The sequence below is a fragment of the Electrona antarctica genome (assembly GCF_951216825.1).
Source record: "Electrona antarctica genome assembly, chromosome: 4".
NCBI lineage: Eukaryota > Metazoa > Chordata > Actinopteri > Myctophiformes > Myctophidae > Electrona > Electrona antarctica.
This window is the reverse complement of record NC_136809.1, coordinates 47,253,086-47,376,064: the sequence shown is the minus strand read 5'-3', so window position 1 is coordinate 47,376,064 and position 122,979 is coordinate 47,253,086. Positions and strand designations below refer to the sequence as shown.

Genomic DNA, 122,979 nt, shown 5'->3' with positions numbered 1-122,979 from the left:
ACATTGATCATTTTTTTTTTAAATCACACCTGTGTGAACTGAGTGGTGCAACTCCCCTCTCCCCCTGCCTCTCTCTCTCTCTCTCTCTCTCTGTAATTAACAGGCAACAGTGGAACACTATCTCTCTCTGTTTCTGGCACAACAGCGCCACTTTTGCCCTTACTGGTACTCTAAACATAGTCACATAGGTAGTCACATAGGTTAGGACGGACATTGCTGTTCCTTGGAGTGGTTGCACCACTCAAAAACGTTTTGTCCCAACGCAACCCTTTGGTGTGGTTTGAGCTTTAGCCATTGCAGCAAAAGCCTGGTTGTAAATGATATCCTTTCTTCAGCTGCCTAACCATGCTCTCCATGAGGTTTGTTAAAACAGCTTCAACAAAAGCAATGTAGATTTCTACAGGTGCATAGTATTAACGTGGTTCTGGGTTCCAAAATAATTTTTGGGGGGTCACCGAATGATGTGTGTAACGTTGTTTTATCACTCAACAGTAAAACCAACATACCGTATTAATATACAGGGTATCTGCACATTTCTGAAGTGACAATTTAAATAATTTGAAGAAATGTATAATTATCTCTAAAAAAAATAAAGAGACTATTACTGCATCAACACTAATAAACTATACTATAAAAATAAATTAAAACATTGGCCAACTATGAAATGAAAACAGACGATCTACACGTTTACAACACCTTGCAACGTGAGGCGTGAGCTTGCAGATCTATTTTCACATTCAACTGGAACAGTCACTAAAATGTAATCTCAATAACAGATTCGGAGCTGCAACAAACAGCCCTCCTTCTTTCCAAGTGCTTGTCAGGGTGGGGAGGTCCCTATACTAGTCAAGGGTCATGTCCGGATTGTCCGCACGCAAAGAAGGCCTTTTCTGTTTTACACACCATTATAATGTTCTTATTTTGATCATAGACCCACACATGGCACATTAGGATTCCACTAGGACTTTATTTGCAAGGACGGTTTATTTGCCATTTTGTATGTCTGTGGTAAAAATGTGGTTCAGCAGGGCTACAGGCCTGCTCCCTTGTAGTGGTACCATCAGGGGCGGATTAGATTGGTTATCCTTTTAGCCTTAATGACTGGTATATTTCAATAGATTTAGTTTAGATGTTCAGATAAAATGAAAATACTGTTATCTTTTTTCAATAAACCAAATGTCCATGTACATTTTCTCTGTCTACAGGTTTGTAACAAATCCTGCATTTATTGTATCCACTGATCTAAAGCACGAAGACAATGTAAAAAAAGAGCATCTTGTTAAATTTCATACATCTTTCAGACAATGAGTGTCTGTTTCTGCAATAATCTTACAATACACATGGATGTTGGTCTTCCCATGTCCATGTGAATTGTCTTTCAAATAATCAAAACATACCGACAGCAGTTGCCTACTTTTGAATATGGGTTTATTGACAGGATGAATTTGAACATCATGTCGGCCAACCCATGTGGGTCATCTCTTTAATGTAATGTTACAAGTACCAGTGTTACATAGGATAGAGCAGAAAACCACTGAATGTGTTATGGTTGTTTGAGTTATCATAGAGAAAATACCCACCAGGTATACGCATGTAAACTACGTCTCCCACCTCCAGCTCTATGTTGATTCCATTCGATAAGGAGGAATAAACACCTGAACTATTGTATACGTAGTTCTGAAACAGTCTGAGGTTATTCTTATACATCATGATATGCGTATGCGTTCCTGTTGTATTGTGCCATGCAGTGAATCTGAAGTGATAGACTCCTTTTGTTGTTGCGGTAAAGACGCCTGCGAGAGAATACAAATAAAGTGTTATTATTATTATTACACACGCACGCACGCACGCACGCACGCGCGCACGCACACACACACACGCACACACACACACACACACACACACACACACAAACTGTTTTAAAACCAAAGACATCAAAGTTCTATCAAACCATCCTGCCTATTGATTTACTTGGGAAACAGTTGAATATTTACTATTTCTATTGTGTAATGTTTCATAGCCTGATAGATGGACGATCTGAAATTGATGAGAGCTAATTGATTCTGTAAAGCACTTACATACCTGTAGCTGGATTGTACGCCTTGCCGATGTTAGTGATGGCTTTGGTGTAGACCAGAGTGGTTTCTCCATCATATGGTCCAACTTTTCCAGAATCAGTTAAAGCGGCATAGAAAGCCACCTTTGGTTTGTCTAGAAGACAGGAGCAGTCAAACCAAAACAATATCAAATAGTTTGTAATATCATGAATAGCAATATGTATACTGTGTGTGTGTGTGTGTGTGTGTGTGTGTGTGTGTGTGTGTGTGTGTGTGCGTGCGTGTGCGTGTGTGTGTGTGTGTGTGTGTGTGTGTGTGTGTGTGTGTGTGTGTGTGTGTGTGTGTGCGTGTGTGTGTATCATTATTCTTTATTTGCATTCACATTTTACAACAAATTCTTGAACACAAACAATAGTGGATGCGCAAACTTGAAAAAACTTCAAGTGCTTCAGGATACAGATCACGGGTACAGAAAGCATCGCCTTCTGCATATATGGCGACTGCCAATTATTGCAGACACTGAACAGAATTTTGCCGATGCCTTAGCTCTCGGCTTGGGCATGCCTGCAATCTGCAGGCCCCTCACGACTGATTTATGGACATTACAGAGGCTTCCAAATATGAACACAAGTAGTTTACATTTGTAGCCAAGCTGTATAATAGCACCCTTAAGACGCTGGTACTTAAGCACCTTGGTAAGGATTAATGCCTCTTCCAGACTGTGGTCAAATGTACATGACACTTCCAAAATGGTCACTTCTCTACTGTCCTCATCAACAACAACAATATCTGGTGTATTAGCTGTGACATCTGAGAAGGCATCATTTTCATTATTGTGCATGAACATGGCAGTTGAAACACGTGAGTGCTTATGCAGATGATGAAACATATGAACTTATGTCCTTAGCTAATAGGTCAACAATTCTGTCGTGCCTAGCAATGTACATTCCCTTATATACACACACACACACACACACACACACACATATATATATATATATAGTTTTCATTAAATCAAAATGTATTTAAATTTTAACAGCATCAGTGTTCAATTTTAGAACATGTCTGTTAAACATGAATGTATAGGCCTACTACCTGCATTCTGTCTCTTCAGTTCCTCTACTTCGTTCCCAGTAGCAGTCAGCCTTGTTTGCACGGTGGACAGCTGAGCAACGTGCGCTGAAATCAGTAAAACATTAGTATTACAGTAAAGGCCTATTCATTCATATTGCAGTTTTAGATGATAAGGTGACTGTAGAGACGATTTCCTGTATTAGTAGGCAGCTGTCAAAGGGCTGGTAGGTTTGTGGGTGGGAGTCTAAATATGCTTGAGCCCGAAGTATCTTAATTCGGGTACCACTTTTTCTGGTGCTTAATTATATTATATTATTATATGGTGTTGTTGGGATCTCTCTGGTACTCTGGGATCTCTCTGGCCGGTGCTGCTTCGGTCTTACTGACTGGCTTGGCACTTTGTCGGTCTCTTCGATCTGGTACTTCTGAGGAACTCGCAATTCTGAGTCAATCTGGAACACACACACTGGGTGGATCTGCGTCAGATTTTATAGGGTGACATGACGTCGTGGCCTGACGTCACGCCACTGACCGTTTCCGTGACAACAGTGACCACTTCCCCTCTGCTACAGTACCTGCACCCACTGAGAACATCAAATTACCTTCACTTTCTTTCTTCAAGTTCAACACCTCGGTCTCACTAGCACCCAGTCTGGTTTTAAGGTCTTGCACTTGGACTTCACTGGCACGCAATTTGGAAGCCATTTCTGAAAAATATCACAGAGAAACATGTTAAACAATGTGCGAATAATGTTTTGCACAACAACAAGCATGTAGCCTCTTGATCATCCTAACCTGTACTTTCTTTTGCCATTCCTTCCATCTCTTTTTTGGCGACGCTCAGCTCCACCCGAAGATCGGTCACCAAGTTCCTCTGCTCCTTGGCTTCTGCCTCGCTGGCTGCCAACCTGGCCTCCATGCTCCTCAGCTTCTCTCTGGTCTCTGCTTTCATGTCTATCATGGTGGCTCCTATACCATTCATCATGTCTCTAAGCGCTTTCAGCTCAACCCAGAGGTCAGGTGATGAAGGGGTACCGGGGTCAGCCTTGTTCTCCCTCTCCTTGACACACCCATTCTCTCCCTGAGCCCCAGCCTGAGACAGGCAGAACAGCAAGACAAGCAAAGCCCCACGACAACCCTTCATTCTGAAACAGAGTGACTGCAGATATTGGGCAAATGCATGTCCTTATATACCCACTATCTTAAAAAAAAACATACTGGACACGTCGTTGTACCCAGTGACCCAAGTGACAAGCTAGACAAAAAAACATCTGAGAACTCAAACATGTGGTACAGTACACGATAAAAAAAGGTTGAATGTCCTGGCTCTGGACAGAGTGAGTGTGAATATATGTAATTTAATCAGCTGTTGTTATTGAAAAAGAAAATGCAATAGGGATGTGTTTTTTCTGGTGTGGTGTTTCGAGTGTTTTTCAGATAATTGATTGATTGATTGATTGATTGCAGTTGCAGAATTACAGTACATTTACAGTACAACTCAAGTACAACTCAATACAAAAAAACTGTTAACTGTGAGTGGACGTGGAAGCATTACACCATTTTCAAATCATCAAAACACACGAATATACACATCTATATTGTCAAAACAGGAAATCATTATAGAGGAGGTAAAAAGGGAAAAGAAACATATACAGTGAGGGGGAAAAGGGGTGGGTGGGGGATTCAGATTTTACGGGGGCCAGTTTCGAATTGCAGCCGTCCGTAGGTGCTCTTTGAGAGAAGTTTTGAAAGAGTCAAGGGATTTGCATGTCTTAATGACTGTTGGTAGGGCGTTCCACATTTTGGTGACATAGGAGCGAAATGAATGTAGTCCCTTGTTTGTGCCGAATCTGGGTTGCACATGCATGGTTAGTTGAACTCCCTCTGGTGTTGTGGGTGTGGATTTCGTTGATATTAAGGAAGTATTTAGACAGGTACATGGGTACCTGGAGGATTTGATTACTTAAAAATACATGATATTTTTTAAATAGCCATAGATCACAAGTGCTTTCCATGAATGCAGATTTTCTCTGCTCTCTAAAGGTGTTTGTGTCAAGTCCATAATTAGCTCTCTCTTCACTGACAAAGAATGCCAAGGTGCATCTTGTTAAAGTTCTTTCAGTGTTAGATAATTAAAGATAATTTCAAACTTTTATGATGTACCGTATCAGTTGCATTCTTTGTGCTCCAAGCCTATCAAGCCTGCTTCAAAGCAAAGGGGCCAGATTTAGCCGCTCAGGCTGGTAGATATAATAGGGGCATCTTGCGAGGTTTCTACAATTATCTCTGCCAGCCGTTTATGAATGAGTTGAATGTGAAATACATAAAGTGGTCTGAAAGGCCGGAAAGACCAGAAAGGCACCCATTTACCATAAACCACTTCTTAAACCCTATTGACTTAGTTGAATGGAGTCCCCTTCCCCGATCCCTCTACCGCAAATGTATTTGCCGAAAATAGCAGATACAGCACAAACTCATAACATAGCTTGTAGATCTGCTAGAATGTTTGCCCCAGAATAAACCACACATGTTCATGTGGTTTTAGGCTTAAACATTGCATCCAAACCTCTGAGAAAGATTTAGGATTGATGATTTTGTCCCTCATCTAGTCTAGTGGGTACACCTTACTTTATTTATTTTTTTAAGATTTGTTTTTGGGGCTTTTTATGCCTTTATTGATAGGGAACAGTATACAGACAGGAAAGAGGGAGAGAGAGTGACACGTGCCGTGGGCTCGGGAGTCGAGCCCACGGCACGCCGTCCGGCTGGCTTGGCAGCCTAGGTGCCCAGACGGTTGAGCTAACCGTCCGGGCCGGTACACCTTACTTTTTGTGTGGCCCAGATATGGATGTTGTGGTCAAATCATACTGAATCTTGTGACCATGGCATGACTGAACAACACAATGCTACCTCACCTGCTGCTGCACTTTGACTGGTAGCAGGTTAGATGCAATCCAACCTTGTTGTTTTGTATTGTAGTATGATATAACATTATAGCTCTATGTATGTAACATTACAAATGTTTAGGGTTCAAAAGAGAATTGCCTGGAACCAAAAAGAAACACTGTATGTGTGTGTGTGTGTGTGTGTGTGTGCGTGCGTGCGTGCGTGCGTGCGTGCGTGTGTGTGTGTAGGAGGGTGGTGGGGAGGGGGGACTGGTGATCTTCTGATTGTCAGACAGCCTCTATACCCACTCACCCACATTATTAAAAAAAAAAAAAAAAAAAAAGACATATCAGTATCTAATCGGTCTAAAAATAATCCTGTTTATTTTCACCAATATTGATGATGCAATCATAATGTGACCGTCAATGGCTTAGTACTCGCAGAGCAGCCAGTCTCTGTCTTTTTAAGAGCGTCAGTCAGCTGTTAGTTGGAATGGAGCTTAACATCTTTCACCAGCAAAACAAAAAGATCTAAATAAAACAATTCAGCAATGAGTTCAATATAAATATAATATACTTTAATAATGTAATATATCGGTATCGGACTGATGACCCTGCAAATAATCATAGATTGGATATTGATATTTCAATATCGTGCATCTCTAATAGAAAGTGTTGCCAACGCAACTAAAAACTTGACTATACACTTATATGAAAGTAGTGCAGCATGTGATTACCAGTTGTACATCATCTCCACTGTCATCTGTACATTCATTGTCTACCTTCCCCCATCTTTCTCTCAGATTTATGTCATTCAAATTGTCCTGTAATCTGCATTATAAGTGTTGCTTGTTCGCTATCCCACATTCGCTGTGTGAGTCCTCTGAGAGAGGACGTTAAAGTAACACCCTCTGGGAGCTCCGACATGTGGTACACGATAAGAGCTGCAAGGCTGACTGTCCTGGCTCTGAAGAGAGTGGGTGTGAACATATTTAATGTAATCAGCTGTTCTTATTTGAAATAATTGTAGAAGGGTTGTTTTCTCTGGTGTGATGTGTCTGAATGAAATGTGCCTTGAGATGTTCAGATAAAGGAAATTATCACACAATAAAAAAATAATATAATATTTCTTCATTCTCTGCACTGATCTGAGAAGAATGGAAGACAAAGACACACACAGGCACACACACATGCGCATACGTGCGCGCGCACACACACACACACACACACACACACACACACACACACACACACACACACACACACACACACACACTTCAATTTCTTTATTTGAGTCCACATTTATAAAATACATTATCAAGGGCACAAATATTTTCAGTTGCTTCTGATAACCCACGTACTCGAAACATCATGTGTCTCAGTGCTTGAGTCCAAACAAGCCCTAAATGTACAGGTTCATGTGTTTAGGCAACACATGAACTTATTCACAGCCAACATGGGTACAAAAAGCACCTTCTCCTCCAAATAGACAGACTGCCTATAATGGAGGAGATTGAACAGTATGTTGCAAGCTGCTTTGCCTTACACTTGGACAACCCCATAATCCTCAAGCCTCTGACCACTAGCCTGTGGACATGGCACAGGCTGCCAAATATAAAAACAATGAACTGACACGTATAGCCCAGTTGTTTAAATATTTTACTTGTTTAGTAAGGAAAGCTTCCTCTAAACTTGAATCAAAAGCACAGCCAACTTCCAATAGAAAAACCTCTCTGCTGTTCGTCAATTATAATGACATCTGGTGTATTTGCAGTTATATTTGCAAATACGGTTGGGTCATTGCATTGAAACATTTCTGGTTTCACACAGGATCTTTTGTGAAACACAACAGAGGAATCAAACATAGGTGACACATCTTTGGCAATAATGTTCACAATTCTGTCATGCCTGGCTATATACAGTCCTTTATAAATATTACAGCCGTTTAATATATGAGACATAGACTCTATGGTCTGATGCTGCGTGTAGACAGTGAGAAGAAGAAGCTGTGTTTTACATCATTTCCGAGTTTTTAGACAGCTGGTGGATGGAAAAGAAGCTCCACCTCCGCGGCTGACTGCCGCGACGGACAGATTCCCGGAAACGCTCTCCTCCGCGGCAGTCAGCCGCGGAGGTGGAGCTTAATTTCCATCCACCAGCTGTCTAAAAAAACGGAAAAGAAGCTGCGGACAGCCGAGAACGTCCGCGGCTCTTTAGTAAGTGTGGCAGCACCTTCTCTCTCTGTGTGTAATTAGCAGGCAACAGTGCAACACTATCTCGCTCTCTCTGTTTCTGGCACAACAGCGCCACTTTTGCCCCTACTGCTGCTACTCATAGTCACATATGTGAGGACACATAGGTGAGGATGGACGGACATTGTTGTTCCTTGGAGTGGTTGCACCACTCAAAAAAAGCTTCTAATATAGTATTTATGCCCCAAAATCTATAAATCTCACACTATTAAGGCAACCGGCCGGTTCCACGCGCTGCACAAGGTGCCCTTTTTTCACTTGAGCACCTGCCCCTCTAAATGTCTGTGCACGCCACTGCATTCATACACCGATGGCAGAGGAAACCATGCAAGGCACCGCACCAACCTGCACACCGGAAGCAATTAGGGGTCAGGGTCTTGCTCAAGGACACTTTGACACTATGGGTGCGTTCGGAAATGCGCCCTGAACGCACTGGTGTGCTCTCTTGTCGTTCGTTTATTCAGTGCACTCGGTGCGTTGTCGTTCGAAAATCCAGTGCGCTGCGCACCGGGTGTGCCGAGTGCCCGCACTGAGCGACCCTACCCTGAAGCTGGGGTTCCCGGTGTGAATGCGTCACAGCTGTCGTCGTTCGTAAATAAGGCACACTGAACGCACTCTGTGACGTCACCGCCCACCACACTCAAACTGACCACATTCCCGGTGCACATTTCCGAACGCACCCTATAACTCTGGGGGAGCCCGGGATCGAACTACGACTGTGTGAGATGTTTGGCAAAAGGTTTAGGAGTAATATAAACATGTTTTTTTGTTTGTTTGTTTTTTGCAACAATTTTCTTCATTTTGTTGAGGAAATGCAGAGCCAGATCACTCATAGCATCTCTGAGGGTAGAATTCTGGATGAGCAGGACATGTGCAGCATTTTGTACAAAACGGGCCAGTCCTGAAAACTTTGGAAGGCAATGTTAGCCAATCAGTGTAGAATCTGAGAACTCCAACAGACTCGTCTTGATCACATGACTACAGAGATCATGTGTACCGATTTGCGTGAGATTTGGATGAAATCTGTGACTAACATAAGCAATGTGTTTAGCAGAAATCGGCCTCATGGTGGCGCTATAACCGGCAGATGTGGAGGGATGCAGGGACAATGTTTTTCCATGGCCTCTAGGGAGTGCGCATACATAAGTTGTATACAGATTGATGCAGTTATAGCTAAAAACAGGAATTGGCCTGTTATAGCGCCACCATGAAGCTGATTTGGAAAAAAATGAGTGGCATGTCGTCCTCGGCCTAGTGGAAATGTGCGTGTATAATTTCACGGAAATTGCACACTGTGTTTGTGATTTGTGGCATTTTGTTCGAAACGGACCAATCATGTGAACTTTGGAAGCCAATATTAGCCAATGAGGATGGAAGATGGGAAATGGTGCAGATCCGTATTGATTACATGACTATGGAGATAGTGTATACCGAATTGTGTGATGTATGGATAAAATGTGTATACGAGTAATCTACAGAAATGTGTTTTGCCTAAATGGTGGCGCTATAACAGGCCGTTGAAGAATATTTGGGGCAGAGGTTCGTCGTTGGCATCCAGGGAGTGTGTGTGCAAAGTTTGGCATGGATCGGGCCAACGGTGGCGGAGATTAGCTGGTAACGGACGGACGGACGGAAGGAAGGATGGACGGACGGACGGACGGACGGACACACACACGGACGGAGTGCAAAACATACTCTCTCCCCATGCCTTCGGCCTGGTGGAGACAATAAACTCCCCGAAAAGTGGAGGCATATAACTTTTCGTTATTTTCAATCAGAGAATACTTTTCTGCTTGCTGCTTCCTTTCACTGAGGCGCTTAATAAATGTTTTGTGTTGCACTTATTCTTCTTCAATAATTATTTTTAATTATATTCCAAAGTCATTTTATTATGTGTTTCTCTTGCACTACGTTTGTTTGCTGTGCTTGCTGTGGTTTTGTTGTTTTGAATGTTATGCTACGGTATCTATGCTGCTGCATTGTCTGTAAGGAAGCCAAAACAAAAATAAGTTTTACTCTTATGTACCTGTACACAAGATGTAACAATAAAGTACAACCTTGTCCCCACACAATATGGAGACACATTTACTTCCCAATGTTAAAAATGATGTTGTATCAACAGGAAAGTTTATCTCACATAACTTAAGTACAGTAGGTTAATGTTTATTTTTCCTTGGCACTGAAGCCTTTTCTGTTGGGTGTGAGATGCGATGGTCTGCCAATGACGTCTGGTCACAAATCATCTCTTAACTGATTATGTCTATGTGTACTGTACTGTACTCATCCATGACTCCTCTCTCACATTTCTGTAAGTCATTGACTCAAACCGGTCCATGTATGGGCAACCTGTCAAAGATAACAAGGTATTCTGGGCTTACATCATCTGTTTACTCATAATAATATCTAATTTCACATTTGGTATCAGCCATTAGAAACAATGGAGTTATTGGAATCAATGGAGATGCAATTTCACATTATGTCACATTATGATTTTACAGTTTAGATAATTGATAGTTTACAAAATCTGCAAATACAAAAACCTGGATTAGTACTTCAATCTTCCCACTTTGCAATTGCAGGTTTACAAATAAATATGTATCTAAAACCATGCAAAATAGGAATGCTAATACTTTAACCTGAAATTTCGAACTTGAAACTTTTAAATTATTCCTAAACTAAAATTAGACCGGAAAATGATGGCTCAAATAGCAGCACCAGCCATAATCCTTTCCCTCTTAATATGAAAAACATGAATGAGTGAGACCACTCTTCAAGGAGGTGGGTACTTAACCCGGACAACTCTATTAGAAAAACAGTTATTCAGTCAAGCATTTCCATGCAGGCAGATCTGAAGTCATGACAATTGAGACACCAGACAAAGACTGACGAGGCTGGTTTTGTGCAGTCGTTTCTACTTTTGTAGTAATGTATCACCAGGATTCAAAACTTAATCAATGCTGATCTGCAGCAATAGTTAGTTACAGATCAAGGGGAAGCAGGGCTTAAATATTTCAATGCTTGATACTAGCTACTGATTCTTCAATGAAGGTAAGCCATATTCCATTGATTACTGTAATTGACACTATTAAGGGCTTAAACAATTCACATGAAAAGAAAGCACTATTATTAGAATTACTTAGATTTTTACTAATGAAGTCTTTGTGCTGTGGGCTTTGGCATAGACATTATCTGTAATAAGAACAGTAATGAGGAAAATAAAAGTAATGGGCTACTGTAGATAGATGTTCTCTTTTTGTTTACATTTTACAGCCTACTTCTCTACAGTCTACAGGAGTTTCTCAATGTGTATACTAGAATTGAAAACATATGAATACACAACATTACAGCCTATGGCTAATATTCCTTGTTTCCCTTGTTGTTTTTTTGTATGTTATTTTACCAGAAAGACGCCTGAGGGTGAGAAGCGACCTCGCCCTTTGCATCCGCCTAGGTGACAGCAGACTGCTGGGTGAGCGCTGGCACTTTGGCATGGTGGGTCAGATCAACATATGGAATGAATGTACTGGCCATACAGTATATAGAGTGTGTCTTAAGTGTACAGTGTACAGGGTTTGATGTGGTCAGATCAACATATGGAATGTCAGAACAGGTCAGCTCCATATATGGATTATGGAGATCTAAGGGTGGCAGCGGAGGCAAGGTCTTCAGTGTACAGGTTTTGATGAGGGCGCAGTTGGGGCCGGGCCTTAATTTTCGGGCCTGATGAGAACTGTAGTGTGGCAGCGGGGGCAGTGTCTTGAGTGTACAGGGTTTGATGAGGGCCCAGGTAGGGCTGGGCCTTCATTTTCGGGCCTGTTGCGAACTCTGTTTTTTGCCGGCTGCTGGGCGTGGCTGCACTAATAACTTTGGGGCAGGCCCGTCTAGAATTTAAATGGACAGGTATCAGTCAAAAGGGAGACATTGAAGAGGAAGGATGGATGGGGAAGGATCAACATATGGAATGTCAGAACAGGTCAGCTCCATATATGGAGATCTATAGGGTTTGAGGTCAGATGTAGACCATACATGGTCACGCCTGCAGGTGACCAACCAACTGACTGACTGACGGGAAATGCACGATTTCATAGTAAATGCGAGCTGCTGTCGCAATAATTTGTTTAAAAGGTATTCAAAAACATTCCTAGATGCTTGCCTTAACTGCTCAGTGGAAAACCTGACATTCCAAGTCTAACATGGAAAAATCTAATCTTCCAAAGCATATAAAGTCACAGGGTCACTCACAGCCCAGACAAAGAGATCACCCGCCTGCCATGCTGTACTGGCATTTCCATGGCAACGAGGTAACTGTAACTGTAAGTTATTGCCTTACTAGGAAGCAGAAAGTTCTGGCTGCGACAGAGTGTGAAGGTGTGTTCCAACAGTCTCTACACATTAAGGTGGTTTATTGACAACCATGTACTTGATTAATTGAAGTATGTATTAACAGTTTGCAGAATGGGTACATTTCACATGAAAGCACAACTCAATACAAAGACTGTTACTGTGGACGACACACTGATAAAGCATTACACTTGTTTACAACAGGGTCCATTTAGAGACGTACAAATATACACTTCTATAGAACAAATCACACCCGTGTGAACTGAGTGGTGCAACTCCCCTCTCCCCTGCCTCTCTCTCTCTCTCTCTCTCTCTCTCTCTCTCTCTCTCTCTCTCTCTCTCTCTCTCTCTCTCTCTCTCTATGTAAAAGCAGGCAACAGTGCAACACTATCTCTCTCTGTTTCTGGCACAACAACGCCACTACTGGTACTCTAAACATAGTCACATATGTTGGTAACAAGGGAAAGGAAACATATACAGAAAGGGGGCGGGGGGATTCAGATTTTCGGCCATTTGAAAATAGACAATCTACAAGATCACAATGCGTCATGATGCGACTATCTGCTATTTTCAAAGGATTTTTATATGAAAGCTTGAAATTAAACATTCTGCATAACGAGTACTTTTACTTTTGATACTTTAAGTACACTTTGATGCCAATGCTTTTGTATTTTTACTCAATTACATTTTGAATTCTGGACTTGTAACGGAGTAGTTCTAAATTACAGTATTGATACTTTTACTTATAAGTAAAACATTTGAGTACTTAGTGATGCCACCACAATCACTTCACAATCATGTAGCATCACAATCATTATTAACCACTTCATCCATTTATATGCTGGCTAATCCAAAATAGCATATCCACAAGCCTAAACGCTCCAACTACCAACTATGTCCGTCCGTCCCCATGTATGTATGAGTACGGCAATAGCGTTGGTTGATCACCAAGTGTCACTGTTGAGCAGCCTAACACACACACACACACACACACACACACACACACACACACACACACACACACACACACACGCACACACACACACACACACACACACACACACACACACACACACACACACACACACACACACACACACACACACACACACACACAGAGCCTGCACCGCTCAGTTCATACAGGTCTGATTTTAATTTTGAACACAAATATTCTCTTCTGGGGGTCCCTGGCACAAAAAGCATTTTCAGATGGGGTCTGCGGCCAAATACATATTAATTTGGGGGTCCTTGGCATGGAAAAGAGCCACTGCCTCATCACCATGGCATGAGTTATGCCATGATGTGAACGGATTCAGTAGATCCTGTGATATTTTGTGGCCAGATGTAATTTCCTGGGGTCTAATAGGACTAAAGTAAATAATAACAACCTAAAACATGAACCTTGGTTGAAAAAAACTAAAGTTAATTGTCCTTTAATGCACGCATTAAAACTTTTAATAGGGATTATTTATCTTGAAATGATACATAAACAACAATAGCCGCTTTTGAATTGGCCTAAACTTTGTGCACCAGAATATGAGTTTTTTTTTTTTGTTTTAATATATATATATATTTTTTTTATCCCACGATTTTGTAACCCATTTTTCACCCCTGTGTCAATTATCTAATGTGATCCTGGGCTCTACACACCCTCCGCCAACCTAGTCCCCATATATGGGGGACATGGGGAGAGCAACGGACTTGAACTCATGCTTCCTTCATGCCTGAGTGTCCAAGTTGCTCCTTTACACCTGACAAGGGGGAGTTTCCATGGTTGGACGTAGCGCGTGGAAGGAACACGTTATTCCAACCAGTTCCTTTCCCCTCCATCAGGCGCCCCGGCTGGCCAGGGGGAATATAATCTTTACATGAATATTCCCTGGTTTTGTTTTGCAATAGACATATGTTTAGTTCCCAATGATGTTACAGAATATGGAACGTTTATTGCCCCACCTTAAAATATTGATGTTGGCAAATATGAACAAAAACTTGGTTCTGTGGCTGGGGTTATTCTGGCATTTAATTGGTTGAAAAGTCATGTCTCTCCCTAAATGTGGGATTTAACTGTAACAAACTGAATTTAAGAAATGATGTCAGTCTGTAATGCTAATATATGGCTCCATCACCTGGTAGATATTGGAATTTCACATGTGGGTGAATATTAGGCTTGAGATTTTAGTGCCCTTTTTCCTCCAAATCGCTCACTACTAGTATACAGGTAAGGATTGTGCTCCTTAAGTAACATAGCTCTCTACAGTATCATTATGTGACGGTCCAAACCCAAATATATATTTGAAAGAGACAAAACCTTTGTCTGTGTCTTTGCATGCTGTAGTTTTCCACAAGCTGCAAGACGCATCTACGCATCTAACTCCCCTTGACAAGGATTCTAGATAACTACATATCAGATTATATAGCCTACAGATTATAGCTGTAAATCTATGTTTGAGTTAACAGCTAGAAGACAGGCCTAGGATGTAATTGAGGAATTAAAGTCAAAGAAAGGGAGTGAAGCAGTAAGAGATCATATAGCTCAACTATTGATAAAGCATAGTCCATAATCTCAAATGTAGTACTTAAATGGAAATGTTGACTCAAATCGATAGTCATAGGAGGGATTGAGGAGAACAGAAGAGCACTTTACATATATAGCAGTGTGGAAAAGAGCCACCAAATTGTTTTTGTTATGCTGTTAGATGTGAATGCTGGATGCCTTGGTGATGCTGCATACCATTCCATTTAGAGTGATGGCATTTCAGCTGAATTTGCCAAGACAGCCTGCTACACTTCCTATTGGGGACAGGAATTTATTCAATCAATAACACAGTAGCTACAAATGCTTCTGTGTTTGTATAACCTTTGTATGGTGCCTTTGTATGAGGCCTCTGTCAGCACACTAAAACAAGCTATTCAGCATGCCTTTGTAATTTTGCAGTTATTTTGCTAAAAGTGTCATGTTTATGATTGAGTCCTGAAAAATCGTTAAATCTGGGACTAACGCGTATCTTTTTATAGTTGGGGTTATACTTAGTTGCGTGTGGGTGTCGTGCTGAAAATAGTGGATCTAAAATCTCACAACCCGCCACAGCGCCTTATGAGCTTGTAAATCTGCTATTTTCAGTACATGACACTGGTCTCGGACAAAATCAGACTTTAGGGTGAGTTAGTCTAAAGCAGTGGTTCCCAAACCTTTTAGCCTGTGACCCAAAAGAGAAATGATACATTCCCCCGGCCCGGACCCAACTTAGTGAAAAGTTTCGTGCCGCGGTGTGAGCTTGTAGATCTGCTATTTTCGCTACTTGTTAAATATTTGTTTTCTAATTCATGGAATTACTTATTTGAAATTACTAATTTGGTATTCATTCATGAAAACTTTAGCTTTTTTGGGAATGTCCCGACCCACTGTTCGGGAAACAGTGGTCTACTCTAGTCTAAAGAATGTGTGCAGTGTGTTAACTCATTTGTCTTTGTCTCAATAAAGGTTATTTATGAAGCATCCAGGACCTTGTGACAGCCCATCGAGTATTGGAGTCATTTGGAGATGGAACGTGAGGCAGAAGACCCAGAGAACAATGGTCACCTGCTCACTTGCTCAGATTCAGATAGCTCCAAAGAATTGTGTGTGACAGAGTCCCCAGTGCAATCACACCATAGGGAAAGTGAGAGTGATACAGATTATTCCGCCGACCCCCAGGTCACTGATATCCCAGAAAGTTATCCAGAGTCCCCAAAATGTCTTCAGTCACAAAGTCGGGTGTCTATATCAGAGCAGCAGGCTCTTTCTGAACAAGGTGGGAGTCAGGAGGGTGATTCTTACCATGAAATGGATAACATTCATAACATGGAGTATCCTGACTTCAACACCACAACAACGGCACTGTCCTCGCACTCTGCACGTTCTGACCAAGAGCCAGTCCGGGTGTCACACACACAGTCTGCCTCGTCTCCCTCCGCTGATGGCCGTGGTGACATGACCCCGGCCTTGACCCTGACCTCAGAACATTGTCAGGGTGACAGCAGCCCTTGCTGGACTGGGGCGAGGGCCAAGGAGAACTGGACGCTTGACTCTCCAGAGGAAGGAGGGTGCAGCGAAGCACCTCCTGCTCCTATCTCCTCTGGAATGTCAAGCGAGGGTGCTGAGCAGGCACAGAAGTGGAACTCGGAGTCTGACACAGATCTGTGCAGACCTGAGAGGCACAGGGCGAGACGAGCACGTAAGTAGTTATATCCTCTAACCTAATTTGTTCAATTGGAGCACACACTTCTGTAGCCAGAATGCTGTGTGCTACTACTCAATGACAGCTGTAGTTTTTCATTGTCCAGTTATTGTCTGATTTGTATGCATGCTGAATAATGTATTTGCAGATACCCAAAATATAGTAATTCTGGCACAACATAGCTTTATGTTAAGTATTTAATGTCTCCTCTACAGTAATGCAATTTATAAGCTGGCAAATTAGAAGATTATTATAGGATATAGTAATAATAATTAGTGCAAAGGACTGTGGGTGCTGGTTATTTTCATACCATAATATGGGGTCTGTTTGCAGTGGAGTTACTGGGTGACTTCCCCCATAAGCTTTCATATAGTCAGTGGGACAAGAATAAAATATGACCATGCCTATGATGAGGCTGGCAGAAATGCATTTGACAGACACCAGCATGTGTCCCCCTGGTCTGTCACCCGATCCCTGTTCCACCCCTAAGACTCGACTGCAATGGAAAGTTAGCTGTTCACTTGCCTCATGGAACCCCCTTTAGTTAGCTGTAAGTAAATATGATGCTTTTATTAGTGTGCTTGCATCAGCAAGTATACTTTCAAAATGGTATTTTACTTTAATAGTTCACTTATATAAGAACCATTTAAAATGTTTCTATATTATTATTATTATTATTATTATTTAATAACAATAACATGGAAACATCTAATAATAATGTTAATAATAATAATAATAATGATCATTATTATAACAATAATAATAATTATAACATGTATACCATCCAGCACTGAAGGGACAATAACAGGTCTAAATGATCTTTGCCTTGACTAATACAGCACCTCAGATGTTCTGTGCCATATATATATATATATATATATATATATACATGGTAGCCATTTTCTGTTGGTTCACATTGAGTTGGTTCACCATAAACTGCCGTGCATATGTGGAAATTATTATAATATCTGGGTTAGAAGAAAACACTAACTAACTACATTAACTACATGAGAACATTGAAGGACACACATTTATATAATCTGTATCACTAGTTCAATGTGTTCTAGAAGATGATCAATGTTCTGATGATTCTAGAGCTGATTATTATTAAGTATTCTCTCCCTCTCCCTCTCTCTCTCTCTCTCTCTCTCTCTCTCTCCCTCTCCCTCTCCCTCTCCCTCTCTCTCTCTCTCTCTCTCTCTCTCTCTCTCTCTCTCTCTCTCTCTCTCTCTCTCTCTCTCTCTCTCTCTCTCTCTCTCTCTCTCTCTCTCTCCTCACTTAGGTCACATCATAAGTGAATCAGAGAAACACATCAAAGAGACCAAGTCTAAATGTAAGCGCATTGCTCTGACTCTGACTGATGCACCAAACCCTCAAAATAAAGGAGCCTTGCTGTTCAACAAACGCCGTCAGAGGGTCAAGAAGTTTACACTTGTTAGCTACGGAACGCGCAGTCTCGACAGCGAAGACCAATCAGAGGAAGACGACACTGAGGAAGTCAGATCAGTCGGGTTGAACTTTGTGGCAACTAGTGATTCTGAGCCAGAGGAGGAGCGCTCTGTTCATCCCCGAGATTTTTATTTGAACTGGGAAGATCGTGAAGAAATGGAGGGACTGACAGAGACAACAGGAAAAGGTGTGATGATGTTTGCCAAGCGTCGTCAAAGGATGGATGAAATTGCATTAGAGCATGAGGAGATAAGACGTAAGGGTTTACCTGTGGACGGGATTATGCCTGAATATGTAGATTTAGAGAATGCTTATGACACAGAACTGTACGTGCAATCCACCAAGTCAACCAGTCACAACTACACAGATGAAAGTATCAAGCAAAGCTTTCAATACCAAGAGGATATTCAACAGATGAACCACTTGTCCAATGTGCCAAGACCCCTGGTGCCAAATAGAACTGCCAAGCCCTTCCTGGGATTTCAAACTCGTGCATCTGCCCCTGTCCAACCTTCCGGTGGCGTTGCTGGCCCGGTGACAAAGAAGCCTGAACTAAAGTTCAAAGTACCTGTGCCCATTAATACAAGTCCACAGGTCTGGTCCCCAACTGGAGATATTATAGCCTCAAGAGATGAGCGCATATCTATGCCAGCTGTCAAGAGAGGTAACTTACCAGAGTCAAAGCGGCGAGGCACTAATAAAGTCAAAGTCTCAGATCCTTACCTACAAAACAAAGGCGACAGGAGGTCTTATATTGAGCCAGAGGAAGATTTGTTTAGTTTAGGTGCTGAGGCTTGTAATTTCATGCAACCCAGGACTGTCAAACTAAAGAACCCCCCTCCGGTCGCCCCAAAGCCTACCATCAACCCAAACTGTCCTCCTTGGTTGAAGAAGAGTCCTCCTCCTGAGCCCTGTCACCCAGCAAGAAGTCCACTTTCACCACCTTCCCCCAATCCTGCGGTGCCTCACACTCATCCCCACCTGATGGCCAACCACTGGGCACCGGTCGACTCCCCTCCCCAGTCTCAACCTCAACCAACTATGACTAACAGGAGTCCACAGCCAGCTCGATCACCTGTGAGTATTGAGGTCCTCAGTTCAACCTACAGCTCACGTCACCCATCCTCACCCTCAAGGATTAAATCATCTGTTAACTCGGGTTCCTCTGGCCCACCGCAACTAGGGAACTCACACGTCCACTCGTTAAAGCCTGCATCTGTGTCTCCAAAGGGTCAGGCCTCTGACAGAGGTATTAGTGGGGCTGTTGATGGGCCACCTCTGAAGGGAAAAGGTGTACAGTTGTTTGCAAAGAGACAATCCCGTATGGAGAGGTTTGTTGTGGATGCTGACACAGTGCAGGCTAACATAAGGCCAGTTCAATCCTCATCCCCAAACCCCTCACTCCCTAATTCTTGGAGATATTCCTCCAATGTACGTGCACCACCGCCTTTATCCTACAATCCCATGCTTGCCCCTTTCTACCCTCCATCAGCAGCTAAACAGCTCCCTTCCACAAGTCCCACAATTAAGCCCAAAGAGATCAAACAGAAGCCAAAAGCTCCCCCAAAGCACATCGACACTTTAGATGTGATGAGACATCAGCCATACCAGCTGGACTCCTCCCTTTTTAAATATGATGCACTTGCTGCGGACAAAGTTCCCAGCCCCAAATCATCTCCAGCACCAATATCTAAGGTTACTCCAACCCCTAAACATAGTTCTGTTCATAGCCAGGCAAAAGCATCAACAAAGTTCTCTGGTCAGTTAAGTTCCCAATATTCTTCTACCCTCCAACATGCAAAATCTGCTGAGTCTCTCTTAGTTGACAAGCAACTTGGTGAAATGCCATCGGCTGCTCATCACATAAGCAAAAGTCAAGCAGCAAGTCCCCTATCTTTTGAGGACAGCTTAGCATCTTTTACTCCTGCATCCCTAATTGCTAGAGGTGCGCGTCAAATGGCTCCTCGGCCAAAATTCTCTGCTAAAAAGCCAGCAGTAGTAGTAGCCAAACAGTGGAAGCCTGTTTTCCTGCTGTAGTTGTTGCATGATCACACTTTGATAATGCAATAATGAGATGACTGCTGATGGCATGGATGGAAATAAATTGAGAAAAAATATTCTACAGTTTAATGAGTTCAGGGTTTTTCACTGTCCAACTGTACATTAGGTCACTCTTCCAGAATTATGTTGAGAATTATATATAAGTATATAGGCCTAACGTAAATTTATTTTATTTGGCCTGAGTAACTCGGAATGTCTAGACCACAGAAAGAAAATGAATGTGAAAGTATGTTATGGTTTAATTCAACTGTGTATGGAGACAGTTTCATCTAGCTAGAGATTAGCAAGGGGAATGTTATGGATGTAAGTATCAAAGGAAGAAGGCGGAAACACATGTTTTCAAGTTACAGAAATCAAATCTGCACTTTTAATCTCCTACTTTAACCACATGAACCCTAGCATCCCTATTCTGGGGGGGCGAACATTTGGCAAAAATAGCAGATCTACAAGCTCACAATGCGTTGTGAGTTTGTAGATCAATTATTTTCACCAAAGAGTTTGAGTTGTAGAGAGAAAACAGGAGGGGCCTACTGTAGACAGTAGACCCCTGGGGGACTGCAGTTAAGTGCTTATTATTAGCATTACTAGGGAGATGCAATAATGTTCAACAAGAAAATGTGAGGCATACTCAGGAAGTGCTATCGTTTATTTCAAGATTTGTCTTGGTAGAGAGACTTGTCCAGGTGTTGGATCTCTACCTAAAACTGCAAATAATTTAGACTATTTTACTTAAATTTTTATAATTCAGATATAGCGTCTTAATTTGTGATTTCAATGACTACATACATTATTCTTGGTAATAATCAAGTTCATACATACATTTATTTTTATTCTGGCCTCTGATTGTAGGATATTTCCTAAAAGTAATAATTTCCATATTTCTGATTTGAGGACAATGTTAAATTGCATTTTTCATTTAAATAAGTGTGATTGGGGATATATGCACTTCTTTTTAGATGCATAACATTGTCTCATTCCAAACTTTTATGGTATCAAAACAACTCAGATAAGTAGCGTTTGTGGTCTTATGCATAGACTCTCACTACTTTCTTTCTTTCTTTTTCCTTTATTTATTCAGGGAAGCCCATTAAGAGCAAGCTCTCTTTTTCAAGGACGCCCTGATCACAGCATACTGTATAAGACACAATACATATAATGAAAAACAATAACAAACTTTAAATGCAATGTTTATGTGGATTTGTTTTCTCTTAATTGTCAGTCATGGTCAGTCATTTTAATTGTGAGTAAATTCAACTGACGACATACATCCAAAGTTCCAAACCATAATTTAAAAACAGGTGTTCAATTGATGGTGTAAATAGCAACACAAAATGAATCCAAGAGAAAAATCTGATTTTGCCTTACTATCCTCCAGTCTGTCTTTCTGACTGATCTTTGTCTATTGCACTTCTTGTACACTGCACAAGCTATTAAATATATCCTTTATTCTGACTTGTGCGTTTCCTCTTTTCTGCATGCACCTTTGTATCTTTCTCTACTGTGGTCTCATTCACTCATTTCTACACAGCACTCACTCATTCATTCTTATTGCACGACTAATACATTGCCATATTTGCTTGTAGACTCCCCCATGCCTTCTGCAATAGCAACAAACATCATTCCCAGGATTTGGTGGATTATCCTAAAGATATTGTAAATATTGTTGAAGGCAAACACAATTCCAACTCTCTTATTCTTTCTGATTAATTGGAGCGATGAGAGTCTATCCTAGCATGCCCACCAGGCCACTGTGTGAAAGCTTGCTTTTACAATAGGAACCATGTGAAATCATCTGAATAATGATGTTGCACATACAATATTTAAAAATGTTTGTGTTGCCCGCCATAAGAATTTAAAGGGATATTCCACTTTCAAAAAAACTTTTGGTCATTTGATCGTCTACTCAAGCTTATGTAAACACCTCAGCTAGTTTTTAAGTTGCTCGATTCAGTATTTAATTATTTGATATTCATTTTAGCTTCCTATACAAACCCATCGTAACTTCTAACTCCATTTTAAACATGATAGATACATCGAAAACACCCAACCTTTTTTTCTGGTGACTCCCAATACGTGAGGGGCCGTGATTTTTCATTTACTGTTTTCATTTATTTTTAATAATTGTTTTGGAAAAGAATGAGGAGGACGACAACGCTGAAGGAGACTAAAGAATCAGGATCAAGGAGATGGGTCGCACACATCAAGACTGTGGTTCAAAAAGTTTTATTTCAAACCATATATGACAAACGTTTCGGCTATCCAGCCTTCATCAGTGTCCAGTTTGAACCACTTGATGTCTTGATGTGTGCGACCCATCTCCTTGATCCTGATATATTGTAAATCGGGTGGCGCACCTACAGTCTGAGCGCGGTGGTCACATGAAGATTGGAGACTAAAGAATCAAAACAAATTATTAAAAATAAATAAATGAAAACATTGAATGAAAAACCACGGCCCCCCTCACCTATTGGGAGGGCAGTATCAGTCACCTGACAAAAGGTTGGGGTGTTTTCGATGAATCTATCATGGTTAAAATGGAGGTTGAAGTTATAATGGGTTTGTATAGGAAGGGGGGGGGGGGGGGGGGGGAGTTGAAATGAATATCAAATATCTAATTATTGAATCAAGTAACTTAAAAACTGTCTGGGGTGTTATAAGCCTGAGTAGACGATGAAATGACCAATCGTTTTTTTTTTTACTGTTGCTGGTTTAAGCAAAAACTAAAAAATGATTTGGTACAGAAATGGTTTCGATATATTTCTTTCACTATATTGTACTATTTACAATCTTAAGTTTCTCAAAAGCTGAACAGGTACATTTTGATATCGAGTTTATATTCATTGTCATTAGCATCAATATGATAATGCACACTATTTAGGGCATACACTAAGCTACAAACCATTTATGAAATATGGAAATTGATTAAGTGGTTTACACATTGTGAATTGCAACAAATACATTTTCTGTATATACACCTGCCAAATACACTTCTGGCAGGTGTCTTTAAAGTTAATGAATTAATTATGAACGTTTTTAAGCCATTGAAAATCTTTCACACAAAAAACACAAATATAGTATTCGTAGCATTTTGTGATACCAGATGGTGGCAGCAAAGGCTGCAACATTAGTGTCTCATCAATCATATAGCATGTGGATTTCTTTCAGGGATATGACAGGAGCTATTCCCTGAGCCTGCCCAGAAGGCTGCATTCTGTGTCCTCTCAAGCATCCATGTCCCCTGTAAGCACACCTGGATTCCAGCCATCACTTGCACCGCCTACACAGCGGCAAACATCTTGGCAGGAAAATACCTTCAAGCCCCCTTCGCCCTGGGAGGCAGCGTGCAGCAGCCCTATTGGTTCAGTTGATGGTGCCTTTGCATTCCAGAGCCTCCAGTCTTCCATTGCCTCTAATGTCAAAGCTGCTAGCCAGCGGAGATCTCTGCCAGAGCCTCCACCTGAGTGGAAACGCAGGGTGTCACTGGATGTACCCGCTGTTGGCAGAGGGCCATATGGGTCAGCCCCGGCTTTTCAGAAGCCATCTATAAGCATTACCTTTTCATCAGAGAAACCAGCTTTGTATGGGCCTCCCTTTAGGCCAGCCCAGCCTCTCACGTCTGTTAATAAGGTACACATTCGACATAATGATAATGGGACATGGTTCTAGTACAAAGTACTAGTACAAAGTACTATAGCTCCCTTGCTCAAAGAGTGTATAGTGACAACAGATAAAGTCAAATATACGGTAGGATACACAATTTATATGAAAGTAAGTGACACATACAGTATGTATTAGGAATGGCCACGTAAACTATGTTAACCCTGCAAGATTTAAACATGCAGCTGCTTTATATAGGATCCTACTGGTGTTGATGTGGACTGCATCATTGGCATTATTAGGTTTGTTAGGTTTATGTAATAGGTTTATGAATAGTAATTCTCTTTTTTAATGTCCAATCCACATTGTGATTGTTAATTTGAAAAGCCAAATTGTGTGTGTGTGTGTGTGTGTGTGCGCGTGAATTTGTGTGGATGAGGGGGGGGGAGTTAACGGATGAGCTTGGGAAGTTGGGATGGGCACAAAATTAATGTTATTATTAGGCAGGTGGTCTAAGAAGCATTCCCTGAGGGGGGTCTGTGTATTCCTCGGACTCGCATACGTCATCTCTCTCTCTCTCTCTCTCTCTCTCACACTGTGACCCACCCACACACACACACATGTGCGCGCAACCCGTCGTTGCAAGACACACACCCGTGTGTCCAGATATCTATAGATGGATAGATGGATAGATAGATGGATAGATGGATAGATGGATAGATAGATAGATGGATAGATGGAGGAGCATTTCGTATGCCTCTGGGGGGCCCGACCTCAACCCCTCCTCCACCCCCCTGTTCCGTTTTTCTCACTTGTACTGTAACATATACATTGAAAGATTTGTCACAATTTGTCACCATTTTTTTTAAAATAGCAACTATAGCTTATCGCTCTGCATGAAGTATGTATACCGGTAGCTATATGTATAGGCCTATCTAATATCTACATTTATTTTTCCCAGTCTTGTGTGTATCATGTCTATTTTTGGACCTATACTTTATGTCGAAATGTGTTAGCTTTAGGGAAATATGTATATATAAAGATATATGTATATATAAAGATAATGTGCATGCCAAATCTTAATCAAGAGGAACAGATGTGTGATTTAGTCGAAGGTGAACTGAATGTATGCAGAGGTTGCAAGATATGTGCAGAATGTTTGGTAGACTGATTTCTTAAAAATGTTTTGGAGGTGATTCTTAAATATTTGACATATGACTAATATTTTACTACTATATAACAATATTGTATATTTTATTCACCTGAAATTCTCCTGCAGTGGTAGCCATAGATGTTGCTTATCATGAATTTGCACTGTACTAGTATACATTATTGCATATAGATAATCGTACTGCATTGGGACTAAGTTATATATAATTGTATAGTGCTGTGTTTCACTTGTAGTACTGTAGGTTATTTTTGGCACCTTCTGTTGACAGATAATTGCACAGAACCAACAACTCTTTTGTATACAGCGCTTTTGTATACGTTCCACACTCTCCGCAGAAATTATCTATACTCTTGAAGTGACTCTGAAGCTATGCACACATGATTCACAAAAGTTTAAGGTTTTAAAAATGGTTAGTTATTCAATGGATAACATGTGAGATACACTATTCATGATGGCACACAGTGTGTCTTTTCAGTGTTTGTTACTTTATTATTATTATTATTATTTAGAGTCTACATTTTAGACGACAGGTCAAAGTAAAAGTGAGAAGCATGACCATTTTTCCAAATCACCAGGCACAACTGAAACATAGAGGTGGACAGTTTGAAAATGATTATATGAAATATTATTGTATTGCACTTTATAAACAGAGTGAAATAAAACAAATAAATACCCTACAATAGTATAAAATGCTTAAATGCTTATATTTCACCTTCATCTGAAGGAGCAGACCAAGTACAGAGTCAAAAGTATAACTTTGTCAAATAAGTATAAAGCTATGGAATCTATGAAAAACCTTTCATAGATTTCGATTTTATACACTATGTACAGTAGTAGGGGTCCCACCCTGCTTCATCTCTCTCTCAGCTAAGGGATCTTTACTTTGGCCTGAAACATATTGAAGACACCTGCATTATAGAATAAAGTGATATGGTTTTGGTTAATGATGCAACTTGCTTGGGGCAATGATCTTCGAACTGTCAGAATTAAAGCACTGTAGGGAGGGATGTCCTTAAGTCGGTAATCGTGGGTACATTAACGCAACGTAACTGAATAGACGAGACAAACACAAGATGAGGTTATGCCCACTGTGAACGTGGAACCTCTCTGCGTGCTCATATCAGCAAAATAAAGATGACACAAGGGGGCCGGGGCGTGTCCTCTTTGAGGATTTAAAAGGTTAGGTAAATGAATGTGTTCCTGGAGGGCTTCCCTAGAGCCTTCCAGAGTGCCTTTGGACCTGGGTGTTGTTCCTTCTCTCAGTATAGCTATCGTTGTCCATTGGCGTTTGTGAGTGGCGTTGAGTGTTTGGCAGGTTAAATTTAGCCTATTGATGTAAGCTACATTCCTCTGACAACGGGCACAGAGACACACACTCTCACAGTTTGGCTTTAGTGTCTGGCAGTGTGAAGAGCAGGGAAGATCATACTACCTAGGTTGACCCCTGAGCCCTCCTTGCCTCCCCTCAAGGATACAGGTTACATACTAGGGACTCCATCACAGGTAAGGTCTAGCCTCATGCACCTTACATTTTGAAGAATAGAATATCAATAAAAATATCTATATACATTATACACGTATATATATATATATATATATATATATATATATATATATGTGTAACTTTCAGGGCCATTATAACCACTTGAACTCCAGCACCCCTATTTTGGAGGGAACGTTTGGCAAAAATAGCTAATCTACAAGCTCACAACGGGGAGTGTCGCGGCGATGCAACTCATCCGTTAGACTAAGAATAGAGTTTAATTGAAATTACTGTATGCTGCACATTCATGATTATTACTGTTTTGAATTGAAGGTTCTTTGTTAGGATAAATTCCCTCTTTCAAACAGAAAATGCATTATGCATTTAAAGGCTATGTAAAACAATAAGTGTTTTGCAATTTGCATCCTTATTCAAATGATTGGATTAGATTAGTTTTCTTATGCTCAATGGAGGCAGTTTATTTAGTTTTAACGTGGTCATTTATGATCACTGACAGTGATTCACTGTGCAAATGATCACTTAAAATGTTAAAATGTGATTATTATATATATTATACTGTACCAGATTGTTGTCTTGAGAGGTAGACAGTAATCAATGTGTCTACCGGTACAGTATATGTATCAGTATCGCCTAAACTCAAATTCAGCATTGTAAAAGAACGTTTTATATCTATATCTAGATATTATATTTTATATCTATTTATTTATTTTGAACAGCTGGAACAAATTTTTATCCTTTATTCACAAAGAATGTTTGTCTCTGAAATAATAAATAGTCAACAAAAACTCCTAGGAAAATAGCATATCCCAGTGCTGACTGTTGTGGTATTCCATACAAAACTAACAAGCAAACAAACAAGCAAACAAACAAACAAACAAACAAACAATGTAAGAACATTTCTAACATTCAGTGTGCTGTATTTACTACTACATTTAATTTGGCTACAAGGATAAAATTAAGGCACTGACACCTGAATAAACATTCATTGGGAGTAAACTACAACCCTGAAGAATCCCTCAAGTTCATGTTAGACAGTCACTGTACTATACTGTGTCCTTCATTTGTTTCCAGTACGCCTGTGTTCTGCCACCTTTCCAAAAGCCACAATGTCACAATTTTGTACAATGCCGACCGGAGAGAGGAAGATGCATGCCGCAGCTATTTGCAGAGAAGTCCAACAAGGTACCAATGTATGACCTTAGAGCTCTGACATGGAACAATAAACAGAACATATCGCCACTGTTGGGCAGAAACCTTGTATGTCCAAATGTCAACTTTTAATGTATTTGTTGTTGTTGTTGTTGTTGTCATTTAATGCCCTACTTCACCATACAAGAGTGTCAAGCATGAGTAGTGAAAATAGGTGATCTACGACGTGTCACATCGCAATGCATTGTGCGTTTGTAGATTAGCGCTTTTCAGTGGTGGAAAGTAACTAAGTACATTTACTTAAGTACTGTACTTAAGTACAATTTTGAGATATTTGTACTTTACATGATTAATTCCAATTTCCAGTACTTTTACTTCTACTCCACTACATCTCAGAGGCAAATATTGTGCTTTTACTCCACTACATTTATTTTAAAACTTTAACTACTAGTTACTTTGTAGATTTTCTTTATTATGACACTATTATACACTAACCACTTCAGCCCTATGTACATTTCAGCCATTTGAAAATAGCAGATCTACAAGCAGATCGCGACGCATTGTGATGCGATGCATTGTGAGCTTGTAGATCTGCTATTTTCAAAATGCAATTTTTGAAATGGGACATTCTGCATTGTGAGTACTTTCTGCTTTTGGTACTTTAAGCATATTTGTCGATACTCTTGTACTTTTACTCAAGCACATTTTGAATTCCGTACTTTTACTTGTAACGGAGTAGTTCTACATTGCATTATTGATACTTTTACTTAAGTAACAAATGTGAGTGTTTTTCCACCACTGAGATTAGGGCTTTTACAATTTCGGAACAATTTTTCTTTCTCCTGAAAAGCAACGTTTTGGACATACAAGGTTTCCACCCCGACACCGATGATATGACCTAGAGCTCCCGTGTGCAACAATAAACAGAAGCACAATGCCGCTGGGACGCATCCATTTTGATCTTGGTGCAAAATGTCAGGGCTATATTCACTGGCACTTGCCATAAATAAGCTAATAGGTTGATTTACAACCTATGGCGACTAATCCTTTGTAGTTGTCCTTTTCAAAAGGCTATTTCTGGGTGGGCGGGTCAGCGGGGGAGAGGGTAGCAGACAGAAAGAAAGGCGTGCGGGCCAACTGTGTAGCTGTTGGATATTGTGACGGTCTGTGACAGCTGTGGTGGTACATTCTGTCTATAGTTGTTTGAGAAATATTGGTCATCCAATAGTGATGCACCAAAGAACGGTGTAGACGCTTATTTCAATCTCATATCCAGAAGATCAAGGATATTAGGATATTTTGAAGCTGCTAGCAGTGTGAAGACACTATAAGACCACTTTGACAGAACTCCTATTTTCCTTCTTTTTATTTTTTTTCCTTTTTCTTTTCATTCCAATATTCAACCCATATATTCATTTTAGGATTTCACTTTTCTTTATATTCTTAACTTTATGAATATTGAACGTGAATCTAATGATTTTGGTTTGGGAGTGTGTGGTGACTCAGCCAGTTGGTCCACATACTCAAGTACTCAACCCCAGTACTTGAGTATCTGTACTCCTTTAGTCAAATATTACTCAATTAAATGGAGGTTTCTCTATCAAATTTGTACTTTAGTGAGTACTGAGCTTTTAGACCTGCTATTTTCATCCTCCAAAAATACTCAAAAGATTGAATTAAGTACAGTACTCAAGCAAATGTACTTACAGTAGTTACTGTCCACCACCACACAGGCCAGGTGCCCCTTGTAAGCCACGAGGACCCGAGTTCATATCTGTCTCCAGTGGTGGAAAAGGTGAAAGCATTAATACTGCAGAACTATGTAGAACTACTTCGTTACAAGTAAAAGGCCAGAATTCAAAATGTACTTCAGTAAAAGTACAAAAATATTGGTATCAAGATGTACTTTAAGGTACCAAAAGTAGAAAGTACTCATTGTGCAGAATGTCCCATTTCAAGTTTTCAAATGTTGAAACATCTGTTGAAAATAACCGATCTACAAGCTCACAATGCGTCACATCGCGAGCTTGTAAATCGGTTATTTTGGAATGGCCGAAATGTAGGGCTGAAGTGGTATGTTTTGTAAAAACAAAATCTAAAAAGTAACTAAAGTTTTCAAATAAGTGTAGAGTAAAAGTACAATATTTGTATCCAAGATGTAGTGGAGTAGAAGTAAAAGTATTGGAAATACTCAAGTAAAGTACAAATACCACAAAACTTTACACCACTGTCTGTCTCTGTCATTGTCGATCCCCTCTACTGTACATGCCTTTGGTTCCCCTGTCTCTAAAAACTAAAACCAAACAAAAAACAATTTTGGTTTTTGCCACTGCTGGATAATGTTGTCATATACTGTATAATTCCATGGTGCTGTTACGAAAAGGTTTACTACAGCTATGTATTGTGCAAATAATACCTCTTTCTTTGGTGCACCCAAAGGATCTTTTCATAACACACTGGAGGAAGAAGGATCTTTATCTAAAACTATGAAGTATATTATTCTTTACCCCTTTTGTCTGCCAGGGGACGCCGTAATGGATCTGGGAAAGAAGCTCAGTACTCCAAAAGACATCATGCTTGAGGAGTTGTCGTTGCTATCCAACAGAGGTTCCCGTCTTTTCAAAATGCGCCAGAGAAGATCTGAGAAATACACATTTGAAAGTATCCAAAATGAGGCAAATACACAGCTCAATGTAAGCCATGTTTGGTTGTATAGTATGTTTGGATGTTTAAATATCCTAATATTGAATACTATCTAATGTCACCTATTGACATTAACATTTATTGTATTTATTTTAGATTTGCAGGTGTGTTGACTGCATGGAATATTTTCCCCATATTACATATAAATCGTTGGAAAATTGTGCTCTTGGAAAAAGTGTTAGAACACATCATAAGATAGGAGGAGTCGAGGAGACCTGCCTAATGCCCATTGCCCTCACACTCTTATACTCAGTGAGAGGCTGTCCAGGCACTTTGCTACATACTTCCTCTCTTGCTTATCAGTCTATGAAGGAGTGTGTGTGTGTGTGTGTGTGTGTGTGTGCGTGCGTGCGTGCGTGCGTGCGTGCGTGCGTGCGTGCGTGCGTGCGTGCGTGCGTCATGGTGGATACATGCATGTGCAAATGTATGCATACAATAGAGAAAGGGGATAATTACAAACAAAGGATGCATTATTTGACTCAGTGACTCACATTTAAGAAAATTATTGTGAAGCACATGTTTAAGAGCCCCACACCTGTTTTGCAGAATTGTGTATTAACTGAGAATGCAGAAAATGTCGAAAATAAGGAGGATGATGGAAAAACACCCCCCAACACACCAGCCTCTGGGAACACTAATCCAGATGGTAGTGCCTCAGGTACGTATGCTATATAACGTGTAAAAGATATTTAGCTTTAAGTGTATTAATGTATTATACTCATTTATTACGTATTACTAATTATAGTATTCTACAGTGATTAAACATTTCGTGTTCTGCTCTGCCTTGCAATGTCCACTTAAATAAAAGCTACAGGTTATATAATGCTCTCATGTTAATAATAAATAGCAGGTGTCAAACAGTCATAAGAACTTATATTAGCTCATGGCAGCATGACATTTCACTAGGATGGTACAAAGCATTTTCCGACTACTTTTTCATGCTAGCAAAAGTGTATGGCTTGTCAAACATTCAAATAAATAGTTGAAAAGCATCTGCTTTCCATCCTGTTCAGAGTGAACTACTATAGTCACTAGGGAATCTCAGGAGATGTTCTTGCTGAGTCCCCTTACACATCCTATGATGAGCACACACTTAGAGTATGCTCTATTTTAAGACATCAGATAGTAATGATGGACACATTAGCCTGTCTGTTAACTGTTCTCCAGTTGCTGTTCATAATAGTTTCCTAAGTTTCCCACCATTAGGTAATACTGTCAGGTTATGCTGTTTGATATTTTGAAATACCTCCCTATTGACCATATTTACAAGGCGATCATTTTGCTCTGTATACTATACCAGTAAGACACCCTGAGGGCTTTAGGGCGAGGTCGCATGCACGCATCCGCCTGGGTGACGGCAGACTGCTGGGCTCAACATATGGAATGAATTCTGTACTGGCCATATATGGAGTGTGTCTTGAGTGTACAGGGTTTGATGAGGTCAGATCAACATATGGAATATCAGAACAGCCGGTCAACTCCATATATGGAGATCTAAGGGTTGCAGCGGGGGCAGTGTCTTGAGTGTACAGAGTTTGATGAGGGCCCAGGTAGGGCCAGGCCTTAATTTTTTTAGGGCTGTTGAATGGACAGGTATGAGTCAAAAGAGAGACATCGAAGAGGAAGGACGGGTGGGGAGGATCAACATATGGAATGTTAGAATATATAGAGATCTAAGGGTTTGAGGTTTGACTCGTTTGAGGTCAGATGTAGAGTTGCTGGCCGGCTCCATTATATATGCAGATCTAGGTGATGATCCAGTCTTCTCCATGTATGGCTATCCAGGGTTTGATTAGGTCAGTGTCGTGATCTTCATATATGGAGGCGTGACACAACTGACTGACGGACGGACATGTTTTGCAAGTTGTCATAGTAATGTGCGACCTACATTCGCAACTGAGAATTGAGAAACTCAACCCCCCCCCCCCCCCCCCCCCCCTGAGTGCTCACCTTGTTAATATGCCCAATTTGTCTTTTCAAGATGCGTCTGCTGAGAAGCTGAACAGTGTGACCAAGATCTACTCCCCATGGGAGCAGGCTATCATAAGTGACCCTGCCCTGGCTGAAACTCTGAATGTTGGAATGGCTGAGCCTGAGCCTAAAGCTGAGCTTCCGGACTATAAATGCTTTAACAGGTGAGACTATTTTGTTACTTTGTTTAAACCACTTGAACCCTATACTTTAGTTGTCTGTGCCCCCCCAGCCAGGCTGGCCCCCCCAGCCAGGCTGCCCCCCCAGCCAGCCCCTCCTTTGTTCCCTTCCCTACACCAATCTCTTCGCCGAAAATAGACAATCTAGAAGTGTCACAACTTTTTGTGAGCTTGTGGGCTTGATGTTCGCCTATTATGACATGGGTTGCTAGGGTTCATGTAGTTAAACTTAGATACAAGATATTTATTGTCATATGCACAGTAAAACCACAGGTGCGTGCCTGCGTGTGTGCGTGCGTGCACGTGTGTGTGCGTGCGTGCGTGTGTGCAAACTGTGCATGAGTGTGTGTGTGTGTGTGTGTGTGTGTGCGTGTGTGTGTGTGTGTGTGTGTGTGTGTGTGTGTGTGTGTGTGTGTGGCTGTGTGCGTGTGTGTATGTGTATGTGTGATGACTGCATTCACACGTGTCATGTCATTTTCAGGGTTGCCACCCCATTTGGTGGTTTTGACAAAGCTCCTCGAGGAATCACATTCAAACTCCCCGAGGTGGACCTGAGTCCCCCTCAGTACCCAGAACTCCAGGACCCAGGTTCGAAGCGGCCCACCTTCAACCGGACAGCCATGGGATGGATATCTGATGGAAAAACTCTTATTCTACCCACTCTATCCCTGGAGCCTGTGGAGATCCCTGAGTCGGATGACCTCTAGATTAACAGGATGGAAACTGTCAACATTCGTGGTTATAATAACCTATTGGTCGTTGCCTGCGACAGAGGTTATATACTAGTCCAGATTAAATTTGCACTTGGTTTCCGACAGATAGCACGAAATGCTAGAAATTATTTTGGGTAATTAAAAAACAACCTACGCAAAAGCCACAGTATTAGTTTTGAAGAGTATACAATGGTAACCAGTGTGGCCATGTCACTTCAGTATAAAGTATTGTGTCACTTGCAATGAACAATAAGGAGCAATGTGGGCTTTTGTGCTTCAGCCGGTGCATTTCCTGTATCTTTGCTCAACAATAACCTGTGTGTTGCTTTTCAAAAATGTTGTGGGGTAGAGACAATAAAATGTGAGCAACATTCAGAAATAGGATTGTTCAAGACGGCACTGATCAGCGTGTAAATACAGAATGTGCATGATTTCATCATGACATGATTTGAGAGACATCTCACTACTTAAAATGTGATGTACATGGGAGAATAATAGTTTGACTGCCTCACCATTGACAGTATTAAGGATACCAGATTAAAGTCTATTTAATATTTAAAGACAAAAGTAAATAGACCGTTGAACCCAGATTCCACATGACTGCACTGTTTACATAATAAGGCAGGTAAACAGAATAAGGTGCGTTCATAATGATATTCTCAAAGTGACAGAATTCAAATGTCTTGATGCAATCAAGAAAAAACATGGCTGATAACAAGTATTGGCCTAGTCTAGATTATGGATAATGGAAATGGCCAGTGAATTTTTCACAGGAAGTAGTTTTGTATTATTATTATTTATGAAGAAAATAATATTTATTATGTCACCTCACGTTTCTAGATCATAAAAAAGCCACTTATGCCCAAATAATTTGCTCTCAACAGGACACAATGCGACACCTCGTGAGATTTTAGCTACATTTTTAACAATGGCATTTTTATATATATTCTTTGAATTTTGGGGGATTTGGAAAATGTTGCCCAAAACATGGACACCAGGTTGAAAGTGCTTAGAGACTGCAATCTTGGGATTCTCCCAATAGAGTCCAAAAAACCTAGACTATCTGTGATGTCATGTACCAGATAATGTAATTGTTTCATTCACAATGAGTAGGCCTATAATAGGTAAGTAATATTATGGACACACTATGTTGGTGGACTCCAATAGGAATGGTTTTATATTCTTACACTAAATGCTCTTTTTCATAGTTCTACAAGCTGTGACCCCCCGCTCTCACCCATCCCGAAAATAAAAACATAAACGGAACATAAATCTCCTCTTTTCTTTGATGACTGATGGCACTGTACTTACATGACATATGGCATAATAATACAATTAACAAGGGCAATTACAATGATAAACTGTAGTGTTTCAAAATAAGGCAGCTTTCCTCCTCCACTGCAGCATCATGTCCAGCTCTCTCTATTGTCTATCAAAAGACTTCCCACTCACTCAACAGTCTCCTAAGAGAGACAAACTTTTACTATAACTGGCAGGCTGTTTGATTTGTATGTCTGAGACACAGACAAAAGGCAATACTTTACACAGACAAAAGATCCAAGACTATCTCTAAAACTAGTCGCCAGATTGAGTTGCCTGGAGAATTAATTAACGCTGTCGCTATAGGGTTTTGGTGACCCCCATGGCCTTTATCTGAATTGTATTCCTTTCACTGTTTCAATTATATCAATTACGTAATAATACTTAATTATTAATTAAGTATTATTATTATTATTTCTTATTTCTTATTTCTTATTTTTGCATGTATCCAGATCACTGTGACCATTCAGTCAAAATGCAGTTAGAAGTGTTCTGGAAAATGTGTTGTAATGTGGTGGGAAGCATGGGTATGGAAGGGGTGGGCACTGGTTAAAGAGAGGGTGGGGGTGCCACTGCCAAACTGCCAAAGCACGTGTTTCAACAAATAGAGCTTCAGTGCTCAGAATTATCACAAAAAAAACATAATTTTATGAGAGAACGGCAAGGCATTTTTTAACAAGGGTCTTCCATATCAGAATTCATAATGTGTAGCACACATGCCTTAAACCAGGGGTGCCCAAAAGGTAGATCGTGATCTACCAGTAGATCACAAAGGCTGTGCAGGTAGACCACATGACATGTCCCTAAAAGGATATTTAATTTAAATATAAAAAAAGAAATTGCATCTGCCACTGGAATTAAGTTCACTTGATTGATTGACATCAAAAAGGGCCTGTTAGCTCAAACCCATAATGCAATACTTTGTTTTCAAGAGTGTTGCTGCTCACAATTAAATGTCGTAGAATTACAAATTAAATTACAGAAAGTCTCAACCTATTCCATTTCTCCCCTTTCCCATTCCAAGTGCATTTGTCTTAAATGTAATGCCAGCGCCGCTATTCCAAAGCCATTTTCAGCAATGCTATTATAATGTTTTCAGGTGGGTAGATCTTGTTGAGCTGGTCATTTTGAAAGTAGCTCTCAAGTCAAAAAAGAGTGGGCACCCCTGCCTTAAACTAAGCAACAACACGCTTGCGCGCACGCACACACACACACACACACACACACACACACACACACACACACACACACACACACACACACACACACACACACACACACACAGTAGTGTAAATAATCTGCCAGGTTTCACTTGACACTATATTTACAGAAAGTAAGAATAGCACCAGCAGCAGCAGCACTGCAGCAGATAAACACAGACTAGTGTGTGGTGGTGAACTGATGGTAAACTGAAAGCATAACTACATCTGATTATGAAACCAGGCCCAAGGCATGTCTTCTCTCATCATTATAACAAGTAAAGTTAGAAGTCTGACCTTCTGCCTCTCTGGCACTGCACTGGACCTCAATCGCCACGTTTCTCTGAACTACAGCAATGCCCTTTAGGCAACACTAGGGGCGGACTTTGACCTCTCTCTCTCAAGTACCAAAACATCTAATCCGAGTCGGACATCCTACTGTAGCCACTGCATGGAGCCCAGCTGGACCACAGGACCAGTGTTCCGGTAGGTTAGAATAATTTTAACACGCTCGTCAAGTGGACCTCACTAATAATTTAACTTCCGCTCGTGGAACTTCAAAATAAACCAACAATTACTAAGTCAAGTCAATATTTTAGTTAATAATAATTCTTGTATCCCACTATCACTCCATAATTTGATTTAGCCCCACTACTCTTAGAAGGCATAATTTATACAAGTTTTATATTGTACATTTTTTCGTGTAAATAGAACTCCATCACAAACAGAAATTAATATTATTATTTTTAATACATTTTCTAAATTTAATTGACATCTCCATGATTTGTATTATTGTTATTTATAGGCTTACCCGAAGCTATCGTGTATTAGGGGAGAGTTCTGCACATATTGAATTGATTGAAATGTTTATTCACAGTATGTATAGAAATGGGTTCATTTCAAAACGAAGGCACAAGACAATACAAAAACTGCTACAGGATAAAACCAGAAAAAGCACTATTTAAGACTTGTTTACATCAGAACAGTGCTTTTTTTTATATACAGTGTTTTTTATTGTAGAGTAGACTAGATGAGAAACATGTTACTCATGTTAGCCAAGCCCGCAACAACAGTACATATTTTTAGTCAACAATCAACATTAATCTTATTGTGAAGCAAACCAAGAGGAAGTAATATAATTATGCAGGTACGTTTGACGGGCGCGTTGAAATCATTTAAAGTGACGGAACAGTCTGGCTGGACATGCCAGAGCAGTCCCGTTGTGCAGGACGGCTTTTAATCGTTATAATGGTGGCCACTGCGTCTTTCTGGTAGCATCTGCAATTCTGCATCATTCCGGCTGGTAGTAAAAGAGTACCGAGGTAGGCGATACATGAGCGAGTATTTGTAACGTTATCGGAGGACTGGGGAGGAAGCTATACCGAACAGGCACGCGCGTATCTATCTACTGTATGGGCAGGCTATCCACGCCACGCGCACTAAACGTCTGACCATATCTGCAGCGATTTTAGACCTTTTATTTACTGTTAAAGGTTGGGGTAGATCTGACTGGTGTTGACACAATAAGCTGCTTGGCCGAACACATCATACACCAGAGGCCAGCCAGGAGGCAGATCTCTCCACTCATACAAGGTGAGTGTCTCGGCCATGTTATTTTTTTGTTGCAATAACAGGCTTTTATTCCAGACTGACCATGACCGCAAGTTGCGGCATATTTGGGCTACTGTAGTGAAGTGGTTTCCCCCCGCGCGCATGCGCAAAAACTGATCCACAACATTGCTGCGACCCATTGGCTTATAGATCTGTTCTTTTTGACACGCGCACTTGTCTGTAGCAGCGTGTCTCACGGCATAAATGTAATAATAAATAACAAATAAATACATATAATATAATGTAATAGTAATTTATATTGTACACACATTACACAGGAGGAGGACTGGAACGAGTGAGATCTCTTTCTCAAACTTCAAGAATCTAACTGCTCAATAATCCATCCTCTCTTGGTAAACTATTAGTGTTGACACAAAAGCAACTGCTTTTCAGCATAAACAGCTCTAAGTCTGAATGGTTGTTAAAAGAACTATAGGACAAGGCAGGCAGGATCAATGTTAGTAAAATAAATAACAAGCACATGAGTTGAAGTATTTTTAACCTACTGTTTTTAGAAACCTTTAATTTTAGTAGTTGTTGAAGTAATTCTATATGACAAGTTATTCAGTGAGTGAGTTAGTTTTCTACAGGTCAAGAGGAGGTGGTATATGAAGTGAGTTTTCAGTTTTTTTTTTAGGGGTATAAGGAAGTGTTATATGTGTCATATGTTATTATCTTAATGTAACATTCTCTTTTAGTTAATCATAACTCAAGTCATCATTCTGAACAGTAAATGCATACTTAAAGCTTCAAATACACATTTTAATTGATAATGAGTGCTAAGTCTACTCTTAATGTTTTGATCAGGTCTTTTGTACTTTGATGACAGTGTAGAGTAGACCTACATAAGGCTACATTTATTGTCATTTTCACATTTAATTTACACATTGGACCTCCATATCATGTTCTGTAGCAGATTACATTACTGATACAGTTTCATGTTGCAAAGGCAGTTATGGTATTTACCACTTAAACCAGATTTTTACTTTGTGACACAACAGTGTAGCATAACAAAAATAGCCCATCTGCTATTTTTGGAAGGAAAACATAATAATTGAAAATGTAGTTTGTCTATAATGACATGCCCAAAATATGGATGCCAGCCTTGCCAGGTTGAAAGTCACAAGTGCAGTGGCGTGCACAGATAGACACTAGGTGGCGCTAGAGCACCTGCCCTTTTGCCCTCTGAAAGTTAGTTCTTTGGTACAGTTTGTTCATTTTATTTTTGTTTTGTACAGCGTACAGTATGGTCACATGGTGACATTGATCAATTCTGGATTAAAAGCTTCTAATATATTATTTATGCCCCGAAATCTATATAAATCTCACACACTATTAAGGCAGATGGCGGTTCCATGTGCCGTACAAGGTGCCTTTTTTTCACTTGAGCACCTGCCTCTCACAATGTCTGTGCACGCCACTGCACAAGTGGTTACATTTAAAGGGCATTTTAATCAAATGGAAATACACCAATGCTACACAATAATCTCACTTCTTTTTGTTTTCTAGATCGTGTCCCTTTGTCTCTCAATGCACAGTAGTGCCAGGATAAAGATGCCCTGTGGCTGATTGTGTCAATACTCTTCAATGAAGAACTCCGGAGGTGTATGGGGATGAGATGGGTGGCGCCCATGGCCAGACCACAGTACCAGCTCCTCGCATCCCCCACCATGTCCGGCTGCAAGCCTCCCCACATCTCTGGAGAAGGTACAGCAATTCTTCTGGCACCTGACCAGATAAGTCATTTGGATAACTGGTAACTTAATGAAAACGGTGTCTAAGCTGAGGTGTGATGTCATCCAGATCTGCTTAACGGGAACGCTGCCACATACCAGTATAGGCCAAGATAGGAAATCGCATTTGAGTTTTCTACTTTTGAAGTTTCGTAACGTTAAAGGTTACTTTAGTAACCACGGTTGTATATATAAATTGAACGAAATACCTTTCGTTTATGGGTAGGTTTCCTTCAAAACCTAGCTGCAGAACATTATTTTATGTACTCCCAGGACAGAAAATTCTAGAATTTTCGCTGTCCTGGGCTCTAAGGGTGACGTAGGAAGCCACGCCTATCCCGTATAGATACCTGCGTGGCTACGTCAGCCCTCATTCGGAACTTTTCTTCTGCTTTAGAGAACAGAAGGGCGTTCCACGAAAGGTATTTCGTTCAATTTATATATACAACCGTGGTTACTAAAGTAACCTTTAACGTTGTATTATATAGAAATTTCACGAAATACCTTTCGTTTATGGGACTTTATGAACTCCCGTGACCTGAACTTCCAGTGGGTCCCAGGTAAACCTTTTGGGAGGGGCTCGGACCCCTTTGGGTCCAGAACCTAGTCCTTGTGGAGAGCAGGAGGCAGCGCTATGCTGCCCTGATGCTTTACTGAGCAGCGGCCCCCAAGACCGCGTGCGCTAGCGAAGGCGCTGCCACATCTAGGTTATAGTATGTGGCGAAAGTCGAGGGTGTAGACCAGCTTGCTGCTGTGCAGACTTCCTGAATGGAGACACCCTTGTAGAGTGCCCAGGAAGCTGCCACACCTCTTGTGGAGTGGGCCCTCAGGGCTTGAGGGGAATCCACGCCTTGGCTAGTGTAGGCCAGACGGATGGCTTCCACTATCCAGTTAGAGATAGTGACCTTCGTGACGGGCTTTCCTTTGGTCCTGGCACCCCAGGACACAAAGAGTTGGCTTCCTTGTCTGAAGGGAGCCAGTCTATCCGCGTATATGCGTAAAGCTCTGACTGGGCAGAGGCAATTAAGCCTGCTGTCTTCGTCAGAGGAGAACGGCGGGGGATGGAAAGCCTGTAGGTTCACTGGCACACACACTGAGAGAGCATTTTTGGGAATGAAGGCGGGGTTTGCCTTTAGGGTGACCTTGGTCGACCCCTCATCGAACCTCATGCAGTCTGGAGAGATCGAGAGCGCATGTAGGTCGCTGACCCTTTTTGCTGTCGTGAGTGCGATCAGGAGAGCCACCTTCAGGGTTAGGAGCTTGAGGCTCACGGTTTGTAGTGGTTCAAAGGGTGCTGTAGCCAGAGCCTTTAGAACCAGGGACAAATCCCACGAGGGAACGAGGGATCTGCATGTCCTATGTTCCCTGCGTACACCCTTCATGAATTGTTTTACCAGCGGGTGCTTCCACACCGTCTGGTTATCAAAGCCTGGGTGGCAGGCAGAGATTGCCGCCAAATGGACCTTGACTGAGGAGAGGCCTAGGCCGCTGTCTAGGAGCTCCTGCAGGAATGACAGGACGTCGATCACTGAGGCCTGGTAGGGGACTGTTTGGTCTGGTCTTCGTGAGCACCAATGCTCGAAGACGCGCCAGGCTGTGTCGTAACGGTCCCTTGTTGACTGGGCTCTGCCTTTCTGAATCGTTTCGATTACGTTCGGAGGTAGACCCACGGCAGTCAACATCACCCTTTGACGGGCCAGACCCATAGGTCTAGGTCCTGGGGGTGAGGGTGGAAGATCTCCCCCCTCGCTTGAGAGAGGAGATCCGCTCGAAGGGGAATTCTCCACGGCTGGTCGTAGAGGAGAGGGGTTATTTCCGACCTCCAGACCCCCCACGACGGGGCTATTAGGAGCACCTTCAGACCCTGAGTCCTCACTCTGTCCAGAGTGGGGCTGATGAGGGATAGCGGGGGAAAGGCGTAGAGAAGGGTTTTGGGCCATTGGTGTGACAGAGCGTCTAGCCCCAACGTTGATGGTCCCCTGATTGCGAAGAAGAGGGGACACTTCGTGTTCTCCTCTGTGGCAAAGAGATCCACCTTGGATTTCCCAAACCTGCTCCAGACCTGGGCCACTGCATGAGGGTGTAGTGACCAGTCTGAGTAGCGGAGAGGTCCTCTGGACAGCAGGTCTGCCCCTGTGTTCAGAAGACCTGGGACGTGACACGCTACTATTGAGAGGACGCGTGTGTTGCACCACAGGATCAGTTTCTGAGCCAGTTGATGAAGACGAGGGGACCTGAGTCCACCTTGTCTGTTGATGTAGCACATGGCCGTGGTGTTGTCTGTCCTGACTAGGACATGGCAACCCAGGATGCGCTGCTCGAAGTGTTTCAGGGCGAGGAAGACTGCCATGAGCTCTAAGTAATTTATGTGAAGGGCACGTAGTGGCCCCAACCATAAACCTCTGGCTGTGAGTCCTTCCATCGTGGCTCCCCAGCCTGTCATGCTGGCGTCTGTAGTGATGACTTTCCTGATCAGAGGCTTTCCCATGGGGACGCCCTCTGAGAGGGTTTTCCTGTCTGACCACCATTGAAGGGCTAGTATGCATTGTGATGTTACTGTTACCTTCTGGTGCCGACGGTGCATTGGTACATGTAGAGAGCCTATCCATCGTTGGAAAGGTCTCATATGTAGCCTTGCTAGGCGGATTAAATAGACCGCAGAGGCCATTAACCCCGCCATCCGGAGGCATGCATGAAAAGGAATCGAGCGTCCCCTTTTGAATGACGCCACGCACTGCAGTGTTGCGTCTATTCTCTCTTGGCTCAGGCGGGCCGTGTAAGAGATTGAGTTCAGTGTTATGCCTATAAAGTCTATTGACTGTGTTGGCATAAGCATGCTCTTCTCGTGGTTTATTATAAACCCAAGCGAGTCGAGGTGGCTGAGCACACGATGTGTGTGCGACAGTGCTTCTCGTGGAGAGTCTGCAAGTAGGATCCAGTCGTCTACGTATGTAGCGAGACGGATCCCTTGCTGTCGGAGCGGAGCGATAGCTGCCGCGGTGCACTTTATGAAGACTCTGGGACTCAGTGACATTCCGAAGGGAAGGACTGTGTACTCGTACACTTTTCCTCTGAACCCGAAGCGCAGAAATTTTCTGTGCGGCGGGTAAATCGGAATGTGGAAATATGCGTCTTGCAGGTCTATTGACGTAAACCAGTCCCCTTCGCGAATTAGGCGTAGGAGGACTGGTGGAGTAAGCATTTTGAATCGCAGCTTTTTTAAGTGACGATTCAATGCCCTCAGGTCTAGAATGGGACGGAGTCCGCCCCCCTTTTTCTTTACCAAGAAATAGCGGGAGTAAAAACCGTTCATTGATTGGTCGAGGGCCACCTCTGTGATGGCGCCTTTCTGCATTAATGAATTGATTTCCTCTTGCAGAATGGCGGCCTTTTGCCCGCTCGCTTCTGAGAAAATAATTTTCCTGGAAGTGGGCGGTTTCGAGGCGAACTGTAGCCTGTATCCTGTCTGAATTGTACGGATTATCCACGGGGAAGCCCCGGATATCCGCCATTGTGACAGATGACGTGACAAAGGGTTCCCTGCGCTTGTCAGCGTGGTGCATGGCCTGCCTAGGGGAAGACTTACTTTGTGTGAAATGTCTCCCTCTAGTGAATTTTTTCGGTATTGAGTTTGGAAAAAATTGGCGTGGAGTTTTTGGCCTGTGACAGCTAAAGCTGTCACAGTGTGGGTTATCTTTCCCACTGGGCCTATGCCCTTCAGAGTTGGTTTTATTGTTTTTTGTGTTTTTTGTTTTTTTGTTTTCTTTATTGAACAACGTGGAAAAACATACACATGTGAATTGCACATAACAATTTTCGGGGTCTGTACAACGGTGCTCACAGCACTGTGTACAGGCCCCCTTAAGCGCTTCAGCGCAGGCTCTGAGGTGAGATCTGTGATCCCCACCTCTGGCCTTGAACTCTGAGTGTGGTGGGGAAGATGACCCGGCCCGGGCAGGTCATTTGCGCTTCCCCTGGCCTCGGCCTCTGGGAGCGCTCCTGGCCTTGTAGGGCGGCGGAGAGGTGCGGCGGTCTGCTCTGCCTCGGCCTGCAGGCTGTCGCTGTCTATCTCCGCTCCGGTCCTGGGACCTGGGTTTGTCATCGGTCTTGGCCTTCCAGGGTGCCTTCTTAGCCTTGGGGCGGCCTACCGGGGCGGCCTGGTTGGCCAGCGGTTCGAGCGCCTTCATCGTCTTGGTGGAGGACTCGAGCTGTTGGATGGTCTCTGACATCTTGGCCAGAGCGTCCTTAAACATACTGTCTGGGTGGATATTTCCAGCCACAAACTCTTTCTTTGTCTCCAGGGAGATGGCGCTGGTCTGATCGACCCAACGCCATCTCTCCTGGAGGATGGAACATGCCATTGCCTTGGCGTTGTGGAGAGTGGAGTCCCTCTGGAGGGTGGCCATCTCGTGATTCAGGCGGCGTAACTCGGCCAGGTCTTCTGGCAGTTCCGCTAGCTGGACTTTAATGGACTTCTGTCCCATCTCAATGAGGAGGCTCTTCATGGAACCCTGGAGAAGTGCTCCTGCATTGAGGGCCTTCGCCACGAAGGACATGTGTGCATACTGCCACTTGTTCAGTTTTGAGGCTTCCCTCACGCTGCTGGACAGGAGCTGCGGTTCCTTTACGTGGTGATCCACTCTAGGAGCTGCAGGGTTGGCCAGGTAGGCCGCTATAGCCTTGTCCATAGCTGGCATGAAGTCTATGGCGAGGGTTTGTTTATCTGGTATGTCGTTGGGCCCCTTGGCGCTGGCCTTGGGAAAATCCACCTTCAGGAGGGGTTCGTCCCAGGCGTGCATCATGGCCTCCTCGAAGCCCTGTGCCATAGGGAGCTTCTGTCTTCTAGGTGCAGGGGGGGGGGCGGACTCATCAGTCCTGCCTTCCCATGGTAGTACCTTGACAGTTGACTTAGGCCATGTGTGGTTACAACGTGCACTAGCCTTCCTGTATATCTCGTAAATATTGGAGTCATCCATGGGGGGTACAGGAGGCGGGGGGACAGGAGCCCTGGCTTGCTGGTGCTCCTGTATGTCCATGGCATCCAGGTCGTCGAAGGGGCGACGAGTGGTGCTGACGTAGTCCCCGGGGGAGAGGTCATCATGGCCATCTCGCTCGTCCGCGTAGGCCTCGTCCAGGACGTGGTAGTCCTGGAGTTGCTCCTGGAAGGAAGGGAGCTCGTCATCACGAAGCTCCCCTTCCTCCCTGGTAGTCCAATGCTCCCCACCGGGAGACATTGCGCGGTCTGGGGAAAGGTCCAGGCGGTCCGCCATATAGCTGGGTGCAACGGCAGGCTGTCTGCGTCTAGCTGTATGTCTGGGCGGGCACTCAATGGTGGCCTGCACGACGTGTTGTCGAGCACGTGGAGCTGGGGAAGAGCGGCGCGGTGCGAAGGTATCCCTTGGCCTCGCGCCATGAGCCTCGTAATCAGTGGCCTCGTGAGCCCTGGTTGCAGAGGCTGAAGTAGCGTACCTGTCTCGGCTAGCGCCGGCAGGTGCTGCTCTTGAAGAAGAGGCTCCGGTTGGGGCTCTGTTGCCCGAGTAGTCGAGCCTCTGTCTCGGGGTAGCTCGTTGTCCCTCTCCGGTGGTGACGCGGGGCCAAAGCCCCTTTGGCGGGACTTGTATGCGAGCTCGTCGCGGGGGAGGAGTGGGGCTCCTCTCTCGGAGTCCGTGGGCGGCAAAGTTGTCATAATACCTTTGGACACGTCCGAGCCTGTTGTTTAGGACGTCGTCGTCCATTTTCTCACAATGGAGGCAAACGGGACCGATTTCCTCCATGGACTCACGGGTGTGGGTGAGGCCGAGACAATACATGCACTCGTCATGCCCGTCTTTGCCCGACATCGTGTTCCCGCATCCCCAGGTGGAGCACGTCTTTTGTTTGGGGCCTTCTTGACAGTCGGCGGGCACCGGCTGTCCTCGATGGCGTCTTTCCCCGGGCTGGGTCTCCCTCGTCAGCGACATGGTTGCTTGTAGAGAGAGGAGTCCGAGTGCTTAACAGCCACAGGTTTATCTTCCTCGTGGCGTGTAATAGTAGACCACAGGCGTATCTGCCTAGTAGCGCTAAGCTAACTATCGATAGCTTTAAGCTAACAAACGCTAGCTTTAGCGAGAGAGAAAAAGAGGCGCGAGCTGTTTTTTCGACAAGCTAGCGTAGCAACAAGTTGCCTAGAACTCACTTGTGTCGAAGTTCGGCTTTTTTTCTCGAGAAGTATCCTTCTGTTTGCTTCGAGAGTGTGCCAGAGATCTCACGGTCCTAAAGAATTAATCTCTCGGCCGAGTTTGCGAGATATATTACCCTGCACACACTGGAATGTTAAAGTTCGTTCTCGCAGCTTAGCAGAAGAAAAGTTGAATGAGGGCTGACGTAGCCACGCAGGTATCTATACGGGATAGGCGTGGCTTCCTACGTCACCCTTAGAGCCCAGGACAGCGAAAATTCTAGAATTTTCTGTCCTGGGAGTACATAAAATAATGTTCTGCAGCTAGGTTTTGAAGGAAACCTACCCATAAACGAAAGGTATTTCGTGAAATTTCTATATAATACAACAATAGGTCAGCTACAGCTATGAATATATAGCTAATTAACACTTATTTTAGCTGAACAATATGCACCACTTTTAACCCATTCAAACCGGGAAAGTCATTTTAGACTTGCCATGGCTATTTAAAAATAGCAGATATTCAAGCTCACAGCGTGTCACTTTGTGCTGCACTGCGAGCTTGTACATCTGCCATTTTTGAACATTTAAAAAAGAATCTTGAAAGCCTTTGAAAAATGTAGAATGATTTTGAATTAATCGTTTACCCGCCAGGAACATAGGAATATTAACACGTAGAATCTTGTAGCCTGCCACAAACGGAAAAGCCGTTTTAACAGCGATGTATTCATTAATGCATGTTTTAATACGATCGTATCGAAATCTACCGTCCGTTAGCTTTGTTATGCTTCTGACACAATGGGCGCGGCCATTTTGAAAATGCGCGCGCATCCACTAACATTGCCGGCTCTGTTTTCAGACGGCTTTATCTCACAGAAGCGACATTGCAGAGGACGCTTTGTCCCAGACAAGCGTTTTCAACGGCCTGTAGCAGGCGCTGTGATACTCGCGGTCCACTTTTTCCACCACCGACCGAGAGAACGAGCACCAGCTTCGTCAACACACACGGAATGGTTTCATAGTAAAATGCGATACGGATATTTGGCTCTTCAAAGTAAGTGTCACGCGTGATTAAACCATGGCAATACGCAATCGAGGGATTAATTAATGGCGGCAGGCATTAAGAAAAGGTTTGAGAATGACTGATTTTAGAAGGCATTTGTAGAATTGGCCTCAGGTCTCGTATTTAACTTCTTTTTCATGAAATCCCCCACTGCCAAGGACGTTTTGAACTTCTTTTTAAAGGGGCATTAATTGATAACATTATAATCATGAATTACCGCAAATCTTACAACTCTCGTTCTAAAAAATAGAACGAGTCTATGGTGGCACTAGCTGAACTATCGCTCCTGCCATTTGGCAATGGTTGAGTTAATAATATACCCCAAAACTCATTGAAACATATAAGAAGGTGATTCTCTCTCTCGTCAGGAACAGGGTCCAACTCAATGGCATGGGTGAAGATGTTCAAAAAGCCTGGAGGGGGGTTGAAGAAGTCCTATCAGCCTGGGAGCATGCTGTCACTGGCTCTCACCAAAGGTCTGCTGAATGAGCCCGGCCAGAACAGCTGCTTCCTCAACAGTGCTGTTCAGGTGAGCTTCAGTGCATGCCTGGGCTGTAAGACCTCAAATCAATAAGTTGCTGTTATTTCAAACTGTCATTTGCCTTGATTTTGATAAATTAACGATTACTTTAAAAAAAATTGCAGATCTACTACAAGCTCACAACATGTCACATTGCAACGCATTGTGAGTGTGTAGATCACAATGCGTTTAACTAGTTTTTTTCATTTTGTCATCATTTTCTTCCGTAAAGACAATACAAAATATGTCAATAAAATACCAAACCTTTACAGGTGCTGTGGCAGCTGGACATATTCAGGAGAAGTCTGAGGCAGCTTCCAGGTCACTTCTGTCTGGGTGATGCTTGCATTTTCTGTGCTCTAAAGGTCGGTATTCAGTGTGCACAGTAGGGTTGTCACAATTATTACATAACAGTTTAATCACAATTATTTGAGATAGTTGCAATTATTTCGACATACAGTAATCGTCATAATCGTGTTCATGTTGAAAAATGTTCATAAAAAAAATAAAAGCCGAAATAGCTGATCTACAAGCTTACAACGCGTCACTTTGTGACGGGTTATAAGCTTGTAGATCAACCATTTCCATACATTTTAGTTATTTGTCATACTTTTTTATGTCAAAGTCTAAAAGCCAAACAGAAATGTAATTCCTATTCATAATGTTCAATGCCAAAAACACAATTAAATTGTTAATCGCAATTTACAATTAGTAAGCGTGACAGCCCTAATACACAGTATTCAATACATCCAAATAGAATATAGTAGAATGTTTTGAAAGCTGGGAACTAGTTCTCTTTAGCAATTAAAAGCAGACATTCAGCACATACTGTAACCCTATTTGTCTACATGGTTGTATTGCATCAGATCAAAAGGAGTTCTTCTTTTATTTTTCAGAGTATATTCAGCCAGTTTCAACAGAGTAGGGAGCGTGCACTGCCCTCTGACAGCCTGCGTAACGCCCTTGCTGAAACCTTCAAGGATGAGCAGCGCTTCCAGCTTGGCCACATGGATGATGCCGCTGAGTGCTTTGTATGTTCACCCTGTGATTTATGATTTACGGTTAAATGTTGATGAAATGCATATATTGATATGTACACGCACAATGCTTCAGATGAAGCTCCTAGCTGTTGAAAGCAAAGGGGCAGTGAGCCAGGCCACCCTCAAGACTGTATGCTGCGTCCTTGATGCACCGTGCACGTGCAGTGTGCACTACTTATTTGAAGACAACTTTGATTGTTGGCATGGGTGCAGAACTCAGAACTATAATTTTGTTTTTAGAAAGCTTATTGTCTATGATCCTGGTTAATAGACTTACTGCAATAGTTCCACAATCTTATCTAACAATGCAGAGCTGATTGGGTTCTCACCAGCTGACTTGGAATCAGCCTCCATGCACATAACTGAATGGTCCTTGAGGCTCAGTGAATGAATGCAATATCCTTATAACTTGAATGTCAGGAGTTTAGTTTCCACCTCAGGACCTGTGTTGCATGTCATCTCGCATCAGTAAGCATCCCTCCATATTTCTCCAAAAGGAAATTGAGTCAGTGGTCAACATGTACTGTACGATCAAGACAAATCTTTCACAGGGCCCTGTGATAATTTATATGTATTTTGTATTTATTTACTAATTCAGCAATATGGCACAGAATGTTTATATAGCATCTGTCATTTTCAATGTGTGGTAGCATGTAGTCACTTCTCACTGTACCTGCTTTGACTAGGAGAACATCTTGGAACGGATTCACCTGCACATCGTTTCAGACACTGCAACCGATGCTTGTTCATCCAAATCATGCATAACCCATCAGAAGTTTGCAATGACACTTTATGAGCAGGTACATATTCTTTCCAATTCATTTATTATTTATTTTGCTTTATTGTACATTGTGCAAAATACAGGATTATTTCTGATTCAAGACAAACCTTTGTGTAGAAATGAATAGAAACTCATTGTTAAGACAATTGAATAAGCTGTAAAATAACTACTGTTTATAACACTGTTGCTGTAACCATAATGCCTACTGTACAAGAGGAAATCACATAATTCGAGTGAACTATATCCAACTAATGTAAATTGTTATAAAACAATGCTCATCCTTTACGTTGCAGTTTGTTTGTCGCAGTTGTGGTGCATCTTCTGACCCCCACCCTTTCACTGAACTGGTCCACTATGTCTCCACCACTGCTTTATGGTGAGTACATATCACTACTTTTACCTCCACCAAAATGATAATATAGATTCATTTTACAGATTTATTTTTTAAATTAAATCAATAGTATCAATAATTGGGGGGAAACGATTCATTTATTGTACACTTTGCATCAACATTTAATATGTCCAACTGTTACCTTTGTCTATAGACTGATTTCAATCTTACATCATATTCACACATGCAACAGTATTTAATGGCGCTTGTCCTGGTATTGCTGAAACCCAAACGTATATGAACGTGGTATTACTCATAATGTCACGTGCTGTAGACAAATCTCAATTTCACAATTTTATTCCTGCCATGTCAAAAATAGCATGGTAACATTTCAGCAGTGGCCTTCAGCGGAGCACAAACCTCCACCTTCATTCATACATCATCATCATGCCCCATTTTCAGTGATTCTCACAGGTTGAAAATGTACTTGTGGTGGGCTGATGGCTGGTGGGGGAAAGGTATTGAGATAACAATATGAAATTTTGACTTGGAAGTGCTGTTTATTCACTGTGCAAATGAAGTCAAATGTATAACTATCTAATCAACAGAGAGGCAAAAGAAAAAGACAAATACTGTAGCAGTGCAGAGTAGGGATTTACCGATGAGATATTTTGGCCGATATCAATATCCAATATATATCCAATATAATGAATTGCTGTTATGGTCGATAACCAATATAACCAATGCCGATATGATTTTAGTCTATATTAAAAAATATATAATAATTGTGTCCATTCTGAAAAAAGGCTTTGCTTAAAAAAGAAGAAGCAATGCCTCTTTATTCCAAAACTAGGGATGCACCGTTATTGAAATGTTGGCCCATATCCCAACATAAACAGCTTGAATGTAGTATTTTTATTTAAAAATGTTCAAACTTGTTGACTCTTTTGAAAGCTTCCCCAGAAAACACTGACAGAATTTGCAGTCTTCATCATTACAAAAGGCTTTTTCAGGCTTTTTTTTAAAAAAATGTATTTTTCAACATAATTATTATAATATAAAATATATATATCTAAAACTGATATTATTTTGATATCGATTCGATACCGATATTGCATTTTAAGGCCAATATCTGCCGATACCGATGTGATGACCGATTAATTGCCCATCCCTAGTAGTGCAGAGTTATAACCAAAAGAAAAATACAATTACATATGTATACTTGATACATGATTATAGTGTATACAATGTATACAGCCCTATGTGTAAAATATGGCTTGGACATCAGTGCCTATTTACAGATATTTTATGTAACTGCTAATATCCTGTATAGCATCTGTCCACTGAGGGTGCATATTGTCTCTGTCTGGCAGAAACCTGGTATGTCCAAAACCGTTTCTTTCCAGGAAATGGAAAAAACAGGCTCTTAATACTTTTCATGGATCCAATATTTATGAAACCCACACACAAGACGGAACCACTTTCACTCTAATGTATTTTCTATGATAGAAAAAATAGCTGATCTACAAGCTCGCATGCATCGCAATGCGTTGTGAGCTTGTAGATGGGCTATGTTCGCTACTTATGTGTGACAGAGTTGTATGACAAAGTAGGGTATTCATTTATGGGGGGGGGCGAGAGACATTAAAAGTTGAAATATGGAGATACAAGGTTTCTGCTCAACAGCAAGAATATGCTGTCGCAAACATATATGGACCTCCTCCAGTTTAACTATGATCCACCGGCGACTACACAACCTGTCCTCTGTATGTTCAGCCAACAGGTTGATCGTACGATGGGGAAGAACGACAGGCTCAGATCAGACATGTTTGGAGAATTGCTGCAGGCAGCAAACGCTATTGGTGATCCCCGAAGATGTCCGGTATGTTTCTTATGGTCATCGTTTGTTATTCCCCTTCTATTTCTATTACAAAAGAAGATATGCAATTGCAAACGCATAAAGTGGCAACTCTCTAACATTACTTTCCAATGCCTTTTCTGCATGCTTTCAAACATCTGCTTGATTTGAATTAAACGTTGACCAGCAATCCGCACAGTGAAGATGGATAGGAGTGACTGTGTTGTTCCATGCAGAGTTCTGGCTCTCTGGGCTTTCTGCTTTGACATTGCACTTGAAGCAGCCGGAAGGAGAGGGTGCCAGACTAGTGTTAGGATATAAATAGCAGTAGGAGCTTATCCATTTTTTCTCTCTCTCATCTGTGCTTGCTACTGCTGTCTCCTACTTCAATGTGAGTCAGATTGGTGTAGCAAAGTGTCTTGTTCCCTTAGCCTTTCTTCTCAAAAGTACCAGCTACTGACTAAAATGGAGTGTGTGTGTGTGTGTGTGTGTGTGTGTGTGTGTGTGTGTGTGTGTGTGTGTGTGTGTGTGTGTGTGTGTGTGTGTGTGTGTGTGTGTGTGTGTGTGTGTGTGTGTGTGTGTGTGTGTGTGTGTGTGTGTGTGTGTGTGTGTGTGTGTGTGTGTGTGTGTGTGTGTGTGTGGACAAATAAAAACTAGAAGTATATTTAAATTTGTGTGTGATTCTGTGTGTGTAGGTTATGGCATTTCCGATTTTGCTGCATATTTAGAAAAATATTTTAGAATAGCATGACAGAATTTGTGTTGGTGTTGTACTACTGTAGCTATATTAAAAATTGCAATGTCTTTTTTATATATATAATAAATAATTCTGATCTTACTATGTGCTCTGCAGAGCAACTGTGGTCAGAGCATCAAGATCCGGCGTGTGCTCATGAACTGTCCAGAGATTGTCACTATTGGATTTGTATGGGATGCTGAACAATCGGATCTTACAGACGATGTCATTAGGTCACTTGGTCCACGCTTAAACCTGTCCGGGGTAAGAGCAGCGAGAGCTACACCATTTCTCTGCCATCTGTAAACAAACCACTCCAGACAATGAATATTTGAGAAATAAACATACAATACTGTACAGAACACATAGACACAGTATACATGGCTCAGTGGTCCAGGCACCTTGGCTGGCAACCCAGTCTGGCAGTGTGCCGCGGGTTCGACTCCCGATCCCAACGGCCTTCACTGCATGTCTTCCCCCCATCTCTCTCCCCATTTCCTGTCAGCCTACTGTCTGTCCCTCTATAAAAAATATAAAATAAAGGCAAAAAAACCCATTTAAGATACAGTATACATTTTCCATTCTGGCAAATATTTTTGCCATGGTGCTTGAAAAGCAGCCTGGACTACATCTGCTACTTCTCTACCAGCGACTGTAAAGACGACCTTAGTAGACACTTAGTAGAACGGTGACTTAGCATTTACCAAAGGGAAAAATGTCCTTTTGTCTTTCAGTTGTTCAATCGTGTAACCGACGAGAATGCCAAAAGAAGCGAGTTACATCTGGTGGGGATGATCTGCTTTTCAATTAAACATTACTCAGCTTTTGCCTATCACACCAAATCTTCAAAATGGATGTTCTTTGACGATGCCACTGTAAAAGAGGTAAGTAATCACTTTGTCCTGTGGCAAAATATGGATAACTTTGGGAAATAATCATATTGGTTGTGTTACTTTCTCTTAACCAATCAAACCTTTTATGATTAACCGACCGTTGTCTCACAAAGGTCTACACAGGGGCCCCTCCTTTCTCCCCTCTACACAAATGTCGTCAATGAAAATAGCTGATCTACTCCTTCACATTTCACAGATTGGATCAAAGTGGAAAGATGTTGCCTCTAAATGTATCCGGGGACATTTCCAGCCTCTGCTTTTATTTTACACCAATCCTGAAGGGACTCCTGTCTCCAGTGAGGATGCACCAAAACAAACCACCATGTGTTCCCGTTACAAAGCCCAAGTTAATGGAGAAGTGACAGGTAAGAAGAATCAGTGGTGGAAAAAGTACTCAAATGTTTTGACTTAAAGCTGATATATAAAGTTTCCAGTGTTTGTACACAGAATTCAAATAGATCCACCCCCCCCTCCCCCTGTCATTCTATTGGCCGAGCCAGGTCACTTCAGGCTATGGGATTGTTGTTGCTGCTGTTGTTGCTCACTGCTCGTATGGCTAAATATGACATTAAAAAATTATGAATTTCTATCTATCTTAGTTACAACAATGACATTGAGTTCACATGTTTTTTAAGCGTAACTGTAGCATAAACGACGAGTCCCATAGTAGTCTCAAATGAGGAAGTAGCGGAGGAGGAGACTCACTGGCTCTCAATTCAATTGTCTTATTTGTAATCGTGCATATAAAACATATATTGCCCCTCAAATGCCCCAGCCACTACAGCATCGTTCATGTGAACTACTCTGTCCACGGTTATTCATTGCAATGAAGAAAAATCGCTATGATGATCCGCGATGGCTGTCACCGTTGGCGAGCACGGGTTGAATGCATGCTTCAAGCCAGCCGGGCAGGCAGTCGCCGCGGCGGTGACTGGTGACATGATACTATTACTCACTTCCACTTCCACCATTTCAACAAATAAGCACATACAGGACATACAAGCACATACAACCAGGAGATTTTATGGGGGGGTCGGGGTCCGACGTTCTGTGACTTCTAGGACCCTCCTAGTTCTGAGGGGTGCTTGCTGCTGGTGTTATTCACACCACCCAACCATGCGCTATACATAGCGATTCTCATAATTTCAATAGGCTTACATATTAAATCATAAACATACTATTTCACATGAACAATGTTGATGAAACTAAGATATGTTGATAATATTATACATTGCAATGAAATCGCATTGCGTTTTCATTATAATACTGCTGGGTTGAACACACCGTCACAGCCTCGCGCTGCAATTGGCTAAAAGTTGAAATCCCCCCGACGTCCCGACTAATAAACTCTAGTGGATATAAACAGTCCCTTCAGCCAGAGGGGGGCAAAGGGAGAGTGTGCTGTTGCAGGAGAACACCTCAGCATCATGGCCCAAAACATTTTTTATATATATTTTAAACTTTGGCTGAAAACTTGTCTATTTAAGTAAAAGTATCAATACTGCAATATAGAAATACAAAGTCTGTATTTGAAAATGTACTTGAGTAAAAGTACAAATTATTGTCATCAAAATGTACTTAAAGTACCAAAAGTAAGATTAGTCATAGTGCAGAAGGTCCCATTTCAAGTTTTCAAATGTATAAAAATCTTTGGAAAATACCCAATCTCACAATGTGTCGCATCGCGACGCATTGTGAGATTATAGATCGGCTATTTTCAAATGGCCAAAATGATAATATATATACTGTAGAAGTTTACCACTTAAACCCTCGATTATTAGTGAAACAGATCTAAGGTATATCAAAATTCTTTTCAGATTGGATCTGAGCTACAACTGTACTGTACACTTTTGTGAGCTTGTAGATCTGCTATTTTTTGTTTGTCCCCCCCCCCCCCAGAATAGGCATTAGTCCCCAATATTAAGCAGTTGATTTGTTCTTTATACTTTCATTAATCAGTGATTATTTTTGGACACAATTGGTTCACACACATTTATACACATGATGCAGACACACATACTTTCTTTCTCTACGTTCTTTCTCTACTTTTGAGAAATTGACCTTTCCTTTGTTAAGCATATTCCTTTTCTATTTCTCTGACTTTTGTTATAGTCAGCCAGAAAGCCAGAAATCAATTAGGGCTACTGAAAGCGCACATGACCAGGTTACAATCATGTGAATCTTTTTGGGAGGATTAAGGTGGATTTATTCCACAGCAGATGCAACAGATGCATCAGTGAGGATTACAGTGGTGATCAGCTTCCGTTTGTCCAATAAAGTAATGCCAAAAAGAATCCCCAATTTTTTTGAGTATCAAATCAATTTTTCAAAGTACTGTACCATTTCAGTGAATCAAATTAAACATGACACTTGAAAGAGTGCTGTAGAAGATGACCATTTCACTACACAGATTATTGCATTGGGATTGAGAGAGTGCTTTTAAACCACTCCCCAAACAGAGATTGCCCTGCGTTGTGTTGTGTGCCGAGTTGAACTTGACATGAGGATGATGCTTCTGTTACACGCAGATTACCACCCACGCCTCGCCCTCTAATCCCTGCTCCTGGGACCCGGAACACTCTTGCATTTGCTCCACAGTGCACAATAAAATCCTCACTGTTAATTTAACGTTGAGATCACAGAAATGGATCAGCAAGTGTCAGTTTTTTTTTTGTTGCATTTTCAGAGTTGAATTTACACTGAGGGTTTTGCGGTGGTGTACTAACTCCTCCCCTGGACATTTTCAATGTTTGCTTCCATTCATTTCTCTGCTTTGGGTTTTGGCAATGGCTCCCTGCTGTTAGATGGATTTATTTCTGATGTAGTATTGTGTACTGGTACCTCTGTTGGCATGGGATTGGATTCTGGTTTTGGTGACAAAAAGTGTAAGTAATTGATTGGATACAGTAGGGCTTTGTATTAATGCTTTTGAACAGAGTTTGACTGTATTTCTGCTTCTTTTTATAATTATATATTTGTAATTTTTTTTTTTTTGTAAGTGTTAATAGCTCTGTACATTTCAACGGCAAGCATTTGCCATAGACTAGAGTGTTTCCCTGTCTCTCAAGCTCTCAAACGGAAAATACATTTTCAGGTCGGGATTATCGGGATACCAGTTTTGTCCAATCATGAGAGAGAACTCATTCAGGAGTCAGGACGCAGGATAAACAAGAGGAATTTAGCTTAAAAAGTGATCAAGCTAAATTGGAACTGGAGCACTATAACATTTAAAAAACATTATTTACTTAAATCAGCAGAACCACAACACTATTTGCGTCTGGCCACTGCAAGGCTACCACAAAACCTCCCTTGTTCTTAGATTAATTAATCCATTGAGACCTGGAACGCATCCATGTCACGTTAGCGTTTAACCACATTAACCATTAACCCATTTTGGGCGGGAACCCCTTTTGGTGTTTCAAACATTATGTTGTAATTTAGCTATTGAAAAATAGCAGATCTACAAGCTCATAGCGCGCCACCGAGTGGCGCGCTATGAACTTGTAGGTCTGCTATTTTTTTTAAATCGTTAAAATGTGCCTCAAATCTTTCCGAAAATTGTCATGATTTAGAAAACATTTTTTTTTTTTTTTTCGACGTCAGGCCTGAATGGGTTAAGTGTGTGGGAGACATTGTGAGGTGAAGTGAAGGCATGCTGTATTATGTCCACTGTAAGCCTACTGTACTTACAGGGAAAGACATGCATCAGATGGCTGACTAATGATGTGGCATCTGTGCTTTGGTCAGATGCGTGCTCTACTCCTTGCACGTTATACACAAAATATGTAAGGCAAGAGAATGCTAGCTGGTATACTTTGAACAGTGGTGGAAAGTACATTTACTTAAATACTGTACTTATTTTGAGGTATTTGTACTTTGTATTTGTACACTGCGTCTCGGATCCAAATATTGTACTGTATTTTTACTCCACCACAATTATTTGAAAACATTAGGTTACTCGTTACATTTCTAATTCAGGCCTATATACATTTCGGCCATTTGAAAATCGCCCCATCTTATCTACATTGTGAGCTTGTATCTGCTATTTTTATACATTTGAAAACTTGAAATGAGACACTGCATAATGAGCACTTTCTACTTTTGGTACTTTAAGTAAATTTTGATGGCAATTCCTTTGTACTTTTACTTTTACTCAAGTGCATTTTGAATTCCGGACTTTCACTTGTAACGGAGTAGTTTTACATTGCAGTATAAGTGGTTCTCAAACGTATAAGTGGTTCTCAAACGTATTCATGTCAAGGTCCCCCAGATGTATATATATTTGGCCACGGACCCCCATCTGAAAATGTAAAAAAAAAATATATTTATTTTTCAAAAATAGCCCTTGTACATCTGCTATTTTTGAATAGCTAACATACATGGATGAAGTGATAAATGATTGTGACGCTATGTTACTACTGCTGCTGGGGAATTTCACTGTTGTGAGCCTGTGGATCTGCTTTTTAGTTTTTAGTTTTGGTTTTATTTCTTTTTTGCCTATAAAGACATGCCCAAAATGGGTATGCTAGGTTGAAAGTGCTTAAGTGTGTGTGTGATTTTCTTTTTTTAACCATTGGAAAAGTATAAACAAGAGCTTGTGACTAAATGATAAATACATTGGATACCTTGGAACAGCAGCCTTCTCCCGTTCACGTCAAAGGAATGTTTTTGGACATACAAGATTTCTGCCCGACAGTGACGATGTGTGTCTGCTCTGCACACTGATTTGACACGTCTTGTCTTCTGCAGTAACGAGCTCCAAGAAGCTTGATCCAGGCAGAGAGAATGCAGGGCCACACGGTGCTAATCAGGGCCTCCACAATCATCTGCTACCTCCTCCCTCCACCTCAGGCTTCAACAGAGGTTAGTAGTACAGATCTCTGCTGTTGGCTTTAACCATGCAAACATCACAATCCCTATTCTGGGGGAAGCATTCTGCAGAAATCGGGCAGAAATCTTGTATCCAATGAAGTTCTCATTTAGTCACAAGCTCTTGTTTATACTTTTTCAATCTCAATTTACATCTACAAGCTCACACTTGTAGTGTTGCTAGTTTCGGCAAAGACATTTTTATTGTAGAGGGGGAAAAGTCACATTTTGCCAACAACACCCGTAGAGTCTCTTTGAAGAAATCTTTTTTTTTAAACAAACTAACAAACCGATACATGTGGCATTGCAATCCCCTTTTCCTCAGTAAAACTCCCTCTTGGCACTTCCAATAAAATCCGTGAGCCCTTCACGGAGAATTTGCAGAGGGCTTCTGAGGCACCAAAAAAAGACAGAGGACATCGGCGAACTGACCCTTCTCAACACAAAGGTAATTTCTCAATGTTTTCTGGATCGTGACCCACTTGTAAACCTTGAACGCATTTGCCGTCCACCCATCTGACCACCTAACACGGCAGTCAAAAATGGTCAGATGGGTTGGCCGTGTGCATTTTCAGAGCATTGTGTTCCGGCTTGGATCAATGTAATGCAGTACACTTTAAGATCTTATTCATTGGCATCTTAGTGGGGAAGTTCTTGAACAGTGTTTGAATGTGCGGAGCTCATAAAAGCTCATAAAATGTTGAGAACCACTGGTGTAGTATATCATATTGTCTTGCCCGACAGCAGAGACGCATTATAGATACAAGGATCATTGAAGTTAGAGGAAAAGAGCCAGAATAAAACATGGAATTGTTATAAAAAATGTGATCCATTCCAAATATCTCCACCCCACTTTTTGTTTTTTAAAGATATGGCATACATTAGATCCTCATCTCCAGAGAATGGACTGAAACCACACGCAGAGCAGAAATCAAAAGGCTGTCCGCGAGCTGAGAAATCACTGAGCCATTCGAGCAGAGGATCTCAGGAGCCGCGCGGCGGGCAGCCGTCCGGCGCACAGGGTGCGGGTCACAGCCGGAGGACCAGCGCGTCCCCCAGTCGTCACGATCACGACATCGAGTCCGGCGGCGGCGGTGGTGGTGGTGGGGGAAGCCGCAGTGGTAAAGCCAAGTCCACCTGGAGGCCCGTTCGGGAGGTGTTGAACGTGGACAGCGTGCTGAATGAAATGGAGCAGCGTCGCCAGCAGCAGCAGCAGCAACATGACAGCCCGCGGCACAGTAAGCCTTCGTCCCACGAGAGGGTGCACGCCGAACGAGACCGCACCGAGCCGGAGCGGGACTACACCCGCAGCAGCAGAGAAGACCGGAAGCAGAAGTGCTTGATGACCATCTATGAAGATGAACAACGGCATGAAACGGAGAGTCACAGCTCTTTAGAGTCAGAGAGCCGACCCAACCACCAGAGGAGCAACAGGCTTAAGAATGGGCCCAAGACCCTGCTGCGTAGCGACACCTGGACCATCCAGAGGACAGAGTCTGGCTATGAGAGCAGTGATAGGCTTAGCAGTGGCTCCACCAATCCAGACTCACCTGGGGTAGATGGCTCTGCTAGTAAAGACCAGCGAATACCACCAGAGGCACAGTCGCAAAGGTAAAATAATATCTTCATTTATTCATTTACTACTAGTATAGAATATGGAATGAAGGAAATTACTGCAAAATATAGAAATCAACATTTCCAGTATCACAAGCAAACTGAACACAACTTCAAAATGGTTGTAGAGTTGAATTCAATTTGTTGCTGATTAAATCCTGAATTTTCAGATTTTACAATTGACCAGGGAAACCGAGATAACACTAGCAAAAACACGTTTTTATTTTGAGCGAATTGGCCGACAATATATACCTGGATTACAGTATTGAGTTTCATTATGTTGGTAAAGAAAATCACCATTGGCACTTGAGGCTCTTTGATGCTTATAGAACTTTGCACTAGCCTGACTGGCACTGCATCACTGTTGTCTGGTGTCCATAAATAACAGTAAAGCACCGTAAATAACAGTAAAGCACATCGTCTCATCTATTATTAATTAGTGGTGGAAAAAGTACTCAATGTTTTACTTAAGTAAAAGTATCAATACTGCAAAGTAGAACTACTCTGTTACAAGTTAACAGTTCTGCTGCATAACCTGCTTTCCACGCTATTTAATCCATGTTTCTGCCCTGCGTAATACGTCAAACCAGCTATTTGTTTTTTGTGTTTAATTCGCTGTTTTTTAATAATTAAAAAGAAATCGTGGATTTGACCTGGTGACAATTAAGCAGGCTTTAGTTTAGACTAGTCATTGGTCAGACAGTCATTAGTCCGACATCGACAACCTGTCTCAAACCCTAACCTAAACATAACCGCAAGCACGGGAGCAGCACAGTTCGACGGTAGTCCGACCATTGTTTCCGCATGTCGGACTGTTGGTGTGTCTAATCTTAGTGCGCATCCAAGGTAAAGTGCAAATAAGTCAAAATTGTATTTAAGTACAGTGCTTAAGTAAATGCACTTACTACTTAGTTACTTAGTTACTTTCCACCACTGTAATGAATGGCTTGACAAACTGCTGAGAGTTAAATGTGTTGTTTTCAGCCAGCAGCAGCAGAACAGAGGTGATGCAAAGGCAGGTGCAACGCGTTCTCCTTCTCATAATGGTAAGCTTCTTTATATGGACATTATAACATTTTGAGACTATGCTCATATATTCATATTGAGCAAATAAAATGTATTTCATCCCTGCATAGGCAAGGGCTTACCTTGTACGGTACATGCCTTAGTTTGCAGTAAATGGGAATTGTTTGTAAACGACTATAAACTGATAGTTGCTGCTAATAAGCTTTTGATCGAAGCACCTGATGGATTTCTCTTTGATATGTTTGTAGTTTATACAGTGTGATTGAGTGTATTGTAGTTACAATTATAATTTAGGCATTAAGCAGACACTCTTAATCCAGAGCGATTTACAGTAAGCAAGAACAAAAACATGGTAATACATCAAATGCATAAAAAACAGTCATCATTAATCATACGTAAGCTAAGAACCTAACCTGTAGTGAGATGCTGTTCTGTATGACTGGGAATGTATTAATGTATTTTAACCCAGGACCTTGTATTCATAATCCTTTACATAAGCATTATTCCACTAGTTTGTGGGTTGTTTTCTAATAAGGTTTCTCAAACTTTCCAGGCCATGCCACTGGCTAAACAATGCCCAGATGGAAGTAAAAATAGAACAGGACAGTTTGAAATGTAGAGGATGAATTTAATGATAACAAATATAGTGTAAGTAGGTTGGAGAATGTTCATAATTTAGACAAATTAGACAAAATAAGTGTCTAAAAGCCAAGAGGCTGTGCTGCTCCCTCAACTTTCCTTTGAACTGTCCTTACAGATCGAACCAATGTCTTTCTTTGTTTCTTTCTTTTAACACATATTGTAAACAAAATAAAAAGATGTAAAGTGAAATAGAATAAAGTATCATAATTAAAATGCCACACAATGCCTTTTAAAATAGAAAACAAGTGGACAATATTGGCCTAAGGGTGGCATCAAAATCAGTAGTAGTCATTCTGTAATCCGCCTATGAGATTATGAGATGTTCAAGTGTGCAAAGTTGACACTTTGGCCTTTGGGTGGTGGTGGTAGAGGAAAGGACATGGGGTCACTCAAATGGTTAGGATTCATCTGCCAGGGAGCATATGGATGCACTGGACAAGTGTCAAGGCAATCTGACCCTTAGATTTTGACACATCCAGTGTGCCAGTGGAACATTTGGCCTGAGGGTGGCACTAGAAGGAAACAATCAGTATGGATCAATCTACTGATTCCATGGAGATCCAGCCAGTAGTGTAGTTTTCGAGATACAGTATCATGTTTGGGTGGAAAGTGTTGGACAGAGACTGACTGGCCCCCCTTGGGCCCCCCCACAAACAATTACAGTACGCTAACCTTTGAGGTGTGCAACTGTGCATCGCCCTTCTTTTAAAAGTTTGATGTAATAAAAAAACCTGATAATGAGCTATGTATTTTCTTTTATATTTCACTATTGCATCAACTTATTAGTCACTAAATGTCAGTAACTAAAATTATTGATATATGCTTATTCAGAATTTAATGGAAGCCACCTCAGCTTGAATGGTGCCACCTCAGTGGTTAGCAATGTTATTGTCAGTCACGCCTCCATATGGTTGTCAGTCCATCACGCCTCGTGACACGCTCCATATATGGCCGTCTCCATATATGAACCTCATGACACGCCTCGTGACACGCTCCATTTATGGTCTTCTCCATATGTCGATCTGACCTCATCAAACCCTGTACACTCAAGACACGCTATATTATGGCCAGACCTCATCAAATGAAAACCTGCAAAACCTGTCTGTCAGTTAGTCCGTCACACCTCGCCTCGCCTTGTGATATGCTCCATATATGGCCGTCAGTCTGGCACACCTCGTGACACGCTCCATATATGGCCGTCTCCATATATGAAGATCACGGCACTGACCTCATCAAACCCTGGATAGCCATATATGAAGAAGACTGGATCATCACCTAGATCTGCATATATGGAGCCGGCCAGCAACTCTACATCTGACCTCAAACCCTTAGATCTCCATATATGGAGCTGACCAGTTCTGACATTCCATATGTTGATCCTTCCCCACCCGTCCTTCCTCTTCGATGTCTCCCTTTTGACTGATACCTGTCCATTCAAACTCTAGACAGGACCGCCCCAAAGTTATTAGCACAGCCACGCCCGGCAGCCGAGGAAAACTAGAGTTCTCAACAGGCCTGGCCTTACCTGGGCCCTAACTGGGCTGACCCGAGGCCCTGTCTGGCCTTACTGATTAGCACACATTTTATGTCTTAACCGGACCAAAAATCAATAAAAAAGGCCATATATGGGCATTCCCAGACCTGTTGTTTCAGCGCGACCTCGCCCTTTAGGGCGTCTTACTGGTGTTATTGCGACCGTACGTCGCAGTTACTATGAAAACCGTGCAGGAAGCCTGTCACACTTCCTGTACTCACTTTGCACTGCTTGCATAGCTTCCTATGGGCCAACCATAGAAAACGTGCAGGAAGCTTGACACGCTCAAGCCTGTCACGCTTCATGTAATGCTTCAGGCACACACACACACGGGCGACACTCCACTACACACACGGCCGATATTTGTTTAATGTTTCGGGTCATTCTGACACACACACACAATGGCGCATTCCACAAAAAGTTGAGATTTCACTCGTGCCAGACTATTTGTATAATTCCAAGTGGTCTATACTCTGTGAAGTGTATATTTTCGTGTGCTTTGCACAGCCTTTGCTTGTAAGTTCTCGTGCTTTCGTTGTACTTATACTAGAATCAACTGACTGAGAGAAAACGTTAATGTTACTGCCGTCGAATTATTAAACATTTCGCTATAAACAGACGCTATCAAATATCACTGACTGACTGACGACACAGAGACACCTCCCTGACAATATCGCTGAGACAGTTTATTTATTTTTGGACCACAACGGTTATTTGAGACAATTTAAAATGAAACTTCTGACATCAGGACTTCGGTACAGATTTCACCGTCTGTCCCCTCCACTGTAGTGCTGACATAATGAAGTGACATTATTCCGGTAGAGTGTCTCAGCCCTGAGGTTGCTTCTCGCCTTTATTTTAAGGCGTCTTACTGGTAGTAATTAAGTCCTGGGTATGCTTGCATGCTGTCCCTGTATTCACGTGGGGTTCCTCCTCTCACACACCAAACACACATGCATGTTGGGAAGTGGGAACAGGGCTTGGCTCGAGTTTCATGTGTGCTCAGTTAACCTACACTGTAAAATGCTCAGTGTTCATTTAGCTCTGTGTGTACAGATTGATACCAATAACCCTGCCTAACCCTGTATAAAGGTTACTGTGTACGGCTGTACTCTGTATAAAGGTTGATAAATAAATGATCTCACCTTTAGCACACTCTGTATAAAGGTTGATACATTAATGCACTATTACACAGTGGGTGTACCCTTGTTTGTGCCTCTCACATCTGCATGTTCCCTGCAGTACAGCCAGGGAATTTCTTCTCGGACAATTCCTGAAATTGTTGTGAGCTAATGATTCATTCATGACTGACTATTTTTACAATATTTATATTTTAAGAAATATATTTGTACATTTGGATGGTTTAAAATGTAAGGTCTGTGTGGTGTATTTAGAGGTGTTCTATAATTGTATTAAAAAACTAAGACACAAATATAATCAAATATACAAATATAATAAATTAATAATATAAATCAGAATGCAATTAATGCATTGAATGCATTACTTGGTGTTTTTCTAATGCTTGGGCAAAGCAATGCACCTTTTATAGATATAGAAAGTGGGATGCCTTGAATAATTAGATTTGTCTTTAATGGAACACTCTTATTTGTATTGATTAAATGAACTGCACCAGCACTTAGATGCTGTCACTATCTCAAGTTTGAGTAACAATTGAGGTATTCCTTTATTTCTGAGCTTGGACTGGCTGCTTTAACCTACAGTCGTCACCCAATAAGCCCAGCGCAGTCATTAATCTGATGATAATCCCAAAAAGCTTGTTCTGATAGCACAGCTGGACATGACTGCTGGCATTGTTGTGAATTATATCCTTCCATCATCTATGTAATGCTTTGAGCATGCTCCACGTGACACAATATCACTTCTCTTGTGAATATAGAGCCAGTGTTTCCAACCATCAGTTAAAGCTTTTATCCTTGCATGGACCTCTCTTGGGCAACAGCAGAGAAAAAAATAACACATCTATTTTTAAAGTGAAGGAATTCAGCATGCGTGCTGCGTTTGCGCTTGCGTAGTGCATGTCCGCTGCTTCATGCCCGCTGCTTCACCCTGCTGTGACTGAGAATGTCTTTTGAAATATACACTGTGCTGCCATCATGCGCTCCCAAGGAGGAGCAGTACCATATTGACCATAGCCACAACGTGGCCATTTTGCGTTTTACGTAGTGTGTCGTAGTATTGGTCTATTGGTTTTCGTTTTTCTTTATTACATTAATACAGTTGTGTACACATACATTTCTTTACTATATATTTACTATACATGCAAGTCTCCTTTCCATGGAGCATGTTAAATTCATACCAATAAGACCGGGAAAGCCCATTCATTGTTATACCAATTAAACCGGGACAGGATCTGTGTCATTTTAGATGTTGTTATGTAGGCTACAGTATTTGGCAACAGGATTTGAATAAAAAATTGTTAAGATTTAGAAGGTGTTTTTAAAAAAGGCCTCAGGTCTAAATGGGTTAAAATGAAATGAAGATTGGACATGATGAGACTTTGATCAATTGTCATTTTGCTTCACTCCTAGGTAAACATCAACACAAAACTCAGGGAAAGAACTCTGACCAAGTTTCACATTCACATCTGAAATGTAGTCCAACCTCAAGGTAGTGTGCCTGTCCCATGAATGAAAATGGTTTGCAGTATTTCAGTACATGCATTTTCAAGTTATGAAATTGGGATTAACAGTTTAATTCACTTTGTCACGTTTGTTGAACAAAACACTCTTGAACTCTCTTTCTTCATAGACGGAAGTTGAAATACAACACCGGCATCTCCCGGAAAGCAGGGAGCACAGAGAAAGAGACTACTAACGCTGACATCAGGACCGGGAAGAGTGACCAGCAAGAGACGAGCAACTGTAGAGGACATAACGGGGAAAGTGTTACGCTGCGAGCCGTTGCAAAAACCAGTAGTTCTGAATGGAACAGCTCAGATGATCTGGCTCTCTCTGAGCCTGATGACAGGGATAGTGCTTACCGCTCCAGCAACAGCGAGGCTGTCACCTCCTCGGATTCACAGTGCTCACGTCTAATCCACCCACAACCCCTGTTCAGCAGTCAGACAGCAGAACTGACCAATCAACGTCCGGTAGGCACAGCCATGGCACCTCACCTTAGATCCGCCCTGAGAGCCTCCCCTCACCAGGGTGAAAGTAGCCGAGCTACTTTCCGCCCCAGGCTCCTTCAAGAGCCCTTTCAAACAAGCCCGCGTCCTTCCACCAGAGTCAACATACCCTATGATAGTCCCCACAGGAAGGGTGACGCTTCATGCCACAGGCCCTGCTCGGAAGCCAGCTCCAAGTCGGGCTCTGACCCCGAGAGGAGCACGCCGTCGTCGTGTGACAGCGAAGAAAGATTACCTGGATGCAGGTCTGTAGGAGTGGAGCAGGCCCCGCCTGCCCAAGAGGTCTCTCTGACCACGTACTTCAATGTGGACAACTGCATGACGGAGACATATCGCCTGAAGTACCATCATCAGAGACCCCTTGTCCTCTCTTCCATGGTGCCAAGGACAGTAGTCGTGACTGAGCACAGAGATGCCAGCCACACACTGCCCATTGACGCACACTCACAAGATGTGCCAAAAAACAGACCTGATACAAGTAAGCCTCTCTAGAAAAACTTTAATGTTCCACAGAAGACAACAGAATAGAAAGCACTTGTACAGTTATTTTTTTAATTATTATTTGATTTTCGGTTTTTCCTTTTTTCTTTTTATGGAATTTTGAAAGTGAAAATTGTTTTCATTTTTCTAACAGGCCATAATAGCAATAAGCCTACAGCAAAATGGAACACGGTGACTGCCAAAGGACTGGATGAGCGTGGTTTTTTATGAGGGTACTTGGTAAGTTCTGTTTACATGGATGGACAGTGGTTACACACACATACACGCACGCACGCACGCACGCGCACACACACACACACACAAAATAAATTAGATTATTAATTATTTTTTGTTTTTTTTGCCAGCCTGATGTAATTGACTTTGAAAACTTACTTGTAACCCTTTAAGTAACATTTATATCATTTAGCACCAAAAGCAACCATGCACGGTCATCTAGTGTGGTCAACCATGCACGGTCATCTAGTGTGGTCATCTAGTGTGGTCAGCAAAGTTTGTGATGTGATGTCACTCATGCAAAAAAAATAATCATACACATGAGTGTTGGATGCCAAACAAATACAGCATGTGATTGTAGTGTGTGGATATGAAGAAAATGTGCTGCTTCACATTGAATGGAATACCAGTTTAATGGCAACTTGTCGCAGACCATAATGAAATGTATTATATGGTAATAGTGTTTTATGGATTGTCGGTTATCAGAAAAGATACAGTAGAGGACCTTCCAATTGTCACCCAACCCACCAATGCCCTCTAGTTTTATAAATAGCATAAGGAACAATAACCTCACATCCTGCACTGTCATGCTTTAGTCCGATAGTTACAATGTGAGAGAGAGAGAGAGAGAGAGAGAGAGAGACCGTAAACAAGGACACAGAGAGAGAGAGAGATGGGTAAAGACATGCAGCAAAGAGGTCAGACAAAACCGGTCAAATCGGTCAAACCCAGGCTGGCTGTGCATAGTCTTAATGGCGTGCACTCTACCAAGTGATGCACCGGGCCACGCCAATGCTCTGGCACATTATCTTAAGCAGAGTGCAATGATCTTCTCGCAGTGAAGAATTATAATAAAACGAGCATATTTGCACAGATGTACTGTGGTTTAGGACAGGTGTTAGTAAAATGGAATCTGACCTCCATCAAATACTGTATATCTGTTCCTGATAAAGGTCAGATAACACAGATATAATATTCAACAAAGCTAACTGTAATTAAAGACGGTATTCAGGACCATGCTTTTTGGGAGAATAACAATTTGATACACATCTAAAAAATATTTTGTTGGGGCTGCCATTAAGTGATAATGAAGGCCACTATAAACTATAATATTGAATGCAACATCTTGTACAAATGTACTGGTGCTAGCTAGCTATTTTTTGTAATTCCCAATGATGTCACCTTGTATTTTTTCAGTCTTCCATGACATATTATTGGATATATTTGTACGGATACAGGAGAGGATTATCACAACCCCCAAATCAATAAGCAAGCAGCACCACACCACATTATCTGGCTAATTGGAAAATTGTTCTGAAACCTGCATGTGGCCTTCATAAAGTGTGTGAAATATTAGCATGAGCATGGAAATAATAGACATTGAGTCCAATAGACATCGAAATTCCAAATGGTTTATCGGTAGAGCTTAATTTTATGTGACATTTAATATAAGCAATTATTCATAGTCATACATTATTTAAAGAAGTATAGTTTGTGTGTGTGTGTGTGTGTGTGTGTGTGTGTGTGTGTGTGTGTGTGTGTGTGTGTGTGTGTGTGTGTATATATATATATATATATATATATATATATATATATATATATAGGCATTTATTTTTATGCAAGGCTCAAACTAAGTTTATACTTGAATGTTATTCTGTATCCCCCCCAAGAGCGTAGACTCGTACAATAGACTATACAAACATATTTTATAGATAGAAAACTTTGATGCAAATAACATTCTGCAAAATGACATGGTGTAATGCAGTGAAGCTGGGTAATATGATGTTAAAAGTATGTCATATTTTTTTAAGCCTTTGTAGTTTGTATATCCAGAATCCCTACAGTGTTGCTCAGATCAGTATTGAAGCTTCAGGCCAATGAGCCTGTTACTGTAGGCCTGCCTAAAAATGTCACAATTAAATTGATTTGATTGATTTTTATATTTTTTACAATTGTATCTGTTAAATCTATGGTATAAACATAAATGGCAATGATACTATAATGTATATATATTTTATGTGCTGTTCCACAATTTAAAGGTTTTTGTCTGTGCTTTGTGTAACCTCTCCTGAACTTTTAAAATGCAATTTCAATACTGGAAAAACATCATGTTAAACCACAAAAAAAGTAGAAAAAGTGATGCTAACTTTGAATAATTAATAATTGTATTAGTTATTCTATTCTGTAAAGGACCATACCGGTATGTGTTCCGTTATGTTTAGCCCATTGGCTCTCACTCACAGTATACTTGACTTTACTGCCAAAGCATACTTAGTTTCTTTTTTTTGGTGTAACAATCAGCTTGCAGAGACTCGAAACTTGCTTGAGATGTGTAATCCAACACAAAATCTCACAATACCATTATGTTGTCGGCAAAATTAGGTTATTGTTGCATTTTAAATCCATTTAAAAATACAGATTGATTTGAAAAGTCCAGCTGAAAATAATACCTGGAGAAAAGACAAACTTCAAATGTTCAGTACTTCCTAACCAGTTAGGTTTAGCCAACATTGATTCAATTAATCTGGTAAGTTGTTCTCATTTGTAATAGTTAAATGTTTTATGGAGGCCTTTGTAGAAGTTTATGTTGTGTATATTATAAATAATCGTTACAAAATGTTATCATGGGGTGATATGTTCCCTGAGCAAACCAATAGTTGTATTGAAGATCAATCAGGATTTGTATCACACTCAATGTTTTTGTCTTTACTTGCTTATTGGTTTCTGTATTTAATTTATTTTGTATTTTATGTCAATGACTCTGTAAATGATGTGTCATAAGGTTTGCTCTTGTTTTCAGTGGCTATATTTTGGATTGTGAATATTGCATTCTCAGTTGAATCAAGAGTGCCTTCACAATTTTGGTGGGATGTGTTATTTGCAAGTGTAAAAACGCATAAAGGGGAAGGATGAAAAGTGGAGGATGTCATTCAAATATTTTGAATATGCAATTCTCCTTTACCCTGTATGCGTGCGTGTGTGTGTGCGTGCGTGTTTGCATGCATGTGTGCATGCATTTAGAGGCGGGGGCTGATACTTGATGCGTGAGGTCCTAAAGTATTAACCTGCTACATCTGGAGAATGTACATGCTGAGTTGTGGTTAAAGTCGGGTAAAGGCAACCAGTAATTACGGTGTGATTGTGAATCTCATGTTGTGTGAAGGGAAAGGAAGCACGATGATTGCTTTCCCTCACTCATTAATGGCCATTGAACCTTGAAGGCTTGCGGTACTGTGACTATCCCAAAAGTATTTATTTTGTCGTGTGTCACATACTGTCCGAGTTGGCATTGTATGAACTATACTCTACAGGTTGTTGGCCTAAACACAATATATCACTTCAACTTAGTGAATAAAAGAGAATTTATACATTGTCACTGGATGAATGATACATTATAGGCTCCTGAGGCCTGTGTAAAGTAGGACCTACTGTGACAGGCTGAGTCCAATTGCTATACTTGTGATTAGGTTTTGGCCTTAAAATGAGTACTGAAGTGAGTTGGTGCTTCAGTCAATACTTAATGAATTGTATAAGGAGGGAACCGTTTGAAAGAAACATGTACAGTGTAATTGTCTACACTTTATATTTTTGTAGATGTCAATATATATATTTATTTTTATTCATTGTCAAATAAACTTTAAATTATTATGCTATCACTTTAAATGAGTATTCTTTATTATGAGTGTTATTTCTCTTGTGTATGCAGTTTGCAACATTGAAGGCTACAGTGTGAGATCTACTAATTAAAGAGGAAGACAAAAACAGACACAGGCACTCATGAAATTGCTTTAAGTATCAAAACCCAGTGCATCTTAAAATTGTTCCACATTATACTGTAGGTTTGAAATTGTGCGTTTTGTACATGTTTAGTTTACTACTATTGTCGGAGTCTTGTCAATCTTGTATGTGTTTGGCCAGTTTGCATCAAGCCTTCTTGAAAACCCTCTTTGCATCCACGCCGTCGTAGTTGTAGCTCTGGAGGGGGAAGTGCATGTAAAGTTAGTTGATTAGTGAATCATTTATATCATTTTATTTATATATATATATCATAGCACTTTTTTTATAGCACCCACACAATATATGTCTGATCACAAGTAGATATCTATGAATACACCTATATTTGCACTTCATGAGTGCTTATCTCTTAACTAATACATTGTAGCTCATGAGATCAATGTGTCACCAATAAAGGTTTCCCAAGAAGCACTGCAGATAAACAGCTGGCACACGCGCATGCACGCACGCACGCATGCACGCACGCACGCGCACACACACACACACACACACACACACACACACACACACACACACACACACACACCACCTGTTCAAATATAAATACATGTCCTAAGTGGGAACAATATACCTGTACAAGTTCCCCTCCCTCAATGATTCTGGTGGTTATCAGCTCTTTTCCGTTGTCCTTTCTCGTGAATGTCCCTGTCATCACATCTCCCGCCAGAGCCCATGAACCCTGGAGTGCAATGAATAAAGTATGCATGACATTAATATAAAAAGGTGCGGTCGGCTTCAGAACTAACAGACTTATCTGACGATGCTGATTATGCAATAGCAGAAATGCTGCTGACTGGTTAAATAATGTCATTGTTGGGTAGCGATTTAGGTTTGAATGATTTGGACAAAATGGGGTAACACAATGACAGGCCAGCTTCAATGTATTGATCAATAACACAGCTATATTATAGACGAATCCACGGAGGGGTGTCCTGGTCGCAGCCATTACTGAGGTGTACCACTAAGTGCAGCTTTACACCTCAGCACTGATTAGTTACGCCTGGCCTTCAGGACACTGCTCCATGGATTTGTATATATGAACTCATGCATTCCAGTGCAATACAGAGTAGAGTAATAAATAAATTCCAAGTACTCTGAATGCAATGCCTATTGCCTATACACTTATACTGTAGTAGTGATTCTAAACAATCAAATGAGTAAATCATTTACCTACTGTACAATGATGTTCAGATGGTGTTTTAATTTATGAAAATGTGGTATTAACTGGTAATTGTGCTAGATTGCTAATTAGGGATTCAACTAATGTTGCTTGCCAGGGCCCCAAAGGAGCCCTGGCAAGGTGTGCAAATTCTTACTTGAACTTCTGTTCCATCTGCAAGGCTGTACTCAAAGCTCACTCCCAGAGTGAAGTCAATGTCCAGTGTGCGGAAGTTACTGTTCTCCGTGAGGTGAAACTTGTCTCCATCTTGTGTAATGGTTACCTTGAGGCCATCATGAGCCGCAAGCTTCCTTTTCACCATGTTGACCCCTGTCATCAAATACACCAAATATATTTAACAGACCTTCACATTGAACAATCATAGGAAACTGATCGTAATCGTTTAATCACCTTGGCTGCACATGCAGTGCTTCCTTTAATTGTGCATTTTCAGAAGGTGAGTCGGTGCAGAGTTCAAATCACTACTAGGCCAATTGAAAAAAAATCTAAACGTCCAAGGTGTCACATCAAATTCATTGGATGGTTGCAAAGTAAGCTTATGTTTCCAACTTAATTTTTGTGTAACCCCCTAATGATGAGTCGTTGGTTGATTATCAAATACAACATTTCACATAGGTGTGAGGATGTAGCACTGCATGTATGAATTTAATTTAAAAGGTGTGATAATGCATAATTGTGTTTAATACATTGCAATAGAGACTTTGATATTCTGATCTGATGATATTTGATCAGACTGACAATGAATGACTAATGATCTTAACATTACTCTGTATTGTTTTTAAACACACATGTTCCAGTCATTCAGCAAATATTTCATATCCTTTTCAATTTACTTTTAGCTTTGCCAATGATCAACTCTACACATGAGGCTAACCTTTGTATTCTTCAATCAATACTGTCTGTATACTGTATCTAACAGGCTATATTTATGTGCCAAAACACTAGTTTCAAATGTATGTTGCAATGCCTGTTCTCTGTCAAGGACCACAATGGAAATAACTTGCGGTCCCTTAATTATGTTTTATCCTTGATCTTGATCTTTCTATGAGAAACATGTGTAATATGTATTTATTTTAATCATAACATCAAATCAATCTAATTAAATCAAGTCAATGATCACTCACCCATTTTTTCCATGAATTTGTCATAGTTGTCATTGCGGTCTACTTTCCAGGTTCCGTCGAAAGCCATGGTGACAGTGTGGGGTGGACTACTCAAAACTAGGGAGTGTCTTGCTTTAGTCAGAGCCGTTCCTTTTAAACCATCATTAGTATGTTATCTTTCCCCGTATCTGTTTGCCGATGTGGCTGTTTAAAGCTCGGAAATTTCCAAGGCCTACAATAAAATCCTCAGTGCTAGTTTAACTCTGAGAGTGTACTCTAATAATTACTATAAGGGCCCACTTTTACAATCTTCAGAGTTCATTTAACACTGAGTATTTTTTAGTATGTACCAACTGACCATATACGAACAGTGCAGTGCTATCTGTGAGATAAAATGACTTAGAATAGAGAAGTTAATTGTCATGAATTAATTTTTAAACCAGAGAAAGTTAGATGCCCTGCTATTGTGACCTGCTGCTGTTTGCAAAGGGTGTTGCTCCATGTGTTGCAAGTGCACACTATATGCATCAGTATATAGTGTGCAGTAATTGAACATAACTTGAAATTATGAAATAAAGTACTGGCTCACACTCACGCATGCACACACACACGCGCACACGCGCACACACACACACACACACACACACACACACACACACACACACACACACACACACACACACACACACACACACACACACACACACACACACACACACACACACACACACTGTCTGCCTCTGTACAGATTCTACACAGCATTGTTTGTAATACAATTTGTGTTATACATTGTACCTGACTGAATCGTATATCTGTTTGACACAAATTGAATATTCATCAGCGTAGTTTTGTGGTCCCAACCAGACTCAACTCAGTAAGGTTGTCATACTGTAGCTCTATTTATTGCACATCAATCTAAATAGTAATAGTATACACACACCTCATGAGGATAACCTTTGTAGTTTTCAATCAATATACTGCCTCTTACAGGCTACATATGTATGTGCAAGTCATGCTGTGAGTGGTTTAGTGAAATGCAGTTTTACATTCTGAATCTGGATTCTGGACATGGAAAACCATTTATGAATGGCACACTTGGACCTTCAGTTTATAGAATTACAAAAGTTCCTTTTCACCAACCATCCTGCAATATCACAATACACATATTTTGAGATTACAGAATGACACATTGCAAATTTTGATTTCCAAACTAAAGCAGACAAAATTATCAAAAGTTCTTCTGGAAGGCTGTTTTATGCTTGTAAGACGAGTCTGTCAACAGACATGCAACAGACACTTGTCTCTGTCTAGTCTACTCTTATCTGACCGATCAAATTATCAGGACATGACATAACTCACCCTTATCGGATGCTCTGTTGCTGAAACATCTTAGATGTGTAAGCCATTAGAAAACATAATGACCTTTGCCTGCACCTCAAGGTTTTTCTGGCATTAGAGACAGGACATGGCAGGATATGGATTTGAACGCAGATTGTTGTGACTCTCTAGAGACTAGAACAATGGTTCCCAAACGTTTTAGCCCGTGATCCCAAAAGATAAATTAGATGTTTGCCAGAGACATTATAAAAAATCTAGGGTTGCAGCTAGAAAAAAATCTATAGTGTTGAAAATTGCAGCTAGGCTAGAACCTGCTGTAATCCACGTAACTGGAGAACCGTTTGCCCCACCAATTTTAAATTCGACACATATTCCACACCATCACAGGGAGTGCAGTGCCCGGTGTCGAATCCGTCGGACCCACGGTTGTCCAGAACCGCCACAAAAGGCCTCTGCCCGGCTCTGGACAGGGCCCCTGCCCAGGCTCCTCACAAATATGTTCTGACATCTGCATAGACTCCATATTTGGGCATTCCTGACGAAAAACTCCATATATGGGCATAAAAGGGACACATATGTCCAAGCACCTTGGTTGGTAATCCAGTCTGGCAGTGTGCCGCAGGTTCGACTCCCGATCCCGACGGCCTTTACTGCATGTCTTTCCCCCCATCTCTCTCCCCATTTCCTGTCAGCCTACTGTCTGTCCCTCCATAAAATATATAAAATAAAGGCGAAAGCCACAAAAAAAACATTTAAAAAAATAAATAAAAGGGACACATACATAATAACTGGGTGGGGCATTAATTTCCAACTTGCATCGTTCCAAGCAGGCCAGTGCCCAACCGCTCTAGTATTTTAAATGTAAGAAAAGAAAATGGGATTTTTACTCAAGTCGTGACCCATACAAATTGGTCTGTGACCCACAAATGGGTCCCGACCCAGTGTTTGGGAACCAGTGCTAGTGTAGTACCAACCTAGTATCTAGGTTTTGGTGATTTGATGATAGGGTGAGCAATGATACATTATTTGATTAAAGGACCACTTCACCACTTTTCAACCTATGTTCATATAATAGGTCCTCACTAATAATCATGATAAAATGGCACCAATTTTTTCTACTCAGTCTGTGAATCATAGGAGGGCTGTGGGCAGTTCAGAAACCCGTCCACCATGTGACATCATCGATGGGGAATCCAAGCTAATAGAAACTACAGGCTTTCTAGTCCTGAAAAGTTGCAATGTGAAAATGGAAGCTATCATTCTCACGATGATAAAAATCTAAACATTATTGTGAAAAAATCTTGTTTAAAAAAATATCTGCCTAATGATGATGTCACTGCAGGTGGACAAGTTTCTAAACTGCCCACAGCCCTCCTATGAGACACAGACTGAGTAGGAAAAAATTGTGCCATTTTATCATGATTATTAGTGAGGATGCCTATAAAGATAGGTAGAAAAGTGGTCCTTTAAGTATCAAAGGAGCAAATTTTGTCTTTTATCAGACATCCTACTATAAATGCACCATGTCTCTGTACGTGTGTGTATGTGTGTACGTCTGTAATCCACATAACTCGAGAACCGTTTGCCCCGTCGACTTCAAATTTGGCATAGGCTGGCATTCCACACCACCACCACACAGAGACCCCTTTTCCACCGGTTGGTTCCCAATGGGAACCGGTTCAGTTCTTTTTGGTTCTTAGTCCATGAGCCAGAGCTCCAAAATCAGTGGGAAAAACTAGACCTATATTAAATAGTTTTAGGATCAATACAAGTAAATGAATACATGATAACCCTTCCACACTAGTAGCTTTTTCATATTTTCTATTATTTTGCATATTTTCCTACATAATGCCTCATTTGCATATTTAAAAATGTAAAATTTGTAATACAATAAATCATTGTCTTCGTGTAATTAATCAATTGGGGAAATGTCATGGTGATAACAATCTAGTATAGGTATGGTTTTGCCCACTCAATTCATAATTAACGTTCTAATTTTGGAGCTCTGGCTCATGGACTAAGAACCAAAAATAACTGAACCGGTTCCCATCGGGAACCAACCGGTGGAAAAGGGGCCTGAATGCAGTGCCCGGTGTGGAGTCCATCGGATAGGTTGTCGTCCGGTACCAGCACAAAAGCCTCAGGGTCTGGTCAGGCTCTGTCAGTTGACTAATGGGCCTACAGTAAGTCCCCTCACCTGTAGATTCCATTGAGATTAGGCAACACGCTTCATATTTGGGCATGCCTGACACAGAACTCCATATATGGGCATAAAAGGGACACAGACAGATGGGTTGAACGGGTACTTCCATTGTTACCGACTCAGTGCTCTACAGCCGGGCACCGGCCTAGTTCTTACAAAGTGCAAGATCAGAATAAGATACATTTCAATTTTCTAATTAGGCCATGTTTATAATCATATAGAATAAAGGTTATACTGTACAATATGTCATCATGCAACATATGATGCTTCTGTTTAGTATTAAACTTGTGCAGGGTTTCATGTTTGAAAACTGTAGTCTTTTAATTGGCCACAAGGGGGAATAGTTCAAAAGGAAAAGCTCAGTTCTCAATCTCAAATCTAAGATGAATATTACTGGCCCCAAATTGTACTCTTTCTTTACAAGCTAATGTCCATTCAATTCAATGAATAAATGAATCAATCAATCAATCAATCAGTCTGGCATAACAGGAAACAAAACAGGACTTAAACTAAACATCTCAAAATCTTTTCACTTTAGTGGCCTCTTTATTGTGTAATAGAATGAATACAGTGTCCAACTACTATAGTCTTACGCAAAAACTAAACTCATATAAGAGGCACTTGGCACACAGGGGGGTTGGGAGGCTTCACAACAAAAAGCAGCAACTGTGGATTGATTACTGCACGTTCCAACACCACAGCATGAGAGACACCATACAGCAAGAATAAACATGTAGTGAATGGAAATTATATATTAAACAGTGCAGACAATTAGATAATTATAGAACCTATAGTCAAATAGTGTTTTCCTTTTTTTTCTCCATAAATGTTTCACAGTATTCTACAAAGTTTTTATATTTATTTTTGGTCTTTAGATTTGTCCTACCAAGTAATTAATAATAATAATAATAATAATAATAATCAGTGCACAATGTCAAGTTACCAAATAAATCTCTTAAGATAAGAATGATCTCAATGGTGATAAGCACTTAGAAAATGGAAAAAGAAAATATAGCCGCAAAGTAAATGGCATACTGTAGGTGTAATACTATACTTATACTGCCAAAATATGTATCTTAAAACCTACTATTTAGTGCATAAAATCATAGAATAGATAAATAGATTATAATCTATGGCTTAAGTGTTGTACCATTACGTCTCCATACATTAGACCTTCATTGCATGTCTTATGGAACACACTAACTAGCCATACAATAGTGGCACATCAATATTGTACCACACAAAGATTTCCTGGCACGGAGGTTTCACAGGTATGTTTTGGTGGAAGATCTTTAAATGGACTCAACTTGTATTTCTAGTGGGTTTCGAGAGGCAGACTTAAGACAAATTGCACAAAACCACAAGGGATAGAAGGACACTTGATGTGGTACTGTCAAATCAAATTCATAATTCCATATTCTTAACCCATTTAGACCTGGAACACCTATTCGTGGTAACATTAGCTGTTGATATATATATACAGTAACATATATAGTTTTGAAGAAAATAAATCAGAAAACTTAGATCAGGATTTTGAAGGCATTTTTAGAATTGGCCTCAGGTCTAAATCAATGTCAGGAAAAATAAAATAAAAAAAGATTATAGCACTACACATCTTATAAAACTAATAGCCTACATGAACATAAGACTCAGCTCAAATAGAGATGATGTCAAAATATAAACTTGCAGTTTGGAAGTTGATACAGTAGCTTGGCCAAAACTAAACCAAAGGATCTAATGCATACATATCAGTGAAACTGATAATAATTTAAGCGTAATAGCATTTCAAGAGTGGTGAACACACCGGAATTACCCAACCTTTCTCTACGTGGGGGTGATTTGAAATGGTTACCACAGAGATCACACATTGCTCAAAAGCACATGTAATATACGAAGTAAATATGTTTCTATGTTCCATTTAGACTACTTTGGCTCACTACAAGTAAGGTATATATACATACAAAATGTGGCTGTGATACTCCTGGAAACCAGGAGAGGTCATGACAGAACACGTGACAAGAACAAGCACGAAAAGAAAGGGCTCGCTCAATTCAAAACTAACTTAAAACCTTACCAACCTTTTTCATCATATTGAAAATATCTTCCGCTGTTAGTTATACAGATGTTCTTATAGAAAATACTACCTATAAATACCGGACTTTTTTATTATTTGGCTTGGTCTAATATTTCTTGCGTCAAAATGTCTATTAATCTATTAAAGCTGCAGTTCCCATGTTTCATGCCTGTTGTCATTGCAATGAACTACAACAGTGGTTTTCAACCCCTTTCATATCAAGGCCCATTATTTATTCTGCATTTGAGCTACGGACCACCATTTGATAACATTTTGCCTCTCAGACCCAAAACTAAAGAATATGTTGTTATCGTTGGATAAGATTTTTTCCATAATTCCATGCTGAATTGATGTGGGTACCATAGGAGAGATAAGAGACAAACGTCAATCACAATAATAATTCTTCTAACTCTTGAGAGTGTAAAATGAAACCAAATGGACCGGACCCGTTTACACTATCAAGAGTTAAGGGTCCATTTGGTTACCAACTCTCCATCATTTAGCTGGGGACCACCTGGAACCCCCTCAGGGACCACTGGTTGAAAACCACTGAACCACCTGATGGCGCACAACTGGCGGTCAATCTGGTGCACCATCTGTTTCAATTAATCTTAATTGACATGCATTGTCAATCAGCAGGTGTCCTACCCGACAGCAGGGTCAAAACTGAGTAAGGAGACCACCTCCAACCACTGCAGATGTGCTAATTAAAACACACTCTGCAATACAGATTGGTTAAAATAGTGTTTTATTCTTTAGAATAATGTCCTGGATTGTAGCTTTAATAGTGTTTGTTATTATGACTTATTTTGTGTCGTATATGAGGAATCAATAATCAATAAAACATCACTCCAACTGAAGTTGAGGATGAGTTGTAAGAAAGCACTAAGCATGTTTAATTTTCTGTGTCTGTACTTTTCCTGGACAGAAACCACACCTGCATCGGTTCCTTCTTTCCTTTCATGGTGATCGGTCCACGATGCTCCAGATGGAACTGAGGGTCAGCATTCTCAGCAGACTGCAAACACCTGGGACATGATTTCAACAAACGCACTGCATGAGGCAAACTTCATCAAGTGCAATGTGTCAGTGTCTACACAGGACACCAAAAAAGGCAGTTCTCTTCTTAATTCTGGGTTGTTCACTTATTTAATGGATTCTACCAGGGGATTTCAATCCTTCAGTGGCCAGTATTTAAAAATAAATAATAATAATAACATTAGTCTTGATTACTATCTAATGAGATTATTTTGAAGCTCTCTTTCACAAACCTTAGGGTTGACTTTGTGGAATGACCGCAAACTAAACAAATTATCTAGTCAATGGACCATAGCAAGATTATTGTACATGAGCAGATATGCCACATATCTGCAAAGGTAGGTGATCTCACCGGTAAGTGTATTCAGAGACATTTATTTTCCCCTTTTCACCAGTAGTTTCTGTGCGGCTGGTGAGGTTGACTGTGTTTCCAAAAAGGCAGTAGCGGGGCATTCTCTGACCAATCACCCCGGTCACCACTTCTCCCGTGTGGATCCCAATAGTAATCTGCAAAGAGACCACAATGCCTGACTGAAAGTGCATTTCATTTCCACTGTGGATGTCGATGGGGAGAGCCATCAGTTATCATTCGAGAATTAGTATGCCAAAATCTAAATATTCCCAGCTGTAAACTATGGCCAGAGACATTACATACGTATCTGCAATACTGATAATTAACGAGGAAACATGCACTGTAGGTATAATTAGACAAACCATTAGTAGGTGGTAGGTGACTGGTCGCTGACAAGCTATGAATTAATATATTTTCTTAAGGCAAAACAACCCTGAATGCACTGTTAATGTTCATAAATAGACTAAAAATGAATTATAATCGGTCAATGTAAAAATTGTGCTCAGAGATAATTAAATAAAAGACATGACAACTAGGCTGTAACCCAGCTTAAGGTCTCCTGTTACTCTTACTGTCTGTTGTCATAAATTACCTCAGATGACTGCTCAGATGTTTTGGAACATTTCGGTGGGTCATCTTAAGGTTAGCTTCTCCATAAATCAGTATTCAGACAAAATTATGGTCAGGTCAGGTTTTAAATCTTAAAGAAATTGTAAAACAACTCTGGTTGTCCTCTCGTGCTATTCACAGAACATATCGCCTAATATTTACATTTTCACATCGACCGCTTATTGTCTCCAGATTGAGGATGTGAGAAAAAAAAAAGAAAAAAGCTCAGAGTTTGGAACAAATTAAATGGGAATCTATTTTTAACCACGGGGTGGTGAGATGATTTGAGACTGTCTCCATGGCTAATATTGGACTCCTCTTCAGCCAATGCCATGGGCCTCATAAACAGGCTTTTGTTAAACAGACATTATTTTTCCAAAGTTAAGTCCCAACAGTCATTGATACAATAACAAACTCAGCAGTTCAAGTTAAACAAAAGTCTGCTGTTTTACATCAAAGCCTTTTCCTGCTTGTTACGTCTGAATGGAAATGTGTTCGGTTGCACAGCCAAATTCAAGACCATTATACTGTCTGCAATCACTAAGCGAAATGGTCCGATGGACCCATTTTGACCTGAGATCAGATTCTAAAAATGTCTTCCACATCCTGACAGTTTTCTGAAAAAGCTATGTTTCTATGTCAGTCGTTCTTTGATTTTTCAAAAATAGCAGACCTACAAGCTCGTAGCGCGCCACTCGGTGGCTCGGTGAGCTTGTAGATCTGCTATTTTTCAATAGCTAAAGCATAACATAATGCTAACACCAAAAGGGGTTCCCGCCCAAAATGGGTTAATGAGCCACATTTATTGTGCTGTCATGCTTTTCTATTTCCATTTCTAACTAAAACAACAACAAAATATATACTGTGTGTGTGTGTGTGTGTGTGTGTGTGTGTGTGTGTGTGTGTGTGTGTGTGTGTGTGTGTGTGTGTGTGTGTGTGTGTGTGTGTGTGTGTGTGTGTGTGTGTCTGTGCGTGCGTGCGTGCGTGCATTTTCCCCAAATTGCTTTTGTTTTTATAGATATTGTGTTTGTTTACATTTAGTTCCATATTCAATAGTTACAGGATGTACCTGAAGATTTTTGTGATTTTGTGTTAGCTAAAACTCACTGTACAAGCATCACAATACAACTTGAAGTGAGCTTATATAGATCGACTAGTTTAGCTATTCGCCGTACGATGAAGTATATGAGGGCCTTCGTGTGTACCTGTACTGGCTTGTCGTCCACTTTGACCTGCCCAGCGATCTCCAACATGTCCAGAGCCAGGTGGCAGATGGACTGGGCATGGTGGGTGCATGGCTCTGGGAGACCACTCACTGTCATGTACTTATCACCCACCGTTTCCACCTGTAGAAAGAAAGAACACCACGTACAGTTGATTTAGTCAACTAAAATGTATTTTGGCTGTGCCTTGATGGCGTCGATTGATGGCCTGATTTTTTACACTTGGTTGCATGCTGAAAATAGCCGATCTGCAAGCTCACGTGTCTAGTTTTTATTTGATGACAAAATTGCCAATATATTTAGTCTTAGTTTTTATTTCGTTTTTATTTTGTTTTTGACCGTGAAAAAAAGGTAGTCGCCGAACATTTTTCATCATAGTTTTAGTCGACGAAGCCAACACTGCACCACAGCCACGCAATTATTCATCTTCACGCCATCAGCTGGGTGTCATCAAACCACAGTTTGCTTTTGTTTCACATGACATCACGTGTTCCCCACCAATGAGTAACAATGGCCGTTCTCCAAACCGTACAGCCACAATCAAACTGAACCATCTTGAGACAAACACTTAAACACTTACGTCAGCTTTAAGACATCCAGGGCCTCTTAGAGGGGAGTTTAAAAAAAAGGAAAAAAACTGGGACCACCTAGGCATTGAGGTTGTAGAGTAAATATTACTTCTTTTGGTGACCCACTGCCTGAAAACCATCCCTTGGAAGTGGCATGGTCTGTTCTGTTTGACTTCTCAAAGTGCATTCTTGTCTGAAAGCCTAGACTCTGGAGTATAAATCTACTGCATGAGGACTGTAAAATGGTACAGTCCCTCTGTAAAACTACATTTTGTACAAGTTGGTACAACCTTTCTTGCGACGAGGCATCCAAGTCAGTCAATGAACATACTTTAACATACTTGTTACTGACTTGTATGAGTTAAAACTGCACATTATTTCAGAGCTGGTGAATGTACTGTATAGGTCATACATGGGCAAATGGCGGCCCGGGGGCCATATGCGGCCCCCACCTTCACTTAATGTCGCCCGCGGGTTAATATCGGAATACCGATATATTATTGATTTCAGCTGTTACAATTCCAAACATGCAAGCATAACCTGCTTTAATTACTTCAGACTATAAGTAGCTTAATGACTATTATTAAAATGTTATTATCTTCATTTATGTCCAATGTATTTGTATTTAAGTTCATAAAGTTAACATAAATATAACTAAATGCTTTTGAAATTAAATAAACTAAACTAAAATAGCCAATCTAAAAGATCAAAACGTGCCACACTGTGGCACGTTTTGAGCTTGTAGATCGGCTTTGAGCTTGTAGATCGGCTATTTTTTGCTAGAATAGAAGTAGGGCATTAATTATGAAAAGAGGTTAAAATAAGAGGTTTTGTCCCTCTGGAGTGAGTGTGGAAATATAGTGGCCCTCTCCATCAATGTTACCCACCCCTGCAGTAGGTCACAGCAGCATGGCTAAAGCACTCAAATTCCCAAGTTTAATAAATATCAATGTGTCTGATGTACATAATCGTTATCAGTGTTGTATTTGTATAGTATAAAGGGTATTCCAATACATATAGGACATTTGCACGATAAATAAATTATTCTCTCCTACATAGAAATTGCACTGCTGACCTTGTACACATATGGATTCTTCCGAGAGTCTGTCAGGATGTCGAATCGTGTGTAAACGTCATTGAGCAGGTTGACAATCTTAATGGCCCCTTCGGCGGAGGCATGCTTGCTGCAGAAGACATTGAACCCTACAATGCCACTGAAGAGGATGGTCACGTTTTCATAGCGCTTGGCTGGGACCGGCCGCTTGTGTCGCAGCTCGTTGGCCACAGATGGGGGCAGAACGGAATACAGCAGCCTAAAAAAAGGCCAAGAAGACCATACATAGATTAAGAGAAATGTGACAGTGCACTCATGCAGACACGTAACACACCAAACCCCAGGGTCTGTGCAGTGCTATATTCGATATTGGGTTGGCAACAACAACACTCAACACCTATCACTAAATTCTTAAGACACGCTGTTCCTCTCAGACAGGGAGGGTGCTGTTTCTATGGCAACTGCTTAGTTCATGGCAGCCTGTCAAAAGGGGAAATGTCTTAAATGAATGATGCATCAGAATTGAGAAGGTCACACACAATACAAACCAAAATGTGCCACCATGTGCACACACACTTGCTATGCATTTCGGACATGGTACTTTAGAGAAATCACATGCTTTCACCGTCAGAAACCACGAAAGCACTGAAAAGCAGTGGGAAAGGCGCTGCTCTTAAATATTTATAGAGGAGCCCAGGATTCTAATCAATGTTGTGAGCCTGAATAATCTCCCAAGGCACTTTCAGCGTAGGGTATGACATGAGGAATAATAATGGATTTCAGCAGCGAGGACAAAGTATTTTCCTACTATGAGAAGATGGGGTTGCAATAGCTCTTGCTGAGCAGAAAGTGCATTCCACTTCAGTCGTGTCCTGCTGCTGTGCCAGTGTGCCAGATTGCCACGACAGATCCTTTATGGAAAGCCAGAGTCAAATGTAGACTCAAAATGACATGGACTTGTGGCATCGTTAATGCAAACGCAGTGGTGGTAAGGAAAGGAACTAAGTACATTTACTTAAGTCACATTGTGAGCTTGGAGATTGGCTATTTTTAACAGATCTTTATACATTTGAAAACATAAAATGGGGGGGACCGCATGTAATTCCGACGGAGCATTAGTCCGACATGCGCCCGCATGTCGGACTAGCGTCTGCTCCCGTGCTTGCATAACGAGTACTTTCTACTTTTGGTACTTTAAGTACATTTTGATGCCAATAAAGATTTGTAGTTTTACTCAAGTACATTTTGAATTCCGGACTTTTACTTAGTTGTAACGGAGTAGTTCTACATTGCAATATTGATACTGTTACTTAAGTAAAACATTTGAGTACTTATTCCCCCACAGCTAATACAACATATAAATATGTTACAGACTGAATGGCCTATTTAAGACAAAGGTGGGGGGGAACAGGTTCCAACCTATCAGTTTTCTTCTTCTCGTCCTCCAGGGCTCTGAGTGTGTGCTGCAGACGATCAGTCAGGATTTCCAGCTCTTGGGTGAGCTTGTACTCTTCACGGAACTGTTCCCCCAGCAACACCAGGTCACGTGTGGCGTCGTGCAGTGGTATGTCGCTCAGGTAAAGCCCTCGCCGTGTCAGATCATCCAAGTTCATAACGCTAAACGCAACGAAAGTGGAGAAAAATGCACGCACGCACACGCACACGCACACGCACACACACACACACACACACACACACGCACACACACACACACAATTAATTGACATTAGAATCAAGGTCATTAGGTCAGTTTTCCAAAATGGCATAAAGCAGAATGAATGTATCGATTACATCTTATTACATTTTACATTGTATAACATTAGGGGCTATACGTTGGCATTTAGAATTTTAGTCTGTGATTTGTTCTAATCTATAGCAGTGACATTTTGTAATTCAAAATGTCTATAGGTATCATTTCAACATGACATGACATACTGTATGACTGTGACGGGGGTGTTGTGTGCGGGGCGATAGGACCGAGGAGGAGACGCCTCCGAGGCCGAGCCATGGAGCTCACCAAGATGGATGCGTGGCCGTTCATAGGAGGTGATCGAGGGACAGGAGAGTTGTGCAACTAACCAGGGACAAGACAACCGGAGTTCATGAAGTATTCACTATTCAGTTCAAGTTCTATGTGACTTTAATCGGCCCGGGTCACATATTCAGTGATTAAATTAAGATCTGTAATGTACTAGTACAGTCAGACAGTCAGGCATCTTGGAAGCAGGAGTGGGAGTCTGCTGGGCCCTACTGTACTCACCACTACATCTGTGACCCGGGTGATGGCGTTGAAGGAGAGGACCTACCACGCCGGCAATGGACCCTACTGAACCGCCTGCGCACCGGAGTCGGCTGCTTCAAATCAGCAATGAAGAAGTGGGGCCTGACAGACAGTGCAGTATGCGAGTGTGGCGAGCCTGAGCAGTCTTCCGAACACATCATTAACACCTGACCCCTGTACAGACAGACCTCCTTCGGAGGCCGGCCTCTTCCACGTGGGACCAGAGACAAGGGCGTGGCTACTCGATACTGAGTTGGACATTTGAGGATGATACACGAAAGAAGAAGAAGACAGACAGTCAGACATGTGCCTCCATGTTGAACACGAAAGAGGAAGTAATGAAACCGCGGGGGGCTCTGTTACACGTTTATGGTCTCCGCCAGGCCGACCATAAACTATATATAAACATATAAACTATGTTATCGCACCTGTCCATCTGTCTGTGTGTCCGTGGAAGTTCCAGATTGAGGGTTCCGGCCTGATGACTACAAAACAATGACTACAACATGACGTAACGATCATCCGCTCCCGACCTGGTCATACGGCAATTTTGTAACACAGACCAGGCTTTCCTCCAAAGTGGAAAGCCTGGTGACTTTTTATAATGGTTTTAATGACAGACCCTGATATCGACTGGACAAACCACACGTCGACAGTACCTGGGTGAACAGAGAAAAAGGATGTTCTCAGCCTCCGGCAAATAAATCATCTGTCCTTTCAGCCTGAGACAACTGATCTCCACCCCGGTAAGCTCGTCCTCATTTTCCACAGGCGCCACATTCAGCAGGCCCTCCTGTCAGGATTACATCACATTTTCAACAGTGGTGAAAAAAGTACTCACATACTGCAATATAGAAATACTCCGTTACAAGTAAAAGTCCGGAATTCAAAATGTACTAAGTAAATGCAGGTATATATGGGAGCACAAAATGGTGTGTGGACTTTTTTCTCTTGACTTATCACTGTTTTTGATCCGTGTCACAGTCTCTGTCAGTGTCTGTGTCTGTGTCTGTGTCTGTGTCTGTGTCTGTGTCTGTGTCTGTGTCTGTGTGTGTGTGTGTGTCTTTATGAGTGGGCGTGTGTTTTGGGCGTAGGCTTGGCTCCAGCTTGGCACACCTGGTTCCAGTTCCCTAATCTCCCTCACCTGCCTGGCATCAGCTAATCATCCTCCAGTCTATAAATGTTTGGTCTTCTCTCCGCACCGACGCCAGATCGTTTCACAACCTCAGTGCGTGGTAACGCTTCTAGTCAACCTCTCTAGTGTATTTCCTTGTGAATCCTTAGTGTTAGTATTTTTGTAACCTTGATTTTCTGCTTCTCGTGATTTTTGATCCTTTGAGACCGGGGTCTGCGGCCAAAGACACCGGGGTCTGCGTCTGCGGTCCTTGAGAAGAAATGTTTGAGCACCATTGATAATATTATAGCTACATAGGTTTTTCATGAAGGTTTTAGAAGACATTTGTAGAATCTGTCTCATTTAACCCCATTTAGACCGTAGTACGTGTGGAAACGTCGTAGCTAATCCAACCGATTGCGAGGACGTGTACACACGTCCTAGTGCATTTTCATTGATATTAAGCAAGATAAAAATATTCCGATGCCTCCTTCTGCACCGTACTCCTTGCTGTTTGCGCATGCGCGTTGCCGTTCACTTCCCTGTTACGGCTCAGAAAGAATGCCTCGTAACTCCTAATCTAGGGAGCTCTCTGTGGTTTTGACCAGATGGGTATACTAAGCTCTTCATTTCTGACTTCAACATGCCTCTCGTTCAAAATATGAACGCGAGGGATTATTCAGCGACTTTATCGTAATCATAGCGAGGTAAGCAAGCAACATTATTCCTCCCGCTTTTTGTACAGAACGGAAAGGGGTTGGGGGGGCTTTCAGAGTAAAAGCTGCCATATCTGCGCAGCACCTCGAGCTGCTATTTTGAAAAAAATCCCGGCGCTGATTGTGTTAAAAGAAGTTGTTGAAAGCTAGACTAGACCAACTAATTCAGCTCAACTGCTTTTATTATGAGGGTTTTTCCTTTTTCTTTTCCTTCCTTCCCCTGCCTTCACATTTGATTTTATGTTGTAATCTATGAACCACATTTCCATCATGAAAAGATATATTTCTCTCATGCATAAGGACTCTGACAGATTTTATGGCCAAAGGACTTGGCTTTTAGCGTCCGCCCCAACAAATTTCTCTAAAATAACCGATAAAATAAAAACCAGCTAGAAAAAAAAGTCTATGACCAGTGACCACATTCCATTCTGTAGGCCTACAATCAAAACATTCCTGTAGACACTGTTTGGATTAGTGGTGTATTTTCAAGATTCAAGAGGGATTCCACATCTTCCACAAGACAGTGTTAACAACAATACAATATAACAAGATAATAGTAATGATGATAATACTGGATGTTAAGAAAAAATCACACCCGTGTGAACTGAGTGGTGCAAGGTCTTATATAGACACACACATACATAGACACAAACAGACAAAGCTGGTTGTTGGAGTGGTTTGCACCACTCAAAAATTATGTTGGCAAGGGGTGTATTTAGTATCTCGATGAAAGACTGTGCAGTAAGATATTTCTAAATGGTAAGATACGCATACATGAGCAGTTTAACATATAGATTACACTTCTGTAGGCAAGTAATCCCAGGTTTCAATGTGGCATTTATACAGTACCACACACTTACTATCTTGATGTAGTCTTTTATAATCACCCCATTAATCCCAACTTCCCAACAACCATCTTCATCGTGGTATGTCAGGATATCCTGATGACGATGGTTCACTGTCGAGACATTGATGTCATTTGTTGATTAAGGGATTGCAACTGTATATGGAGCTACAGTGAGTGTGTGGTATTTCCTTGCTGAGACTACTAGCAAGATAAGTGGAAGCCACACACACACACACACACACACCAAATTGCTTTTTCTCTTCCCTGATGCAAGCAATCAAAAAGCCACAAAAATCCAAATGTCAAGGAAGTAAGCAGGGATTGAAGCAAAAAAGAATTATCTCAGGATTGAACCTTTCTGTCAGGCCAAGTCCCAATCCCCTGAAACAGCACGAAAGGAGCCCCCACACTAGTGTTGCCTAAACTATTAGCATTACATGTACAGTAATACTAAACTATGATATTACAGTATTATCAATATGTTCCTGTGGTTCCACATACAGCCAACCAGTTGTAGAAAAATAAATCACAGACTGAAACTTTAACCATAACACTTTCTTTCTTGCTTTTTCCCCTTTTTTTCCCCTTTCTTCTGTCATCACAGAGGTACGTTCTTGCGCACACAGTGACACAGAACACAAACGCTCATGGCTCTCAGAGGTTTTTGTACCTGTAGGCCTTCTAAATGACATCCCACATTTCACTCTTTTCACTAAACCACAGCAGTCTTTCTTTAGGAGAAATGCCTCCATATTTCATTTTCACCAACGACGCTCAAATTTTGATTTCCAATTTTAACACTGTTTTCTGGGCAGCAGTGGAGACACAATAGCCTACTCGTGGACACACACCTCTCCCTATCAACAAATTATGGCATCCATTATCCGTAGTTATCCATGCAGTCAGATCTCCTGTGGTTTCATCTTTTGGAGACTGCCGTTATACCGTATATACAGTAACTCCACAGTGGAAAATCTGTGCTGCAATTCAGTCAATGACACCATTGAGTGACAGGGGATGAACTATAATAATCATCATTTTTCGACCACGGTCGAGATTATGGATTCCACAATGCTACGCCAGACTTCCCGGTCCTTCATTGCCACCCCCAGTTCCTGCCTACTGAAGCGCCTTTTCTAAAGCCTAAACTACAAATGATCTTGTAGACCAGCGGTTTTCTACCAGTGGTCCTTGAGGTGGTTCCAGGTGGTCCCCAGTAGTAAAAGATGGAGAATTGGTAACCAAATGGACCCTTATTGTTAAACATATGCATAACTTAATGTACAAGTTTAAATCGGAGATTGGAGAATGAAGAATTGAAGAATTGTTATTTCTGTTATCTCTATGGTACCACATCAATACCGCATGGAATTGTGGACACATTTTTATCCAACCATAAATTATTCTTTAGGTGGTCCGTGGCTCAAATGCAAAATAAACAATGAGCCTTGGTATGAAAAAAGGTTGAAAACTACTGTTGTATAGACTATCCAGTGGGCTGCATTTTGATGACCTTTTGATGCCCATACGTACTAGGCCCTCATGCAGGGTTTTAACTATACTAGTAGTGTCTTTTGTTTTAGCTCCACATTAAATATCTTCGCTGAAAATAGCCAATTTGCTGTTTTCCTGTGAAAGTTTCCCCCAGAATATGGATGCTGGGGGTTTGAGTTGTTAAAGACAAAGGGCCCTATCTTGCGTCAGAGGCACTAAATCTGTAATTTGGGGATTTAGCATTGCGTAAGAGGCGTTCCCCCGTAAAAAAAAAAGGTATCTTGTACCCCAGAACTAAATCCCTAAAACACCTCCGCTACCCGTTACATTATGCATACTTTACTGTAGGTGTGGTTTGGGACTTGCCGTTACAAAAATGAATTGTTTTGTGTGTCCAGTAGCTCCTCTAGTATCTATCATCCACTCCGCGACCAACACAGTCTCACTCACTCTCACAAAGTAGGGTCTTTATGCCCATGTCGTTTTTCTTTCTTCTTTTTTTTTTTACCGCACACAGAACCATATAAGAACACTCGTCATTTCATTATGCCATAACTCCAGGTTCCAGTTTTCATTTGGTATATAGATCGTGATTGTATTGTCTCTCTATGAAACGGTATCAAGCGAAAAGCAAAGTTCAGAAAATCGGATTAATTAAACAGACTTGCACTGAACTGAGGCAAAATAACATTGGAACACACTGTTGCTTCCTTACCATCTAGCCTTTAATTGAATTTTAATAAAACCACATTTAGTTGATTTAAGTATCATCTATCTACATGTTACTGATTATGGGGAATTTTATATTATTGTAATCCATTAAATATTTGCTGCGCAATGGTTGGATGAAACCGAATGAAAATGAATGGCACAAATCAAATAACTTCTTGGAATAGACAATTATATAAACACAATGGACACAAGGAATTGATTATAGTAAAATTACAATCACAGACTGATTTGTGGAGAATTAAGACGGAACGAGACCTTTTGAGTTGTGATTGTTCTGCAACATTGGGAACTCGCATTGTGTGTGTTTTGAGGAGGTGCTTTCTGCTGCCCTAAACCCGTGTGGGCAAGATGGCAATTTCAAGGAAAGCACCCCCGCTCCCTGTCAACAAATCGCTAAAAGGGGGAGAAAAAGACACTCATCTCTAACTTTCTCTAATAACAACCAAAAACATGAACCTTGGTTGAAAAAAACTATCCTTTAAAGACAAACGTTATGTACCTTACTCCTTAGAACGAAGACGGTGTTGATGTGAGACAGGATGCCGTTGTAACTGAAGTCGATGTGTGGACGCACCAAGGAGAACACTGAAGGGAGGTTACAGGTACCAGGCTGAAGCTATAGGAGATCAAATCCAAACACATGTAGACATGGATTAAAGCAAACTAAAATCTCACGACTGAAACAGTGTGCACCCACACTACTAGCGCCGATTCCACAATATGTAAATTAAATTATGATGTTTTAGTGATATTGCTCCTGCCGTTACATACTGCCAGTCAGGTGAGGAAATCACAGACTGAGACTTTAATGTTTGCTTTTATATGAAATATCTGAGACAATTAGGGTTTTATGGAAGATGTTTCTGCAAATAATGCTAGTTCGACCAATTTAAATGCTTTAATCTTAAATAAGCAAAAGTAGCCAATTCTACAAGCTCAATGCATCACAGACGCATTGAAAGCTTGTAGAATAGGCTACTGCTTTATTAGTGCTCTAATGACCAACTATACCCAGTCAAACAGTGTTCATTTAACATGAACCCCACACTGTTATACAGAATATTGATGTTTTAGGAGCTCAATAAGAAATCCCTTCGACCTCGCGGTACTGTATTAGCACTTCTGACGAAAACGAAAGTAGCTAGCCACCCGGAAATGATTGATTTGTTACTTCGGGTTCACCAAATCAGCTGGTGGCTCTTCAAAATAAGAGCTTACGGCTGAAAAGCGTGGCATGTGAGAGCTAAACTTGACTTTAAACGTGGCACTTAAGGTGTTAAAATCCTCACCTGTGGCAGCACGCGATAGATGGCGTCGCCGCACTGCGTGAGCATGAGGTCCCTGTCGAACATGAGGTGGAAGGGGAAGGCCTTGCAGAAGGTGTAGGGGCTGATGCGCGTCTCCTGGGTGCCGTTCTCCTCCACGCCGTCCAGGTCCTCGTTGAGCGCCTCATCCTCCGACTCCTTCTCCTCGATCAGGAACTTGACGTGGTCGCACTCCTCGCTCTTCTGCTGCACCACCTGTAGTGGTGGAAAAAAGCACTCCATGTTTTTTGCTTAACCCATTTAGACCTGAGAACGATTCTCTGAAAAACCTGTTTCTATGTCAGTCGTTCTCAAACATTTTCATGTCAAGGACCCCAAAAATATATGTATGTATATAGGCCCGCCGACCCCCATCTGAAAATATGTTGTTCCAGGGACCCCCACTAGATGCAAAGATTTGAGTTAAAACGCTCACTCTGAAAGAATATATATTTAAAGATTTGCGCCACATTTTCACGATTTTTCAAAAATAGCAGACCTACAAGTTCATATTATTCTATTATTTTTCAACAGCTAACGTATAACATAATGCTTTAAAACACCAAAAGGGGTTCCCGCCCAAAATGGGTTTAGTAAAACTTAGTGTCAATGCTGCAATGTAGAACTATACTCCGTTGCAAGTGAAAGTCTGGAATTAAAAATGTACTTGAGTGAAAGCGCAAAAGTATTGGCAACCCAAAGTACTCGTGCGGAATATCCCATTTCAAGTTTTCAAATGTATTAAAATATTGTGGCGATGCGACGCATTGTGTGTATGTAGGGCTTAAGGGGTATGTGTTGTGATAATAATCAAAAGTAACTAGTAACTAAAGTTTTCAAATAAATGTAGTGGAGTAAAAGTTCAATATTTGGATCCTAGATGTAGTAGAGCAGAAGTAAAAGTACTGGAAATTGGAAATGCTCAAGTAAAGTACAAATACTTCAAAACTGTACTTACTGTAAGTACAGTACTTAAGTAAATGTACTTAGTTACTTTACACCACTGCATATAGATGTACAGGTAGTTACAGGTAGATATGTTAGTCAATTATGTTTCCAGGATGTTCAAGGGGTGTACTGTATATTGGCACAATGAGGCATGCTGATGTCAAGATGCCGTCTGCGTCCTGTTGCCTAGGTAACAGCGGGTAATATTTCCAGAAATGAGGCCATCCATCTCTTGTCATTTTTCAGGTTGGTTGGTTCATAGTCTCACGTAGCCAGACAACTATTCCACAAACTCTGAATGCTGTCTATAGAGTCTGGAACTATAGCCCCCATGAGCTGAGTAAGGAAGCTGCCATTTCCGTCCACGAAAATATATTTTAAAATATCTTTACATTTTATTTTTGTATTTTATTTTCTGCTAAGCAACAAGCTATATATGCTTGGATGATTTCTATTTATATTAGAATAAATTTGCGCGACTGTAAAGACGAAACGGAAGTGGGGAGGAGGCTCCACTTCCACTTTATATTTTACTCATGACTTCCGTTGGTCCAGACTGTATGATGAAAGTATTTGGAAATTGCGAGTCTGGTAATGCGAGACTACTTGGTTCATTACACGTGGAGCTTCCTCTTGTATGTAAAACCACATCCTCTAAAATCACGTTCTCCTGTTAAAACAGGCAAACAGTGATGGATCGAATGATAGATCGAATTCCACAGTTATTGGTCAAGGTTATTGTCTCTAATATAGGGTATGCATATTACTGTAATATGACTGGTGGAGCTGTATCGTCCAGCGGCTAATGTTGATAATGACATGGATCAGTCAAAATCTAATTGTGTTGAGATGCCAGAGAATAACTCCAGAGCTACGAAATTAATGTGTACAGGCAAGACTAATGATCTAACAACATGCAATTGATCCAAAAAACTGTTCAACTTGTGATATTCCTGAGCTGCAGGACTAATTCGGATCTAAATATATGCTCTGACTAATCATAGACATTAGCCAAAAGCCGTACTTAAACTCATTGCTGGATTCATCATTGGACGGTGCTTTTTCACATTTGGGCATTTGGGACCTAACTGAATATCTGGAATGTTATTGTAAGTGTTCTGTAATATTAAGATTTTAGTTTTCCATTACTTCCCTTACACACACACACACACACACACACACACACACACACAAACATAAGCTTGCATGCATCAAAATGAAAGATTACACTCACTAATACAAAGGGTTAACGACTGTAGGGTTAAATGTGATTGGGAACAATCAAGTCATTCAGGAGCACAAGTCATTCGGGAGCACATTCAAGTCACACATGTGAGCTCAAACCCACAATTCAACATTTTGGCTTTAAGATGTTGATATTAATTTTGTATTCATCCTTATAGGACCCCAAATCACACCTTGGAAAGCATGAGTGTCTATTTCAAGTGTTTTTGACTGGGGGGGTCATATTTTGACAGCAGGAATTGCCCCAGTATTAGGATGTATTAGGATGTTGATATTAATTAATCAGCCAACACTCCCCACTGACAGGTAGTACTCTCCTTAGTAGTATGCTCCTTTTTTCGTCACTTCCAATTTGACTTGTTTATCCTGTATCAGGTATAGTTCTCTGTCCTGTTTGGACAGCATGAAAGATTATTTTATGTTTACTAAAGAGCTGGAGAGAAGGGGAGACCCCTGTTACTGAACGAACACTCTATGGCAATCATTATTAAAGATGGAGGGCAGTGATTATTATTATATTTCTGTTTCGGTCAGTTTTTCATGTGTTTATGAGGTGACGGTACTTCATTAGACCCCTTGCTGTGGTTGTTATATGCAATGTCTTCCCTTTTTATTTAGGGTTTATTCCTAGAGGCTGAAACCTTGACAGTCAAACGTGCCAATGAAAAAAACAGTGATATAGTGACATCACAATATCATCACCCCCCCCCCCCCCCCTAACCCCTCCCCCTTTATCATACAACAACAGCTGTGGGTGCGGCTTCAGTTCAGGTGGATCAGCACCCATCACCACCCACCAGGCAAACCAGACATACTTAATGAACTGGTGGACGTGTCCACATAAAAACAACATTTTAACATACTGTACACTTTTTTGAAAAGATTCTTCCTCTTTATATAATAATAACACCTGATGATCATGTTTTAGGGTGGGAAAAAAAATCACAGAATATAGAGCTATTTAACACTCGTTTTACAGACTCACTCTTACACCACCTTTCAGTAACAAGGACAAATAATATAGCGGTAAGCAAGCAGACCTTCATCTTTATCTCTGTTCCATGGATTTGTTGAGCAACAGTCTTAATAATGCCGATGACGATGTCCTGCAGACCTTCCCTCTCTGAGTAGTAATGCAGGATCAGGTTGTTCCCCTTCTCTGCATCTGTGCAGCGAAATGAGGGAGCCCTCATGCCTGGATAGATGGTACCCAGGTGGTCGTGCAGGGCGTCCAGATTCTGAAAATTACATCAAAGAATAACAAATCATGTTTATTTGTCCCTAGTATTTTGGGTATGTCATTGTCTCCACCAGGCCGAAGGCCGATGCTTTGCACCCTGTGTGTGTGTGTGTGTGTGTGTGTGTGTGTGTGTGTGTGTGTGTGTGTGTGTGTGTGTGTGTGTGTGTGTGTGTGTGTGTGTGTGTGTGTGTGTGTGTGTGTGTGTGTGTGTGTGTGTGTGTGTGTGTGTGTGTGTGTGTGTGTGTGTGTGTGTGTGTGTGTGTCCGTGATCAGCTAAGCGCCGGCACCGTTGTCTTGATGGCAGCGATGAAGAAATGCCACTTGAACATTTTAAAATCAGCCTCATGGTGGCGCTATAACAGGCCGATTCGTGTTTTTACGTATAACTGCACCGATCTGGGTAAAACTTGTGGCCAAGGAAAAAGCTTTGCCCTGCATTTTTGACGTCTGCCCTTTATAGCGCCCTTTATAGGCATTGGCCTACATGGAAGTTGGAAATGCATGCCCCACCCAGTTATAATGTCTGTGTCCCTATTATTCCCAAATATGGAGTTCTTTGTCAGGCAGAACAGGCCAGCTCCATATGTGGAGATATTGGGGTGATCAGGTCCAGAGCCCGGGCAGAGGCTTTTGTGCTGGTTCTGAACAACCAAGGCTTTTGTGCTGGTTCTGAACAACCAAGGCTTTTGTGCTGGTTCTGAACAACCAAGGCTTTTGTGCTGGTTCTGAACAACCAAGGCTTTTGTGCTGGTTCTGAACAACCAAGGCTTTTGTGCTGGTTCTGAACAACCAAGGCTTTTGTGCTGGTTCTGAACAACCAAGGCTTTTGTGCTGGTTCTGAACAACCAAGGCTTTTGTGCTGGTTCTGAGAACCGTGGGGGGATCGGTTCTCAGACTTACAGACTTGGTGCATTTATAGATAGATAGGTGTAAACCCTCAAAAATAGTCCAGGCGTATATGCTTAGCTTAGGTCAAAGATAACGATGCATTGCATTGCAATGGATTATGAGCTTGTGCATGCTGTATTGTATGTATTTTTTAAGTGGTTATGGTTGTGTTATGATGAAAACGGCACAAAGAACAATTACGGTTTCTACTTGTATTCAACTCTCCTGCAAATGACAGATATGAAAAGCCTACATGTACTTACTTGTAGGAATTCACGAACATTAGACCCCAAAACCCGCAAGATGGTATCGTATCCTGATTCTTGGCAAAATTCAAAGAACATTTTCCCAAACATCTGCAAAATTTCCCCTGCGTTGATCTCTGAAAAGATATGCATTGCTCATCAGTCTATATAACTAAGGTAGCCAGTTATAAGAAAACAATGTTTCTATACAGTACCAGGTGCATTCTGTTATCTGTTTCACCCTCACCAATATTTAGTTCAGTCAGACAACTCTTAGAGTGAATTTAGAATATATATTTATTGAGCATAATTGAGCATAGATATATGAAGCATAGATTGGCGTCAGGGCTCTGTCCCAATTCATTCCCTGTAACATTAACATTAATAGTTAGGTTATATAAGCCAAATAGAATTACAGGGAATGAATAAGACCCCCATGCAGGGGGATCTAGAAACAGAGCCTACACAGGTGGATGCTGGGGAGGCGGTGGGATTTGCAAAAACTTCATGAGCAGCAGGTTAGCAGCAAGCGAGGCAGGGAGACAGCTCAGCAGCAGCAGCGGTGCACGTCCGCACAGCAGGAGAGAAGCCAGGAATGAGCAGGTAGGCAGATTTTAAAGGTTTAAATAGCCGCTCTGATCAGGTAAAGAGTGCATGAGACTAGTCACCTGATCAGGTAGGCTCGCTCACGAGTTGTCTGCCTGAACTAGCTATGTAAACTTTGCATAATATATTATAGATTCAGATATTATAGATTACTGTACTGTATATCAGCTGACTGCCACTAGCAGTGGTGGAAAGTAACTAAGTAAATTTACTTAAGTACTAGTCTGTACTTAAGTAAAATTGAGGTATTTGTACTTTACTTGAGTACATCAAATTGTCAGTACTTCTACTCCACTACATTTCAGAGGCAAATATTGTACTTTTACTCCACTACATTTATTTGAAAACTTTAGTAACTACTTACTTTGAAGATTTTGGTTATTATTACAAAACATACATTAACCACGTCAGCCCTGTAGATTTGAAAATAGCCGATCTACAAGCTCACAATGTATCAGGATGCTGATACTTTTCTACGTTTACTCAAGTAGAGTTTTGAATTCCGGACTTTTAGGAGCGACTCACACGGTCGCAACAGATTGATGTATGCTTGTTGTATGAGATGTATAGCTGATGCAAGCTCGCAATGCATTTCCAATGGGAGTCACATGGTTTGACACAACATTTGTGTTGTATGAGGGGGAGGGGGGCAGTCGAAACACAGCCGAAAGCCATACAACACAAATGTTGTGTCAAACCATGTGACTTCCATTGGAAATGCATTGCGAGCTTGCATCAGCTATACATCTCATAAAACGAGCATGCATCAATGTTGTATGCTAGATGTAAAGGTGTGAGTCGGGCCTTATTCCACCACTGGCCAGTGGCCACTAATATGGACACTGCACAAAAGTGAGGGATTACAAAAGTCAACATGATAAGACACTTACTAAGAACTTTACTTGCAGCTGCAACAAGGTCGTATGTTTTGGAATCATCATATATGATTCTAACAAGGAATTGACCCTCAACATCAAGCTGGGCTTCCCTCCTGAAAGAAAGTTCAGTTGTTTCATTATTTTGCATCACAGAATACAGATACATTTTTGGACAGCTCAGATAGGGAACTTTGATTTGACGTCGTACCACATTTAGACCCACATGATTAATAATTACATTCACTAAGGTTTAAATCTAGCATTAAGAGAAGTTGTGCCGCACATCCACTATAGTGTCCCAGTGTAGGACAAACAAGAGATCAACATAAATACAATAAAGTCTGCGCATTGGTAGATATATGCTTCCACATTTTATTGTAACCTCAGTTCAATGTTGGATCATCATCAGGAATGCATTCCTAAATACATTCTTGATTGAGATCCAGACGGGAGTGAATCGTTGAACTGAGCTTGCAATGAAAAGTGGGAGCAAGCAGTGTTCTGATTTAGGGCTGGGCAATCAACCAAAGATATATCGCAACTAATATAGAACCAATAACCAACCAAGCGTATAATGGAGAATTACAGGTTTTCTTTTTTTAATAGTTTTTCTTATATCAATGAATTGACACGAAACAATTGTAATAGATCTTTTATAATTCACAAAATGTTGTCTTATTATTTACTTCATTGCACAATGCTGCCGTAAACAATCTATCTACCGATCTACAAGCTCGAAAGGGATATGAGCTTGTAGATCTGCTATGTTTTCTATATTTTTATGTTTTAAATAATCGTTCATTAATTGTAATCAAGGCAAACGTTTGAAATAACCGTGATATAGATTTGAAGTCATATGACTTGCTGGGCTTATTCTATTTTTGTTAAAATAGTGTTGAAATGTTCCTATTTTACAAACTATTATGTATTCATTAAAAGCAAAGTATAACCTGGTACAGTTGGTGAACCCACAATACAATGTACTGTACAATAAATCGAAATGAGGTTGTGATTTCAACAGAAAACAAAACAGATTTGAAGGGCTGACAAGCAGCCACCACTTTAACAGAAACTGCTGAATAAACATATAAAGTGTAGAAAAAGTTCTAAAAATACATCAAGCCAGATGAATTGCACATTAAATCATTAAGAGTTACATTGTCAATGATAACATTATGGTGGGTATGAGCTATACCTATTCAGAATGTTTACACAGGGCAGCCACTGCTGTTCTCTCAGGTCAAGTCTAGGACAGAACCAGGCAGGCAGCAGATGAAAAATAAACTTGGCCTTGACCCAGTCAAATATTTAAGTTATAGAAAGGATTAATGACGAGGAATGCATGGTGCAATGTTCATGCAGCCCAGGTTTGAAGTAAGGAAAACCAGGCAGTTATCAAGTTGTGGGTTTTTATTCTTTATGGGGGGCTATTGTATTGTAGGTATTGTGTGACAAACTGATAGCGATTACATTTGGTTTCGAGGTCTAAACTATAATGCACAGCATATAGGCTTAAATCTGCAAGAGATCTGATCATCAGTCTATACGTAAAACATCTAGTAGTGTACAGTTGTACACTAGGGCGCAGTAGGCTATAACTAACTTTTTTGTATAGCCTACTGTGGCCGCAGATGTGTTTGTCACTTCATTACAGAAAAGCAATTCAGAAACTTACTTGATGTCTTCCCATACTTCTGGTCCATAATTTCTTAAAACCAGGAGCTCCAAGGCGTGATTCACAAAACCATACTGAAAACAACAACAGAGCGATGATCATTCTATACTGTACAGCGAAAACTGCTTGGAATGTGCGTGTAGAGTAGACACTACTACTGGACCTCATATGCCCACTGAAATAAACAGATTCACATCTCGATGTTGTTCATATAGGCTACACATAATAACAATAATTGAAAAGGTAGATTAGGCCTACAGACAGTCATAATGTAAAAGGTTGAAAGAATGATCAAATCATAGTGGTTATACCGTTATAGAAACATATTGCCTAGAGCACCAGACCAAACAGTCGGAAGTAAAGACATTTGCGTGCGTCATATAAAATCTATATGAAACATACCATTGCGCACGCTGTTCTTCGCCAATCCTTTTCTTAATTATTATTTATTAGCGGTCGGTATTAAGTTTGTATATTAAAGACGCTTGCTTCATGCCTTGTTGATGCTGCGTTGGTTGCTGTGCGCCCGTTACCCTTTTCCTCAATCAGGGAATGACGGCGAGTCTGTCCAATAGTAGGTCGAGGAGCACAATACGCACGACAATACTGGCCAATGAAAACACGGGGGTCTGGTCCTTCCAACTGCTACAGGCAGGGTAGAGGCAGAGCAGTGATTCTTTACAAAAAAAATCTCAACCTTTTTAATTGCAGCAGTTTTATATGCATGCATTTGGGGTTCTCAAACATTTTCATGTCAAGGACCCTGGATCCCCAAACTGGAATGTAAGTAAGCTAGACTGCGGACCCCCATCTGGAAAGATTTTGTGCCAGGGGGACCCCCCTTTCTTAATCTAAATTGTTCACAATTTTAAGGATTTTTCAACATAGAAGAGAAGATTTGTGCATGTTAAACCATTTCTAAATAGATTTTTTTTAAATCCAAAATAGCAGATCTTCAAGCTGACAGTGGCATCGCGACAATATTGTCAGCTTGTAGATTGTCTATTTTTGTGGTTAAACTGATTGTGATCATATGTTAACAAATTTAGCTGGGGACCCCCTGAAAGCCCTTCAATGACCCCTGGGGGTCCCTGGATCCCATGTTGAGAACCAGATAGGCCACAGACCCCCTTTTCATATAATTATTACACTCCAATCTACACTGTAAAATCAAGACTAATATATTATATTATATTACATATTACTTTTGCTCCCCCCACACAAAGGGATGTACAACAACACAATCTGTTTAGTCGGCTTCTTTTAGAAGTGAATCCAATTGTTTGAATAATAATATTAAGAAGAGTCACAAATCACCCTAAAAGGCTATAAAATAAAGCAGCAATCTCACTCAACCTTTTAAATGTAATAGAAAGTCTATTATAGCCTATTGACCTATTCCCACCAACAATATCACTTTTTAAAAACTGGCATAATAACCATCTATCAGGCTGAGCGGGCAGCGGAGCTGCCTGGGAAGTCCCAGGTTCTGTCCGTCCGGGGCCTGCATGTTCTCTGAACTATATCTCTGTATTAATAGCTCTAATATTGCTCCTATAATAATAGTTGTAGCATGGCCTAAATGCAGAGGACAACTTTCCCATGATGTGCAAATATAAAATGAACATACCCCAAAGAAGTGCATGGGGACCAAATTATTATTATATAGGAACCTTACGTACTGTATATGACTGCATATTACGATTGTAGTATAATTGTTGAAAAAGTTATCACAGAGACACATGTTGGTTGTTGTATTTATTGTGCTTTAGTTATATTGCAATTACAGTAATACCACTACATCAATTACATTCATTAATTTAATAGCTAGTAGAACATTCATTACAGTTAGTATGGGTGTGAGGCTGTGAGCTGATAGATTTGTGCCATGAAACTGATAAATATGTGTTCTGTGAAAAACTAAAAAAAGTACCTAATCTATTTTAAGAATAGTGTTTTTTTTATGTATAAGTCATAATGTACGTATATCAGTTACATGTCATTCTAAATAAAATAAATAAAAAGTGCACTTGAAAGAAAAATCCACCCCAAATAAATATGATATTTGTGGTTATTGTGCTCATTCAGTGTCATGATGTTGTAAATTGGAAATACAGAAAAGAAAAATAGCATTTCCCTTTGGGAATGAATAAAGCAATGCTTAAATTAATGCAGGAAGGAAAGGCCGATATTTTAATTTGTGTCAGCGGCGGCGCTACGGTAAAACATATAGAACATCATATTTGGGTTGATTTGTCCTTTAATCTCTTTCCAGGCTGCTACAGCAGATGCCTATGCAGACACAGCAACCATTAGTGAATATGAATATTATACTGTTTTACAAACATTAACAAACATTATGCTACAATTTTCATAAAACCCAAGTTTCAAGTTTCATTACAGAGATTATAAAACCAAAACTGACCACGAAACGATTCAGCAAATGATTGCTTTATATGCACGATTAATTATCTCTTAAATAATCTAGACTATTAAAACAAAATGTCTCACTGATAAACACCAGACCTTAACAAAGCAGAGACATTGCAGCAAGGATTCAGATAATTTCCATGTGTCACCCATTTTGAGTTTAGTTAATTTGACAGACGATTTCCTCCACACAAATTGTACAGATGGTTGAATTATACAGGGACTAGCCTCAAATATTTGACAACAAACTCACATCCCCCTCAACGTAAGCAGCTGTCACACTTGGATGGACTAGTATCTCTTGACACAGTCCCAACCAAAATATACAGTGGCTGTCACCACTGGACAAATGTATGTTTGCTCAGGCATGTAATTTGTGGTATACTGTAGCAAGCTTCCATCATATCTGAGTTTCGCAGGAACGTTTGTCAAAAGCCTCCAAAAAGTAACAAACACCAGGGATATCTGCTGGAAAATTGGCTGGAAGATCCTGCTTAGTCCTGGGAATGAAGACAAACTCTGGGCGATCTTTTAGCAGTCTGGGAAAACAAAACAAAACAAAGTTAATGAGTAAATGGTCTGCATTTCTATGCCAAATGATCTGTTAATAGTTGAGTATCTGTCTGGCTGCTATGCATCTTTCACTATTGGACTCATAATTGAGTACCACAGATGAAAAACAGTCTAAGTCCAAATGTCATTCTGACCCCTCCACGAAAAGGCCTCGTTGTCCTGACCCCTTATCTATCATTTATACATTATGGATAAATAGTGTGGACTTAGACTGTTTTTCGTCTGTGGCATTCAATTATCCCTGCTCTATGGTCATCGCATCCCACCCATATGTCCCCTTGTTTTTGAGTGGTGCAACCACTCCTATAGACAGCTATGTGTGTCCCTGGGTCCCTGCCTGGCTGTGTCCCTGGCTGTGTCCCTGGGTCCGAGTATAGCAGAGTGGCTCAGAGTCCAACATCTATTGGTTAAGATGTTGGACTTTCACGCGGGAGGCCTGAGTTCGAATCCCAGGTGTTACACGAGCACGGAAATAGCATATTGTCACCGCCAAGTGTCACTGTTGTGCAGCCTAACACACCACCAAGTGTAACTGTTGTGCAGCCTAATACACAGAGGCCAGGGAGGAGAGCTTGTACAGTACAGTACAGTACAGTACAGTACAGTACAGTACAGTACAGTACAGTACAGTACAGTACAGTACAGTACAGTACAGTACAGTACCACTCACTTCAGACAGGTGTGTGTGTGTGTGTGTGTGTGTGTGTGTGTGTGTGTGTGTGTGTGTGTGTGTGTGTGTGTGTGTGTGTGTGTTACAGTAGGTCACCTGTTAGGCTACAATACAAGACTGCCAAGTGCAGTGACTCAGCTAGCAATGAGGATTTGGACTGGATTGTACAGAGAATCAATGTTAGCTCACCTGTGGGTTGTAGGGCTGATGTTGATTTTTCTAGGCTGGCTACAAGACTCAAACTTGTTTGCCAATGTGACATTGTTACCAAAAAGGCAGTAGCGTGGCATCATAACACCAACCACACCAGCAAGTACTGAACCAGTATGGAGGCCTATTCGCATCTGTAAATGAAATCGTTTTGAAACAATGTAACATTTATTATTAATACATTTAGTAAATTGCTGTCTGTCTTGAGAATGTTTCTTTTGAATGCCTTTGATTGCTAGGAAATAGGTTTTTGAGAAGTTGTTGACTTCTCTAAACAGATAACAGAAAGTTGTTGACTTGCTATGTTATCTGTTATTTAATGGTTACAATTTAGGCATTTAGCAGACGCTCTTAATCCAGAGCGATTTACAGTAAGAAAGAACAAAATACATGGTAATACATCAAATACATAAAAATTGTCATCATGAATTATATGTAAGCTAAGAACAGTGGAACAGAACAGTGGAATATAATTAAACTATTCGTATACACTATAAAGTCCTATATGTCTACATAAAATGCTATCTAAGTTACATAAGTTGAGCCTATATGCATACGCCTGTAAGGTCGTCGAGGCTAGGGCAATTGCTACAGCAAGTGCTACGGGTGCTAAAATAGAGTCTGAAGAGGTAGATTTTCAGACTACAGCAGAATATTGGTAGTGAGTATGCAGTTCTGATTGCAATGGGAAGTGCATTCCTTAGTTTTGGAGCCAGAAGTGAGAAGAGTGGACTCGGAGCGTTGTCCCTGCGTTTTTAGCAAACCTGGTGGTTACCTGTTCTGATGTTGCATATTGCATAAAGGTCTTTTCATAAATTAGTAGGCTAATGCATTTCAGGTCATGCAATGAATTCAAGGAACACCTTCAAAATCTTTCAACCATATCGCCGTACTTGGGTTACTCACTGTAAGGTGAGGTCTGAAGCCATAAGATTGTACTATTCCATCTACTTGCTCTCTGTCTCAGAGGCGTGTTGTGGATAGCTTGGTGAGACTAACTGAATCCTAATCTAGTCCATGACAAATAATTATGTTTCTCAAAAGGACATTTTTGATTCTTTGAATTTAAGTAAAATATAATATAAGCAGGCAATCCTTTGATCTGAAACATTATATTTTACTGTCTTTGGAAAAGCTCAGAATTGCGTAGGGTATTGTATAATAAGAAAATGGCATGATAAATAGCTCTACATTTCTATAACGCCATTATCCAATGCACTGTACATTGTGCATACATTCACCCATTCACACAGTACTGTAGAGCAGGGGTTCTCAACCCGTGGGTCGCGACCCCTCGGGGGGTCGCCAAATTAGTTTGGGGGGTCCCCAAATTATAATTTTTTTTAAAAGTTTTTTTTGTTTGTTTTTTTTTCACGATTTTTCAAAAATAGCAGACCTACAAGCTCGTAGCGTGCCACTCGGTGGCGCGCTATGAGCTTGTAGATCTGCTTGTAGATCTGCTATAATAGCTAAATTATAACATAATGCTTAAAACACAAAGGGGTTCCCGCCCAAAATGGGTTAAGGTTATTGTAGCAGTCAATTTATATTGGGGGTCGGGAGGGGGCGGGGCGGGGGTCCCGAGACATTGCCAAAAACGTTGAGAACCCCTGCTGTAGAGTCAAGCATGCAAGGCATCACCCTGCTCACAGTGAGGAGTTAGTGAGCTGTGTCTTGCTCAAGGATGCTTTGACACAAATCCAGGAGGAGGCAGGGATCAAACAGCGAACCTTCCGTTTCACAGTTAACAGTCTGATAGTACAGTCCAAGAAGATAATGCTAAAAGCACAAGACAAAGACCTGTGGGGCTTGTTTCCATTGTGGTCCATAATAGTGAATCTTACTACTGCTACCAATGATATAGGCCCACTGCATACATACAGTATGGTCTGTATTCAAACAAAAGTATAAATAATAACACTGCTAGTGTAGTACTAATTGTTTGTTTATGCCTCTGAGTTGTCTCATTGTCTATGATAGATAGTTATATTACCTCATGTTTTGTACATCACTTTTGGTCAAGGAGGAGATTGCTTCATTTAGAGAAAGAAATACATTTGAAACTAGAAAATTGTGCTCCTCAGAGTGCAGGGGCTCCATTTTCGTCACCGCTAAACCCCTTATCCCTAAACTTCTTTGCCTTTTTTACAATTTTGAAAAACATTTTTGAATAGTTAAAATGGCCAGTCTACAAGCTCACAACGTGCCAATGTAGATTGGCTAGTTGAACTATTCAAAAATGTTTTTCAAAATAGTAAAAAAAAAAAAGGCAAAGAAGTTTAGGGATAAGGGGTTTAGCGGTGACAAAAATGGAGCCCAAGGTCTCCTACCCAGGACCCACAAACTTGGAAGGCAGTTACTGGTATAGACAATTGGAATGATATGAGTAATCTGAGTAATACATTTTAGTAGTTGGCAGCATAATGTGTGTTTTGAAGAAAACGCAAAATGGCATGTAGTCTGGCACAAATGGATGGTGAGTTGCGTCATGAATCATGATCCAAGGAATCCTGGGGGAAATGTTTGATTGTATGACCCACGGTCATCCAAATTGTACCGTCTCTCACCGGTCTCAACTGGTCTACAGCCCTAGTCCGCACTCGGTGTCAGTGCTTTATGCTGAATTCACACCAACAGCGGTATTCTGCTTCCATGTTCATTATGTTAATTATTTGTCATGGGCTTCACTTCTGGGACACAGAGCGAGTAGACAGAAATTGTACTGTCCTATTATGCATTAATATATAATATATAGGTTGATAAAAGTGTTAACTGGGATAAGTAATGCTTGATAGTCACCTCTATTGCCTCTCCAGTTGGTGTCCTGACCTCATTCGAAAGTTCCATCATCCTTAATGCCATGAATGCAATTTGGACAGCATGAGTCTCACTTTCCTTGTGCAAGCCACCAGCTACACAGTAAGCATCGCCAATCGTCTCCACCTAAATAGGGTGCAGAATCAGAAAAGTGATTTGTCCATCACCAACTCTTTAGGGTTTTGTCAACTTCGCAAGAATGCTTTCACTCACTACATTCAAATTCCATCGTCTGGCAGCAGGACAGGTACATAGTAGGTAGCAGGACAGGTACATAGTAGGTAGCAGGACAGGTACATAGTAGGTAGCAGGACAGGTACATAGTAGGTAGTTTAACTGAGTTGCGTAATTATATTCAGAAGCTGTTCTGCAATAATATATAAACTCCTTGTGAACTGTATGGCCGCATTTAGTGTGGTGTGTGTTTTGGAATTCTTTTGGAAAGAATAACTGAGCTACTGTACTATTATTTAGAAGTGACAAGGAATGACAAAGGAATAATGACAAAAAAACGAATTTAATGGCTTAAGATGCTCGACCCATGGGGCCCATAGGGGGAAAAGAATTGATGCCTTTTAGGTTGCCTTTTTTCCCTTGTGTGTAAATGTGAACAGGAGACTGAGGAGAGCACTCAACAGTTGTGTGGCATAGACAAAGTGAAACTATTTTTAGACACGCACACTTCAAAATCCTGAATGTCTATTTAACTCTGAGAGTGTAAAGAGTGCACTCTCTCACCGTTAAATAGACGCTCAGGATTTTGCAGTGTCTGGAGTAGAAACAGGGTCTCGATGGAGCCTCAGACTTCCTAGTGTTTTACGAGATATTTGTCAAACATTGCTGCTCTCTCTGTTATGCTTCTGTGACATACTGATTACATTAGCCAACCTCCCTGTAGATTAGCAGCAGTTGGCAGAATGTATAGTACCGTAGTTGGTTGAGGTACAAGCCGGCACAGTCTGTCCTAAAATCATGTAAAACAAGATAAGTTAGGGGACTGTGCTATTTTGTACAAAGTTTGGAATCTGTCTGAGAATTTGATGGAATTATGGGATACACTCTCCAATATATTGCTAATCTATGTTGTTGTTGTACTAATCATAATCTGGAGCAAGCCGCTTAGAAATGGATCTGTGTGCGTGTGTGTGTGTGTGCGTGTGTGCGTGCGTGTGCGTGTGCGTGTGCGTGTGTGTGTGTGTGTGTGTGTGTGTGTGTATATATATATATATATATATATATATATATATATATATATATATATATATATATTTAGCCAAACATTTAAGATAAGTCATAAATAACTAACGTCATAGACAGGCCACGTGAGGTCTGAGATTCACATGAAGCTAGACTTTCTTTTTACTGTATACACTCTTTTGCAAAGAAAAGGATACCTTTAGTGGATAAAGTACTCACCTTGCCTCAAGCCATATACTGTAAAGGTTCAACTTATTTTATCACTCTATAGGTGTTTGAAAATTACCTGCCCTGTTGTTAACGGCAGTCACATGACGAGACGACCACTATATAAGGGAAGTTACAAGGGGTTATAAGGGAGCTATATAAGGTTGATTACTATCACCTGATGAAGGCCGTTCACGGCCGAAACATTGTGTCCTGAATGAGAATGGTGTTTTAAAACAATAAACACTGTTGGAGCAAAGACTGTGTGTGCGGACCCGACCACTCCTTCTCTGTATGTATCTACCTTTTGTCCAGCACCAGCAAAGAACTGGATGTGCACAAGCCACCTGCTTCGTATATACTGTAAAGGTCCCTGCACACTGCTGCTTTTTTTTGAATTTCTATCTGTGTTTTTCCTGATGTTTTTTCTGAAAAACGCGTCCAGTCTGCAAGGACCTTAACTGTTACAGTTATTAGAGAATGACAGTTCTGGCCTTCTTTAATGAACTACAGGATTTCCAAAGAATTTACAGTCTGTCCTGATGAAGGTCTAATCGACCGAAACGTCGACCCAATAAAGGGCAACATTTCGGCAAGTGTCTGACAGTGTGCGGGACCTTTTCTTTGTTTTTCAAAGATACCCTTTTTAAAGAATTTACCGTGACATGAATATAAATCCAACATTTATTAGAAAGGATAAAAATATCCACAAACATTCAAGTTGCTGTAATAAAAATGAAAGTGCTACACTGTAAAATCTGAAGTGGTAATTTAAATGGGCCCTTACGGTTCCATTTCTAGTTAAATTAACGTTCACAGTATGTGCTCGTAAATGCAATCAATCTCTCATACAAAGTAAGAAATAAATTAACCTTTATCTTTATCGTTTCTTTTAAAGTTGAAAATTCTTCTCGAGTCATCTGACAAAACTGGTGTTAAATGAGCCATTACAAAGGCCTGTCTGGAATTATAGCCTTGATGCCAAAATCTCATCATTAAACTGGCTCTCTTCTTCTCTTACTGTTTGATGGAGCACTTGAAATAAATCAATCTAGACATTCAGTACTGACAGCTAAAATATTACCCTTGAAGCTGTTATTAACTTACCTTATAAACATCAAGCTCCCCACAATGGTGGTCAAACCTGGTGTACAGCTCACTGAGCATGGTGACCACTTGCATTGGGTTACATCGTGAGCACACAGCTGTGAAGCCCACCAGGTCCGAGAACAGCATCGTAACGTGGTCAAACTTCTTGGCCTGCACTGACTGGCCCTGCCATAGCTGCTGCGCCACAGGGGCAGGAAAGATTGTGAAAAGGAGGTCTTCCGTCTTCTTCTTCTCTTCCTCCAGTGCTTTGTGTGTGTTCTCCAAGGCAGCTTTGGCCTTCCCAAGGCGCTTTTTCAAACCATCTTGGGCCTTGGCTTGCTCACCAACAAGAACCACATCACGGAGTGCATTGTGAATAGGGATGTCTGACAGGTACAGGCCACGGCCTGTTAGTTCTTCCAGCTTGTCCACACAAGGCGAGCCCAAGAACAGTATGGAGTTGGACTCAGAAGCGTAGATCATCTGACCTTTCAGATCCATGAGCTGAAAGGACAAAAGGGGATGATAATAAAGTAAAACTAAGTCTAACTAAGTGTAACTATAACTAAGATTATCTATCGACAACCTGGCGACAGGCAAGAGACGGCAGAAATCCGCCCGACGTAAAATCGTGAACGAATCGCCACAATGTAGAGTTGCAGGCTTTACACAGCAGTATTTTGAATATAAATTATAATTATACATTTCAATAGAATTTAGAAACATTAGGATACCTAGATGTCATTCATCCTTAGCTTTATAATCCTATTGCCATTGAATTTGGTCAAATGTCTCCCTTAGTAGAGACTGTCCCAAAATGGGGGCACTAAGTGCCGCTGACATTTAATTCTTTGATGCTTATAGGTAATAATAGCCTACTCATATTTGATTATTTTTCTCTTTTTTCCCCAGCTGACTCTACAGCCAGTGCCAAAATAGTGCCATCAATTCTAATTCATTCTAATATTAATTATTCAGTATCAATCCACACTTTTCCTTTTTTCCCCCTGTACCCATAAATAAACAGCATGAGAATCATAACATCTTTGATGGATGAAATGGTTTGACATTTTCCTCTGAACTCCTCAGGGGGGGTTACTGTTGATCTCTTCCCCAAGTATGTCTCTACGTAGCCCAAAACTAATAAGCAACTTTATCAGAATGATACTATTTTGAAAGCATTCAATTTGCTATTGATGTTCTTGTCACTGACTGTTTATGTTCATGTCTTGACGTACAGCAGAGGAACCTACCTTCCCTGTGTTATCTGGGTCGGTCGCCCCATGTTTGATCCGAATGATGAACTGCGTGTTTAACATGGTCAAAATGCCTTGAAAGGTGCACTTGATCTGGGGAGAGACAATAGAGAAGTGCTCTTGGAATACGGAGGGCCGTCTCACTCCTTCTGTCCTGCTCAGCCTCTTCCTGAGCCCATCTCCTATCTGCACCAAGAACAAGTCTTGGTCCAGGAACAAGTGGAAAGGAAAGACGCTGGAGAAGAGAGAGGTGGGAAGGGTCCCTGCCGAGGTGGCCCGGAGAGGACTGGGACTCAGACTCTCGCTGTCCTCCACTGCCACTGTGTAGAGAAGACTGGGCTGTGGGCTGGACTGCAAGATGCTGTCTTTGCCCACAGCAGGGAGGTCCGTCAAAACGTCCACGGTTGTGTGATACAGCAGAGAGGCAGCTGCTTTGATGACTCCAGGGAAGAAGAGCTCTGTGGTCGGGCTGGGATTGAAGTAGTAGACAGTAAGCAGGCCCGGATCCTTGTCTAAGCACAGCACCGAAGGTTCGTTTACAGAATCCGCTCTGTCCGGGGTTGGCAGCGCGCTGCTCTGTCTCAACAGGACATTGAAGCTGTTGAGGAAGTTGTGGAGGGCTCCCCCCACCACCCGCAGAATATGTTCATCCTCCTCATAACACATTTTGAAGAGTTCCTCACCAAGGGTTATTTTTAATGCATCCATTTTGATACCTGGTGGTTACAAGAAATGAAATGTAATGGGGGTTGGAGCGCACATTACAAATTACCATATTTTTAAAAATAATAAATCAAATTGTGTGTGTGTGTGTGTGTGTGTGTGTGTGTGTGTGTGTGTGTGTGTGTGTGTGTGTGTGTGTGCATTAGGTTTTTTTGTTGGTTTTGTGAAAGTGAAATATCTGGCATTACCTGTTTTCCTAGCGTAAGTCTGCATTATGTCATGTATATGAGCTGGATCACTGCAATACTGATAGTCTGTATAGCACATTGTTGAACTGTAAAGACAACGAACATCAATTAATGCTAACCCAGAAAGGCAATAATGAACGTAGTTTTTCATTATGCAACATATAGGCCTATACCTGAATGTGGCAAATTATGTAGCTGCATATACTTGCCCTATATTGACATACAGTAAGAGTATCATATTTCATTTGTGTGTGAAATTAATGTGTTCAGTGTAATCAGTCTTTAGAAATGTCTGTTGAGAGATGTCGGTAACTATCAACATCAAAACATCCTCTTGACAGCATTGTCTGCAATCTTGTGACAAGCATTTTTCAGCAGAACTGTTTATGCTTAATCTCATATTATTCATAATCATAACCTAAATTATATGAGTAGGTATCGATGTAACTTTTTTGTACATAGCCTATAGACTAGGCCTATTGCCTATTGAATATATTGAAAGTCAATATAATTGACATGTAATCATCTTACCCATCATTGTCCAGTCTATGTGATGTTATCCTCATCATTCGGTGAAGGGCAGTATGTAGTCTTTGAAGCTGTATAACAAAGTGTTCTGCAAGTTAAAGACCATCATCTTGCCAGATAAGGCTAAAACAACCTGCATTACCCTTGAACCTTAAAAAAAGGCGACTTCGACAGCTGTCACATTTCATTTCATGTGAGTGTACGTTATAGGCTGCTATACCTATAGTAGCCTGGCTACTATTACCTAAATTTGACAGAATACCCCCGACAAGACGAGACATAACCTAATTAGTTTTAGATGATCTTCGCAAAATATATTTAAATTTAACAAAACATGATTAAGGTTGAATTATTTAAACCTCAAACCTCACCTCAGGACATGCCAATTTGCGGATGCTGTCTCCAAGTGTATGAAGATTAACTTTCGATCTGCTAATTTTCCGTTGAGGGGGATCCTCAGATATTTTTCCATGCACATCCTTAGAAATAGGCAATGCATCCGCGGCGTCAACTGAGCAATCCTCAAAGTCCCCCAGCTCATTTTTGGCGACGTTGGAGAAGGGACATTCTCCGGATATTTGCAGTTCTTTCAGTTTTGCGCAAAACATCTTACTATTCTATGTCTATAGGCTTATCAGATATCCTGTCTCTCGTAGAAATTGCACCATTCTCCAAAAACCTCAGTCCATGTGCTCATCCTGTGTACCGTCCTTCCTCTCTGCCCGTCAAATGATCTGACTGCCAGTGCCAACACATTCTGGGGGGAAAGACCCGCATAAAATATTAATTTAAATTTACACGGTCAAACGATGAGAGTGAACTATACCATCAATGAGAAACTAACGAAACGCACCAGTGGGCCAATCCGTGCGCAAGTAGGTTGGCATCCCAACAACCTATATCAGCCTGGCATCCCGACAACCTATCAGCTGCAGACAGTGAATTGGTTTCAGGACTCATCATCCATCGCGTGCAATGGGCCGTTTAGAGATAACATTGGAAGTGGGATTGGCTTGGAGAAGACTTTCCCCCGACATAACGGTTCAAATAAATATCCATAAACTCAACAAATTATACATTTCTTTTTAAAATAGGCCTAATTCAACGTTTTTTTTCTTTTTCTTGTTTTGTTTTTTTGGACAGTCCAGACAATCTGCAGACTCTAGCCTAGTCGGTTGGCTGTTGTTATTGTCCCTGTTTAAGATAAATACAATATTATAACGGGGCATATGGGTCTAACTTTTCATTTTATCAATTTGATCAATTTTAGAATATCAACTTTTTCATAATTTTTATCCCACGATTTTGTAACCCATTTTTTACCCCTGTGTCAATTATCTAATGTGATCCTGGGCTCTATACACCCTCCGCCAACCTAGGGAGAGCAACGGACTTGAACTCATGCTTCCTTCATGCATGAGTGTCCATGTTGCTCCTTTGCACCTGACAGGGTCCCTGGTTGGACGTAGCGCGTGGAGGAACACATTATTCCAACCAGTTCCTTTCCCCTCCATCGGGCACCCCGGCTGGCCAGGGGGAGGCAGTTTAGAGACCAGGATTACTGCATGTTTTTTGTGAGGGTGCCTATCCTAGAACATGCAAACTCCACGGGGAGAACATGCAAACTCCACACAGAAGGGCCCTTTCGCCAACCCCGCCTCGGGTATGGGCACTGATGACGCGGAGGAGAGGACACGCCGCCAGCGCCCACAGCGTCCCGCGCGGGAATCGAACCCAGGACCTTCTAGCTGTGAGGCGACAGCACTACCGACTGTGCCACCGTGCCCCTATAGAATATTTTTTAAATAAATTACTTGTGGGTTGCTGATGCAAAGGAGTAGCCTAGTCATGACAATTACTTTTTATGAGAATAATATTTTATTTAGAAACACCAAGCACCAAACCAAAGGAATATAGGGAGGGGTGTGGTCCCTCTAAAATACTAGGGTGATATAAACAATATAACAGAGAGAGCAACATAACACATAATGCCCCCCAAATCGCAACTTCAATACATGACAATAAAAAAGTGTGTGCGCCCTGAGGTTTGCTGGGAAGTCTCCCTCACTAAAAGCCCACTGATCCCAGGACGCTATACACAGCCCATGCACCTGAGGGGGTCTATCTGTACCAGTAAGTTAGTAACCTATACTCGCCCAATAGAAAGTCCAGAGGTCCTGAGATGCTGAGGCACGGTATGGGTGCTCTAATGCCCCAGTGATGGGGCATGATTTGAGCCTGAGATTCAAACCCAGGTCTGACCGAGTCTCTGCCTGATGACCAAAAGCCTAATTTCTGATATCTAGGGGAACTCCCCATAGGCTAATTGTTATTGATTGATTGATTGAATAGTTTATTAGACAGAATGTATAAACAGCAACAGAGTACAAACACTAAAAATGATAGCACCATTTAGGCCCTATGCAATCAATTCATAGACATGACATGAACAATAACAGAAATCAATATCATATAGGTAAAAAACTAAAGAAAAATCCATGACAACACAGTAAAAATAAAACATATATATACAATGAGCGGGAAAAGGACAGGACACCTGGGTTAAAATCAAGGCTATGATAGAAGAAGGTATGGTCCGTCCACAGACCAGACAGAAACTGGATCTGGAAGTGTGGTGGAATTATATTGGAGTCAATGAGAGCCTATGCTGGACCAGCTTGTGAACAAACACTGTTTCTGAACGATTGCATTCTTTGTTAGTTCTTTTCTAATCATTGTTTTTCGCTCGATGTGCACACCGTATACATGTATAGAGGCATCTAAACATCGCCATGTATCGTTTCTGGCTCGGCAGTATTGCAAGATTTGGTTGTCAGACTGTCAATAATACAGTCTTCAGAAACATACTTTGTGCACTTTAGATATTTCAATAAAATGATACAGTGTACACATCAAAAGAAAACAGATGTGTGATATTTGTTCTATTTTCTGGCCGAGTATTTTAGAAACGTCGCAGTCATTCAGAAATAGTGTTGGTTCATAAGCTGGTCCATGCACCTGCGGCTCTCATTCTCCAATGTAGGCCTATTCCACCAAACTCACAGCTGCATAACGTAACGAATCTGCCGTCTGGAATTGCTGGATAGCTAGGAATGATGACCATACCTTGGTTCGAATCCTGGGTGTTACAATGGAGCTGTGACCCGGAATGGGTTTCCCGTGGGGGAGGTCAAAAGGTCATCAAGCCTCTGCTTGACATGACATTACACTTGCCGTCTACGATATATAACATATGCCTTGCTGTCTTTATCTAATGCTGCTACTGCAGACCATTTCATTTTTTATTGGCCACTTTTATTTGGAGCAGTCCTTGGCCTTGCATCTGCACCTGCTCTCCTGTCACAGTCTGAATCTGAATCATTGTGGATGGCCACAGTGGAGAGATGGTGCATTGTGGGCATCAGGCAGGGCTCCTTGGCAGATCAGTGAGATCACGGAAGCTTCCACGTTGATAAGGACCTTAATTGGACTGTCGTTCAGCTTGCAAAAAGCAATTGGTTTTGATAGCACATCAGTGAGCTGGAGCCTGGATGCAATCCTACCTGGAGGGGAGAGAACAGATGGTGAACGGAACACTGTCTGACACTGATTCGCTACACCACCAAGATACCCAATTGCCCATGTACCTGTCAAAATACTTCCTTAATGTCAACGAAGTCAACACTCACAACACCAGAGGGAGTTCAACAAACGATTTGCAACCTAGATTTGGCTCAAACAAGGGATTCAATTAATGTTGCTCCTATGCTACTAAAATGTGGAACGCCCTACAGCCATTAAGAAATGTGAATCCCTAGACTCCTTCAAAACTGCTCTCAAAGAGCACCTACGGATGGCTGCAATTCGACAATGGCGTTCGAAGAGTCCCCCCACCCCTTTTTTTCCCATACTGTATACTATGTTTTTCCCTTGCTTACTTTCTTCATATGATGATTTCCTGTTTTTCATAGAAGTGTATATTTGTATGTCTTTAAATGTTCTGATGAATTGAAAATGGAGGACCCTGATGTAAACAAGTCTTATAGTGCTTTTCATGGTTTCAGCCTCGTAGCAGTTGTTTGAAATGTACCCATACATACTGTGAATAAAAAAAACAATCAATCAATCAATCAATCAATCATTCAATGCTGATATAACCCTTTGGCCTGGACTATCTGTATGGGTGCAATTGGCGGTGTCTGTGTACTCATGTATGGGCATTGGTGCTATTCAGTAACCTAACCTGCCACAAGTCCCAGTTTTCCATGTCAATATGAACCATACTGACTTCCCTGCTGACCTATTTTGTGACAGGCGACACTACTAACTCACGGTCACCTGCCAGTGGGGAGAGCCTGGAAACCAGAAAAAATATATAGCCCTCACCCCTCAGCAGATTTGGTCTGGCACCAATCCGTTGTGATTGGATTTCACTCCCTCCGAAGTAGTGTGGTACCAATGTACATACCAGCTACTAGCTAGTGAGGAGTCCCCACCACAACAATGGGGGTGTTAATCCGACATCCCGTTAGTCCAACTATGTGGCAGCGGTGGCCGAACGGATTGAGGATCGGTCTTGATACCGGAAGGTCGCCAGTTCGAATCAGCGGTCCGACACGTTAAAATTACCACCGCTGAAGTGCCCTTGAACAAGGCATTGAACCACTACGATGAAATGTTCTATGAGCAGGGCCTGGCTGGAAACAAGTTCTTGAGCTTAGCCCAGATACCCTGGGTAAATATAGTAATCATTTCATTTCATTTCAGGTTAAGACTCACCCGTGGCTTCTGCGTGCGTTTAGTGACTGTTAGGGTTTGGGGATAGGGTTAGTATGGGCCTACAGTATATGGTCGGAAAATTGGGTAGTCAGATTTATGGATGTCGAATTTATTGGGACTTTGGACTAACGCACCCCACAACAATATGCGAAGTATGTGCCCCATGGGATCCTCATCCACTAACTGCCCAGGACACTACAATAGGTTTATATATTTCCCTTAACACTGCATTGGCTACAGCACACCTATTTAAGTTTGACTCTACCTGATGATGAGGTCAACAATGGATGGGACAGATACAGTTTACCTTACCAAAGAATGGGTTCACACAAGACAGGATATTTTACAGTGTTTAGTTCAGTTTTAGACAAAGCTCTCCCTCTGGCCTTCATCAGTGTCTATGAAAATAAAAAACACTAATGTCTTTTTGAACATCTACAAATCGTATATCCACAAGCAGTGATGAGGCCTGGAGAGGACTGAAATACTTTTGGCCAGAACTGATTTAAACATTGTAAATTATACTTGCTGGTGTTTTGAACTGACTTTGTCCAAGGATTATGCACTATTTTATTCAGCACACAGTGGGCTATCTACATACAAACAAAACTTTTCCTAAACTGCAGTGTTTTCATAATATCTATTTTTGAGGGGCGCTACCACCTCCGATGTCTGGCTTTCACGTGTGATGTCATGTGGCAGCCAGGTCTATGGACTTTAATGTCTTTCCGAGGTGGAAAGACTGGTGAGGCGAGGTTACAGTGGTAGTAACCTCGCCTCACCAGGCTTTCCACCTCGGAGGAAAGCCTGGTCTCTGTTCCAAAAGTGCCGAGCGAACCGGTCTGGAGCGGATGATATCGTTACGTCATGTTGTAGTATTGTTTTGTAGTCATCAGGCAGGAACAATCAAACGGAACTTCCTTTTCCCTCAAACCGGAAGAATAACAATAAAAGCTCTCGTAGCCTGTAGCTTTATTTGAGAAAAATCGGTGTGAGGGAAAAGGAAGTTCCGGAAGATTGATGACTACAAAACAATACTACAACATGACGTAGCAATATCATCCGCTCCCGACCGGTTCATAAACCCGAAATGGAATTGTGCCCAGGCTACAGTGGTAGTGACTGGACAGTAGTGGTAGTAGTAGAATCAATCTTGAGATATGGTTTCAAGTTGCTTTGGCAATGTAACTGTGAAATACCAATCTCAAATAAATAGGCTAGCAAATATGTCTGGGAAGATCATGGGCATGTCCACCCCCCCATCACTCCCCAGGCCATTTTTGAACAAGCAGACAAGACAAGCTTTAAGACAAGCTCGGAATATTGTATCTGACTAACCCTTTGCATGTATTGAACCGAGAGTACGAGCTAATGCCATCCGGGAGGAGATATAGAACCCCCCAGTGTGTGTATAATAGATTCAAACACTTATTTGTTCCCCTGTTAATCAACATGCTCAATCAGAGATTGCCGAATGGCAGCAACCATAACTGACTAGATGCACTTTATTGACTAGTTGCACTTTATCAAGGGAATGTGTGCAATGTCTCTGTTTTTTTATGTTGGTGTGTTTCATGGTGTTTTTCTTTTCCTTCTGTGAATGTGTATATTATTTGTATGCAGCTGTGACAAATTTCTCCTTAGGGAGACAAATAAAGACAACCTTGAACCTTGAATGGCGTGCGGGTCTTCTTTCTCTCAAGTTAGGTCATCAGTGTTTCTATGGCTTCATTGTGCATATTGCGTATAGCTTTATTGCTTTTATGGCTTGGCTCCGTCTTATCGCTGTCATTTTATTTGGATTAGTACTATGACATCATATATATTACATCACAGACAGACAGACAGACAGACAGACAGACAGACAGACAGACAGACAGACAGACACACACACACACACACACACACACACACTAATCATTTATTTATGTCCACATACGAGATACAATACAAGGACACAAATATTTACAAGGTGCTGTACAGAATGCAATCAGCAAATCCCGGACAAATACCCACACACCCTTCAGGGGTAGAAGTAACAGCGTCTTCGCCATATTTGGCGGCTACCGATAGTAGAAGAGATTGCATAGAATTTTGCAAGCCGTTTATCTGCTTTTTTTGGAATCCCAAGTTGTTGGAAGCCTCTTACAGTATACATGTCCTATGCTAGGATAAACACAAGTACAGTAGATTGCACCTGTAGCCTAGCTCTATGATGGTCTGGAGGAGCGGCTGGTATTTAATGATTTTGGTCATAAAGGATTCCTCTACGCTAGAATCAAGGGTGCAGGCCACTTCAAGAATGAAAACTGATCTGTTCTCTTCATTGACAACAATAACTCATGTGTTAGCAGAGAGATGTGCAAAAATGTCAGGATTTTCAGTACAGAGTTGAAACATGGAAGGTTTGACACAGGAATGTTTGTACATTCTCACAGACAGTGTAAAATGTTTAGATATGTCTTTTGTTATGAGATCAACTATTCTGTCGTGGCGTGCTATGTAAAGCCCTTTATAGGCATAACAGCCATTCAGAATGTGTGACATAGTTTCTGTAGTGTGATGCAAGCAAGCAATGAGGTGCAAGCAGTGAGGAGGGGAACCAGAGGGAGAGGTTGAGTTTGGTGGGAAGGATCTGTAACCTGGCTTTTACTGTAAAGGTGATTGATTGATCGATTGAAATATTTATTAACAGTTTGCAGAATTACAGTACATTTCAAGCACAAACTCAATACAAAGACTGTTAACTGTGAGTGGACGACCCAATAAAGCATTACACTTGTTTACAAGAGGGTGCACCTTGTTCAATTCATAAAAATAATGTCTGTCACACACACACACACACACACACACACACACACACACACACACACACACACACACACACACACACACACACACACACACACACACACACACACACACACACACACACACACACATCACAGACAGACAGACAGACAGACAGACAGACAGACAGACAGACAGACAGACAGACAGACAGACAGACAGACAGACAGACAGACAGACACACACACACACACACACGTTACATACGGGATACAACACTTAAATATCTGTAGGGAGTGCTTCTCCTTCAGACAGTGGGTTTAATGGTGTATATTTCACATCTGAAATCTTTGTTCTCCCTTTTTTACATTTTTACCATGATTGGAGTGAACATAAAAATACTTTTTATGAGAAGTCAGATAATTCTCTTCCAGTAAACTTGTAAAGCATGACGTTAACAGTTAATCTCCATACCAAACCAGACAGCACAGACACCAAGGATGTCTTAGATATATTCATCATTGATGTGTTTTCTTTCTTTAGTTATTTATGGTATCATAAAATGTCATTAGACAACATAAATAACTAAAGAAAATGATGTTCAGTCTTTGCATGAGAATTTAAGATGCAAACAAAAACTGGCATCTAACTCAATCATAATCTCTAGTCTCAAAGTGACAGGAAGGTATGTTCAGGCAGGATTTAAAGTATAATAAATATAAGGTTCTGCGAAATGCTATCTGGGGGAAAGTGCAATACTTCTCAAGTGTGACTGATGCACAAACCATGCAGAATCTCAACACGTTTTGGTTGTAAATGTGATGGCTTACATGTCATCCTGCTCTGCTCTATGCCTGTACTGCACTCTTCGATCTGTATCAATTAAAGTATTTAGTATAGTAAACTAATTACATCCTAATTTTTCCCCCAAATACCCCCCCAAAATAAAACCAATCGATAAATAAAAATGTAGTGATTCTTATGGAACTCCAAGTGAATGTATAACTGGTGAGTCTTATCAGTGTTGTGATCATTGTAAACCACTAAACCATTTTACAAAAAATGAAAAGGAATATGCTGTTTGCAAAGGTAAATCCACCCCTATCACTTTGGTCTCTGGCAAACATCAATTTGGTTTGGTACACATTGTAACCTTCAGAAGCAACTTAATTAGTTGAACGTTTTCAGAATAAACAATCACGGATTTCAATATAATAAAGTTAAACCTGTTGGCTGTTCTAGAGAGGAGCCTCAGTAATGAAACCTGAAGCAAAAAAATAAAATATTAATTTATAGCAAAGTGCTATCAAACTATCTCCCTTGTTGCACACACAAATTGTATTAGACATAATCTGATATAAATAAAATAGGCCTATTGTACGGGTACTTGTAAATAAATGTAAGACAGGTTCGGAGGAATCCACATTCTATAACAGACTATATCACTGTATAGCCTTTTCCCCCTCACTGTATGTATGTTTGTTTCTTTCCTTTTTTTTTTTTACCTCCCATATGATGATTTCCTGTTTTTTGCTATAGAGTATATTTGTGCGTCTCTAATTGTTATGATGAATTGAACATGGTGGTCCCTATTGTAAACAAGTGTAGCCTAATGCTTTATGGTGTCATCCACAGTTAAGAGTTTTGTTTTGAGTTGTGCTTGAAATGTACTGTAATTCTCCAATCTGTTAATACATTCATCAATCAATCAATTAAAAGCACCATTTTCTAAAGCATTTTTTTGTATTCTTCTTTTTTTTTTATGTATCTGTCTTCACCCCCCCCCCCCCCCCCCCCAGCCCCCCCCCCCTCTCCCCCTCTGGGTCTACTGCTCCATCAACACACACACACACGCACGCACTTTGCTGCATATATCTAGCGTTGTTCCTCTACCACCATCTAGTGATAGCAGAGGGATGGCGATGGCGTGGAGAGATTATATGGTCAGTGACAGTGTCTGTAGAGTGTAGACTGACTGAGCCATAAGCGGATTGTTTGAACTTAATTGTTGTTGTAGTGACACGTAAAAAAAAAAAAAAGAACATGCGACATGACATATTATTAAGTAATGTTAAGCCGTTCAGAAATTGGAACTACAGATTATGTGAGAAGATTTGGTTTGGTCTTGAGCATGCGCACATTTAAATCCGGAACTGTGTTTCCCTGGGTTACCGTCGTCAACAACCATAACGGGCTCGCTGACCGTGGTCAGCCGTGGTCTTTGTCGTTGGTTTCAAAGCTGCATTAAAGCCATTTACATTGATAGTGGTGATTTTCTGGCTTGTGAGGCGGACAGAACTTTGTGTAGCTTAAAAAGCTAACGGTAGTTGTTAGCTACTCGTCTCAAACCATAGTGTCTTGGTCTTGTTTTTAAAATGACCGATAGAAAGATCAGGACAATGGCTTACACCAAAAGCCCCAAAGCGTCAAAAAGAACAACGTTTCAGGTAAATAGTAAATTTGCCTGGACAAGCGCTAAAAGGAGAGGAATGCACTTACTGTTAGCATTGTTGGTGTGTTTATTGTTACTATTATCAAATGTAGTTAAGTTGTTAACTTGTTGTGTTGTGATATGGTGAAATACAATGTCTCTTTCTAGGGTGAACTGGAAACTGCAGTCTCTGCTAGGTCAAAGAAAAAGACCACTGCTCAGTACACCTTTTCAGATGAAGATGATAATGGTAAGAAGATCACAGAACATAATCGCACGCATATATCGAACCCCTCCACTCCACAATCTTTTAACTGTGCCTCCTCTATATTAACGGATTTAAATACACACTTTTGACAATCTAGAATATACAAAATATATTAAATACTTTATATATACACAGCATTTCCTTCAGAGTATTTCCAGAGCATTTCCAGTCAGCCAGAGTGTAATTATTTATATTATTGCAAACACAGTACTGCTAGCAAGGCATTGAAGGTGGCTGAGAAAGCTTGTTTGGTTGTCCTATATTACTACTTACTTTACTGAATGCATTGTAGTGATATGTCGTTTAAAAAATTAGGTGGCAAAGCTGTCAATGCTGACTGTAAGAGCCATTTGAGCCTCCTTATCATCTCTGTGATGTCACTACAGGCCAATGCCAGTTTATCAATCAAGGCCTAGGTTGCCATAGTTACAGGGAGGGTATTTAACCCTGTCCCTAATGAATTGCAGGTGTTGCTGATAGGAGGCAAACTGTTTTCTGACTGTGCAGACAGGGACTGTTGCATTCACCACGTTTGACTGTTTGTTATATATGTTGTTTGCATTCAAAGTATAGGATTTTGTAAGGTAAATAAATATAATTGAATATCCACTCAACGAACATTCTGGACCTCAGTTCTTCACAGCACACGTCTAAACTGCATCCTCAACCGTCGGCAGCCAGTAGCACCTAATATAGGGATTTAGGCGCTACATTTAGTCAGAAAACAGCCTCGGTTCCACGCTGGTTGTCTATTGGGAGGCAACTGGCAAGGGAAACCAACGGGGTCGTTTGGATTGGACTGGACAGTGGACACAGTACACACAGACAGGGCGTGTGTGTGTGTGTTTGGCGTGGAGTGGACGGATCTGCGGCGGAGAGCCAGCAGCGAGTGATCGTCTACAAGCAGCTGCTGTTTGGGAGGTGGTCGATTTTAACCCGGAGCTACAGGGGCGCTCACCGGGGGACGTCGGCAGCACCACCGCAGCAGCAGCCAGCCCAGCACCACCAGTGGTGATCAGGACCGGACCACACGGAGCTCGCATCTCTCCAACACTGATGGGCGTTCAAGTGTGTGGTATGATTCAGTGGCACAGGGCCGCCGCCCGCCGTTACAAACTTAAGTGACAAGTCCAATGCATTGAACAAACTTTAACAGACTTTGCGCGTTTTGGACAAGAGTCACAAGACTGTAACATGGATGACTGGTTGGATGATGAACCTCCAGTACCTATTCAGAAGATAATTGACTACCATAGACAAAGGTATTTTGAAGCCAAACGGGACGGGTGGTTGTATGGTCCGAATTTCCATGATGATGATGATGTCGTCATCGTCATATTTGATAGTGAGAATTGTGTTGCTTCTCATGACTGTGACAAAGACAATGGGGCTGAGGCTCTGAGTCCAAGGACACATGTGGAGGAGGAGCTTGCTCACCAGGCTGGGGCTCAGAGGCCACAGGAGATGCAGGCAGAGCAAGATGCCATGATCAGCAGCAGCTTGGCTGAAGAATCAGCTGTCAGAAAAGTGGTGAAAGGGCCACTTAGTGCAGAAAGGCCATCCTCCTCTCCAGCTCCAGCAGAAAGGCCATCCTTCTCACCAGCTCCAGCAGAAAAGCCATCCTTCTCTCCAGCTCCAGCCAAGGCCAAGATGGCAGCAGCTCCACAACCCAAGAAGACTGGCCCCAGCAGCGCTGAGCTTGCGGTCAAGAGCCTGGTAGCAAAAGACACTCTGCTCCAGACCACGGCTAAAGGGCCCAAGAAGATGAAAGCCAAGAAGCCTGTTGCCAAGAAGATGGCAGCTACAGGCTCAAAGGAGAAAAAGAGAGGAAAATGGCAGAGCCAAAGAAAGAGAAAGAAAAGATGGCAGAGCTCAAGAAAGGGGAGAAAAAGAAGATGGGAGAGCTCAAGAAAGAAACGGATAAAAGCAGAACATGCCTGAGTTTAAGCAGATCTCTGAC

General features: G+C 41.2%; 7 protein-coding genes across 13 annotated transcripts in view; 4 read left to right on the top strand and 3 right to left on the bottom strand.

Annotated features, from left to right (window-relative positions):
• Positions 1-16,150: 16,150 nt before the first annotated feature.
• On the top strand, positions 16,151-24,316 carry synpo2b (synaptopodin 2b; the record flags this gene model as incomplete). Its single annotated transcript, XM_079498457.1, has 3 exons — positions 16,151-16,823; positions 18,109-19,352; positions 23,502-24,316. 3 exons carry the CDS (start codon positions 16,151-16,153, stop codon positions 24,000-24,002), a joined length of 2,418 nt encoding a protein of 805 aa, XP_079354583.1. The 3' UTR covers positions 24,003-24,316.
• A 2,041-nt stretch (positions 24,317-26,357) lies between these two features.
• Positions 26,358-33,393, top strand: myoz2b (myozenin 2b). 3 transcript variants are annotated; one of them, XM_079498156.1, is made up of 6 exons: positions 26,358-26,607; positions 27,680-27,790; positions 30,281-30,450; positions 31,007-31,118; positions 32,442-32,595; positions 33,092-33,393. In XM_079498156.1, exons 2-6 carry the CDS (start codon positions 27,715-27,717, stop codon positions 33,315-33,317), a joined length of 738 nt encoding a protein of 245 aa, XP_079354282.1. In that variant the 5' UTR covers positions 26,358-26,607; positions 27,680-27,714; the 3' UTR covers positions 33,318-33,393. The 3 variants fall into 3 exon arrangements, with proteins under 3 accessions (XP_079354282.1, XP_079354283.1, XP_079354284.1); XM_079498157.1 differs by lacking the exon at positions 27,680-27,790; XM_079498158.1 differs by lacking the exon at positions 26,358-26,607 and having other exon boundaries at positions 27,697-27,798.
• A 3,640-nt stretch (positions 33,394-37,033) lies between these two features.
• Positions 37,034-69,796, top strand: usp53b (ubiquitin specific peptidase 53b). Of its 4 annotated transcripts, XM_079499778.1 has the most exons (19): positions 37,034-37,435; positions 38,963-39,160; positions 46,775-46,935; positions 47,199-47,291; positions 47,823-47,957; positions 48,653-48,766; positions 49,041-49,123; positions 50,855-50,960; positions 51,790-51,936; positions 52,407-52,556; positions 52,762-52,930; positions 57,315-57,428; positions 57,760-57,882; positions 58,304-59,045; positions 60,033-60,094; positions 64,800-64,878; positions 65,020-65,876; positions 66,033-66,118; positions 69,134-69,796. In XM_079499778.1, exons 2-18 carry the CDS (start codon positions 39,061-39,063, stop codon positions 66,107-66,109), a joined length of 3,312 nt encoding a protein of 1,103 aa, XP_079355904.1. In that variant the 5' UTR covers positions 37,034-37,435; positions 38,963-39,060; the 3' UTR covers positions 66,110-66,118; positions 69,134-69,796. The 4 variants fall into 4 exon arrangements, with proteins under 4 accessions (XP_079355904.1, XP_079355905.1, XP_079355903.1 ...); XM_079499779.1 differs by lacking the exon at positions 69,134-69,796 and having other exon boundaries at positions 46,781-46,935; positions 66,033-66,176; XM_079499777.1 differs by lacking the exon at positions 69,134-69,796 and having other exon boundaries at positions 66,033-66,176.
• Positions 69,797-69,886: 90 nt separating this feature from the next.
• On the bottom strand, positions 69,887-72,307 carry LOC306922295 (fatty acid-binding protein, intestinal-like). Its single transcript, XM_079499782.1, has 4 exons — positions 72,212-72,307; positions 71,224-71,396; positions 70,479-70,586; positions 69,887-70,087 (listed from the first exon to the last, which is right to left on the bottom strand). The coding sequence occupies exons 1-4, from the start codon at positions 72,276-72,278 to the stop codon at positions 70,037-70,039; spliced, it is 399 nt and encodes a 132-aa protein (XP_079355908.1). The 5' UTR covers positions 72,279-72,307; the 3' UTR covers positions 69,887-70,036.
• A 6,380-nt stretch (positions 72,308-78,687) lies between these two features.
• Positions 78,688-99,403, bottom strand: gucy1b1 (guanylate cyclase 1 soluble subunit beta 1). The gene is made up of 13 exons (XM_079499795.1): positions 99,266-99,403; positions 98,864-98,937; positions 97,201-97,301; positions 95,723-95,841; positions 94,372-94,569; positions 91,124-91,354; positions 90,334-90,450; positions 85,591-85,724; positions 84,070-84,267; positions 82,672-82,909; positions 81,010-81,150; positions 79,196-79,350; positions 78,688-78,833 (listed from the first exon to the last, which is right to left on the bottom strand). Exons 1-13 carry the CDS (start codon positions 99,266-99,268, stop codon positions 78,701-78,703), a joined length of 1,842 nt encoding a protein of 613 aa, XP_079355921.1. The 5' UTR covers positions 99,269-99,403; the 3' UTR covers positions 78,688-78,700.
• Positions 99,404-101,114: 1,711 nt separating this feature from the next.
• On the bottom strand, positions 101,115-111,852 carry gucy1a1 (guanylate cyclase 1 soluble subunit alpha 1). The gene is made up of 8 exons (XM_079498651.1): positions 111,123-111,852; positions 110,755-110,822; positions 110,224-110,309; positions 109,310-110,028; positions 108,075-108,560; positions 105,546-105,689; positions 102,726-102,880; positions 101,115-101,832 (listed from the first exon to the last, which is right to left on the bottom strand). The coding sequence occupies exons 1-8, from the start codon at positions 111,357-111,359 to the stop codon at positions 101,694-101,696; spliced, it is 2,034 nt and encodes a 677-aa protein (XP_079354777.1). The 5' UTR covers positions 111,360-111,852; the 3' UTR covers positions 101,115-101,693.
• An 8,449-nt stretch (positions 111,853-120,301) lies between these two features.
• map9 (microtubule-associated protein 9) overlaps positions 120,302-122,979 on the top strand; it is a 9,511-nt gene continuing 6,833 nt past the window's right edge. Inside the window, exons 1-2 of one of the 2 annotated variants that reach the window (XM_079499796.1) lie at positions 120,302-120,767; positions 120,920-121,001. In XM_079499796.1, coding sequence (XP_079355922.1) covers positions 120,696-120,767; positions 120,920-121,001 — 154 coding nt within the window. In that variant the 5' untranslated portion in view covers positions 120,302-120,695. Of the gene's footprint in view, positions 120,768-120,919; positions 121,002-122,850 lie in introns of those variants that run through there. The other variant, XM_079499797.1, reaches the window with a different exon arrangement.

Coding starts and splice junctions, on each gene's coding strand:
- myoz2b (XM_079498156.1), top strand. CDS start 27,715: ATGTCACAATTTTGTACAATGCCGACCGGAGAGAGGAAGATGCATGCC. Junction 31,119..32,441: donor TCCAGATGGTAGTGCCTCAG/GTACGTATGCTA, acceptor TGTCTTTTCAAG/ATGCGTCTGCTGAGAAGCTG. Junction 32,596..33,091: donor GACTATAAATGCTTTAACAG/GTGAGACTATTT, acceptor TGTCATTTTCAG/GGTTGCCACCCCATTTGGTG.
- usp53b (XM_079499778.1), top strand. CDS start 39,061: ATGGGGATGAGATGGGTGGCGCCCATGGCCAGACCACAGTACCAGCTC. Junction 51,937..52,406: donor CACGCTTAAACCTGTCCGGG/GTAAGAGCAGCG, acceptor TTTGTCTTTCAG/TTGTTCAATCGTGTAACCGA. Junction 52,931..57,314: donor AGTTAATGGAGAAGTGACAG/GTAAGAAGAATC, acceptor TGTCTTCTGCAG/TAACGAGCTCCAAGAAGCTT.
- LOC306922295 (XM_079499782.1), bottom strand. CDS start 72,278: ATGGCTTTCGACGGAACCTGGAAAGTAGACCGCAATGACAACTATGAC. Junction 71,397..72,211: donor CAAATTCATGGAAAAAATGG/GTGAGTGATCAT, acceptor ATTTGATGACAG/GGGTCAACATGGTGAAAAGG. Junction 70,587..71,223: donor CAGATGGAACAGAAGTTCAA/GTAAGAATTTGC, acceptor ATTGCACTCCAG/GGTTCATGGGCTCTGGCGGG.
- gucy1b1 (XM_079499795.1), bottom strand. Junction 85,725..90,333: donor TCTTCGTTCTAAGGAGTAAG/GTACATAACGTT, acceptor TAATCCTGACAG/GAGGGCCTGCTGAATGTGGC. Junction 78,834..79,195: donor GTCTCTGAATACACTTACCG/GTGAGATCACCT, acceptor ATCATGTCCCAG/GTGTTTGCAGTCTGCTGAGA.
- gucy1a1 (XM_079498651.1), bottom strand. CDS start 111,359: ATGTTTTGCGCAAAACTGAAAGAACTGCAAATATCCGGAGAATGTCCC. Junction 108,561..109,309: donor ACCCAGATAACACAGGGAAG/GTAGGTTCCTCT, acceptor TTGTCCTTTCAG/CTCATGGATCTGAAAGGTCA. Junction 101,833..102,725: donor ATCAGCCCTACAACCCACAG/GTGAGCTAACAT, acceptor TTGTTTTCCCAG/ACTGCTAAAAGATCGCCCAG.